The sequence below is a fragment of the Trachypithecus francoisi genome, unplaced genomic scaffold (assembly GCF_009764315.1).
Source record: "Trachypithecus francoisi isolate TF-2019V2 unplaced genomic scaffold, Tfra_2.0 Lachesis_group21, whole genome shotgun sequence".
NCBI classification, from domain to species: domain Eukaryota; kingdom Metazoa; phylum Chordata; class Mammalia; order Primates; family Cercopithecidae; genus Trachypithecus; species Trachypithecus francoisi.
Genome location: NW_022681467.1, coordinates 27204620 through 27347750, shown reverse-complemented (window position 1 = coordinate 27347750; position 143131 = coordinate 27204620). Strand labels below are relative to the sequence as shown.

General features: G+C 47.0%; 3 protein-coding genes across 8 annotated transcripts; 1 reads left to right on the top strand and 2 right to left on the bottom strand.

Annotated features, from left to right (window-relative positions):
* Positions 1–10809: 10809 nt before the first annotated feature.
* On the top strand, positions 10810–12133 carry FOXS1 (forkhead box S1). Its single transcript, XM_033186057.1, has one exon. It carries the CDS (start codon positions 10891–10893, stop codon positions 11881–11883), a length of 993 nt encoding a protein of 330 aa, XP_033041948.1. The 5' UTR covers positions 10810–10890; the 3' UTR covers positions 11884–12133.
* Positions 12134–21745: 9612 nt separating this feature from the next.
* MYLK2 (myosin light chain kinase 2) lies at positions 21746–37724 on the bottom strand. Its single transcript, XM_033186056.1, has 13 exons — positions 37594–37724; positions 37390–37489; positions 36476–36896; positions 35295–35590; positions 33442–33547; positions 32676–32769; positions 30317–30426; positions 30093–30234; positions 25504–25574; positions 25251–25379; positions 24539–24691; positions 24258–24390; positions 21746–22695 (listed from the first exon to the last, which is right to left on the bottom strand). The coding sequence occupies exons 2-13, from the start codon at positions 37439–37441 to the stop codon at positions 22615–22617; spliced, it is 1788 nt and encodes a 595-aa protein (XP_033041947.1). The 5' UTR covers positions 37442–37489; positions 37594–37724; the 3' UTR covers positions 21746–22614.
* Positions 37725–54900: 17176 nt separating this feature from the next.
* Positions 54901–126257, bottom strand: TPX2 (TPX2 microtubule nucleation factor). Of its 6 annotated transcripts, none has more exons than XM_033186054.1 (18): positions 125714–126199; positions 123289–123395; positions 105492–105667; positions 102545–102667; positions 95049–95175; positions 90414–90542; positions 89230–89349; positions 84301–84422; positions 82721–82872; positions 81089–81260; positions 76070–76208; positions 74520–74736; positions 66703–66798; positions 65528–65704; positions 64997–65143; positions 59475–59586; positions 58434–58600; positions 54901–55739 (listed from the first exon to the last, which is right to left on the bottom strand). In XM_033186054.1, exons 3-18 carry the CDS (start codon positions 105595–105597, stop codon positions 55629–55631), a joined length of 2217 nt encoding a protein of 738 aa, XP_033041945.1. In that variant the 5' UTR covers positions 105598–105667; positions 123289–123395; positions 125714–126199; the 3' UTR covers positions 54901–55628. The 6 variants fall into 6 exon arrangements, with proteins under 6 accessions (XP_033041945.1, XP_033041940.1, XP_033041942.1 ...); XM_033186049.1 differs by having other exon boundaries at positions 54903–55739; positions 58434–58621; XM_033186051.1 differs by having other exon boundaries at positions 54905–55739; positions 58434–58621; positions 125988–126136.
* Positions 126258–143131: the final 16874 nt, after the last annotated feature.

Genomic DNA, 143131 nt, shown 5'->3' with positions numbered 1-143131 from the left:
GCAGTGGCCGGGTCTCAGCTCACTGCAAGCTCCGCCTCCTGGGTTTACGCCATTCTCCTGCCTCAGCTCCCAAGCAGCTGGGACTACAGGCGCCCGCCATGTCGCCCGGCTAGTTTTTGTATTTTTTAGTAGAGACGGGGTTCACCATGGTAGCCAGGATGGTCTCGATCTCCTGACCTCGTGATCCGCCCGTCTCGGCCTCCCAAAGTGCTCTATCAGCTCTCACGGGACAGCTGCAGTGACCTCCCTGGGCTTCCTGCTTCCCCTATCCCTCAGCAATCCCTGCAGTCCTCAAGAGGGATCTTTCTAAGTGCAAATCTGGCCTCGACTCTCCCCTACTCAGAATCCTTCCATAGCTCCCCATTGCTCTTGTGAAGGAGTCCCAACTCCTCACTATGCCCTCAAAGCCGTGCATGAACTGCCCCTCCCTGGCCTCATCTGTCTCCACTCCCTCCCCTCCCTGACTGTAGCTCCTTTCATTTCTAAATGTTTCATGTCTTTATCACCGTTAAACCTTTGCACATGTGATTCCCTTTGCCTGCAATGCCTTCTCCTCTTCACTTTTACCTGGTCAGCTCCCACCATCCTCAGCTTAACCATCTCTTCCTCAAGAGAGCCTTCCCCGGGAGGTGAGGAATAAAAGACTACAGATTTGGTTGAGTGTACACTGTTTGGGTGATGGGTGCACCAAAATCTCACAAATCACCACTAAAGAACTTACTCATGTAACCAAGTACCACCCGTTCCCCAAAACCTATGGAAATAAAAAAAAACTTTTTTTTAAAAGAGAGAGCCTTCCCTGATGCATTTATTTATTTAATGCATTTATTAAGCTCCAACTCAGTGCCTCTTTCAAGTCATCACTGACTCCAAAGGTGCAGGCTCATTGAACAACTTTGCCTATGAATTTTAAGTGACTGCTGTGAATTTGTTTTCTCTAGCAGACCATGAGCCGCTTGAGGGCGGTGTCATCAAGCACTGTGCCTGGCACACAGTAGGTGCTCAATAAGTGTTGAATGGGTAGTTGCATGGCCTGTCCCTTAAGACTTATATGCTGTTGTTCAGAGGCAAGAGATTCTGGGGACTGGCCTCCCCGTCCTTCTGGCTGCTCCTTCTACTGGAACACCTTTCCCCAGCTTTTCGTCAGCCTCCATCCAGGTTTTAGCACAAATGTTACCTCCTGAAAGAGGCCTTTTCTGACCACACTCTTTAAAGAAGCCTCCCAGGTTAGGCGCGGTAATTCACACCTGTAATCCCAGTGCTTTGGGAGGCCGAGGTGGGAGGATCACTTGAGCCCAAGAGTTCAAGACCAACCTGTGCAACATAGTAACATCCCCATCTCTACAAAAAATATTATACTATTAGCCAGACATGGTGGTGTGTGCCTGTTATCCCAGCTACTTGGCTGAGGTGGGAGGATCACTCGATCCCAAAGCTCGAGGTTGCAGTGAGCCCTGATCACCAGGCTGGAGATCATGGCTTACTGCAGCCTCAACCTCCTGGGCTCATGTGATGCTCCTTCCTCACTCTCCCAAGTAGCTAGGACTATAGGCACATACTACCACACCTGGCTAGTTTTTAATTTTTTTTTTTTTTTTTTAGTAGAGACAGTTTCTCACTCCTTTTACATTTTAAGAAATGTTCTCTGACCCTAAAAGATTTTCTCCTGCATTATTCCCATTAATTTGTATCATTTTGTCTCTTACCCGTGGTTTTTTAAACCATCTGGAGTCCACTTTGTGTATGACAATAGGTAGGGATTTTCATTTTATGGCTCGGCAGATAGCAAACCACTGCCATGATTTTATATCCCATCACTCTATTTTTTCTTTTATTTATCACAATCCATAATTTAGAATATAGTTATTTCTGTTTAACTGATTACAGCTGTCTTCTCCCATTAGGCTTGAGTTCCTTGAGAGCAGGAACCATGTCTATCTTATTCCCCATTCAATCCCCAGCCCTAGCTGGGGTCCTAGTAGGAGCTCAAATAATATGTGTTGTGGGGAGGGAGGGAGGGAAAGGGAAGGGAAAAGGAGGGAGACAGAGGGCAGGGGGCAGGACAGAGTCTCATCCCTCTGCACGGCCCAAGTGCCCTAACTACTCCTCCCCAAGTGCCCCCCCAAGCCCCCCATCCCCCAATCCCCTTCCGCCTCCAGGCCTGGGTGGTCCAAGGGCAAGCATTTGGAGGGCACCAACAAAGAGGCCCCTCCACCTGGAAGAAACGACTCCACTCTGCCTTCAACAAGAGCGCCGCCTTCTGGGCTGTGAGAGTGAATGCAGCCAGCTGGACGCCTCCAACCTTTTTTTTTTTTCTTTTCTTTTGAGACAGAGTTTCGCTCTTGTCACCCAGGCTAGAGTGCAATGGCGAGATCGCGGCTCACTGCAACCTCTGCCACCCAGGTTCAAGCGATTCTCCTGCCTCAGCCTCCCAAGCAGCTGGGATTACAGGCACCTGCCACAAGCCCAGCTAATTATTTTACATTTTTAGTAGAGACGGAGTTTCACCATGTTGGCCAGGGGTCTTTGACCTCCTGACCCCAGGTGATCCACCCACCTTGGCCTCCCAAAGTGCTGGGATTATGGGCATGAGCCACTGCACCTGGCCAACAGCTCCAACTTCTACAAGACCACATTGTGTCTGCCGGCTGTCCCCCAGGTACCATCCTGCCCCTGGAGGTAGTGGCCAACGATGGCTGTCTAGCAACAAGGATCTCTTTGCTCTTCTATAAAGTGGGTGGTGGACTCATTGAGTTCAAACTCATGTGCTGCTCAATTTAGGACGCCTAGACCACACAGTTTATCTCCCCACTAGAAAAGGAGGAAACTGGCTGGGTGCGGTGGCTCACAACTGTAATCCCAGCAATTTGGGAGGTGGAGACAGGTGAATCACCTGCGATCAAGAGTTTGAGACCAGCCTGGCCAACCTGGTGAAACCCCATCTCTACTAAAAATACAAAAAATTAGCCAGAAGTGGTGGCAGGTGCCTGTAATCCCAGCTACTCAAGAGGCTGAGGCGGGAGAATCACTTGAACCCAGGAGGTTTAGGTTGCAGTGAGCCGAGATCGCACCACTGCACTCCAGCCTGGGCAACAAGAGCAAAACTCCATCTCAAAAAAAAAAGAAAGAAAGAAAAGGAAGAAACTGAAGCCGAGAAACAGGTGGACCTTGCCTGAGGCCATACAGTGAATTGGGGTACTCGTCTGGGGTCATCTAAATTGAGGGGGTTCCTCCTGGGACCCAGGGGATAGCAGGCTGTCTCCTGCCCGATGCAGTTACCAGGGCCTGTGTGCCCCCTGAAGAGGTAGGCATGCCCTGGAGTCCACAGGAAGCTCCTATGGAAATGGCTGAGCCCGCCTGCAGTCAGACCTGCTGAGTGTGTTCTTCCAGCCCCTGCAGCCTTGCCAGCCCAGTCACCTCTCAGCAAGCCACCCGCTGGCCCCACCCTCTCTGGCTATGACCTCCAGCACCATCATTTACCTCATCCCTCCAGAGCACCAGCTCCATACCTGTCCCCATGCTCCCACCTGCTCCACCTTTTCCTACCTCTCCTGCAGCCCTCCCTCCATCTGCTGCGTCACCAGGCCATTCCCTTCACCTCCACCATCTTCAGTTTCATTCCCCTGTCTGCAGCCACCCCATCTTCTCCACACTCATTCCTCTGTCCTCCTTGTGTCCATCACTCTACCCCCATGCACCCCATCAGGTCCAGCTCCGTCACCTCTGGCTCCCTCACTGTTCCCATCAGCTCTGTCTCCCTCGTTCTGTCTGTATCACCCCTATTATCTCCACCCCATCACCTTTCCCCCATGGTTGATAGCTCATTGCTCTGTTCCCATCACCCCCACCCCCCGCATCAGCATCCGGCGCTGTCCCACATACCTTTCATCTCCAGGTCCCTCGCCTCTCACCCCCAGCACTTTTCTCCCTATCACAGTGACCCATCTCTGACCCTAATACCTACAACATCTTCATCAACTTTCTCTTTACCTCCATGAGGGCCAGGGAGTTTGAGCTCTGAAACTTCAGAGTTCTTTTCTCAAAAGCCTAGTGCAATAATATTGACTTGGACAGCAAGCCTTTTACTCAGTAACACTGTCAACCCCAGCTGGCCTTCAGTCCGCCCAGACCTCTCTCCGCCCCTGGTGGGGACAGTCTGGGAACTCCTGAGGAATCACAGGCCTCCTCTCCCACCCTCACGGCCCCTTCTCCCAATGCTCAGGATGGCTCTGGATTTGCCACAGAGGAGGAGGACAAGGAGTGGCCCCGCAGGCTGGCCCAGCAGGGTTCCTTACTATCATCCATCCTCTTCCCGGGCCCTTTGGTTGACCACAGTAAGGACTGGGTCTCCTCACCCAGTCCTGCCTCCTCCCTGGCCTCCTCCTTATCTATGGGTCCGGGGTCAGGGTGCGGTGGTGCCTGACTGCTTCCTCTCCTTCGCCACGGTACTAGGCATAGGACCTCAAAAAACCCTGGTGCCCAATGTCCTCCGATGCCTTCAGCAATCTGGTAAGGAATCAAACCCCCCTCCCCTCCGACCAGTGTGCTGAACTGGGGAGGGCTCCGGGGTGGGGCCAGCCCACCTCTGTCTCTCACTCAAAGCACCCAGCCCAGGCTCCCAATAATAGCCACAACAGTCAACATTTGCTGAGGGCTTAGTTTATGCCAGGCACCCTTCCAAGCTCCCCACAGCCCCCAGATGCTGCTATTATTCCCATTTTGCATATGCCCAAACCAGGACACAGAGGTCAAGAACCTTGCCTGAGGTCACGCAGCTAGTAACCCTGGGAAAGTTACTAACAGGTCACAGCTCCTAAGTGGCAGTGATAGACTAGAATCCAAGGGCCTGGCTGCAAAGCCCACAACCCTAACCACTGAGCAGGACTGCTGGTTTCTCATGAGATGCGCTAGGTTGTTGTTATTGTCGCTGTTAGGGTTATTTCTACCTGCATCAAAATCTTTGCTGGGAGGAAGCTCCTAGAATCCCAGAGGATTTGCTGGGAGGGTCATGCCCTCACTATAGACGGCCCCAGCTTTTAACTACAGAGTTCGACTATCAGTTCGTTTATACTGCAAGCTATTATTTACTACTATTATTACTAGAATTCTTATCAGCACTGATAGGGAGAGAGCACCCAGAATATCCGAGGTGGAGGCTGGGACGACCTCTGGGTCCAACAGAGTTTTCAGGGGAGGGTAAGAAGGTGGGGGGAGCTGGCGCCGCCCACGCCCAGCCCGTGCACCCTCTCTCTCGCCCCACAGCCTGCTGGCTACACGTGTGGCTCTTCTCTGGCGCAGCGCTGGTGCGCTAAGCCACCGGGCGCACAGCCCAGCGCTGTCGTCTGAGTCCGCGGGCCGCCGCCGCCACCGAGCGCCTGCTGGGGCCGCCACCTCACGTTGCAGCAAGTTCGCTTCCCCGACCCACAGCCCAGCTCCCACATGTTGCAGCGCCTGCTGCCTCACATGGAGCGCGGTGTGCAGCTCTGGGTGGCTCCAGACGGCGTGTTCGCCAAGAGCCTGTGCCAGGGCCTGTACTGGTGCGGCCCGGTCACTCTGCACCCAGCGCAGCCCGACAAGGTGGAGCGCGGGCGCACCTGCCAGCTGCTGAACACACGCGGCTTCCTCGAGGCGGTAGGACCGATGGGGGAGTGGAGCAGAGTGGCGTGGGCACGGGGGCATAAGGACGCGGTGGGCAAAGGATCACGACAGAGGACAGTGGGCACATGAAATGCAGGCCCAGGGGCATGGGCCTAAGGATGCTGGGCATGAGGTGGACATTGACACGAAGCACGAGGGATGGGAAAGAATACGGGCACCAAGAGGGCTGGGCACAGATACGGAGACAGGCGTATAGGGGGTGCTGGCAGGGGACAGGTTTGAGGCTTTGGGTGTGAAGCATAAGAATAGGGCTTGGGTACCTGTATTGGCTTAGGGCATAAGGTGGATGTCAGGTGCACCGAGCGTGCAATAGATATAGGTGAGTGGCAGTGGGCATGGGTTGGGCGTAAAGGCATGGGGGTGGGCATGGGGCCAAGGAAGGGATGTGAGCCGTGGAAGTGGGGCTACGGCACAGGCACACAATGGGATGTGGGCTTACAGGACTTGGGCATGAGAAATGAGCACAAGGTAGGCACCAGTGGGTTGCCTAGTTCTTGCCCAGTCCCCACAGTCTCAGTGCTGTATAATTGTGTGCCCACCTGCAGGACGGTCACCCAGACCCAGAGTGCCAGATCTGTCTGTGCTTTGGCGAGGAGGACCCAGGCCCCTCAGAGCACCCCGAGGAGTGGCTCATCATGGCGTACGTGATTCACTCCTTCCACTCCAGCCCAGAAGCACGCCCTCCAGTCCCCTCCAGACAGTCCTTCCCATGTTCCCTCCAGTCCCAGCCCTGCTTCTGACTCTTCTAGCACCCTCAGGTCTGTAGGACCCTACCTGGAAAATGGGGGTAGGGATTCGGCTGTAACTAGGGCTGTGACTTCCCGTGGGAATATCTGAGGCGGGAAACCGAGAGGGTCTGCGCATCCCACCCTGCGCAGGTGCAGGTGCAGGTGCAGCTTCGGCCTGGAAACTCGTCCTGCACTCTAAGTGCCTCAACCCAGCGCCCAGATGGGTCCTCAGCCTGGCAACCCCGCTAGCATCACTCACCTTCAATGCAGCTGCCTACATCCTAAGCGGGCCACTTCCTCCTCATGTACCCGCGGAAGGCAGCCCCCAACAGGGGGGCTCCCTACTCCCACCTAACCCTGCCCACACTAAGCCCATGGGCTTGGGTACTCCCCTGGCGCATCACCCACGTCTGCTGGATGGCAGAGGTGGATCGCAGCCTTCCACTCCTCTGCCACGGGCCCCGGAACTCCAGAGTAGGCCACACCACCCCGCTGCTGGGCATGGGGCTTGGGCAGGAAACTGATCTCAATCTTGAGGCCCCGGAAAAGCAGCAACTGGGGCAGAAGCAAGACTTCATCTCTTGCTGACAGCCCAACTTTTCAATAGCGCTTTCCTCAGAGCCAGCCTTAACCTGCCGTTGAGTCCATTAAAATGTTTGCTTAAAGCTTTTACCAATAATTAGATCATCAGGGTTGTTTAGTGTGGGATCAACCCATAACAAAACTGCCTAGCCTCTCAGGGGCCTTGAATTTCCAGACCCTTCCTCCTCCCTGCAGCTAGTCTCTCTTCTTTATTCTGGGGGCTGGGAAGGATCCCAAAACAGAGAACTTGGCCGAACCCTGGGCTTTGGATGCTAACCACTGAAGTATCAGCATCTGTAGGATGCTGTCTTTGAAGAAACTGCGGCAGACCTCCAAACGCAGCCCTAAGGCAGAGGCCAACGTGGAAGACCAGCCCTTCTCCAAGCCCCACGGGTACTTTGCAAGCTGTATGCTGTAGGGAATGTGAGAACTGGAAGGGGGACTACAACCAGAAAGTTGGTTCCCCTGCCATGGGAATAAAGTGGCTGTTTTCCATCCCACATATCTGGCCTTTTATTCTTTTCTGAGTTCTGATTTTATTTATAGGAATCCCCTTACAGATGCCAACATTGTTAAGTCTCTTTTAATGATACATTAATAAGTCACCTTCATGGGGTGGGGGGGGACTGTGATTTGATAAAGGACAGAAATCAATCAATGGCTGTTTGTTTAGTCATTTAGCAAACATTTCTTGAACACCTCCTCTGTTCCAGGCCTCTGTTCCAGTGTCCAGTGTGTGACACTGGGGGTACAGCAAAACAGCATGGTCTTTACTCTCTTGGAGTTCACATTCTGTTTTCTAGTGGGGATCCAGAGACTCTCCCCTACCCCTGCCCCTCACTGAAAAGGCAGTATTTAGGAATTACAGAATCCTAGGCTCATATCCAGCTTTGTCACTCGCTAGATGTGGGACATCAGGGAAGTTACTTACCTTCTCTGAGCCTCAGAGCCCTCATCTCTTCAAAAGAAGCAATGAAGCCCTCCAGAGCAGGGTTGGTTGGAGAAGTAAGTGTAGGGCTGGGGAGGTGAGCTGGCCTGACACTGAATGGGTGAGCAGTGACTTGGGAGTGGGAGAGCAGAGAGGACGCTGCCCCCTCCTCCAGAAGGCCTGACTGTGCTGGGCCTGACCTGTCTGGACCTCCCTGCCCCAGGCTGCAGCTGGGGTAGCCTCAGTCCAGAGTGACAATCTACAGCCATGTTCATATCCCCATTCCATACTAGGTGCTGGATTCTGTGTAAGGGGAATGGCCTGGACAGCTGAGGAATCATCAGCTCTGTGTTAGAGATGGGGAAACTGAGGCTCAGCCAGGGTTTTGAGGTGCCTCTTGGGAGGGAGAATGTCTCTCCCCAGATAGCTGTCCTTCCCACACCAGTCACTAGGGGACGACAGGGGCTCAGTAGAACTGAATTTCATGGGCTCTCCTTACCATCCTAGGTGCCTCTCCCTCCAGAGCTAGGAGGACAGGGTAGGAGTGGTGTGGTCCCAAGGGCTCTGCACCGCAGGAGAAGGCAGTAGGCACAGGCCGGGGAGGAGAAGAGGGAAAAGCGGGAGTAGAGGTAGGGATTAGAGAGGCCCCTGGAGCGTCTCTCACTCTAGGGGAACTGGGCTCAGGCCCTGCCTTTCTCTCCTCTCTCTCTCTATTCACTCCTTTCACACCTTGTGTTTGCACCTGTGTCTCTCTGTATCTCCTTTCTCTCTGGCTTTGTGGATTTCCTTGTTTCTGCCTACTCAGTGATGCTCACTTTCTCCGTATACTACATGTGTGTCTGTGTGTGTGTGTGTCTGTGTGTCTGTGTCTCTGTGTCTGCGTATTGCTTGTGTGTATGTCTCTGTGTATGGGCTTGTGTGTGTGTCTGTGTGTACATCTATGTGTCTGTGTGTGTCTCTGTGTTTATGTGTGTGCGCTTATGTCTGTGTGTGTGTCTGTGTCTGTGTGTGTCTGTGTTTATGTGTGTGTGCTTATGTCTGTGTGTGTCTGTGTTTATGTGTGTGTGCTTATGTCTGTGTGTGTCTGTGTTTATGTGTGTGCTTATGTCTGTGTGTGTCTGTGTCTGTGTGTGTGTCTGTGTTTATGTGTGTGTGCTTATGTCTGTGTGTGTGTCTGTGTGTGTGTCTGTGTTTATGTGTGTGTCTGTGTTTATGTGTGTGTGCTTATGTCTGTGTGTGTGTCTGTGTGTGTGTCTGTGTTTATGTGTGTGTCTGTGTCTGTGTGTGTGTCTGTGTTTATGTGTGTGTGTCTGTGTCTGTGTGTGTCTGTGTTTATGTGTGTGTGCTTATGTCTGTGTGTCTCTGTGTTTATGTGTGTGCTTATGTCTGTGTGTGTCTGTGTCTGTGTGTGTGCTTATGTCTGTGTGTGTCTGTGTTTATGTGTGTGCTTATGTCTGTGTGTGTCTGTGTCTGTGTGTGTGTCTGTGTTTATGTGTGTGTGCTTATGTCTGTGTGTGTGTCTGTGTGTGTGTCTGTGTTTATGTGTGTGTCTGTGTCTGTGTGTGTGTCTGTGTTTATGTGTGTGTGCTTATGTCTGTGTGTGTGTCTGTGTTTATGTGTGTGTGCTTATGTCTGTGTGTGTCTGTGTTTATGTGTGTGTGCTTATGTCTGTGTGTGTCTGTGTTTATGTGTGTGTGCTTATGTCTGTGTGTGTCTGTGTCTGTGTGTGTGTCTGTGTTTATGTGTGTGTGCTTATGTCTGTGTGTGTGTCTGTGTGTGTGTCTGTGTTTATGTGTGTCTGTGTCTGTGTGTGTGTCTGTGTTTATGTGTGTGTGCTTATGTCTGTGTGTGTGTCTGTGTGTGTGTCTGTGTTTATGTGTGTGTCTGTGTCTGTGTGTGTGTCTGTGTTTATGTTGTGTGTCTGTGTCGTGTGTGTCTGTGTTTATGTGTGTTGTGCTTATGTCTGGTGTGTGTCTGTGTTATGTGTGTGTGCTTATGTCTGTGTGTGTCTGTGTCTGTGTGTGTGTCTGTGTTTATGTGTGTGTGCTTATGTCTGTGTGTGTGTCTGTGTGTGTGTCTGTGTTTATGTGTGTGTCTGTGTCTGTGTGTGTGTCTGTGTTTATGTGTGTGTGCTTATGTCTGTGTGTGTGTCTGTGTGTGTGTCTGTGTTTATGTGTGTGTCTGTGTCTGTGTGTGTGTCTGTGTTTATGTGTGTGTGTCTGTGTCTGTGTGTGTCTCTGTTTATGTGTGTGTGCTTATGTCTGTGTGTGTCTGTGTTTATGTGTGTGTGCTTATGTCTGTGTGTGTGTCTGTGTCTGTGTGTGTCTGTGTTTATGTGTGTGTGCTTATGTCTGTGTGTGTCTCTGTGTTTATGTGTGTGTGCTTATGTCTGTGTGTGTGTCTGTGTCTGTGTGTGTCTTTCTCTGTGTGTCTGTGTCTGTCTCTGTGTGTCACTACGTGTATGTCTGTGTCTGTGTGTGTGTCTCTCTGTGAGTGTCTGAGAGGCTCTGTGTGTCTCTGTCCATTATGTCTGCCTCTGTCTTATCTTTACCTCTCCATCTTTCTCCCTCTTGTGATATCTCTACCTCTCTCTCTGTCTCTGTCTCTCTTTTTCCCTGTTTCATATGTTTCTGTCTCTGTCTCATTTTGTTTTTGTCTCTGTCCCGCTCAGTTTCACATCCTGTCCCTCCCTAGCCACCACCACCCAGCACACGTGGGCTGAGGGTCGCAGTCCCTTCCTTCCCACCTCCTCATCCCTGGCAGCTGCTCGGCTTCCCACTACTGGCCTCTCCTGCCCGCCTCTCTTGGGCCTTGCGGGAGTAGGGCGAGGGAGGAGGGGAGGACAACTCAGCAGACCCACCCCTTTTTGCCTTTCCAGGCTGGGAGGCTGGGCCAGTGGACCTTTTAACCAGCCTGGGCAGGCTGTTCCGGACGCCAGCCCTGGACGCCGAGCCTGACCCAGCAGGTCCCAGCAGCCCGGCCAGCCCGGCCAGCATGCAGCAGCAGCCTCTGCCCGGGCCCGGGGCCCCTGCAGCTGAGCCAACCAAGCCTCCCTACAGCTACATCGCCCTTATTGCCATGGCCATCCAGAGCTCGCCGGGGCAGCGGGCCACGCTCAGTGGCATCTACCGCTACATCATGGGCCGCTTTGCCTTCTACCGCCACAACCGGCCCGGCTGGCAGAACAGCATCCGCCACAACCTGTCACTCAACGAGTGCTTTGTCAAGGTGCCCCGTGATGACCGCAAGCCAGGCAAGGGCAGCTACTGGACGCTGGACCCTGACTGCCACGACATGTTTGAGCACGGCAGCTTCCTACGCCGCCGCCGCCGCTTCACCCGGCGGACAGGTGCTGAGGGCACCAGGGGCCCGGCCAAGGCACGCCGTGGACCCCTCAGGGCGACCAGCCAGGACCCAGGAGTCCCCGACACCATGACCGGCAGGCAGTGCTCATTCCCACCAGAGCTGCCAGACCCCAAGGGCCTAAGCTTTGGGGGTCTGGTAGGGGCCATGCCAGCCAGTATGTGCCCAGCAACCACTGATGGCAGGCCTCGGCCACCCACAGAGCCCAAAGAGATTTCTACACCCAAGCCTGCATGCCCAGGGGAGCTCCCCATGGCCACCTCATCTTCCTCATGCCCAGCGTTTGGCTTTCCTGCCGGCTTCTCGGAGGCTGGGGGTTTTAATAAGGCCCCTACACCCATCTCGTCTCCGGAAGCAAGCATCGGGAGCAGCTACCAGTGTCGGCTGCAGGCACTGAATTTTTGCATGGGGGCTGACCCAGGCCTGGAGCACCTCTTGGTCTCAGCAGCCCCCTCCCCGGCACCACCCACCCCTCCAACCTCACTCCGGGCCCCGCTGCCCCTGCCAGCTGACCACAAGGAACCCTGGGTTGCGGGTGGCTTCCCTGTCCAGGGAGGCTCCAGCTACCCATTGGGGCTGACCCCCTGCCTATACCGGACACCAGGAATGTTCTTCTTTGAGTAAAGGCAGCCTCGTCTCGCACAGTCCCTGCAGGTCCCTCACCCTCCAGGCTGAGCCTGGCTCTAGGACCTGGAGAACTCTCGAAGGACCCAGCCCTGGTGAGCCAAGGACAACCACACAGAAAGCCAGGATGGAAACGGTGCTCGGCTTGGCCCCTGGGGCCTCTGGATTAACTTGGGGGTGAGGGGAAGCGGGGCCTCTTGGGATTTACTCTGTGGCTCTCAGGGCCAATAAAGCCATGTGATGATGAGGGTCAGCTTGCCTGATGGCTGGGGGCTGAGGGCCAGGGCGCCCGCTTGTATGTGGGATGGCTATAGCTGTGGGGTTGTGCAGTGGGGGCAGAGACCCTGGGTGAGAATGTCTCACATGAGGTTTTCTCCTGCTGGGGACTTTCTCAGGGAGTTTCCCAGAAAGGGAGAGGAAGGGGAGGTAGGGAATGGGGGGCAGGGAAAGGAGGATACAGGCAAGAGAGAGACTGGGCAGGGGCAAGCCTGGGCTGGCTTGAGGGACAGATTCTCCAGTCTCAGACACTGGGACTCAATAGCCCCCATAGGCGTAGTCGTCATACTACGTCATACTACGCCTGACAATTTGTGACCCTGATCCTATCCTGAGCTTGTATATATCATCTCACCTGTGTGATATGGAAGGTTGGCCCCGTTTACAGTGGTGGAAACAGGCTCACCAGCTCCAACTCTAGATGGTAAATGGATGGCAGAGGGCAAATCAAAACCATATCTGTGTGGCTTTACCCTCCATCCTCTGACCTGCAGCTTGAGTGAGGACACAGGGGTGGAGAAGAGGGTCAGGGCAGAGCTGGTGGTGACCCCCAGAGGTGGGAGGGCTTTGCTGAAATCCTGGAAGGCCAGGGCTAGAAAAGCACCCTTTACCCATTGTGCAGACAGGGCACCCAGAGTTCAAAAGGCAGCACCTACCCCCTGTTTGGACTTCCCACATTAATGGGGGAGCTCCCCTGAACCCCTAGCTCCCTGAGGTCCTCTGGTGACTCTTTAAGACGGCATTTCTTGGGGCCAGTGGTATGGTCTGTGACTATCCTACTAAGCCCTGACTTTTGACCTTCTCTAACTACCCCTTCACAAGGAAGCAGGAGAAATGGGGATATTCTTGGTCCTCGTTAGAGGAACAGAGATAGGAACCTGAAACCGCTGTCCTCACAGACCCCAGCACTGGAGGAGCAGAGGCGAATGGCTTCCTCCCCAGAGCCTCAGTCCTCCTATCTGGATCATGGGCATAGGGAGAAGAGAGAGGGATGCTGGGGCACCCCCATTCTGGTTTTTGGTATGTGGTCTAGAGGGTCTTATGTCCCACGAGATTTCGCCCAGGGGGCTGGAGTCCCCTTCTTGGGCAGCCCTGTCTGCTTCAGAGGCCCTCCCTTGCCCAGGCAGCCCCAAGGACTCCAGCCTCTGCTGCTCCCTCCTCCCCCAACAGGTCCCCTGGGGCCTGGGAGGAAGCGAGCCCGGCTGGACAGCCCGAACTGTCTGGTTCCCACAGTCTCAGAGCTGGGGTGGAGGGGGACCTGCAGGGTGAGAGGGGCTGGGAAAACGCCTGGCCAGCTGTGGGGCCCCTCCCCACTATGCCTGCCGAACCCCAGCCCGGAACCCATCTAACAATGGGGAGAAGGAGCAAGGGTCTGTGCAGCCTCCTATGGGCAGCCTTATGGGGCAGAGGGGAGAGGAAAGGCCCTCTGTGTGCAGGGCATGGTGAGGAGGGGGAAGGAGGCTCTTGTGTGAGTCTGCACCATGGTGTGTGCCTATGTGGATCAGTATGTCTCTGGCTGCGTGTGTGTATATGACAGAGAAAGAGAGAGATGCAGAGAGACAGACCCTGCAGAGGCAGAGACAGACAAGATTCAAAGGGATGAGAGTTGTTTCTCAGTTGGGTCAGGGAAAGAGGCCTCTGCCGGGCACTGTTCCCGTTGTGCATTCCTGTGGAGCCCTGGTGACCCCAGTCCCTTCCCAGCCTGGGTTCTGAGCTACTAGGAGGATGGGAGGCCGGCTGGGCTGGGGGAGCCCAGGCCTCTGCCGCCGCACTCTCCGGCATCCCCCTGAACCAAGGAGGTTTAGCTCTGCACTAGGGTGGGGACTTGTGGAGAAGGAGGCTGAGTCTCCTGCTCATCCCTTGCCCTGGGGGAACGTGCGAAAGGGTTGCCCACATGCAGGCTCAGAGCCCCCTCTGCACATCTCTCTCTGACCTCCGATATAGTCGTGAAGTGAAGACAGGCCCCCTCAGCCCCAACTCCCCAAGCAGGACCTTGGACTCAGCTCATGCCTTGGACTCACTATATGAACCTGGACCAGTGCCCAACTCTCTGCGTTTCACTCCCTTCGCCCAGTGGTTGCGGGGAAGGGCAGCCTGACTCAGGGTCTGAGTCCCAGGAATGGATCTGACCTGGGGGATGGCCTGGAGGAGGTCCCTTCTCTGGAGGTGCTGGGCAAGGAGACACCATGATCTCATGCACCCTTGGCTAGCTGCCCAACCCGGGACCCCACCCATGGGGCCTCCTGCCTTCACATTCTTTCCATGACCAACATTCACCTCTGGCTCCCAGCTGACCACCCTCATCTGGACAGGGGTTGCGGGGGACAGTGAATGCCTCTGTCGACCCAGAGAGAGCCCGTTGGCACAGATGGAGAGACCAAGGCCAGAGAAGATACGTGACATGCCCAGGGTCACACAGCAAGGCAGGAGCAGAGCCGCTGCTCAACCCATCCCTGGCACCCCCTCTGATGCCTTAATGTAGCTCTGGAGGGGAGGGATGGGGCCATCTCGCTGGACTCTGCATCTAGGACCCTCCTCATAGGAAGCGTGCCTGTCTCTAGGAGGGAATCCAGTCCCCATGCCTCCTCTTTAGCAGGTGAGAGCAAAGAAGGATACTGAGACCCTTACAGAGTTAGACAAATCAAATCCTAAAATGGGAGAATCAGAGTCTGAAATGAGTATTTCAGAATCTTCCAGAGTTTTTAATCATAGCAACTCAGATTCCTGGAATATCAGAGCCTGAAGGGCGCCTCCTGCCCGATTTCTGAATCCTGTCTACGTTAAAGTAGTCGACATCACATGGGGTTCCAAGAACGGGGAGCCCACTGCCTTTCCAGGTGGCTGACCCCTTCGCACAGAAGTGTGGCAGCTCTGAAAGACCGCTAGGAGCTTCACCTGCTGGCCTCGGCCTTTGTTCTCCCAAGGGAGGAGAGAACTCTTGGCCCCGGGGGAGGCCACCCTCACCCACCCACAGGGCTGGCCTTCTCAGCCGGCCCCTCCTTCCCGATGCCTTATCTCCAGCCTGCTCTCCGCCCGCCCCCTTCCTTCCCTGGTTTATGGCATTCCATGACCCAGAGTTAGACACTCCTGCCCACACTCCAGACAGCACCTTGGCTAAGGGGAAGGAGACCCTTTCCCTTGGAGGGCAGGGCCCTGCAAGGCTGCCACAGTGATGAGAAAAAGCCGGGAGGTTGTGTCGGCCAGCCTGGCATGCCGCCTGCTGGGAGAGTATGCAATCCAGGAATCCAGGCCTCAGCCAAAACATCCCTTCCACACCCAGACTCCCATCCACCCATGGACCAGGCACCACGTTCTAACTGTGTGACCTTGGGCAAGTTGCTTCCCCTTTCTGGGTTTCCCCCATCTGTAAAATGTGGACCCTAACAGTATCTACCCCCATGATGTTATTGTGAGGATTACATGAGTTAATATTGGCAAAGTGCTTAGAACGGGGTCTGGCACATGGCAGCTACAATATCAGTATTTGTTGGCCTGGCGTGGTGGCTCACGCCTGTAATCCCAACACTTTGAGAGGCCAAGGCGGGAGGATCACTTGAGGTCAGGAGTTTAAGACCAGCCTAGCCAACAAGGTGAAACCCTGTCTCCACAAAAAATACAAAAATTAGCCAGGTGTGGTGGCACATGCCTGTAGTCTCAGCTACTCAAGAGGCTGAGGCAGGAGGACCGCTTGAACCCAGGAGGCGGAGCTTGCAGTGAGTTGAGATTGCGCCACTGCTCTCCAGCCTGGGCGACAGAGCGAGACTCCATCTCAAAAAAATAAAATAAAATAAAATAAGTGTTTGTTAAGTACAATAAATAGGTATTTGGGTCCTGGACATGTCTCCCTTGACCTGATTTACGCCCCAGAGGAGTGTCTAGCTGCTGTGGAGGTAGGAGGACAGGATTTAGGGGGAGGAAGGACTGTTACATAGACAAAGCTTTTGACTCAGTTCCTGGCATCTTCACTTCCTTGCTGTGTGACCTTGAGCAAGTGGATTCACCTCTCTGAGTCTCAGTTTCCTCACCTGTAAAATGGGGACAATGATTCCAGTCCCCAGGACTGGTATGCGGGAAGCCTTGTCCTGCACACTACCTGCAGAATTCAGTCAACAGGAATGAAATTAGAATTTATTAATAAAACAACCCCATCAGAGGACCTCATGACCTCAGTGTAGTCCTCTCCATCCCTCCCTTCACACAGGGCAAAACTCACATCCCCACAGGTCCGGAGGTGCCTAATCTCTTGTCCCCACCCTTCTGGTACTAGGTGGTGACTCAGGGAGGCAGCTGGTGGGGCAGAAAGAAGCGGTTCCATGGCTAAAAACAGGTCACTGTCAGCCAGAACCCAGCCTGGTGTCCCTGGAAAAACCGGGGCTGCCTCCTCTTGACCACAGCCCTCAGGGCCAGTTTTGAGGTCTCCCTGAGCATACAAATGAGAGGGCCCACCCTCCCACTCCCTTAGGACACTCGCCTCCCGTGAGTTTCTTTTCCATCTCTAGGCCTTTGCAGTGGCTGTTCCCTTTGCCCCCACTGGCTGCCTCTCCCGACCCACATCACATCACCTTCTCTGAGAAGCCTTCCTGCACTTCCTTATCTAATTGGATGCCCCCAGATCATTCTCCCTCTGCATCCCATTTGTGTTGCTGAAATAGCATCTGCTGCAATGTAGAATTACTCATGTGCGCATGTACTCACGTTATACTGTGTCTGTGCCTTAGAATGTAAACTTCAGGGGCCAAGGGTTGGGTCTGCCTTACGCGTTTTGTCATCTTCCCTAACTCGATGACTAGTACATAGTAGTCCCTCCATAAAGGTTTAGGAGTGGATGGATGGAGTCATGGTCACCATTCATTCATTTGCCATGAATTAAATCTCAAGGCTGGGCACGGTGGCTCACGCCTATAATCCCAGCACTTTGGGGGGCCAAGGCTGGTGGATTACCTGAGGTCAGGAGTTCGAGACCAGCCTGGCCAACATAGTGAAACTCCATCTCTACTAGAAACACAAAACATTAGCTGGACGTGGCGGTGGGCACCTGTAATCCCAGCTACTCGGGAGGCTGAGGCAGGAGAATCGCTTGAACCCAGGAGGTGGAGTTGCAGTAAGCTGAGATCATGCCACTGCCCTCCAGCCTGGGCGATGGAGCAAGACTCTGTCTCAAAAAAAAAAAGAAAAGAAAAAAATTTCTCGAAGACCTCCCCACCAACAAGGCTCCTTGTTTTGCTAATAGGCGAGGGTCACTGTGGTCTGGCCCCAGCTCCTCCTTCCTTCCCCCTCACTCACTCCAAGCAGCCTGTATACTGGCTCTGTCTTATCTTCCATGAATGTCCAGGTTTCACTCCCTTGTATCCTCCAGTTTCTTTTCAAACGTCCTCAAAGAAGCCCTGCCTGGCCGCCACATTCCCCATTTCTCCAACCACTAACACATTCTAAATTCATTATTGCCATTCAGTGTGTCTCCCCCCCGGCATGAAGCTTCACCAGGTCACGGATTTTTGTCTATTCGTTGCTTGTCTCCAGCACCTAGGGCAGTGTCTGGAACATAGCCGGGGTCGGAGAAATAGTTTTGAAACATACATAAGCTCAGTAGCCTGTACCAGGCTCCACCTACAGATCTCATGTAACTTTCTCATTATCCTGGGAAGCAGGTACGATTCTTACCCCATTTTACAGACAGGAAACTGAGGCTCAGGGAGGGCAAATAAGTAGATACGAACCCTGTTCTGTCTAACCTGGAACCCAAACTCTCTGTCATCAGCCTATCTCTCTAGAGGCGTCTCCCTCTTCTCCCCACAGTTCTTAGCAGCCTCTCAAGCAGACATGGCTCAGCCTCCACCGGGTGTCCCTGCCTCCAGCCTCTCTCCCCCATTCACTGACCTCCCTGGCTGCGGGGATCCTTTGTAAGCATGAATCTCTGTCCTCCCTTCCACGGCTTCCCATTGTCCCAGGTCAGCCTGCCATTCCGGCTCCTGCTAACTTCTCCAGACCTATTTCCTGCTTCATCTGATGCAAAAGCCCTACTGGTCTTCTTCAAGATGAGCTTATACTCAGCTCCAAGTCTCTGAACAGCAGTCCCCTGTGCCTGGAACACCCTCCTCACTCTGTCTGGAAAAGCCCTGCTCCTTGTGTGCCCTCAGCTTGGGTGTGACTCCCACTGAAGAGAAGGGAATAGGGGTTAGTGTCTCCTTCCTGTTCTCATGGTTTCATGAGTTTCCTTCCAGCTTCACCCTGATCCCCATCCTCCCACTGGGGTTCCAGAGGCTGTGAGCTCCCCAAGGGCAAGGACCATGACTCATTCATCCCCAGGCTCTCGCTGGGGGCCAGGCCCAGAACCGGACTCAACAAATGGTTGTGAAGTGGTCACTGTGTGGGAAGTCAAATGGCCTGCCTCACATCTTGATTCCCCTATTCATCAGCTGGGAGCCCGTGGACTTGTCCATACACTCCTTGTGCCTCAGTTTCCTCATCTGTGAAATGTTGATAATGAAAATACCTACTCATAGGGTGGGGACAAAATGAGTTAATTGATGGAATCACTTGGTATAGTTCCTAGTGGCCGATAAATATTACCCATTAACGCGAAGGAAGGAACAGGTGCATAGGCAGCTGCATAGGTAGGAGATTGGTCCAGGTGGGCACATCCTTCAGGACAGCCCCAGCTGCTCCACGCCCTCGGGGCAGCCCTATCACTGGCTGAATCGCTACCCATCACTGTCTGGTTGGGTCCAAGGTGGCCAGTGGAATTCAAGGCCACCGGACCCAGACAGGAAAAGGCAGCGTCACCAGCCCTGATGTAATCCAAACCAGATGTGGCCTTAGTGGCTTCCAGACCCATGGGGGTGGTCACTGTGGGCCTGGCTAAGGCCCTGAGGCAGGAAATGGTCTTGGAGGAAAACTCTCTGGGCTGGGACCAGCTGGGAGGAGCGCTCCCACTGAGAGTGTTAACCCTTCTTAGCTCACAGAGGGCCCAAGACCCCATTCAGGGGAAGCCCAGGCACAGAAGTGCCTTGCAAGGGAAGAACACAGCATCGGCGTTGAGACGGACACTGAGCAGGAGGGGCCCATGGCCCTGGTGCCTGTGGTGGGCAGAGCAAGCCATGCAAGGGGCAGGGAAGCTCAGCCTGACACCCAGAGAACTGACGCCCTGGGAACCCTTGCTCAGTCCTGGTCCAGCTTGACAGTCCCAAACCAGCTATGGGCTCTCTCCCTCCATCAAGGCAGCTCCTAGTGTGAAAAATCTTTCTTCCTTGTAGCTGCCAGGGATGGGAGCGTTCCTGAAAGCAATGGGGCTGGGGCCTAAGCCTGCACAGGGGCAGACCCAGTTCTCCACAGGGGCTGTGGCTGTAGCTTTGCCCTCAGTGTGCTCCGTGGCCCTCAGTGGGAAAAGGTCTCTCCGAACCCACATTTCCCCATCCATATTATCAAATCTATACTGTCTGCTGCTGGGGACCAGGAGAGGCCCAAAGGAAGCACCTGATGAATCCTAAAGAGCTTTCATAAAGAGCTCCTGGGAAGGGGTGGAGCTGGGTTCTGAATAGGCTTCTTGCATGGGACATGTTAATTTGCTGTGTGGCCTTGGTCAAATCACCTTCCCTCTCTGAACCTGTTTTTTTCACCTGTAAAATATGGTGCATGAGCACCCCATCCCATCTCTCAACTGTCACAATGGCCCTAGGAGTGGCAGAAGAGAAAAGAGCTGAGGTTATCATCTTCATATTATAGAGGGGAAACTGAGGCTTGCACTGGGAGTCAGGAGTCCTGGGTTCTAGTTCCAGCTGTTACTGTCTCTGATGAAGGACCTTCCCCATCTTGGCCTCGGTTTCCCCAGCTGGATCCAGGCCCTGGATCTCCGCTGTGGCTGGACTTCATTTCCTTCCCTCCCCCCACAGTGGTGACTCATCCCTCATCAACACACTGTGTGGCCGAGGCTCAGCATGGGTGGGGGCCAGTGAGGCCGAGAAAACCACTCAGAGGAAACCACAGGCCTGGCCCAGCTGGCAGGTGGCGGACGGGCAGGCAGGCAGGAATCCACAGCCCTAGGGGCCCTGCCCATAAGTGCACCTCCTACCAAGAGCCCAAGCCAGGTTCCCCAGGCCCCCCACGCCCCAGACTGCAAGTCAGGCTCAGGCCTCAGAGCCACCCATTCACCACCCCAAGTGATATGGTGCAACTGGACTCTGAACTCCCCGGCTCAAACAGAGAGGGGATCGCAGTGAGGACCAGTGTTCACGGAGGCAGGAGAGGGATGGGATGAACTGTCAAGGTTTCTGTCCGAGGGCAAGCCGAAGGTTTCTCAGGCGGCAGGCAGTGGTGAAGAGAAGGGACTCTGGGCCCAGACCATCTGGGCACAAATCCTGGCTCTGCCACTGACTAGCTATGTGGCCCTGAGCAAGTAGCTGAACCTCTCTGAGGCTTGGCTCCCCACTCTGAGAAATGGACACAACACAACACCTTGCAGAGTCACCGTGTGCAGCCGGTGTGATCGTCAACACATGTGGCGCCCAGGGCCAGCAGCCGGCGGGTGCTGGATGCATGTTAACTGCTGTCTCTGCTCTTCCTGCTGGAACCTCTCTGTTCCCACAGGCCAGCCCCACTTCTCAGTCGTCCTCACAGCCAGAAAGGCTGCACCCTATCAGGGTTCAGTTCCCTTGCCCTCTGGGCTTCCCCCAGATGGAGCCTCCCCTGCCCCGCACTGCTGGGGTGAGGTGGCTGTGACCACTGGGAAAAGCAGAAAACAGTCCTCTCCCCTGAAGCCCTCATTGCAGACCCATCACAGGCCTGCTAGACCTGGCCTCCACCTGGAGACCAGGCTCTCTGCTTACACCCTGTCCTGGTGAGAGGCAGAGGGAACGCATGGGCAGAGCCCTGCTCTGGGAGACGGAAAAGTTCCTTTCAAGCCCCAGTCCCTGACTTGTTGAGTGGCATTCAAGTTCCTTCTCTTCTCTGAGCCTCAGTTTCTTCATTTGTGGAGTAAGGATAAGAACATTATCGTTCCCTGAGCCAAGCACAGCCCTGAGTGCCTTAGCTCAGTCTGACTGATGCTGCAGCCATGGCCCCACCCTATGAGGTAGACCCTAGCACACTCTCTCTGGCTCAGTTTCTCCCTCTGTAAAACAGGAATAATACCCGCCTCGTGAGAATCACCTGAAGCCGGGAGGCGGAGGTTGCATGCAGTGAACCAAGATCACACCACTGCACTTCAGCCTGGGCGACAGAGTGAGACTTCATCTAAATAAACAAACAAACAAACAAACAAACAAATAAAACCTGCCCTTAACCTTGCTGTGAGGAGTAAATGAGTTAACACACGCACAGGTGCTTTAAGTAAAGCTGGGCACACAGTAATCACACACCCAGTGTCGGCTGTTGCTCTGACTGCTCTCTCACAGGTGAGGATACTGAGGCACAACATGCAGAAGCCACCTGCCCACATCATATGCTGCGAAGTCTGGCACCTGAGCCTGCATGAACCACTGCGCTATGAGCTGACGGATGTTGCTAAAGTGTCCGGCATACAGTAGGTGCTCAGTGAACTGTGGTCATCGGCGACCTCACACCACTGCAGGCATACACAGAGGGAAGGAGGCCACATCCAACCTGTACATTTATTTACAAGGCACAAGCTGAGAGCAGGTTGGGGGCTGCCCCATGGCCTTCCTACTTCTCCTGGGCCTGCTGACCCCATCATCTAAGGCCATGGGTGATCCCCGAGATGGGGACCCCCAGTGGTTGGGTTGGGCTGGCTTGGCCCTGAGGCAAGCTCGGGGGTGGTCTCCTGTGTCCCCTGGCTTCTCCCCTCCCCATCCACCAGGCCTGGGCTGGGCGCCCTCTTTCTCACACAGAGTTCCTGTGTGTTGGTGGTCGCAAGGAAGGTGGGTGGGGGCCAGCCTGGGCCAGATGGTGTGGGCTCGGCCTTATCTGCTGGGAGTGGGGAGGTGGCGGGGGCATAGAGGTCCTCTCTCACAAAGCCTGCTCTGTCTCCCCTGGCAGCTGGGCCTTAGGAATCGGCGTTGCGGCCTTCCTGCCCCGCCAGGAGCCTCCCATCCACAACCATAGAAGCCCTACATGCTGAGAGCCCCCAGCCATGGCACCCCAGCTAGGAGCAGGCCCAGGCTGAGGATGCTCCCAGTGGGGAAAAGCAGGGGTCACCACGGCGGCAGTTCAAAGATGGGGAGCTGGGGAGGGAACCGGGAGCGGCTTCAATAGGGGCCTGGAGTCTGGGGTGTGGCCGAATGGCTGGAGCCCTGTCTGGGGAGGCCACACTCTGAGGCGGCTCACATCGGGGAAGCGGTCACTGCATGGGGGCGTGGGGAGCCCCGAGCCTCCCAGCCTGGCACAGCCTTGTCCTGGCAAGCCTGCCCTGGGGATCTGGCTGCCTTCTCTGGCCTTCTGGGCTGTGTGGCCTCAGCCCCGGCCACAGTGTGGCTGCGTCCAGGCCTCAGCTGCGCCCAGGGCTCAGACCCCCAGAGCCATCAGTGCCCCCGAGCTGCTGATCTTCTTGAAGCGGTTGGCAGCGCTGACAGCAATGAAGTTTTTCTAGAGAATAGAAGACAGGGAGTCCCAGTTAACACCAGGACAGGGGGGCAGCTGCAGGGTGTCTGAGCATCCTCTAAGTCCCCTGCAGTCCAGGAGGGTCACAGGCTAGGGAAGGCGCAGTGCCCAAAACGGCCACAGGAGGCGCCATGACACGACATTGTCCAGGAGTCCTTCCCTCACTCAATGGATAGGTCAGCCAGACCTGAACCGAGGATGGCTCTGCTCCAAACACTCCCATGGCTCCAGTTTTGCTCCATGTAAAACATAAACCCCTTGCCATAGCTGATGAGTCCCTCCACCTCCTGTCCCCCTCTTCCTCTCTGACTTCATTCCTTACCTCCTTGCTCACTCCACTCCATCCATACTGGCCTCCTACCTGTTCCTCAAACTCACCAACTGCACCTCTGCCTCAGAGTCTTTGTACTGGCTCGTCCCTCTGCCTGGAATACTCTTCTCTCAGTATTGGCATGGCTCACCCCTCCCCACCTTCAGGTCTTTGTTCACATGCTTCTCAGTGAACCCTTCCTGACCCCCCTATTTAGAAGTGCAGGCTGGGCACTTTGAGAGGCCGAGGCAGGAGGATTGCTTGCCTGAGCAACATGGTGAGACCTCATCTCCACAAAAATATTTTTAAAATATTAACTGGACATGGTGGCATGTGTCTGTGGTCCCAGCTACTCAGGAGGCCAAAGGAGAGGATCACTTGAGCCCAGAAGGTCAAGACTGCAGTGAGCCATGATGGCACCACTGTGCTCCAGCCAGTGAGGCAGAGTGAGACCCTGTCTCTAAAAAAAATAATAATAATAAAAGTGCAACCTCTCTCCTGGCAGATGGCCCTTATTTTTTCTAAAACCCTTCTTTAACCCTATTTCCCCAGGGCTCTAGAAAATGCCCCAACTCAGCCGAGCGCAGTGGCTCACACCTGTAATCCCAGCACTTTGGGAGGCCGAGGAGGGCGGATCACAAGGTTAGGAGTTCAAGACCAGCCTGGTCAACATGGTGAAACCCTGTCTCCACTAAAAATACAAAAATTAGCCAGGTGTGGTGGTAGGCACCTGTAATCCCAGCTACTTGGGAGGCTGAGGCAGGAGAATTGCTTGAACCCGGGAGGTGGAGGTTGCAGTGAGCCAAGATCACGCCACGCCACTGTACTCCAGCCTGGGTGACAGAGTAATACTCTGTATTGAAAGAAAAAAAAAAAGACAGAAAATGCCCCACCTCCCACCAAAAGTAAGTCCACAAAGACAGATCTTTGTCTCTTTTGTCCACTCCTATATCCCAATGCCTAGAAGTAGCAGATGCTCAAGAAATATTTGAAAAATGAAGGAAGGAAGCCAGAGCCCCAGTTGGGTGGGGCTGAGTGGAAGGCTGGGTGGAGGTCTCCACTCCAGGACAGGAGCCAGTCCAGGGCAAAAACAGAAAAGTAAACCCTGTCTTCCATACAGAGCCCGGCCTGGTCAACAGAACCTGCCAAGGCAGGGATGGTGGAGGCTGGGATCTGGCGCCAGGAGCCCTTCCTACTCCAGAGTCCTCCCTCCTCCCCACCCCGAATCCAGCAGTACCTTCCAGCGCCTCTTCATGAGGTATTTCTTAAGCAAGATCTGAGACTTAAGGCGTCGGTTACAGCGCTTGGCTTTCTCTGCCAGGTTGTTGAGCCAGGGGTGGGCGAGACACTGGGCTGCGCTCATCCGGCCCCTGGGGGAGAGGCAGCATGGTGAGGGTGGGCTGCATGCTCATGAGGCCCCATGGGCTGAGCTGGCCTCTCTACCCGGCTCCTGCCCTGCCAGCACTCAGACACACTAAGGTTGCACACATACAGTTCAGGTTCTGGGGTGAGCCTCACCTCTGGTCCTTGACGATGAGGTTGGAGACAAAGTCTTTGGCCTCGTCTGATACAGCCTCAAAGGTCTCTTCATCAAAGTACCAGTTGCCAGATAGAACGTTGTTTAGGGTCTCTGTGTCATCATCTCCCAGGAAGGGGGAGAGGCCGCTCAGCCTAGAGGGAGGGGATAGCAGGGGGCAGGGAGGTGAGATTGCAGGTGCTGAGTCACCTTCAGGAGGGTAGGGAACAGGGGCAGATCCTAGGAGGCAGCGCCATGTGCTGAAAAGACCCCCAGCCTCTCATGGGACAGACCTGGGTTTGAATCTGGCTGGGTGACTTTGGGTAAGTCACCTCCCCTCTCTGAGCCTCACTCTTCTCATCTGTAAAATGGGCATAATCATCCCAGCTTCCCAGGTGACAGTGAAGATGAGGAATGACGAGTGCAAGGTATGTGGTGAAAACATAGGAAATGTCCACTGGCCCTCTGCCCACCCCAGGTCATCCGAAACCTGCTGTCCAGATGCCTTTATAGGGACCTTGGTTTTTCCATCTATAAAATGGGTACCACGTTCCCCTTTCCTGTTCTCCCTAGCACCCCCAACCCCAGCAGACCTCTGACTGAGGGATAGGGGAGGTGGAACCACCTTACCAGGACCCCCGGGCCAATCTTGGCCTCAGCCGCTTGCCCCCATGCCCCACCAACCCCATAAACACGACCCGCCTCGGAGCTCACAGCATGTAGGTGATCACCCCCATACTCCACATGTCTGTCTTATCGGAGATTTGGTCATAATTCACCACCTCAGGTGACAGGAACTCTGGGGTCCCAAAGTTCACCTTCAGCTTCTCGTTGGGGTTATACCTGGAGGAGAGACCAAGGGCTCAGAGCACAGCTCCCGGCCTGTACCCATGCCCCCTCCACCCCACCCCCATCCCCTGCCAACCTCAGAGTCTTGTTTTACCCTCCCCACCCACCCGGGTGGTACCTCCGTGCCAGGCCGAAGTCAATGATCTTCACCAAATGCCCCGTGGTGTTGACACACAGGATGTTCTCTGGCTGAGGAGAAAGGGGGTGGCCTGGGTTGGCCTCTGACCAGCTTACCCTCCCTCTCCCACCAGGCCCATGCAAGCCCCAGGCTCCCTGAGGCAGAGGTCTAAGCTGCCAGAGTGGGCAGCTGCCAGAGACCCTCCAGCCCTGCCTGCTCTGGGCACAGAGAGATCTTTTTTTTTTTTTTTTTGAGACGGAGTCTCGCTCTGCCCCCTGGCTGGAGTGCAGTGGTGCCATCTCGGTTTGCTGCAAGCTCCGCCTCCTGGGTTCATGCCATTCTCCTGCCTCAGCCTCCCGAGTAGCTGGGACTACAGGCACCCGCCACTACGCCTGGCTAATTGTTTTGTACTTTTAGTAGAGATAGGGTTTCACTGTGTTAGCCAGGATGGTCTCGATCTCCTGACCTCATGATCCGCCCACCTCGGCCTCCCAAAGTGCTGGGATTACAGGGGTGAGCCACCGCGCCCGACTACAGAGAGATCTTGAGGCAAGTCCCCCAAGAGGGGCTTCTGCGAGGCCTTGAAGCACAGGACCTGCCGTGATGGGGTCAGGTGGGATCCCCTCCGTCTAAGGCCATGAAAGAACTACCACATTCTAGCAGTTCTGAGGATGGGGAAACAGAAGCCTGTGGAGAGGAGGCATGATAGCCTGCTACTCCCTGCCCCGGGCTGGGGGGCCAGTGCAGGGCCACCACCAGATACATGAAGCTCCAGAGAGGCGAGAAAGAAGGATGCCAGCTCAGTTCCGGAGAGTCTTCCTCTCGGGAACATGGGGCTTCAAACCACTCCAGGGTTGCCGGAAGATGACCTACTCTTGTCACCCCAGTTAGTGATGATGACGAGCTACAAAACGTAAGGCCCAGTCCACTCACTTTCTCACTTTAGCTCCCCAGTCCTTCCCAAAGATCTAGGAGGCACACACTGTTACCTTGAGATGAAACTGTGACACTGAGATACTATTACCATCCATTCCCATTTGACAGCTGAGAAAGCTGAGGCTCAGGCACAGAAGTGACTAGGTCATAGTTGCCCAGCAAGTAAGCGACAGAGCCAGGAAATGAACGCGGGACTGACTCCAGCACTGGCCTTGTGATGTTCTGATACCACTACAGGGCTGGCTCTTCCAGGCCAGGGACCATCTTCTCCTGGCCTCCTGGGTCCCACCCTCAGGGTCTAACAAAGGCACCCAGTAGGGGCTCAGCCAAGGCTCAGGGGAAACCTGTGTCCCATGCACAAGTGAACACATGGATGACGTTACTATAAGCCCAGTTCCTCTCTACTCTGGGCCTCCGTTTCCTCTTCCTATCACACAAGGACACAGGACTAATCTGAGGTTGCAGGGTATAAACATTTTTAAGTTAACAATGGTTCAAAGGCAGGAGATTTTGCACAAAAACCCTGAATTCCAGCACCTCCTGAAATACCGGAAGCCCTGGCCACATGGGCCACATGCCTTGGAGCAAGTTGCCACTGACAGCCTGAGATGGGACAAACGTCCTCCAGCTCTCCCGTGGCCGCCACCACCCCCCGATCCTCCCATTCAACATGCTGTTGTTATTTGTCTGGGCTCTGTGGGCATTTGACTCAAGTCCCCTAATGAGACACTTTCTGAAGGCACTTTTACAACTGATAGATTAACTCAGAGTAGAATGATTTTAATAGCTTGGCCTGGTGTCCCACAAAACAGGAAAGAAAAGAAGGGTCCCAGGGTACAAGCACTTGGAGAAATGAAGCAGACTTAAATCTCCTTTCAGAGATTCTCCGTGTACACATGGAAGGCCCTCAGATCCGTCTACACATGGAAGGCCCTCAGATCCGTCTACACATGGAAGGCCCTCAGAGACCCAGGACATGGCCTGTGGGCTGGAGGGCACTCAACCTACTTGGCTGTGAAACACTTTTTTGATGAAAAATGTATAGTTATCCTGAAAAAAAAAACACGTTTTAGATATAGAGGCTCACGACTGAGCTTCTTCCCAGAGCACTGCATTTTAATTGGGGGACCCTATTCTACCCCAAAGCAATTAGCCTTCACAAGCGAAAGGCAGGCTTCCAAAGTCATCATGCAGGCACCAACTGCCCCTGGCTCAGTGAAGGGGCCACCATCTGTCCAGTAACTCAGGACTCACACTTGATCCTTTCTTTTCCTAACCCTCACACATGCAAACCCTCAGCACATCAGATTGGCTCTATGTCCAAAATGTATCCTCCATCTGGTCCCTTTCCCTCCCCTCCCCAACTGACACTCTGGCTCAAGACCCCAGCATCTCTCTCCTGGCTTACGTACTCTATCAGCATCTAAATTCCCTGCATCCACTCTGGCCCCACTGAAACCCACCTCCTCACTGTTTGTGTCCTCCTCTGTCAGTGGCAGTGATACTAACACGCCTAACCCAGGGAACTGTTGGGAAGATGGCACCCTCACTCAGACAGCATCAGTCACAGAGCAAAACTGGGACAGGTGTTAGAGGCAGCAACAGCATCTCCCCGTCTGCTTCAGAGCTGTGCCAACTTCAACTTCACCCAGTGCGATTCCTCATTACTCTTGCGTATTTTCTCGTACACTTTTCATTGCTTAAAGTGACCTATTTAGTTAGTCACTGTTTTATGAATGTCTGTTTCCCCTGGAGGCTCCATGAGACAGGGACCATTTCCTTCATAGTCCCTATGCCTAGCACCAGGCCTTCCAGGAGCAGGTACCCAGCACGTGCTTAACGAATGAATTAAAGAAAATAGCCAGCATGTGCTTATGGAATGAGTGAATGAAACTACCATCCACTTTGCTGATGGGTGCTCACACGCCTACACATTAAGATTCCATGTCCTGCCACTTAACCCACAGCATTAATACCTGCCATCAGGACTGCCAACCCCCTGCACTCCTGCTGCCCTTGCCTGCTCCACACCCAGAGCTCCACACTGAGCTCTGGACAGCTACTGACAACTGACTGGAGTTGCTGCAATGTATAAAACCTATCTGCGGCCAGGCACGGTGGCTCACACCTGTAATCCCAGCACTTTGGGAGGCCAAGGCAGGCAGATCACCTGAGGTCAGGAGTTCGAGACCAGCCTGGCAAACCTGGTGAAATCCTGTCTCTACTAAAAATACAAAAATTAGCCAGGTGTGGTGGCACATGCCTGTAATCCCAGCTACGTGGGAGGCTGAGGCAAAATAATTGCTTGAGCCCAGAAGACAGAGGTTGCAGTGAGCCAAGATCGCACCACTGCACTCCAGCCTGGCCCACAGATCAAGACTCTGTCTCAAAAACAGAAACAAACAAACAAAAAAAACATCGGCCAGGCACGGTGGCTCAAGCCTATAATCCCAGCACTTTGGGAAGCCGAGACGGGCAGATCACGAGGTCAGGAGATTGAGACCATCCTGGCTAACATGGTGAAACTCCGTCTCTACTAAAAAATACAAAAAAACTAGCTGCGCGAGGTGGCGGGCGCCTATAGTCCCAGCTACTCAGGAGGCTGAGGCAGGAGAATGGCGTGAACCCGGGAGGCGGAGCTTGCAGTGAGCTGAGATCCGGCCACTGCACTCCAGCCTGGGCGACAGAGTAAGACTCCGTCTCAAAAAAAAAAAAAAGCCTATCTGCTCTTCCTGACCTACTATGTGCACGGTAGTGAGCAAGGTCAGAACAGGGATATCAGGCCGGGAACAGTGGCGCATGGCCGTAATCCTAGCACTTACGGAGGCTGAGGTGGGTAGATCACTTGAGGTCTGGAGTTCGAGATCAGTCCGGCCAACATGGTGAAACCCTGTCTCTACTAAAAATACAAAAATTAGCCTGGTGTGGTGGCAGGTGCCTGTAATCCTAGCTACTTGGGAGGCTGAGGCAGGAGAATCGCTTGAACCCAGGAGGTGGAGGTTGCAGTGAGCCAAGATCACGCCACTGCACTCCAGCTTGGGCAAGAGAGTGAGACTCCATCTCAAAAAAAAAGAAAAGGGATATCAATATTCTTTCATGAAACATTTTTGTTAGCCCCTACCTCATGCACATTGCTGCACTGATGTTATACTTATTTGAGAGCTCCAAGAATGAAGGGATTTTTATGTTTGGTTCACCACAGGATCTCCACCACCTAGAGCATTGCCTGGCATAAAGTAAGACTTCAAGAAATATTTGTTGATTTTGAATAAATGATCAGACACTCATAGTACCTGTCATGGGCCAACACTGAGGCAGGTGCTATTGCAACACTTACTAGTCACTGGTCTGTGTAACACACTGAGCTTGGGGCTCACAGGACTGCAAAAGGCCCTTTCAACAAATACTTAGTACTAGACTAGAAGTTCCATGAAAGCTGGTACCATGTCTTCCCCCCAACCCCTTCCCTTGGCTGTGTCCCTGGCTCCTGGCATTGGTAAGTATTCCATAAACCCTTTCTGAATCTATGAAGGGAAGGATGGATGAAGGAAGAAAGGGAGAGATGGGAGGGCAGAGGGATGGCTGGTGACAGCACTGATCTCAGGGGGTTGGACGCTGCCCCTGACCCTTCCCAGGAGGCCCCAGTCCAGTACCTTGAGGTCCAGATGCAAAACCCTCATCTTGTGCATGAAGAGGATCCCATCACAGATCTGCCTGACAAACACCATGGTGTCCACCTCGGTCAGATGGTAGTCCTCATCCACAATCCTCTCGAAGAGCTCTCCACCCTCGATGCTGTGTGCAGAGACCCCTCCACGGCTTGCTCCGTGCCCGCTGGTACCCTCACCCAGCCCCTACCCCAACTTCAGGCACTCACTACTCCATGAACAGGACGATCTCATGCGGAGTCTCGATGGCTGCATACAGCTGGATCAGATTGCGGTGGTTCAGCTGGTTCATGACCTCGATCTCCAGCAACACCATTTCCTGGGGACCAGGGAAGTCAAGGGTACCAGTTGGACACCATCACTCCCTGCCACCCACCCTCCATACCCACACCCTTGACCAGGCCTGCTAGCCTTGCCCGGATCACTGCTCAGCCTCCTCCTCACCTCTCCTCTCTCCCCCAGCCCCACATCTGTGGTCCTCACCACTCCAAGTCATGCCTGCTGAGACATCTTCCTTCCGCTGGCTCTTCTCCTGAGTACTAGCATGCCGAGGGCTCCATCCTCCCCCCTCACCACTTCCCTCTTTCTGCTCTCTCCCTGGGCATCTGCATCAAGTCTCATGACTTTACATTTTATCCAAAGTCATCAATTTCCAAATACATATCTCAACCTCTGAGCACTCCATTGAATTCTAGACTCCAATATCTGTCTACTTACCTTCATTATCTAATAGACATCTCAAATCTATCGTGTCCAAAATTAGACCCTAGACATCGTCCCTTCCCCATAATTGAGTTGTTCTCAGCTTGCCTGGCAGCAAAAGTACTCCCACGCTTCGCCCAAGGGTGCAGGACAAAAAGTTACGAGCCATCCTAAGTTCTTCCCTTACTCTCACACCCTCACACCCCACCTCCAACCCAACTCTTCAACATCGTCTACCTTCAAGCTAGATTATACATCCAATCATTCTCACCTCCTCCACCACCGCCTTCCTAGTTTAAGACACCATTATTTGTCACTTTCAGAAAGTTGTAAGCCAGCTGTCACATCAGTAGGCTGATATATCAGCTATAATAGGAATACTTACACCATGGGAAATGGCAAATGCTGTAAATCGGGCCTCTCTCCACACCTGCCCTACCCAGATCCAATGGTTAAACACTAACCCTTGTTTCACTGCCAGAATGGCTCCCCTTCTGCCTTTACCCACTCCTTCATTCAGGTCTCACCTCACATACCTCTTTCTCAGAGAGGACTGATCTCACCTCCCTATGTAAAAGGGCACTCATCAGCCCTGTACCCCTCTACCCTACCTGGCTTTCTTTTCCCTCCTAGCGCTTCTCAGCACCTGATGCCACGCCTTTTTTTTCTCTTCTCTCTCTCTCTTTTTTTTCTTTTGCTTTCTGTTTTAATTGTCTTTCCGTCCACTCTAACATGTCAGCCCATGAGGGCGGGGGTGTTTTTATTTCACTAGCATTTCCCCAGCCCCTGACCCAGTAGATGGTAAGGAAAAGTGCTCAATAGTTATCAACTGATAACTGACTCCAGTTAATTGAGCCACAGGTAGGTGCTGAGCATCTACGCTGAGCCAGAGCCTGTGATAGAGGCCTGGGACCCAGGAGTCAATAATACAGATCCAGGCCCTGTGAGTGGAACAGACAAAGAAGGACATTATCACATAGAAAATGCACTCCTTCCAGTGTGCTTAGAGCCATAATGGGACCCAGGGCTAGAGCGACTAGAGCTGCTTCTCATGCTCTCACTGGGAGCAGGCCTGTGCCCACACTGCAGTTTCTGTCTGGGATGCCCAGACCCTCACTCCCCGGCACCTCCTGCTATCTCTGGCCCTCAAGCCTTTCCTCCCGTAGTCCCCTCTGCCTGAAACTCTGCCCCTGCCTTCTCTACTGGAACGTCTCCTCATTCCTCAAAGCCCTCACTCAAAAGGCAGCTGGTCCAGGAAGCTTCCCTGACCCCTCAGCCTGAACCAGAAGCTCTCTTGAACTCCCACATGCTACCCCCAGTTTCCCTGAGTGACAGCTCTGGTCATACGAGGTTGCTATTACCTCCTCACATAGCAGACTCCCTCACTCTACCTGCCTGCATTCTTTCATTCCTTGAACAAATGCTGCTCGTGGCCTCCTCTGAACCTAGCCCAGGCTGTGGGTGCTAGAGGCAAAGCTCTAGGCCAGACTTGTTTACCTTGGCATCAGTTCCCTGAGGGTAGGGACCACACCCACTTCACTCCGGGACCCCCAGTGCCCAGCACATGGCCTGGTCCAGAGCCCACACTCATCAGTGTTTGTTGAATTGAACCAGAGGGCATGAATATCCCATGCCTAAAAGGGGAAGTCCCCAGATAAGTTCAGTAACTGAAGTATCTGGTTATGGATAGGGTCCTCAGGCCCCTCCTGCAGGGCTGTCCATCCATCTATCTGTGTAGTATTTTCACTGCAACAAACTCCCATAACAGGCCGTGGGTTCAGCAGCACCGGTGGAGGGAGGCGAGAGGTGCCCACTCCAAGGATCCCCTCCCCATCCTGGGCAGATACCATCCCCCCACCTCACTACCTTGTCTTTGGGAGTCTGTTTCTTGATGACCTTGGCTGCCAGCTTGAGGCCTGTGGCTTTCTCCTTGCAGGTACAGACTGCCCCAAACTTGCCACTGGAAAGAGAAGAGGCTGTAAGGGGACCGCAGAGCCCACCAGGGTCAGTGGCATCCTTTGCTCTGTTCCTAACTTGGTCCCAGACCCAGTGGTGCCTCTGGATCCCCTTTGGTGAGACGGGAACACTCACCCCAGCCAGCCCTGACTCCCTCCTGAAGCTGTGAGCTGTTCTGCCAGGACAATGGCTGAAGCAGGTTCTTTGAACCACACAAACCACGTGCACAGGAAGGGCAGGCATGTAGGGAGGATGGCCCTGGGATGCGACCCTTAGAGGTTTAGGGCAGGCAGGCCCTGGGCCCTGGGGGAGGGCACCTTCAGGCAGAGGGAGGATCTGCAGAGGTACAAGACTGAGTCAGGGCTTTTTACAAAGCAGGAATCACCATGAGGGGGTCAGTGTGGTGCCTGGAGCTGAGACAGACAGGAAAATGTTGTGTATTTCCTACGGAAGCACTGAATGGCTGACAGTGTGTCTGAGTAAGTGACAGCAACACTGAGTGCACATCAGCATGTGACAGCTGCACACAGTGTGTGTCCCACATAGAGGTGAATGTGTCCACGTGGCCATGTCTAAGCAGGGTGCGTGTCTGGGCCTTGCACAGGGGAAATGTGAAGCCACAGGAGCCTGGCGCGCTCTCTGTCCATGAGTGCCCAGCTGGGGTCCCAGATCTCACCCTCCGAGCGCCTCCTTGGAGTTCATACTGAATTCACTGTTGACATTTCCAGTCCTCAGCTCCACCATGCGGTGAGGGAAGGGGGCCGGGGGTGGCGGGCAATCATCTAGGGGACAGATCACAGCCCTCATGGTCAGCGCCAGGGGCTGCTGAGGATTCCCCTTGGCACCACCCCCTCCTGCTGGCCTGGGCCCCACCGGGGAAGTTAAGTTCACCAAGTGATACCTGGGAGACACCTAGCACCAGGATAGGGGCTATGGGGCCCAGTTTCCAACGTCAGTTCTGCCACCAACACAACACCCCCTATCAGAGAGGACCCAGATTCTCCTGGCAGAACAAACGGGATGGGAGCTTGGCTTTTTTGAACCCTCTGCATTATAAGGCATGAGGACTCCATCCCGAGCTATCTCTGCATTTCCACCAAAAACAATCAAACACAGCAGCTATACAGCGGAATGCCGGGCAGTGGGGTTGCTATATCTGAATGACGGGGTAGGTGGTGGGACCTGCCCACCCGCCATTCCAGTAACACCATAAGCTGGCCAGACCGCCTATGGCGGGGCGGGACCAGGGACTGGGCTGTTTGGTGGGGAGAGGTCGCCACCTAGCGACAAGTGTGGGGAACCGCTCGCCCTGAAGGCTGGCAGGTCGGCAGGCTGTCCTCGGGAAATGAAACCTCTTTATAAATAGCAAGAGGCAGCAGGGAAGCCGGGCTGGTGATAAATCAGACGGCCTTTGGAGCTGGTTCAGATCCCGTCACCCTAGGATGCAATTTCGGGGCGGGGCGGAGGTCTCTGCGGCTGCTAGGGGCGGAGGCAGGGCTCCTGGCTGCCGCCCAGCCGCCAGGTCCTCCCACCCTGTCTGGGTGGCACGGTGCCGCTCACCAGTCAGGCTGGCGGGTCTCCCAGGGCACTTCAGTCTGGAGGCAGGGGGGTATCAGGACACTCTGGGCTCTCCTGACCCCATCTCACCCCACCCCCAGCCCTGCCGCACCCCTGCCCAGGCCCTTTCCCTATTCACCTGCTAGCCAAGCTCACTCAGGCTCAGAGCTCTCTGCGGCCCACGAATAAGCCACGGGCTGCTTGTTTAATCATCAATGAAGGCCACTCCACAGTACTGCCCCATTGCACATTCCAGCTTCCTTGGTCACTGCTCCCACACACAGGCACTACTCCTCAGCTCATGAGCCCTCTATAGCTCCCATGACCCCACCCCACTGTGCAGTTTAGCTAGTAAGCCTGGCATTTGAGCCCTTCTACAGATTGACTCCAAATTCCATAGACCAGAGAGTTTATGTTGCTCCAATAATCTGCCTGATTTTTCTTTTTTTTTAACCCCATTTTAGTCAAAGTGGAAAAAAGTCAAAAGTGGGTTCTGGAGTCTGGGTGGCCTGACAGGTTCAAATCTTGTCGTCACTGGATATTTTTGGGCACTTTATTTTCCCATTTCTGAGCCTTCCTTTCCCCACCTATCAAAAGGGAATACCAAATTTAAAAGTAAAAATAAATTTTAAAAAATAAGATTGAAAAAAGCCAGGCATGGTTGTACATGCCTATAGTCCCAGCTACTCAGTAGGCCAAGGCAGGAGGATCACTTGAGGCTGGGAGTTTGAAGCCAGCCTGGGCAACATAGCAAGATCCTATCTTTTAAAACAAACAAATGAATAAGTATTCATTAAAAAGGAAATACTTTCTGGAGTTGTGTGACCCTTAGATGAATGGGCCTGGGTAAGGTATGGCTCAGGGAAGTTCAGACCGCCGAACAGGAGACTTGGGACTGACAGCCCCCTTCCCTCCCCATGGCCCCAGGACAGCCCCAGCCCCCACCTGCCCCCAAATCTGGAAGCAGCCTACCCAAAATCTGGAAGCAGTCCTCCTCCCTGGCTGTGAGGCAGAGGGCCTGCCCCACCTCGGATTTCTCTGAGGGAACAGCCTGGAACTCGATCCCCCTTGAGGTGTCCCCTTGCACCTCAGCCTGGCCAGCCTGGCCTGGAGTTTTCTCTCCCACTTCCTTCTGGCTCTCTGCCAGGATGCTCTTTCCTTCTGCCTTGGCTGGCCTGGGATCCGTGGGGCCGTGGGTCATGGGCACCCCTTCAAAGGTGAGCTCTGATGCCTCACTTGGGGGCTTCTTGGCCAGCAGCTTCTCAGAACTAGAAGGTGAGAACACAGAGGTGAAGCCCTCAGTGGCCACAGCCTGTGGCCTCAGGCAAGTCTCAATGCAATCTGCAGAGCTAATCCAACCCCATCCCAAATGCATGTTGTAATACAGCTAAATTCACTTGGTACAAAATCAAGGGATGTTCATGACTGTGGTCATTATCTTGACTACCAACACACTAATAAATCATTAATAACTATTAATAGGATTGTTGATATGGTTAATCATCATGTGGATACAACTAGGGAGTTATGTAGCTCTTGATTCATAAAATCTGTTGTGACATAATTAATACATAATTACCAAATTGATATGGTGTTATTATTGTGGCTTACAATATATCATTAATGACCTCGTTAGCATTCAGGTAAGTATAACTGACTGCATCACAGATGTGCTATATTATGGTTATGAAAATATTGTCAGTGATCCTCCTATCTGGTTATTAGTCATCTTTTCATATCTTACCAATAATTATATTAAGAACAGGAAAACGCTGGATGTCCTAGGAAATACACAGCCTTTTGCCTGACACCTTTAGCCTTTCTGCCTGACATCTCAATCCTGCCCTTGGCTAGACCTAAGCCCATGGAGTAAGGGGAACTCTGGATCCCAGAAGCCTAGAGAAGATATGTTCAACCTAGACGGTCTTTGAGGGTCTCTCTTATTCCAGCCTTCTACGAATTATGGCAAGGTTCTGGTTTCTGCAAGGGACAAGGTGGTAGATGCAGTGCTCAGGACAGAGGAAACTGAATGTCAGAACTACCATTCCCAGCACCGAATATGATGACGACCATGCCTAAGACAAGGGAATTAAGCAGGAACCCTCGGGTAGGAGCCACAGGACCCCTCCCCACTCCCAGGAGGGGATATTCACCTGGAGATGATGGCGGGACAGCTGGGGCTATGCAGAAAGGCAGGTGAGCCCCTCCTGGCTGCTGCTTGACCCTCTGCTGCCTTCTTGCCCACCCTGGGCTCTCCAGGATCCTGGCTGCCTGAGGCTCCCTCTTCAGCCTTGGGCTTCTTGACAGTGGTCTCCGGCGTTGCAGTCTGCTGGGGCAGGGCTGCCGGGGGCCCAGCACTGCCCTCCGCAGGCCCCCCGCCCCTGTCACCCTCTCCCTCGGGGCCTTGGCTGCTAGTTGAGGGTTGGGCCAGGGTACCATCCCCTTTCTCTGGGGCAGGGGCTTTGGCATCTTTCTTCAGGGTGGGTGGATCGGGAGCTTTCTTTGGGTCTGAGGGGCCAGGGTCTTTCCCTGTACCCAGGGGTCCTTCACCTGCAGGACCTTTAGGTGCCTTGTCTGCAAAGGAGGTGAGATACCCATCAGGATCCACCCTCCTTTCCCTCCCTCCCCACCCAGGCTGGGCAGAGACCAGCTCTGGGCCCAGGTTCCCACCCAGGCAACAACTTGCAAATGCTTGTCCCACTGAGTCTCTGGGGCCACTTGATGGCCCCTAGAGATGAGCTGCTGCAACCTTGGAGGGCCTCTGTGGGAGGCTTCCGGCCCTTTGGGTGGGCCTTGGTGGCCCCCATCATCCATGCCCTGACTGTTTAGGTGCATCCCCAGTAGCCATCCCTGGTGGCTTCACATTTTCCTGGTCTCTCCAGTAAGGGCTTCATACAGGCCCTGGACCCAGCCCAACCCTAGCCAGAGATTCCTCTGTTTCTGGGTCCCCCATGCACCATGCAAAGAAGGCTGGGGCACAGAACTCCCACTGAGGAACCTGCCCAGCCCTGGATTCAAAACCCCCCTTCCCAAGCTCCTCCCTCCATCTCCTGCCCCAGCTTGGCACCTGTTGACGGGTTCTGAATTCCCAGCTCAACTGCTCCATTTTCTGTCGCCATGAGATAGGGAGGCGTGTGCTGCTGCTTGTCTAACTCAAGTCTTTCTAGCTGCAGAAACAAGAGCGGGGTGTGTCAGGCTGTCCAATTTCCCCTCTCGTCTGGCTGCAGTGAGACAGGAAACTGAGGCCTGCTAACTGAGGGGAGAGCGGTACCTGGAGTAGAGAGGGGCAACCTGGTGGCCGTCTGTCTCCCAGCGGCTGCTCAGGAGCAGTCCTGGGCAGTTGTAAGGGATTGGACCTGGTGGGCAGAGGCGGAGGCAGGGGTGTGGGCAGTGGAGGCGGGGACGGAGGAGAGGATCTCTTACACCAGGGGCCATGCAGCTAGGGCTGCCACCACCTGTCACTCTTGGCCCCTGTTCAGAGGACACGGCATTCTTCCCATGGCCCGACTGGGGGGAGAATGATGTTGGAACAAGCGAGAAGAGAAAAGGGAGGGGTATCTGGGGCGCTGGGGGAGCAGCCCTTTCCCCAGGCCTTGCTCAGTATCCCTGACTTGGACAGGATCAGAGGGGGCTTGGAAGAAGGGGAGTACTCAGGTAGGCCTGAAGGGCAAGAGTGTCCCCAGGCTGAGCCCTGGCCTGCCCACCTGTGTGCTACATTTCCTGGGGCTCCCCAGAACCTGGCTAAAGCCACGAAGTCCCAGGGATGATCTCCCTGACCCTAGTGCCCAGCTCTGTGCCCCAACATCTGGACCTGCTTGGATCATCTTTGGGTAAGAAATTGTCTCAGGGGCACTTGCTCAACACGTCCTTAGGCCTGGAAGCTGTTTCTTTTGAAACTGTCCTTTTCTTGGGCTCCTAGGGACACGGAGGCTGCCCTGAATAGCCATGGGAGATGGAGAGTGCTCTGTGCCCCTCCCCCGAGCTCATCCAGTTCTCACCCATGACCCACATGGAAGAACGGGGCTGGCAGAGAGTCTTTTCAAGGATCCTCCACTAAAGTGTTCAAGATGGGATGGGGACAGCTCTGATCCAAGGAGCCTTCCATCACCCAGAGCCTTTCTCAGAGGGGGCCCTTGAGAACTGGCCAGACCTGGGTGCATTAGAAGTAGCTCTAGAGGCCGGATGCAGTGGTTCACACCTGTAATCCCAACACTTTGGGAAGCTGAGGCAGGAAGATCACTCAAGGCCAGGAGTTGGAGACTGGCCTGGGCAATATAACAAGACCTGGTCTTTATACTTTAAAAAGTAAAATAAAATGAAGTAGCTGTAGAGTGGTTATCCAGGTGCAGGTCCCGACTACAGCAAACCAGTCACTTCACTCCATGGCCTCGGCTCCTCTATCATATGGGAAGCCAATGGAAAAACGCTTGATGAGAGAAGGGAGGGAGAATGCAGCCCCCCTAAGCAGTGGGGAAATAGGGACCTATAAAAAAAGACTGAGGAAGCTGTTAATGAACTGACAAAAAGCGACCACCAAAGTGGGGGGAATAAAAAAAGCAAGGTGCAAAGTAGCATGTAGAGTGTGCTATTGTTTGTGCAAAAAACAAAAAGCGGGGGATGAATAATATATAATATTTCACTTTATACACGTAAGAATTTATTTAGTAGGATAAGCAAGGAACTGGGGCGCAAGGGTGGGAAGGAGACATCACTGTATATACTTTTACTTTTCTGTTTGAACCATGAACTGTGTGAACAGGTTACTATTCAAAATGAGTGGGTTGTTTTGTTTTGTGAGCAAATGTCAAGGGTTTTTGGTATAAGCTGGTAAAAACCATAGTTGGAGCTCCTTCCTCAGTCTTGACTACTTCTGCTCTGCCTGGCCCTCCTCTCCAGGCCCAGTCCTCCTCTCCTCCATTTCTCTTCTTTAAGGTCAACAGTCTGCCTCTTCCAGGAAGCAAAAGTAACAGCTGATGCCTATACAGCACTGACCACGTGCCTGGCCTCGCTCTGCATGCTCTCATGTTGATTCACCCAAGTAGTCCTCAGAAGAACCCAGTGTGGTAGGTACTAGAGAGATGGGGAAACTAAGGCATGGAGAGGTTATGTAATTTACTCAAAGTCACACAGCTTGGAAGGGGCTGAACTGAGCTCTGAACCCAGGTCCCCTGCAGAAAGGGAGCTCTCACGTGCTGAGCACCTGTCATTCGTTTTAGCCATCTTGCCTTTAAGCATCATCTTGATGATAACTCTGTGGGGAGCGCTCATCCCATTTTCTGGATGAGGACGAGGAGAGTTAAAGGAATCAGCAAGGACAGGAGTTGAGCTTGGAATGTCTTCTTCAAAAACTCCAAAGTCCTCTTTCTTTCCTAAAACATCCCAGCCTGTGCCTCGACCCCTTCTCCCTGCTGAGTAACCCCTTTGTGGATCTTGCAGCATTCAAAAGGTGGAAATGTTTCCTGTCCATGCCAATCATCAGGAACTCCAGGCCCTCTATCTGGCCCAGAGCATGTTCTAGTTTAATTTGGAATGTTGGGTCCCCTGCTTCTCGCCTCCCCGCAGTGCCCCAGCTGATCCCACCATTGGTTGACACTGTCTGGGAGCCCCCTCAAGGCCAGGGGCTAAACACATCCCCAGCACAGAGTCTTGCCCATAAGTGTCTGATGAGTAAATAACTGATTGACCAGAAAGCTCTAGACTGGTGTTTGTGGGGTTACTTCCCTATGCTGGACCTTGCTGGCATCTCCTTGTTATTATTGTGGTTATCAATTCCAGTCATTTATTGAGTGCCCACCAAGGGCCAGGCCTGACTATGCCAAAGATCCAGCTCCCTGGATCCTCAGAAGGGACTGTAGGGGCCAAGTGTTAGACCATTTAAAGGTGTGAAAACTGATGCTCAGAGAGGGAAGTGGCTTGTCCCCACAGTCACTCAGCTAGTGAGTGGCTTCAAATTCAAATCCAGAGCCACCTCCCAATGACACCAAAATCCAGGCTGGGACAACTTCAGGGGCATTAGTGCTACTTTTGTTACAATTATTATTCTCGAATAATAACTCTTATTGAATTCTTCCTAAAATGGACCAGGCCCTGGGGTAAGCAGCTTCATGAGTATCCTTCCTTCAATTTTTACAACTCCCTACCATGCAGTGATTAGGAGATCTGTCAATGAAGCGCTGCGACCAGTAACTGTGAGCTTGGAACAATGCCTTCACTTGTTTCCTCATCCTTAAGGAGAGCACCTGTCTCCCAGGAGGTAGACAAAGCATTAGAACAGAGTGTGTGAGCATAGTGAGTGCTGTATAAATGTCAGCTCTTTCATTCCCATTTCACAGAAGTAACAGGAAAACTGAGTCACAGGACAAAGTCACAGAGTTAGGATTGGACCCATCTAACCCAAGGCTCTGCTCATAACTGCTCTGCCCCATTGCCTCCCTCTCACAGTATGGCTGGGAGCATTTAGCCAGCACATATGTAAAAAGTGCCCAATGGCACAGGACCTACAGCACTGTGGGGGCCCGATAATGTTGTGGACACCCCAGGTAGAGGGTTCAGCTGTTCCCGCCAGCTCCCCTGCAGTGCCTCTCACTGGGATGAGAGCCTGGCCTGGTTCCGAATCTACAGAATTGCCTGCTCCAGCCAGCTGCTCCCTGGGAGTCCCCAAGTTTCTCAGCACTCCCTTGGAGGCACAGGGGTGGGGCATGGGGAAACTTCCTCCACCCACCTAGGGGCTGCCAGAACCCCTGCCCACCCTTAAGAAGGGGCTTCCCCACCCTGCACCAGCTGTGCAGACACCCTCTCTGCCTCTACACAGGCAGGACAGGAAGTGGGGCAATGCCAAGACCAATTAAACCCGCCAGTGGAATTAAGGTCAGCAGGATGCAATTATGCCTGTTGGATTTAACAAGGCCAGAGGGAAGGTTTCTCCAGCCAGAGTTCACGGCTCCTTAGGCCTCTTGCCCTGCGTAGCTCTGCCTTCCAGGAGCCTAGGCTTCTAGGCTCACCTAGCTCTGGAAGAATGTGTTGGGGGTGAAGGGGTTAACTCCACCCTGGCACTGCTTCCTTGGCTCTGGAGAGGAAATCAGTCCAGCCAAGAGGCTTTAAAAGGACCTGTTCAGAGAAGACATGCCCAGTCTGACCCTCTCCCTGCTCAGCTGTGATGGAAAATCCAAAGAGTTGAGCAATAACCTTTCTGACTCCAAAGAGAGCAGCCAATTCCCCTCACAGTCTTCCCTCTGCTCCTGTTTGAGAGCCACTCAAGACTGCATTAGCACGTTGTTTTCTCTTGCCCTCTCCCACCTTGGACCCCTGAGCCCAGGGCCTTGGCAGGACCTCTCAGGTCTCTGGAAAAGCCCTGGGTAAGATCGCTGTCCTTATAGCAAACCTTGTCCTTCCAGCCAAGTTAGTAAGCAGAGATCTGTGGGCATTCTGTGTGCGAACTGGATATAGATTTCTCTGAAAACGCAATTGACACACTGTTCCATCCCACAATTGTAGAATCTTATTGCTAAGATTATTTACTGGAGGCTCTACTGTGACAAGGACTAAACTGGTCACTCTGGGGACACAGAGATGAAATTGGGGGAGAGCTATAGAATCATGGCATGTTACATTTGAGGTGAAAAAAGACTATAAAAATCAACCATGCCTGTAACCTAGCATGTTAAGAGGCCGAGGCCGGAGGATCACTTGAGCCCAGGAATTCAAGACCAGCCTGGGCCAACATAGTGAGACCCCATCTCTGCAAAAAAATTTAAAAATTCTCCAGGCATGGCAGTGCACACCTGTGGTCCCAGCTACTCAGGAGGCTGACGTAGAAGGATTGCTTGACCCCAGGAGCTTGAAGCTGCAGTGAGCCATGATTGTGTCACTGCACTATGGCCTGGGTGACAGGGTGGGACCCTATCTCAATAAATAAATTAATTAAATAAAAATCAGCCATGGAGTGGGATCCTTTTTGTTCAAAATATTTACAAAGAAGATGTCTGGAGGGATATAAAGGGACATATTAACAGGCGTACGAAGAGAGATTATTTTTATTCTTTATTCATCTAGATTTTCCAATTTTTTTGGAAATGACTCTTGTAACTCTTAATCAGATCAATAAATAATTCCAAATATATCGTGGACACAGATATCTTCACAGAGAAAATGGTAAGAGCTATAAAACACCATGGAAGGACTTCTTGGCTCAGGGCCTCAGAGAACTCGCAATTCAGCTACTGCAGGGTTTTCTCAGTGCCTAAGCCCCAGAGTTGGCTTAAAATGAAGCCTCCTGGATGGGCGAAGTGGCTCACGCCTGTAATCTCAGCACTTTGGGAGGACAAGGCAGGCGGATCACTTGAGGTTAGGAGTTCCAATACCAGCCTGGCCAACATGATGAAATGCCATCTCTACTAAAAATATAAAAATTAGCCGGGCGTGGTGGTGAGCACCTATAATCCCAGCTACTTGGGAGGCTGAGGCATGAGAATCGCTTGAACCCAGGAGGCAGAGGTTGCAGTGAGCTGAGATTGCACCACTGCACTCCAGCCTGGGCAATAGAGCAAGACTCAGTCTCAAAAATAAAAATAAGATAAAAAATAAAATGAAGCCTCCTTGGAATAAGGCCCCAGAAATGTCTATAAACCAGCATTTCAGGTGATTTTTCATGCACATCCAAGTTCAAGAACTGCCAGGTCAGAGAGCCAGCTCTCTAGAAAGCATCCTGAGAGCCTTGGAAGAAGAAACAGCTTTGAGGCACTGTCCTGACAGTCACCCTGGTGCAGTCAATGCACAGCTTCCAGGATTCATGTCCCTATAACCTGGGGCCACACTTCTCAACCCTGATGCACAATGAAAACACCTGGAGAGTTTCTATAACTCTCGAGTCTGAGCCCCTTCCGAGCTCAGACCAATTAAATCAGAACATTTGGAGTGGGGCCCAGAATGCTGGTATTTTTTAAAATCTCCCCAAAAGATTCTGATGTGTGGCAGGGTGAAGAGCCACTGCTCTGAGGCTTTCCTAGGACAGGAACTTCATTTTCTTTTTTGTTTCTGTTTTTTTGAGCCGAAGTCTCGCTCTTTCACCAAGGCTGGAGTAGTGGCGCAATATCTGCTCACTGCAACCTCTGCCTCCTGGGTTCAAGTGATTCTTCTGCCTCAACCTCCTGAGTAGCTGAGATTACAGGTGTACACTACCATGTTCAGCTAATTTTTTGCATTTTTAGTAGAAACAGGATTTCCTCATTTTGGTCAGGCTACTCTCGAACTCCTGACCTCAAGCAATCCACCCTCCTTGGCCTCCCTATAATCCCAAAGTGCTGGGATTATAGGCGTGAGCCACCACGCCCAGCCAGAAACTTCAGTTTCTATTTCCCTTGAATGCCCTCCATCACAAGGTAGGAAATAGTAGTACACACAGCAGGTATTCTTTCTGACTGGTGTTGACTAGGTACCCCATCCCAATATCTGAGACCCTTGGAGTCCAGATGCCAGTGCAAAACAGACGCAGACTACATCACATTCAATTTTGTATCCCAAGTACCTAGTACAATACATGGTGCTGTTGTGGTTAGTAGTAATAGCCACTAGCATTCATTGTGTATTTACAATGTGTCAGACAGAAATACTAACTCTTTTAATCTTCAGAGCAACCTTATGAGGCAGATACTATAATCACTCCCATTTCCAAAAGGAAACTGAGGCACAGAGGAGTTTCAGAGGTAGTAAATGGCCGGCTGGAATTTAAACCCAAACTGTCTCGCTCCAGAGCCCTCACATTTAATTACTACTCCGTACCACAAAGCAATGCCCATTGAAAAATAAATTTACAAGTGAGTGAAGAATCAGTTTGGTTGCCCTAGGGCCTGACATTCAGTAGGTGCTCTGTAAATGTTGAAGAATAAATGCACCTACTTGTTAGGACCCTGGAACAATGGGAGGCCAAGAGCAGCCCCTCCTTCATTCCTCCTCTCCCATCCCAGCCCAACTTCTGCAGCATAAACAGCAAAGCCAAAAATAGTGATCTAATGACGTCAGGGGAACAAGGTCATCTGAAAATTGCCCACAGCCACTGGACACCTCCCTATCGGATCAGGTAGCAGGAGGGTACCCCAGGCTGGTGCAGCTGTTCCAAGAACAGGAAACGTCCCAGGAGCAGACTTGGAAGCACCACCACATAAAGGCAGAGGCAGTGGGGGGAAAACCACAGACATACCAAAGAGTAGAAGCAAGACCAAGTGCGAAGCATAGACCCAGAAGATGAGTAGTTCGACTTTATCTGCACTAGAAGTTGCTCCCATCACCCGATCCCAGGAAATGGCTCCAGAAGCAGAGCATGCATGTTCTGTCCTCTTGCACAGGACAGCTTCCCAGCCTGCCATTGCGCTATTTATAAAACTTCAGGTCCGTTTGCTAAACTGGGCTACCATAAGAATCAGGGGGTGCATGGCAAGCTCTGAGCAGCTGCTGGGGGAAGAAGACCCTGCCTGAGATAGTGAGGGGCCTCCAAATAAAGGATGAGGGGTGGGCTGGGCAAGGCACCTCCTGGCTGCAGTCCACTTGGCATAGTGACCACCTTGGCTATCATTCAGGCCTGCTGAGGCTTGTGACTTAACTGACTGGCAGCTGCCACATCTCTGACAGGATCCAGCACGGTCCGAGATGCCTGCTCTGCTGACAGGGTGAAAGTGAGGAGAGGACCTGCCTCCCAGTGTCTGAGAAGCTTAGCTGGAGGTTCCCACAGCAAGGTCAAGAGTTCAGTGAGGGCTCCAGCTCAAATCCAGAAAGAGCCAGACCCTATCCTCCTAGAGCTGGCTCTGGTCAAGGGATGCAAGATGCTGTGGTAGAAAGGACACCTGAGGGCAGATGGACCTGGGTCCAAATTCTGACCCTGCCATTTATTAGCAGTGTGACTTTGGATGAGTAACTTAAACTCTGAGCCTTGGTTTCCTCATCTGTCATATGACTTGTTGGAAGAACATATGGAAAAGCATTCTTCCCTCCGTCTTCATTCTGGGAATGGAGTCTTGGCTAAGGAGATAAACATCCACTCAATAAGCTCAGCAGCTCTCCCGTGTCTAACTCAGTCAGACTGTACAAAGGTGACGCCTGCAAGGGGCTGTGGAAGGGAGGAAGGTATTCTCAGCCTGAGATAGGCTCTTGACTGGCTGGGCACTAAGGTCACAGGAGAGAATGGCTGCCGGCTCCTTGGCCCATGGGTACCTGCATTAGGAGACCTGTTGTCTGCCAGGATTTGCAGGTCCCTCTCCTGGCACAGTGGTCCTCACACTTAGACATGCATCACTGTCCCCTGGAGCGCTTGTTAAAATATACATTGCTGGGCCCCACCCTCAGCGTGCCTGACTCAGTAGGTCCAGTGTGGGAATAGAGAATTTGCATTTCTAGTCCCTGATGATGCTGCTGCTGCTGGGCCACACATCACACTCTGAGGACCACTGTCTTAGAGAGTAAAAGTCCCACAGGCCAAGATGCTTAGGCCTCTGAGTAGCTCACAAGAGTAGTGTTGTGGTATGTGGGGAAACACAGAACACTGAGACCCAGTCATCAGTACAGCAAATGTTCCAAGGAGAGACAGATGCAAAGTGAAGCTCTGGCCTGGCTCATGCCTGTAATCCCAGAACTTTGGGAGTTCGAAACCAGCCTGGCCGACATGGTGAAACCCCGTCTCTACTAAAAATACAAAAAAAAAAAAATGAGCCGGGTGTGGTGATGGGCACCTGTAATCCCAGCCATTCAGGAAGCTGAGGCAGGAGAATTGCTTGAACCGGAGTGGTGGAGGTTGCAGTGAGCCGAGATGATGCCACTGCACTCCAGCCTGGGCAACAGAGCGAGGCTCTATCTCAAAATAAAAAAAGTGAAGCGATTTCGTGAAGGGGAGGCACACTGGCAACCCCTCCCAGCTCCCGAGTGAATGCGTGCTATGTTGTTTCCTATTGCTGCAGTAACAAACTACCACGAGAGAGAAAAAGGCTCTCTTGCTTGCACAAACTCCCATGAACCTCCTCCCCTGCAGAGACGTCTCCCTACTTCTTTTGGCCAGCTGTTAACTAGAAGCTGCTGACCCTATCCTGTCAGGTTGTTAGCTGTGGGTAAACAGCAAAGGCTTCTGGTAATCCCTGGTGACACAGCCACTGAAAACACTGAATATGTGACTCAAGCATGGCCACACTGAGTCACACTGGCTAGCTGGGTGGGTAACAGCACCATTGCTGCCCAGAGTGCCTTTGGGGCATGTTAAAGCAGGAGAGAAATCTCCCTCCACTGAGCTGGAGGAAGGGTCCTTTCTAGCAATATCATTCTAACTTTTATAAGGAGACTGAGACCCAGAGAATATAAACAACATGTCAGAAAGCAAGAACAGCTCTCCCAGTTCCCAATCTAGGGTTTATTCCATGAAATAATTCTGTATTTCTCTTGAACCCTGTGCCAGTTATCCAAAAATAACCCAGGTCTCCTTGACCATGAACACGTAAAACCTGAATCGCAATGGAGAGAAACAGAAAAGGAACAAGGTGAAGTCTGTTTTATGGTGACATCCTTAAACTGCCTCCAACAATAGAAGGATTGCTTCCAAAATAATCTCAGTCTTGGGGGGGAAATCATATATTGGATGGGAAGGACTTCTTTGTGGCAGTCTGCAAGAATTCATTGAACATTCTGTGCAGTCTTTAACCAGTTCCAAGGTCAAGAAAAACATCAGAAAATATGTGTGCGTGTCAAGGGACAACATTATTCAGGGATTAGTCCCCTGGAGTGATCTGGGCTAGATTTCCATTTCCAGAACAACCCTTGGAAAGTCCTCAACAAGATAGAACACTGGTCTCCAACATACTTTGTTCACATGGAAACCCAGGGACAGGAGAGCTTGCTCTCTTGCAGGGATTGAACAACTGGCTATAGAAGACATATAAATACAAAAGTAGGGCTGGTTTGGCTTAAAAACCTGCCTAGAAAAAAATCTAAAAATATTTAAGCTGAAAGGAGCCTTATTAATTGTTCCAACTCAATCTTATTTGACAGATGTGGGAATTGAAGCCCCCAAAAGAGGAATAACTTGTTAAAGGTCACCCATCATTTCACTAACCGGAGTGAGATTATAATTCTACCCTTCTTCCCAAAAGACACATCACAGCTCCAGGTAGAGTCTTTGTTTTGTTTTGTTTTGCTTTGCTTTGTTTTTCTAGACAGAGTCTTGCTCTGTCGCCCAGGCTGGAGTGCAGTGGCATGATCTCGGCTCACTGCAACCTCCGCTTCCCAGGTTCAAGCGATTCTCCTGCCGTAGCCTCCTGAGTAGCTGGGATTACAGGTGCCTGTCACCACGCCTGGCTAATTTTTGTATTTTTAGTACAGAAGGGGTTTCACCATGTTGGTCAGGCTGATCTCAAACTCCTGACTTTGTGATCCACCTGCCTCGGTCTCCCAAAGTGCTGGGATTACAGGCGTGAGCCACCACACAGAAACCTCCCGGTAGAGTTAAGAAAGACCAAGAGCTTTCTCCTTTCAAATCTGATCTAAAGTAGAGACAACAAATCTACTTGAAAATGTGGCATCCCAAGACTTTAAAGAACATAACTAGAATTATCTCCAGAAAGACTTCACTAAATGCCAATGAACGTCATCTCTGGACATGGGTGTCAGTAACGTTGACATCACATCAGCCTAAAAGAGCTTTCCATTCAGCAAACGTGCAAGCCAGGGTAATGTCATTAACTATGCTTTTGGGAAGGGCTTCTATTCACTTTCAAGCTTGTATTTTAATTATAAACATAGACTGGTAAGTGGTTTGAGAGCAATCATTTAAAGTTTAGAGACAGCAGACACCAGGACTCCACAATGGCATCAGTCATACCAGTGAAGAAGAAACTCATGGATGTCGCCGGGCGCGGTGGCTCAAGCCTGTAATCCCAGCACTTTGGGAGGCCGAGACGGGCGGATCACGAGGTCAGGAGTTTGAGACCATCCTGGCTAACACAGTGAAACCCCGTCTCTACTAAAAAAATACAAAAAGCTAGCCGGGCGAGGTGGCTGGCGCCTGTAGTCCCAGCTACTCGGGAGGCTGAGGCAGGAGAATGGCGTAAACCGGGGAGGCAGAGCTTGCAGTGAGCTGAGATCCGGCCACTGCACTCCAGCCCGGGCGACAGAGCAAGACTCCGTCTCAAAAAAAAGAAACTCATGGATGTCAAATTAGGGGAGCTGCCAAGCTGGATACTGATTTTACCACCAAAGGCATTGTTGAAGCATTTCAAAGAGGTTACCACAGACACTATTAAATACAAGCATGACAACATGAAAAAGGGGAGTGTCGCCAGGGTTTCCATGGTGCTGGCAGCTTATATGCCTTTTGACCACTGCCTTTCTTATAAGGAGCTCAAACATAAGTACCACTGAGGAGGGGCCAGTGTGGAGAGCACACTCCTCACTCCTGACCATGACCTCCTTGGCCCAGAACCCCTCCATGAGGAATGTGATCATTGCTGAATCTTTTATATCCAAATGAAAATAAACCTCCAAGGCCGGGCGCGGTGGCTCAAGCCTGTAATCCCAGCACTTTGGGAGGCCGGGACGGGCGGATCACGAGGTCAGGAGATTGAGACCATCCTGGCTAACAGTGAAACCCCGTCTCTACTAAAAAAATACAAAAAAGCTAGCCGGGCGAGGTGGCGGGCGCCTGTAGTCCCAGCTACTCAGGAGGCTGAGGCAGGAGAATGGCGTGAACCCGGGAGGCGGAGCTTGCAGTGAGCTGAGATCCGGCCACTGCACTCCAGCCTGGGCGACAAAGCGAGACTCCATCTCAACAACAACAAAAAGAAAATAAATCTCAAAATAAAAGATGACTAGTAAACAATAATAATAATAAAGTTTAGAGACAAACATGATGTGTTAGGGGGAAGCAAATACAGACAATTCTGTCCTGTAAATGGAGCTAAGAAAAATCCTTTGCAAAACAAGCACTTTCAATGTGGAGAAGCAAATTCAGAACAATGGAATAGCATCCTGCTGTTAAAATTGGTATTTACAAAGTATGCAATAATATAGGAAAAATGAGTTACTATTATGCTAAATGAAAAATAATACCAGTGGGGCATGGTGGCTCACGCCTGTAATCCAGCACTTCGGGAGGCCGAGGTGGATGGATCACAATGTCAGGAGTTCAAGACCAGCCTGACCAACATGGTGAAATCTCGTCTCTACTCAAAATACAAAGATTAGCCAGAAGTGGTGGCGTGTGCCTGTAATCTCAGCTTCTCAGGAGGCTGAGGCAGGAGAATCGCTTGAACCCGGAAGGCGGAGTTTGCAGTGAGCTGAGATCATGCCACTGCACTCCAGCCTGGACGATAGAGGGAAACTCTGTCTCAAAAAAAAAAAAAGAAAAAGAAAATACCAAATATATATATATAGATAGATAGAGAGAGAGAGAGAGAGAGAGAGAGAGAGAAAGCGCTCTACTATGTATAAAACCAAAGTTTTACACAAGGAAAAAAAACCCACTTATCTGTGTGACAGAGTGTCCCTGAGTACGGTGATAGAGGTGTGTCAGTGCAAGGCTAAAGCCTTCTCCTCTCTCTTTACCACTAAGCAAGCTTAAATAAGGCTGCCCCAAACTGCTTTTCACATTACAAGTTACTACCACTGACTAGTATCTTGACCCACTGGAAATTTCTCCCACCCTTGCTCCTGAAAGAACACCTGAGACCATCAGTGCCCAAACAAGCTGGGCAATAGCACTTGGATGCAACTCTTCACACATTCACACACCTGCAATGTTCTGGGACACCAGGCCCATGCTACACGGGTCTCTTCAGATCTGACAGCCCAGGTTTCTATTTCCTCTTTGACCAATAAAGCTTTTTTTTTTTTTTTTTGAGGAGTTTCGCTCTTGTTGCCCAGGCTGGAGTGCGGAATGGCACAGTCTCAGTTTACAGTAACCTCCATCTCCCATGTTCAAGCGATTATCCTGCTTCAGCCTCCTGAGTAGCTGGGATTACAGGTGCATGCCACCACACCCAGCTAATTTTTGTATTTTTAGTAGAGACAGGGTTTTACCATGTTGGTCAGGCTGGTCTCGAACTCCTGACCTCAGCCTAGCCCTCCCAAAGTGCTGGGATTACAAGTGTGAGCCACAGTGCCCCGCCCAAAAAAAAGGTGGGGGAAGGGCATTTGATGCCATCAGACCAGGTTCAGTCTGTTGAAATCATTCTTTCATGACAAAACCTAGTATTTGCTTAAGCCTTTCCCTTGACCCTCCTGGTCTGAGTGAAATGTCAGCATTTGTGAAGCTGTTTCAGGAAGCTGATACTTTCAACACATAAGAGCCATGGTTTGGCCTGAGCTCAGACTCTTCTTCATTTACAAGGAGAAGAGCAAAAATCATCAGACATTTCCAATGTCAGCAACCTTTACTACAGCATTAGAAAACAGAGTAGGTGTGCAAGAAGATAGGGAAACAAGTAAAAAGCATGTTTTTGTCCCCAGGCTTTTTTGTAGCAACCACACTGGCTTCAGCTGGATAACAAATTGTCCTGGAATTCTTGGCTTTGGAGCAAACATGTCAGCTCCCTGGTTACGCCTTCGTCATTGCCCAAAGTACCACACACTTTAACCTTCCTGCTCTTTCCATAGGCCTGGGTTTGTCCCGTATCCAGGAAACTTTATATGTTGTCTAAACTGAGCATCCCAGCAGGCTACAAGGCAGATGGCAGCTCAGGATTCAGAATGTTGACCAATTCCTACCTGGATCCACACCATCAAGCTGTAACTCAGCCTGCCTGTGCAGAAATAGGAGCCCAGCCACGTGGCTAACAGCTTTTTTAACTGCTACTCTCAGCAATGAGGAACTTCCCCAGCAGACAAGATTCAGTAAGACGGCCTTCATCGAGAGAACTGAAAAGGAAGCAATATCAAGATTGATTCAACAGGATACCCAGGTTCAACCAAACACTCAAGACAATACGCAAGCCCCCAAAGCTCAATTAAGCCAGGAGGAGATGAGGACCAGATGCTGCTGTCTTGCCTCTAGTCCTTGGGACCTCAGGTCACAAACCCAGGACATCATGCAGAGGTCTGCATTGTCGTAAGAGGCTTCATACTTCAGTCAGGAAGGAAGCCAGGACATGCCTGAGGTAGCACCTGAACTACATCTTTTAAATGCACAACACGTATGAAAAAACCGAAGTACAGAGTGTAAAGTATGAAGCTATTTGTGTTAAAAAAATAAGAGGAGAAGGGTAGGTAGGAGGATGTATAGGAGGAAACCATCTCTGCAAGGGAACTTAAGAAGCTGGCAGCACTATCTCTGGGGAGGGGAGCTGAGCAGCTGGGAGGAAAAGGTAGGAGGAATACTTCATGTTTGTATCTTTTCAATTCAGAACTATGTGAATGTATAACATTTTAAAGAACAAATTAAAATTTTAAAAAATGCAGAATGCTACTATCTTATTTATTTAAAAAATGCTCTATAAATGTGTGTGCTCATAGAAAACGTTCTGGAAGAATCCTGTTGTGAACCATGGGTTACATTGGGACATGGGAGTAGGGGAAGGAAGGAGACTTTCATGTTTTATTTCACAGTTAGTAGCATTTTACTTGTTTCCAAAAGGCAGTACTACTTTTGCAAATTTTACTTTAAAAAAAAAAAAAAAAAAAACCTTTACAAACTGCAACCTCACTTTCAAAAACAATCCCTAAACTCCCACAGCACTCTGTCTCACACTACTGAATCACATCCCATCTTGTGTTACGACTATTCATGTCCAGGTCTCATCTCTGTTAAATGCTGGAGCAACTGCAACCACAGTCTGTCTACCATGCTGGTTCCACTTCCCAGGGACAAGACTCTACACAAAAGACCTGGTAAGGAATAAAACAATCAAAATGGTAACCAAGCAATTACACAGGACAAAACAATCAAGCAAAGTTAAGAGTGAGCAGTAATCTTATACATCCATTAATAAGAATTATCGCCGGGTGCGACGGCTCATGCCTGTAAGCACTGCACTTTGGGAGGCTGAGGCACGCAGATCACCTGATGTCAGGAGTTCAAGACCAGCCTGACCAACATGAAGAAACCCCGTCTCTACTAAAAACAAAAAATTAGCCAGGTGTATGCCTATAATCCCAGCTACTTGAGAGGCTGAGGCAGGAGAATCATTTGAACTTGGGAGGTGGAGGTTATGGTGAGCCGAGATCACGCCACTGCACTCCAGCCTGGGTGACAGAGCGAAATCTCCCAAAAAAAAAAAAAAAAAAAAAAGTAGCAGCCAAATTCTTAAAATTCAGTAAATTCGTATCAGGACATGTTCTTTATTTAGGAAAATTCCTGAGTGACCTATGAGTGTAGAAAGATGATGCTCCTATTAGTACATGGCCTGAAGGGATTAAAAAAGTAATTTTTCTGTAAAATGCAAGCAGAAAGTTTGAGTTTCCGGGAAAAATGGGAGTGTGCTAGAAAAATGAAGGTGATGTGAGGTGGTCCAGAATAAGAGGGCTCAGTACTAGGTAAGAGACCATGTGGTAGAGAAACAGATTGTCCCTGGGAAACAGAAATTCTGGGAAGCAAGAGGCACTGAATGTTGATGTCTCAATGTTAAGATACTTTCTCTAAAGTAATGTAACTCCTCTTTGTGGCCTCTAACAGACTGTCACTTATTACCACTGACATGAGTTTGCACAGAGGATTATCCAGAATGGAGCAAATGGGGCAGAAGGATCCCTCACATCGTTAATTCTCAGTAACACTCTCAAAACCCTCAATCTGAGGGCCGGATTTATTCCCCTGCCTGAAACAACAAGGAACAAAACCAGACAAGATATATGAAAAAAAATGATTCCAGATGGAAATACATGAATGACAGTGATAGAGGAGAAATGCTGATACCAGTAGACAGAAAATCTACATAGAACAGACACAGAGATCAAGAGATGAGAAAAAACAAAACAAGAGGTAACCAGAAAAAAAATGAATGCTGCTGTGAACCCACAAGAAATAAAAGGACTAGGGTAGAACTGGATTTCTCACAGTACGAGGAATGGACCCTGTCTCTGTTTGGGGCTGACACCTGGGTGCCCACCTTTCTTTCACTCTCCAAATCCAATCTGTTAGGAAGTCTTGTTAGTTACAACTTTAAAACACATTCAGGACCCAACCACTTCTCTTCTCTGCCACTGCTACCACCCTAACCCAAGTCACTGTCAGCTCTCACCTGGACAATAGCAGAGATCCTCCTCACCTTCCCAATTACAATTTCACATGCCCCTGACTCTCAACCCATCTATTCACATAGCATTCAGCACATCTGTCACCTGACACAAGAGCTTAAATTATTTGCTTATTGTCTATCTCTCCTACTAAAATGTGAGCTCCATGAAGGCAAGGTCTTCTTATTTTGTTCATTGCCTTACTCCCAGAGACCTGAACAGTGCCAAGGTATACACAATCATCCCTCAGTATCTGTGGAGAATTGGTTCCAGAACACCCCTTCATTCTCCACTCTTCACACATCAGTTTATAGGCGTTCAGGAGGACCAGGATCTGCAAATCATACTGTGAGAAACATCATCTTGCTTTGTCAACTAATGCTGGGACTAGAGTGACTTGTATATAAGAGATTCATAAATGCTCACTGAATAAAAAAGTGAATATAAAATAAGTTTCAGGTCATATTTGGTACCTAGGACTAGCCTGGGCAGAACCCAGATGCTTTTGTATCTCCTAGCACACATGATGAATGATAGAACTGATACTCAAAAATGATGTGAATTCTAAAAGAAAATATATTGTTTAACAAGGACCTAAGCCAATTCTGTGCCAGCCACAAGAAACACAGAGATGGCTATGGCAATTCTTCAAAAACTTACATATCTGTATCTCTATTAATTTGTGAACAAGTTCAAGTAACACAGACATAGTATAACTTGCTCTACTCAAGATGTATGCAAGAAACATTTGGGAGTCACAAAGAAGGAAGTGAACATCTTTACCTGAAGAGGTCAGAGGGTCAAGGAAAGATTTCTAAAAAAGATTTAACTTAGGCTGGGCACGGTGGCTCACACCGTAATCCCAGCACTTTGAGAGGCCAAGGTGGGTGGATCACTTGAGGTCAGGAGTTGGAGACCAGCCTAGTCAACACGGTGAAGCCCCGTCTCTACTGAAAATGGAAAAATTAGCCAGACATGGTGGCACACGCCTGGAGGCTGAGGCAGGAGAATCGTTTGAACCTGGGAGCCAGCAGGCTGCAGTGAGCAGAGATCGCACCACTGCACTCCAGCGTGGGAGACAGAGCGAGACTCCATCTCAAAAAAAAAAAAAAAAAAATTTAACTTGAGCTGAGTATTTAGGGAAGAAGGTACAGTCTGTGCGAAGGCATAACATACATGATTAAGTGGTAACTGAGACAGAGTTAACAGAATATGGAGATATTCTGACATAAGATAGAAAAAAACTACAAAGTACTTTCCTTTAAGGACATAGCCTGTGCTTTTTAAAAAAGTTCCTGGACCCACTTCTCAAACTACCCACTTCCCAAAAAAGATGTGACCTCCAAAGGGGCTCAACAGATTTAAAAAGATCAAATAACACAATCAGGGAGGGAAAGACAAAACATTTATTCCAGGCCAGGTCTTAAAATGCACACTATACTGTTCCCTGTTCTTATCAGCACCAATAAGGAGAGAACGTGCCTTAACAGCAGCCCCACCCAGAGCCTGCTGCATGGCTGCTGTGAGGCTCCCCATGAGTCCATGCAGTCTTCTTCCTCACTGGTGCAGTTGGTGAGGTTTTCTACCCTCACAGCAAAGGGATCCTTAACTATAAATTCACTGTATGCAGGGAAGAGGACAGAATCTGATGTATTGATTGTTCCTCATCTAAACCATGACTTAATCCCTATCTTAGGATTTAACTATCTTTATTTTCTGGTTAAAATTAAACAAAAAAAAAAAAAAAGTGGGGGGAGGGGGAGAGTGGTAAGGGACAACAGCAATAGAGATTACACTGTGCTGACACAGAGACTAAATTCTAATCAGAGTGAAGACCCATATAAAGGGCCAGCTGATGGTTTAAAGAAAGTAACTACATGGAGTCTAATTGAGACATACATGAGTTATGTCTCATTAGCCTTAGTAATATAAGAAAACAATTCTCAACAAAACTGGAGTCCACAGTTATCAAGTATGCTTTCTCAGGCATGGGTAGCTAAAAGTCTGGAGAAATGGGTTCTCTCCATGCCCAGTAACAAAGCAAGACGGTCTCAGGTTTGACATTAAGAGCAGGTCCCATTGTCAGGCAGTGTCCGCAGCTCACAGCTGAGTTCAGCAGTGGAATCGAGTGGAGAATTTGGGAGATACAGGCACAGTCAGAGGCTGGTCACTTGACTTTATCTCCAGACCCTGGTACTTGCGTATTGGATTTGCCTTATGCACCTGCAAAGTAAGGAAAATAAAGTTAATAAAGTTACCAGTGAGAGGGATGTCAGAGAACTATTCTTTTTTTTTTTTTTTTTTTTTTTTTGAGAAGGAGTCTTGCTCTGTCGCCCAGGCTGGAGTGCAGTGGCCGGATCTCAGCTCACTGCAAGCTCCGCCTCCCGGGTTTACGCCATTCTCCTGCCTCAGCCTCCCGAGTAGCTGGGACCACAGGTGCCCGCCACCTCGCCCGGCTAGTTTTTTGTATTTTTTAGTAGAGACGGGGTTTCACCGTGTTCGCCAGGATGGTCTCGATCTCCTGACCTCGTGATCCGCTCGTCTCAGCCTCCCAAAGTGCTGGGATTACAGGCTTGAGCCACCGCGCCCGGCCAGAGAACTATTCTTATAATTGCTTTTATTTTTTTCTTTTTGAGAAAATATTGCAGAGTTGTATAGATCCCAGTCACTAGTTTAAGGTGTGGGGAGTGGGGCCTGGGGGGCACCACAGTATGAAGGAAAAGTGCATGTGCTCTGGAGCCCAGTTTCTATTCAGGTCTCCATAGGGTTCCCCAGCTTTCCTTTAGGCCATGCAGTCTCCTCAAGTCCCTCAGCTTTTACTAAATAATGTCAAACCTATGTCCTGTGTGATCTACTAGGGTATAATAGGGCTGTACTCAAGTATAGCAGAGAAGTTACAAGCTAAGAATTTCCCAGAGTACAGTCTTAAGTTTACAGACTATAAATATTCACCAAAAGCCTGAATCATGGGGAAAAAAACAAAATAAAACACAACATCCATACCAGGAAGGGTGGCTACAGAAGGCATGGTCCCATCCATCCTTTAGGGTAGTCTAAAATTAATCCTAAATCAAGCCAGATTAGTATAGAGTTAACCAGTGTTGACTGAATCGTGCTTTAGAATGTTGCCATCCACTATGCTGAGAATTGCTGCAAGAAACAGTTCTATAATGGGGACAAACACAAGAGGCAGGTAGCAAGTGCTAAAGAAAAATCAAAGTTGAGGCCAGAAAAAAAAAAGCTGATTGTATGAGTGTATATAGAGTGGGGATTATACTATTTTCTCATTCACTCAGCAAATGGTAGTCTAGATTTTGCCAAGAGGCTAGTCTCCTGAATAGTGTGTCCATGGAACCTTCCTTTGGGCATAATCACCTATGCCAATAGCTGTTTCAACTGCTAGCCTAGCATTTTATTTATTTATTTAAAATAGAGATGGGACCTTGCTATGTTGCCCAAGCTTTTCTTGAACTCCTGGGCTCATGCAATCCTCCCACCTTGGCCCCCCAGAGTGTAAGAATTACAGGTGTAAGCTGCCACACCCAGCCGTAGTGTAACACTTTTAGACTAAACCTCAACAACTTACACATTTCTTTTTTTCTTTTCTTTTTTTTTTGAGACAGTCTCACTCTGTTGCCCCCAGGCTGGACTGCAGTGGCACGACTGGCTTACTGCAACCTCCACCTCCAAGGTTCAAGCAATTCTCCTGCCTCAGCCTCCCAAGGAGCTGGGATTACAGGTGCGTGCCACCACGCCAGGCTAATTTTTGTATTTTTAGTAGAGTCCGAGTTTCGCCATGTTGGCCAGGCTGGTCTCCAACTCCTGACCTCAAGTGATCCACCCGCCTGGGCCTCCCAAAGTGCTGGGATTACAGGTGTGAGCCACCATTCCTGGCCTTCTTTCTTTTTAATTGACAGATAACACTGTATATTTTTATTGTGTACTGCTGATGTTTTTAAGTAGACATACATTATGGAATGGTTACTATGTGAGATAATGCATTTGTTAATTAGCAAGATGCTAATTAACATTGTAGTGTGAGCACACAACATCCACTTTCTTTACATTTTTCAAGAATACAATATATCATTAATTACAGTCACCTTGTTATATGATAGCTCTCTTGAAATTTATTCCTCCCATCTAACTGTAACTAAGTAACCTTTTACCAACATCTCCCCATGACCCTTTCTTTTTTTATTTATCATATGAAGTTCCATCTAAAACTCTCTGCTTCCTCATTAACACAGTTAACACAACTTGCTGCCCTCCTAACAGAGTCGTCCTTAATGTGGAGTTCAGGCTTCTTTTTGGACAACCAATATCTAAATAATTATGTTAGTGGAGGACTACCTGGAGCGATGAACACTATAACTCCGAGGAGTTTGGGCCAAGTATTAAAACAAAAATACAGTTGCCATTTAATTCCCATGTCCTTCCCTACGTATTCTTGTCTAATTACAAAACTCAGTGCTGCTTCTTAACCCCAGAGGAAATTATAAGTTACATAAATAAAATAAACAAATAAATAAAAAGCAGTCCTAGGAAAGGCATTACTGTACATGTTATACCACATGTTGTCCTCCTTATGAAAACTTCTGGAAGAAATTCTGTCTAAAAATTCACTATCAAAGGGATAAATGTATTTTTTGAACAATTGTCTTACATCTCATGAACACTGTGAGTTTTGTAACTGACAGGTTAGTTCCTAAAAAGGGCCAAAATTACAGCTCCTATGTTAGCTTCATTCACAACTCAACTTCATCATTACCCTCAGTTTGTGCAATTCCCCCTTTCACTCATTGTCTTTGGTACAGCCTTGTGGGCTACCTTAGATTCTGTCTGGAACAAGGTAAGGTACAGGTAAAATAAAACAGAGGCATGTCTGTATTTGTCAGTGCTCACGCTCCCAGTTACCAGTTCTCTCCGTAGCCTGGCCAGCTCCTCCTTTTTCTGCTCTTCCTCCTGTTGTCTGGCCTCCTCCAACTGCTGGGCTTTCTGGGCTTCTACCTCAGCCATTCTCTTCTCCAGCTCCTGCCGCTCCTTGGCTCTCTTCTCAGTAGCCAGCTGAAAAGGTTCCTGAACTAGAGAACCAGAAAGGCCCTCTAAGTACAGAAACAGAAAAAATATTGGTGCACAAGCAGGACTTGCATAAACCTACGCCCCCTGGAATGAGCAAGTGGCATAGACATGCACACTAACAAGAAGACTGTGCTGCTCTAAACAAGCCCCATTGGGAGAAAGGTAGAGCAAACCACATACAAAAAGTTTTAGAATTTTAAGACTTCAAAGGGCCCCCTGGAAATCATCTAGTGTAATTGGGAAAAAAGCAAAGAGATAAAGTAACTTGCACAAAACTACATAGTGATTGATTTTGAGGCAGACATAGGAGAAAGATCCCAATATTCTTTTTTTCCCTTTTTGCAAAGATTTTTTTGAAAAAGAGATGGGGTCCTGCTATGTTGCCCATGCTGGTCTCAAATCCCTGGGCTCAAGTGATCCTCCCGCCTGGGCCTCCCAAAGTGCTGGGACTACAGGCATGAGCCACCACACCCGGTGGAATCCCAATATTCTAGCACACTGCCCAGTGTTTAAGGAATCAAATGTTTTATATCTAAAATTGGCTTCAGGGTGAATTCCAGAAAGCCATACTGGCTCTCCCTCCCTCATTTACTTGTTTCTCTATGGGTGGGGAAAACCTATCATTGTTGTTGAAATGCCAGCTGCTTCTGCCAAGGTTCATGTTAAATGAATCTGGCCCTAACACATCCTGCAACTCAACATAGCTGCTGGGTTCAATAAAGGCAAAAAACTGGGTCTAGGGGAAGAAAAGCTACCATCTGCTAAAGTCAAATGCTTCTAGTTGACACAGCATTGTACTGACACACTGAATCCCAGCATCCCACTGGGAAGTCAGACAATTCTGCCCCAATCCCATCAGAGTACATATAATACTACCAGCAACTGATTTCTTCTCTTTTTTGGGAACAAAGGGCTCCTGAGAGATGACGGTGTTTGGACGAGCCTTGAAGCAAGCTGCTTCTTTCTGCTGTCTCAGTTCTTCTTCCAGCTATTAGAGAGAAAGTCGGTCAGATGAGCAATGCCTCAACTTTCTATGACCACTACCTCAATAACTTAAGTTCTAATGTCTGAACTGTTTCATCAATAAAAACAGATTTAATATAAACCCTAGTAAAAATCTCTCACACAAATTTTATAATGAACAGATCAGTCTGACAACATTTCAACTCACTGAGAACTAGAAAGTTTTTTTTTTTTTTTGGAGACGGAGTCTCGCTCTGTCGCCCGGGCTGGAGTGCAGTGGCCCAATCTCAGCTCACTGCAAGCTCCGCCTCCCAGGTTTACGCCATTCTCCTGCCTCAGCCTCCCGAGTAGCTGGGACTACAGGCGTCCGCCACCTCGCCCGGCTAGCTTTTTGTATTTTTTGGTAGAGACGGGGTTCACCGTGTTAGCCAGGATGGTCTCGATCTCCTGACCTCGTGATCCGCCCATCTCGGCCTCCCAAAGTGCTGGGATTACAGGCTTGAGCCACCGTGCCCGGCCTCTTAAAAGTATCTTAAAAATACTTTCTAGTTCGGCCGGGCGCGGTGGCTCAAGCCTGTTAATCCCAGCACTTTGGGAGGCCGAGACGGGCGGATCACGAGGTCAGGAGATCGAGACCATCCTGGCTAACACAGTGAAACCCCGTCTCTACTAAAAAAAATACAAAAAACTAGCCGGCGAGGTGGCGGGCGCCTGTAGTCCCAGCTACTCGGGAGGCTGAGGCAGGAGAATGGCGGAAACCCGGGAGGCGGAGCTTGCAGTGAGCTGAAATCCGGCCACTGCACTCCAGTCCGGGCGACAGAGCGAGACTCCGCCTCAAAAAAAAAAAAAAAAAAAAAAAGATACTTTTAAGATTCCCAAGTTTGCATTTTCGACATTAAAGTTTACTTTTAAATTAAAAAAAAAAAGATTCCCAACACAAAGAAATGATAAATGTTTGAGATTCTTGATATGCTAATAACCCTGATCAGATCACTACACATTATATGTATTGAAACATCCCTATGTACCCCAAGAATATGTACAACTATTATTTGTCAATTAAAACAACAAAAAGTTTTAAAGTTACTGTTAAGACCTATCTTAACATCATGAAAATAAACAACTAGGCCGGGCGCGGTGGCTCAAGCCTGTAATCCCAGCACTTTGGGAGGCCAAGACGGGCGGATCACGAGGTCAGGAGATCAAGACCATCCTGGCTAACCCGGTGAAACCCCATCTCTACTAAAAAATACAAAAAACTAGCCGGGCGAGGTGGCGGGCGCCTGTAGTCCCAGCTACTCGGGAGGCTGAGGCAGGAGAATGGCGGAAACCCGGGAGGCGGAGCTTGCAGTGAGCTGAAATCCGGCCACTGCACTCCAGTCCGGGCGACAGAGCGAGACTCCGCCTCAAAAAAAAAAAAAAAAAAAAAAAAGATACTTTTAAGATTCCCAAGTTTGCATTTTCGACATTAAAGTTTACTTTTAAATTAAAAAAAAAAAGATTCCCAACACAAAGAAATGATAAATGTTTGAGATTCTTGATATGCTAATAACCCTGATCAGATCACTACACATTATATGTATTGAAACATCCCTATGTACCCCAAGAATATGTACAACTATTATTTGTCAATTAAAACAACAAAAAGTTTTAAAGTTACTGTTAAGACCTATCTTAACATCATGAAAATAAACAACTAGGCCGGGCGCGGTGGCTCAAGCCTGTAATCCCAGCACTTTGGAGGCCAAGATGGGTGGATCACGAGGTCAGGAGATCAAGACCATCCTGGCTAACCCGGTGAAACCCCATCTCTACTAAAAAATACAAAAAACTAGCCGGGTGAGGTGGCAGGCGCCTGTAGTCCCAGCTACTCGGGAGGCTGAGGCAGGAGAATGGCGTAAACCCGGGAGGCAGAGCTTGCAGTGAGCTGAGATCCGGCCACTGCACTCCAGGCTGGGCGACAGAGCGAAACTCCGTCTCAAAAAAAGAAAAAAAAAAAAAGAAAAGAAAATAAACAACTAGACATTTTCTGCCTTCACACATGATTCACTAGGAACTATACAGTATCACCTATAACGTATTCTTCCCACCTCAAAAAAAAAATCTAACCAGAATTGAATCAAGCCTCTAGATCTTACTACTCATTTATAAGAAATACAAGCAACAGAGGAACATGTTAAACAACTGTGTGGGAATGAAATCAGCAAAATCCAGATTGTGGAAAATCTACAGTAGAAACAATCCAGTTTATTCAACAAATAAAATGCAAAGAGATAGCCGGGCGCAGTGGCTCACGCCTGTAATCCCAGCACTTTGGGAGGCCAAGATGGGTGGATCACGAGGTCAGGAGATCGAGACCTTCCTGGCTAACATGGTGAAACCCCATCTCTAGTAAAAATACAAAAAAAATTAGCCGGGCGTGGTGGCGGGTGCCTGTAGTCCCAGCTACTCGGGAGGCTGAGGCAGGAGAATGGTGTGAACCCAGGAGGCGGAGCTTGCAGTGAGCCGAGATCACGCCACTGCATCTAGCCTGGGCGACAGAGTGAGACTCCATCTCAAAAAAAAAAAAAAAAAAAAATGCAAAGAGAGGAGCCTATAGATTGAAAGAAGATTCAGAGATTTAGCAAACAAAGGCACTATGTAGACCTATATATGGATATTGATTTTAACAATTCAACTGTTTAAAAAATAATGAGAAATGTGCAGATATTTGATTACTTTTAATCTTTTTAAATGTGAGAATATTATTGTGGTTATAAGTCCTTATATTTTAAATATACACACTGAAGTGTTTTTGGATGAAAAGGGATGTTCCATAGAATTTGTTTCAAAGTGGCCGGGCGCGGTGGCTCAAGCCTGTAATCCCAGCACTTTGGGAGGCCGAGACGGGCGGATCACGAGGTCAGGAGATCGAGACCATCCTGGCGAACACTGTGAAACCCCGTCTCTACTAAAAAATACAAAAAAAACTAGCCGGGCGAGGTGGCGGGCGTCTGTAGTCCCAGCTACTCGGGAGGCTGAGGCAGGAGAATGGCGTGAACCCGGGAGTCGGAGCTTGCAGTGAGCTGAGATCCGGCCACTGCACTCCAGCCCCGGCGACAGAGCAAGACTCCGTCTCAAAAAAAAAAAAAAAGAATTTGTTTCAAAGTAATCTTATATAGGTAGAAGTATCCAGCATAGGGATAAGTGGGTAGAAGTAGGGATGAAATAAGACTTCTCATGTTTTGATCATTATAGAACCAGGTGATGGGTTCATGAATATTCATTATACTATTCACTCTACTTTTATATTTCTGAAAGGCTTTTTAAAACAATAGTTTGTGTTGTTATTTGCAGAAAATGCCCTACACAAACATTCTATGTCTTGGTCACTGAGAAGGGGAAATTCACTATTTCCACGGCAACAGTCCTAAGGTTTCCTAGAGAACCACACCAACAGGGGACCAACATTCAGTCATGTAAGCCATTACATCTCTCGGGCTTCAGGGGAGTAATTCCTACAAACCAACCATAGCCTAGAGCTCCTTTTGGAAAGAGTCCAGGATTAATGATGACATAAAAATCCCAATAAACTTAGAAATTAAGGGAAATTTTTTCCAGCCGGGTAGAATTAGATCCCAATTAAATCAGCAAATAACCAATTAATTGTTTTAAATCACCTGTCATTTATAAAGAGCAAACAGCATATCATGCTGAGAAAACAGCATTGTACATTGACAACTATTCTCCCTTACTGTTTCTTTTTTTTTTTTTTTTTTTTTTTTGAGACGGAGTCTTGCTCTGCCACCCAGGCTGGAGTGCAGTGGCCGGATCTCAGCTCACTGCAAGCTCCGCCTCCCGGGTTTATGCCATTCTCCTGCCTCAGCCTCCCGAGTAGCTGGGACTACAAGCGCCCGCCTCGTCGCCCGGCTAGTTTTTTGTATTTTTAAGTAGAGACAGGGTTTCACCGTATTAGCCAGGATGGTCTCGATCTCCTGACCTCGTGATCCGCCCGTCTCGGCCTCCCAAAGTGCTGGGATTACAGGCTTGAGCCACCGCGCCCGGCCTCCCTTACTGTTTCTTACCAGTGCATCAACAGAAAGGAATAAACACAATGAATGAGTCTAATAGATGAAATAGACAAGATCTTAAAGAGACTCCCAACTCCAGAAAAGCCTGTCGGTTCCCCCATTCCCCGGGTGATCACTTGGAGCAGGGGTCAGCAAACTCTGGCCTGTAGCTCGCAACCTGTTTTAGGACAGCCCTTGAGCTAAGAATGTTTTTTTACATTTTTAAAGAGTTGGCTGGGCACAGTGGCTCACGCTTGTACTCTCAGCACTTTGAGAGGCCAAGGCGGGGAGATCACTTGAGATCCGGAGTTGGAGACCAGCCTGGTCAACATGGCAAAACCCTGTCTCTACTAAAAATACAAAAATTAACCAGGTGTGGTGGCGCACACCTGTAATCCCAGCTACTTGGGAGGCTGAGGTGGCAGAATCACTTGAACCTGGGAGACGGAGGTTGCAGTGAGCTGAGATCGCACCACTGCACTCCAGCCTGGGTGACAGAACGAGACTGTCTCAAAACAAATAAAAAAAAGAGTTGAAAACACGTGGCTGGCGTGGTGGCTCACAACTGGAATCCCAGCACTTTGGGAGGCCAAGGCAGGTAGATCACGAGGTCAGGAAATTGAGACCATCCTGGCTAACACGGTGAAACCCCATCTCTACTAAAAATACAAAAAAATGGCCAGGCGCGGTGGCTCAAGCCTGTAATCCCAGCACTTTGGGAGGCCGAGACGGGCGGATCACGAGGTCAGGAGATGGAGACTATCCTGGCTAACATGGTGAAACCCCGTCTCTACTAAAAAATAAAAAAAAAACTAGCCGGGTGAGGTGGCGGGCGCCTATAGTCCCAGCTACTCAGGAGGCTGAGGCAGGAGAATGGCGTGAACCCGGGAGGCGGAGCTTGCAGTGAGCTGAGATCTGGCCACTGCACTCCAGCCTGGATGACAGAGCGAGACTCCATCTCAAAAAAAAAAAAATACAAAATACAAAAAAATTAGCCAGGCGTGGTGGTGGGTGCCTGTAGTCCCAGCTACTCAGGAGGCTGAGGCAGGAGACTGGCGTGAACCCAGGAGGTGGAGCTTGCAGTGAGCCTAGATCATGCCACTGTACTCCAGCCTGGGCAACAGAGCAAGACTCTGTCTCAAAAAACAACAACAAAAATGTGTGCATACACACACACATATTACATGAGAGCCCATATGTAACCTACAAAACCTAAAATATTTCCTATCTGGCCCTTTACAGAAATAATGTACTGACCCTTGATTTACAGTGAGAGCCCCTGAAACAATCTAGTATGTCAACCCAGGTGATTTCAGTGTGGTAGGCCTGCCTGTCCAATCAACCAACCAAGCAATTAACATTTTGGCTGCTCTCTCCAACCCCTACCTGGTGCTTCCAAGTTTGTGCCTTCAGAGCACCTCTTCTGTCAGTCTCCAAGCAGAACGGTTCAATCTGGGTCACATTCTTTACCTTCTTCTCTGGCAGATTAATGGTGTCAAAATGAGGCAAGGGAAGTGCCTTGAACTTGGGCACCTAACAGAAAAGAAAACATGAGATTTAAGATAAAGACTAGCTGGAAAGCAATAGCTGCTCCAGAATACCTGGATGAATCTGAAAAATAGGGAAGGACAATCAGTTTTCAAAGCAGCATGGTCTAGGAAAAAAGAATAATGGGTTCAAAAGGAAATCTAGGCTTTCCTCCTAATATTGCCTATAACCAGCAGTGTGATCACAGGCAAGTCACTTAACCTCCTTGTGCCAGAAGGATTATTTAAATTACTTGTCCCATTTATATTTTATAGGGTTCTTAGAAAGATCAAAAGTCAGTGATTTTATAGTTAAAAGTAGTATAGAAAAAACTATCTTTGAGGGATCAAAGAACAGTATTATATTACTTGCAGAAATGGAAACACCTACCTCCCCTTTCTGCAGTTCTTTTATTTTCTTCTCCTTCTGTAACTGACGCTCTTTGTCTCGAGAATCAAAGGAGAAAGGGCATATTTCCACAGTTCTTGCCTCTGGGATTTGGGGCTTAAAAGGCACCCCATAATGTGGCACAGGTTGAGCTTTTATCAAGACTGGTTCATCCTCTTCCTAAGGAAAAAATTGCAGTTTAGAAATAAGACTCCTCACTCTCTCTAACTTCCCTGGAATGTGGAGTCAGAAGACATTATATTAACATGTGGCATTAATTAAAACAAATCACTCAGCCTCTTAGGTGTCTTAGCTTCCTTTTCTATCCAAGAAGGATGATGACTTAGGCAAGTCATCTACCACCAAGTACTAACACAATTACTCTTAAAAGATGTAGTTTTCCACAGGAATGTGGTAAAAACTAAATAAGATCTAACATTATGGATAAAATGAACGTCAGAAGATCGGCATATACCTTAGTCTCTTTGACCCAGCCTCTAGACTTCATTAAAACATGTGACTGGGACTTAATGGTTGCCAAACCCAGAATAGGACCACGTTGTTTGGGTTCAAGCTGGTAACACAAGATTACTGCGTATTTTAGTTTCAAATGAACCTATAAAAAGGCTTATGCTTGCAATCTGCTATAAAATTACCCTAACTCTGGATATTTATAGATAAAATGGAGCTGTAACAAGAAACTGGCCCGATCAATGACAGTTTATATATTACAATTCCATAAACCATCACCATGGTCACATTTGCAACTCCTGGGTTAGTGGAGATAGGACAAGGTGGATGTAATTGCTTAGTATGAATTTTCAAAGTCCCTCACTGAATAGTGACAATCTAAGGCAAAATAAAGTGCAACTTTTGATCCACGTTACAAAGAGCAGCTGATTTTCAGTGCTACAGCAGACAAGCCTCCAATGCTTAACTGCTCCTTACTGTTTCCATAAATTATAACTAGTTATCACTAAGAGCAGAAAATTCATACCCTTACCAATTACTTTGTTCTTGGAGGAACAAAAAAAATGAACAAATGTTCATATCCATTCTTAAAGACAAGTCCAGAAAAAACGGATGCCTTTGAACTCCATTAAGATTAATAAATGATAAGGCTTAGACTGACTGACTATATAGAAGGAAAAAGAACCCCCCTGCTCCCAGGGAATCACCTCATCTTCTTTGGGGGGCATTCGAATTCTGTTCTTCAATGCAAAGGCTGGTGACTTGGGGACGGTGATTGGAAGTACCCTCTTTTCAGGAACACCCTGAAAGCAGTAAGCAACTCAATTAGATATCACAAAACGATCTCCACTAAGCTGTAAGAGAAGATTAAATCCTTTTTTCCCCCTTTGGGTAGAGACAGGGTCTCACGATGTTGCCCAGGCAGGTCTCAAACTCCTGGGCTCAGGCAGTCTTCCTGCCTTGGCCTTGCAAAGCACTGGGATTATAGGTGTGAGCCACTGCACCTGGCCTAGAATGATATTTTTGAGTTTTTAAAATGTAATTAATCTAAGCACAGAAAATAAAAGAACACGAAACTGGAAAGAACACCAAATTGTCAACTCTCATATCTCTTTGAGGGTGAATTAAGAGAGAAATTTAATTTTCTACATCTCATAATCCTTTTGTTTGTTTGTTTGTTTTGAGACAGAGTCTCACCCTGTTGCCCAGGCTGGAGTGCAATGGGGCAATCTCGGTTCACTGTAACTTCTGCCTCCTGGGCTCAAGCGATCCTCCCATCTCAGCCTCTGAGTAGCTGGGACTACAGGTGCTCACCACTATGCCCAGCTAATTATATTTTGTAGAGATGGGTCTCAAATTCCTGGCCTCAAGCAATCTCCCGCCTTGGCCTCCCAAAGTGTGAGGATTACAGATGTGAACCACTGTACTCAGCCTTATATCTCGTAATTCCAACACATTCAACTACTCTGAAGATTTTTCCTTAATGATTTTAAAACACTGCTAACACTTCAAATCGTTGTGGAATAAATGACATGTATCCTATTGCGTGCATAATTTAAAACTAATACATTTTAGAGAGTTGTTCCATAGCATTTTTTAATTTGCTCAGAATTGATATTCTATCACAAATCTGGCAATTAATCCTAACTGCAAAATGGTATCTCTTGGCTGCTGTTTTGAATGAAGTGTATGGCCAGATCGATTAAGAACAAAACAAAACCTCAGTAATTTCTTACACTCATGTTCACATCCTGCCCTCATCAGCTCTCTATTCTGCTCTTCCCTAAAGTTTCACTGCCAGACCCACATCAACTATTGCCTGTGCCATTCTGCTAGTCTCCTAATAGTCTTTCAGTTCCGCAACTCATTCCTCCAATTCATTGTCTACATATAGTCCAAATTATTACTCTAAAACATATTTGATCACATCACTTCCTGACTTAAAATTCTTTGGGCCAGGCGTGGTGGCTCACGTCTGTAATCCCAGCACTTTGGGAGGCCGAGGCGGGTGGATCACGAGGTCAGGAGATCAAGGCCATCCTGGCTAACACAGTGAAACCCCGTCTCTACTAAAAATACAAAAAAATTAGCCAGGTGTGGTGGCGGGTGCCTGTAGTCCCAGCTACTCAGGAGGCTGAGGCAGGAGAATGGCATTGACCCAGGAGACAGAGCTTGCAGTGAGCCAAGATCGTGCCACTGCACTCCAGCCTGGGGGACACAGCGAGACTCTGTCTCAAAACAAACAAACAAACATTAATTCTTTAATGGCTCCTATTGCCTACCTACAACAGCATAACAAATTCCTTGCCATGAAACACAAGGTACTTGCTTGAATCTCACTCATAAATATCTCCTTCATGGCCTCCTTAGTAGTAGCATTAATCTGGTACCCTCCTGACTCTCCTGCCTTACCTCTCACCCCTCCTTACACAACACGTTCCAACCACAAAGAACTACTGGTCTCTCCCCAAACGGTTCCTATCTCATTACCTTTGCTTGTGCTTTCTCTGTCTGAAATGCACCAGCTGCTTGAAAGCACCCAACTCATCTTTTCAAGCCTCCACTTTTATAAAGCCTTTCCTCTTTTATAAAGCCTTTCAATAGATCTCTCCACTCCCAGGACCTACAGAACTGACCCCTTTATCCCACTGTATATGGTTTCATCACAGTCCATACAAAACTTAATTGCACTTATTTATTTAGATGTTCATTTCCCCCTGCTAGCCTGAGTGCTTCGAGGATGGAGACTATTTTACTCCATCAGTCCCAAGTACCTAACATAGACCTTGGCAAGTATAAAGCATTCAGTAAATGTTTGTTGAATGAATGCATAAGAATGAATGAACACATGAGTAATGGAATTTATACCTTGGACTCTAGGAGGATACCTTGGGAGCCTTCTCCTTAATCCCAACAATGCTGCAACCGTTCGAAACATGTTTGGAATGTCTTTCTTGGAGTGGCTTTCAAAGGCACTTTCTGGACCATGCAAGACAGTTGCTCAATCTTTACTATTCATTTAACAAATAGTTTCCACCTCTATTATCTTGGACTACTCAGAAGTTTTAGTTCCAAATAACCTTAGACTAGATTCTAAAAGCAAAATAAAGTTTCAAATACAAGTGAAGATTTGTCACCCTGGGAGGGATCCAAAAGGCTCATCTCAGGATTCAAGATGCATGGCTTTTCCAAAATGCTTTGTGCAGTATCACAATCATCAGAAGGGGGCCGGGCGCGGTGGCTCAAGCCTGTAATCCCAGCACTTTGGGAGGCCGAGACGGGTGGATCACGAGGTCAGGAGATCGAGACCATCCTGGCTAACACGGTGAAACCCCGTCTCTACTAAAAATACAAAAAACTAGCCGGGCGAGGTGGCAGGCGCCTGTAGTCCCAGCTACTCGGGAGGCTGAGGCAGGAGAATGGTGTGAACCCGGGAGGCGGAGCTTGCAGTGAGCTGAGATCCGGCCACTGCACTCCAGCCTGGGAGACAGAGCCAGACTCTGTCTCAAAAAAAAAGAAGGGATTTACAGTCTTTCAAGGTGACCACTAGGAATGCTCATTCTGCTGTGAAATTTCTTGTTTTCTAAAGAATCATTAGCATAGTGATTCTTTAGAAAATCACTAGAATCATTAGCATAGTGAAATCCAGTAGAGTAGCTCTTGTATTCAGAGTGACAAAACTCCAAGAAATGGGTTGTCAAATGATGTTTACCATAAAACAGCAACAACAAAAAAATCTGCTCTTCTATAGACATGTGGACACTAGCATCTTGCTTGAATGCACCAGGGGCAAGTGGAAGAGAGACAAACAGTGAGCAAGGAGCCACAGGTCTGTCTATTCCAGCCCAGCTCTGCTTCCAATCTGTATAACCTTGAACACATCAGATACACTTCTAGGCCTCAGGGTTTTTTACTAAAATAAAGTAATTGAAATAAGTAATTGAGGATTCATTTAGTTCTAAAATAATTCCCTCTCTCTGCATTCACCCAACAGAAATGTCTGCATTTTAAAGAGAAGCAATGGAAACCTCTAAAAAGTAGGCCATGAAGGAGATATTTAAGAGTGACCTCAATCTCTTAATTAGGTGGGGGAAGGGAAAAGATGAGTTATGAAAATTGTCTTTGCAGCAACTATCCACTCACACCCCATCCCCCCTCACATCAAAGTTAACTAGGGGTTCAATTAGAAATAATGAAAAGAAAACTGGGTTTCCAGAAACAGGTTTCTTTCCTTTTTTTTTTATTGCTATTTTAAGTTTTTTAAACTATAAGCTCCTTGAGGACTGAAATATTGTCATTTGCATTCTTTTGTCTTCCCATATCACCTACTAGAAGACCCAGTAGTATCTGTTCAATGAACATATGTTGGTTAATATTACCATATTTACTCATTTACACATCTATCTGCTCTACCAGACTATGAAAGCTTTGAGGACAAGGGCAGTGTTTTGTATCATCTTTGAATTACTAGTGTCTAACACAAATTAGAAACACAGGCTGGTGCATGTCAGCTTGTACTATTACTCACTCAGTTATCTGATATCAGAGTGCTTGTGCTGTGGTGGTCACTATGCTAGGGACTGGGGATACAGAGTGAATAATACAGATATACACGGTCCCTGTTCTCAGGGAGCTCACATTCTAATGGAGGAAAGAGACAATGAAGAAGTAACAAATCAGATACTTTCAAATTTTCATAAGTGCTCTAAAGAAACCCAGCAGAATATGGAGCTAATGGTTATTAGAGGGATGCTCCCTCAATGAAGGAGAAGGTCTCTCTAAAGAGGTGATATGTGGTTAGAATGGGGCAATGTTGGTGGACAGATGATGCATTCAGGAAAAGCAGCCAGGACTGGGGATGGGTATATTGAGGTGAATACTTCTCCCTAAGACAGGATATGCCCCCCAGGCACCCTGGGACAGGATCTCAGGCCTGTCTCAGGGCAGTTAGGAAACTACTCTGAAGCAATGTTATTTTGGGAAGTATATATGTTTAAAAAAAGACTGCTGGCCTCCCCAAGTCATCCCTGAAGTATCTCTGCTAAAATTACTCACTGGCCTCACTGACACCACATCCACCTCCGTGGTGCCCCGGCTGCCCAATAGTCAGTACTAAGTTCACATTTCACACCCTCGTGCTCAAGGCTTTGTCACTCCACCTCTGCCCCAGGAGCCGTTTTCTCATTTCTGCCTCACTTGGGCCCACTGCTGCCCAAGCCCATCTTTCATCAACCCTATTTATTGTCCCCTTGCCACTTATCAACCACAAGTGGAAGTGCACAGGAAACACTGTAAGGACACACGAAACAGCTTCAGCACTGGGGGGACATGGATGGGGAACAACAGCATCAGACAGATAAGCTGCATCAGGCTCTGGAAAGTGGGCTCTTAAATTCTGCTGTAAAAGTTCAAGACTAGAAGTTCAAAAACTCTCTTTTTTTTTTTTTCTGAGACAGAGTCTCACTCTGTTGCCCAGGCTGAAGCGCAGCGGTGCAATCTCAGCTCACTGCAACCTCCACCTGCTGGGTTCATGCAATTCTCCTGCCTCAGCCTCCCGAGTAGCTAGGAGTACAGGCGCCCACCACCACGCCCTGGTTAATTTTTTTGTATTTTTAATAGAGACAGGGTTTCACCATGTTAGACAGGGTAGTCTCCAACTCCTGACCTCAGGTGATCAGCCCACCTTGGCCTCCCAAAGCATGGGACTACAGGTGTGAGCCACCACGTCTGGTCGACTTACTCTCTTTTAAATGTTTTTTTTAAATGTTTCCATGGGCAAGCTACATTCCCCTGTGAAAGGAAAATAAATCTTGGGACCCCAAATCAAAAGTGGTGGTGTGCCTGTAGTTCCAGTTACTCGGGCGGCTGAGGCATGAGAATTGCTTGAACCTGGGAAGCAGAGGTTGCAGTGAGCCGAGATTACATCACTACACTTCTGTACTCTAGCCTGGGCAACACAGTGACACTGTCTCAAAAAAAAAACAAAAAACAGTAGTTCAGGTGTGACTGATGCTATGAGAAAGGATCTTAGGTGAGGTGTAGACTTTATTTTTAAATAAGCACATGTTTCCTAAGAACCTTCTATTTTAAAAGGTAACCTCTATTTTTATATAACAGCATGGGCTCTGGAATCATATCACCTAAGATTCATATGCTAGCTCTGCTGCTCACTAGTTTGTGATCTTGAGCAAGTTATTTAACCTCTACGTTTCCTAACTGTAAAATGGATTGATAAAGTACCTACAGTGCTTACCTCATAGGGTTGTTGTGAGAATTAAGTGCATTATTATATAAATGTAAAGAGCTTAGAATAAAGACCTGGCATATAATAAGCGTTATATAAGTATTAGCTATTATTGCTGTGTTATTTGTGGCATACTGGTTTTCCATTTACATATTTATTTAAAAGTTCCCTTTAAATTTACGTTAGGTCACAAAGTGAGTTGATTTTTAAAATAATAATATTGGTATGTACGTACAAGGATATAGGACAAATTGAGAGTGGTACATAAATAAAAACAAAAACTTAGGTAGGGGGAAAAGCTAGGAGCTTGGAGGAAAATATGTTATTAAAAGCAAGGTGCTGGCCAGGAACAGTGGCTCACGCCTGTAATCTCAGCACTGTGGGAAGCCAAGGCAGGTGGATCACCTGAGGTCAGGAGTTAGAGATCCGCCTGGCTAACATGGTGAAACCCCATCTCTACTATAAATACAAAAATTAGCCAGGCGTGGTGGCGTGCGCCTGTAATCCCAACTACTTGGGAGGCTAAGGCAGGAGAATCGCTTAAACCCAGGAGGCAGAGGTTACCGTGAGCCAAGATCACACCATTGCACTCCAGCCTCGACAACAAGAGCTAAACTCCACCTCAAAAAAACAAAACAAAAAACCAAAAGCAAGATGCCAAAAAAGTGTTATAAAAACCCTGAAGAAATAATTTCTCTTATCTGGGCCTCCATTTTCTTGTATGTAAAATTAAACGTTGAGACCTTCTGGCTCTAGAACTCTGAGGTTTGCATATAACCTACTTTTCCCTTGTTGTATTCACAACACTGTTTCCTCAATGGGTAAAGACAAAGAAGGCACAGCCCTTGGAGATTAATTACTTGGGTGGGGGAAGATTTCTTAAAAGTTTATTGTAATTTGGAGATTAATTACTTGGGTGGGGGAAGATTTCTTAAAAGTTTATTGTAACAGAGTTTGGCATATAGTACATGTACTTCATGGCAGGGAAAAAAAAGCATTGTGAACAGAAGAGAGATCTCATGCAAAAAGCTCTCAATCAAAAGTAGGTATCAGGGAGGAGAACCATTTCTAAGCCTAATCATGACTTTTGTAAAGCCTGGAAAATATAACTTCAAGTTGCTTCTGATTTAGTGCTAAGAAAATACAATAAACAAAACTAGGTACTCAGTCAAAGGTAATACACTGGTGCAGTTTCCCCTAAAAGCATGGTGACTCTAAAACAAGCAAAAAGAAAGAAGATAGGAAAACAGAGTGCTTCCAGAGTTATCCCGGACCTGCATCAATCCAAGCAACCCAAACCAGTGGCGGTGGGTGAGGTCCCCATCTGCACTGAAATGTAACTAAAAGCCGCTTTTGCATTTATGCAGGTGCCTAACTCCATTGCTTATTCTGTGACTGTAGCCTTGCTTCCTGATTGCACATTTTCTCTAAAATTGTGGTTGTGAGTGTATTATCAAACTACAACCCACTTCTCTGAAACAGTTTCCAGTGGCTCTTGATAAACTTTTCTCCAGCTTAACTGACCCACTAACAGCTCCCAGTAGAAGCTTCATGTTTCCCACCATCAGGCTTTTTATCATGTAATTCCTACTGCCTGGAATGTTCTGCCAATCCAGTCCATTTGCATTTCTGCAAGTTGAAATTCTATCTATAATGGAGAGGCAATATAAGGAAGTATTAGGATCACAGACTCTGTAGCTAGAGTGTCTGAACTCTTACTTGCTCCACCATGTACCAGCTGAGCGCTCTAGGAATATTACATAACCTCTGTGTGCCTCGGTTACCTCCTCTGAAACAGGTGATAAAGTAACCCACTGAAAGGGGTTGTTGTCAAAACTAACGGGCTAATATATGAAAAGGGCTTACAGCAGTCCTGGCACATAGTAAAACTGTCAGCTATTATGATAACAATAGCAACCCAATGACAATAACTACTACTACATATTGTCAAGGCTCAGGTCAAATGGTGCCTCTCTACAAAGCACACCCTGAACTTTCTATCTGGAAGAAACCATTTTCTCCTCTGAATTCCTATTTTAACTGTCATCTCTCTCAGAACACTTCTGTCCATTTTCTATTATTCACACATATATTATCTCCCATACCAGACTTTGAGTTAACTAAGAGCAAAATCCACCTCTGATAAGTCTCATCACCTGCAGTTCCTAATATGATGCCCTGCTTATAATATCAACCCAAACTTTTGTGTGAATGGGTGAATGGGTGGATATTTGGTCATGAGCAGGACACTTCTGCCAACATGCATAGCCTCAACCTTACCACAACATCTTCCAAAATCTTAGTAGGGCAAGGTCTGGAATGAAATTCAAAGTGTTCATCCTCTGATTTCTTCTTTGATTCTCGCTCCTGGATTCTTTTCTCAATTTCCAAATCAAAGCCAATAGGCTCAGTGGGTGGTTTCACAGGTGGTTTCTTGGGCAAGATGGGCCCACCTTCAAGTATTCTGGGATCAAGTTCACGTGCTTTGAATTTGTATCTGTAAGGTAAAAATTTAAATAACCACAAAAAAAATTTAATAAAATAAAAACTTCACAAACAAAGTGAGCCAACCACAAAGAAAAGTAATCATTAAAATTATGCTCCCATTGACTGGACAACAGAATAAAATAAATAGAAATGAAAAACAATTGGCCAGGCACAGTGGCTCATGCCTGTAATCCCAGCACTTTGGGAAGCCAAGGCGGACGGATAACTTGAGATCAGGAGTTCAAGACCAGCCTGGCCAACATAGTGAAACCCCATCTCTACCAAAAATACAAAAATTAGCCGGGCATGGTGACGCACACCTGTAATCCCAGGTACTAGGGAGGCTGAGGCAGGAGAATCTCTTGAACTCAGGAGGCAGAGGTTACAGTGAGCTAAGAAGCACCACTGAACTCCAGCCTGGGCAACAAGAGCAAAACTTCATCTCAAAATAAATAAACAAATAAATAATAATAAAAGAATAAAAGAAAAAATGATTACCCATCACACACAGTAAAATTTCAACTCTCCACAACACTATCTTTACCTCTAGAAGAAAGAATAAATGAGACAGTCCTAACATCCCTACTACTTAAGAATTGAGGCTTCACTTCACAAAAGCTCCCCTCCTCAAAAGAAGCACAAAAAGGAAAGGAAGAAGGATATAGGAAATAAACTCCAATGCTATGAACCACACTAAGTTTCCATTTCCCTCCACTAGTAACAGCTGTAACAATACCTTGGGGAGTCACAAAACGGTGGGATCTACCTAACCTAACCTTAGAGGGTACTCCTTAATTGAAATCCTAAGTAAATTCTTCTACTCCAACCTCTGGATTCTATTTTGTGGGGGTGGGTGTGTGTGTCAGTCTCGCTTTGTCATCCAGGCTAGAGTGTAGTGGGGTGATCTTGGCTCACTGAAGCACTGACCTCCTGGGTTCAGGCTGCCCTGTAGTACGTGGGACTACAGACGTGTGCCACCATGCCCAGCTAATTTTTTTTGTATTTTTTGTAGAGACGTGGTTTCACCATGTTGCCCCAGGCTGGTCTCAAACTCCTGGATTCAAGTGATCCTCCTGCCTTGGCCTCCCAAAGTACTGGGATTACAGGTGTGAGCCACCATACCCAGCCTGGATTCAATTTTTACCACTTTATACTCCAGGATATCTCCATATTCCCACTACAGTCCTTAAATCATAAAGGCAGGGATGTAGCCTGCAGAGCGTACTGCTCAAATGCCATAAATTTTCACGGAAAGAAAAATAGCAACTGTCATCCTTACAGAATTGAAAATAAAGTAGGCAGATTCTTGGAACTCTTCCTCATATACTGCCAGTGGGACTTACTGTTGCAGTTTCTCGAACTCCTCAGCCTCCAACTCTGCTGCACTTTTGCAGGTCACAGGCCGTGCACGGTGTTTGGTTTGCAGTACAGGAGTCTGTGGGTCTCTGCAAATCTTGGTCACAGATTTGGAGGGTAACAGGTCTGTAAACAGAGACGATAGACACTCATCTAGCTTCGCAAGACCCAGTTTACTTTTAAGTGCTGATTCACCTATGTAGCCCAGAGAGGGATAAACCAACCACAAAGTGGCGGGCCCACAACCCTCAGCTCAGCTTACATTGGTAAAACCAACCAACATTCAGTTACTTCTCCCCTATTCCTCTTTTATTGAGGGGTATGATTAAGGTAGCCTTTGGGTAAACTCTACTGTCACCTTCTCAACTGAAAATCCATCCATGTCTGGTCTGATAGGGTTCCTTATCACTGCAAGGGCCTAGACTGACTTTCATTTTTTTTGAGACAGGGTCTCACTCTGTTGCCCAGGCTAGAGTGCAGGGCCATAATGGCTCACTACAAATTCAACCTCTCTGGACTCAGGTGATCCTCCCACCTCAGCCTCCTAAGCAGCTGGGACTACAGACATGCACCACCATGCCCAGATAATTTTTATATTCTTTGTAGAGACAGGGTTTCACTATGTTGCCTAGGCTGGTCTTTTTTTTTTTTTTTTTTTTTGAGACGGAGTCTCGCTCTGTCGCCCAGGCTGGAGTGCAGTGGCCGGATCTCAGCTCACTGCACGCTCCGCCTCCCGGGTTCCCGCCATTCTCCTGCCTCAGCCTCCCAAGTAGCTGGGACTACAGGCGCCCACCAACGCGCCCGGCTAGTTTTTTGTATTTTTTTAGTAGAGACGGGGTTTCACCGTATTAGCCAGGATGGTCTCGACCTCCTGACCTCGTGATCCGCCCGTCTCGGCCTCCCAAAGTGCTGGGATTACAGGCTTGAGCCACCGCGCCCGGCCCCTAGGCTGGTCTTGAACTACTGGGCTCAAGCAATACACCCATCTCAGCCTCCCAGATTGCTGGGATTATAGGTGTTAAGCCACTGTGCCTGGCCAGGCCTATACTTTCTATTGACAATGCCAATTATTTTGCTTGTTATTAACACAAAAAATTTTTGCTTATTCCAGCTTTAAGATATAAGACCTTCCTGGTCGGGCGCGGTGGCTCACGCCTGTAATCCCAGCACTTTGGGAAGCTGAGGCGGGTGGATCACGAGGTCAGGAGATCGAGACCATCCTGGCTAACACGGTGAAACCCCGTCTCTGCTAAAAATACAAAAAATTAACCAGGCATGGTGGTGGGCACCTGTAGTCCCAGCTACTCAGAAGGCTGAGGCAGGAGAACAGTGTGAACCCGGGAGGTGGAGCTTGCAGTAAGCCGAGACTGTGCCACTACACTCCAGCCTGGGCGACAGAGCAAGACTCAGTCTCAAAAAAAAAAAAAAAAAAAAGATATAAGGCCTTCCTAAAGACCAAGTAAAGCCTGAATAGAATGGCTCAAACCTGTAATTCTAGCAATTTAGAAGGCCAAAGCAGAAGGACTGCTTGAGGCCAGGTGCTGAAGACCAGCCTGGGCAACATAATGAGACCCTGGTCTCTTAAGAAAATATAAAAATTAGGTGAGCATGGTGGCATGTACCTATAGTCCCAATTACTCGGAAGGCTAAGGCAGGAGGATCACTTGAGCCCAGGAGTTGGACACTGAAGTGAGCCATGATCATGCCACTGCACTCCAGCCTGGGTGACAGAGCAAGACCCTGTCTCTAAAAAGCAAAACAAGAAGGAAAATAATAAATAAATAAATAAAAATCAAAACAAAAAAAGACCAAGTGAAAACTCCCAATTTTATGAAATCAATATAAAAGCATCAAGACCACCTCTTAGGCCGGGCGCGGTGGCTCAAGCCTGTAATCCCAGCACTTTGGGAGGCCGAGACGGCGGATCACGAGGTCAGGAGATCGAGACCATCCTGGCTAACAGGTGAAACCCCGTCTCTACTAAAAAATACAAAAACCTAGCCGGGGCCGGGCGCGGTGGCTCAAGCCTGTAATCCCAGCACTTTGGGAGGCCGAGACGGCGGATCACGAGGTCAGGAGATCGAGACCATCCTGGCTAACACGGTGAAACCCCGTCTCTACTAAAAAATACAAAAAACTAGCCAGGCGAGGTGGCGGGCGCCTGTAGTCCCAGCTACTCGGGAGGCTGAGGCAGGAGAATGGCGTAAACCCACGAGGCGGAGCTTGCAGTGAGCTGAGATCCGGCCACTGCACTCCAGCCTGGGCGGCAGAGCGAGACTCCCTCTCAAAAAAAAAAAAAAAAAAAAAAAAAACTAGCCGGGCGAGGTAGCAGGCGCCGGTAGTCCCAGCTACTCGGGAGGCTGAGGCAGGAGAATGGCGTGAACCCGGGAGGCGGAGCTTGCGGTGAGCTGAGATCCGGCCACTGCACTCCAGCCTGAGCGACAGAGTGAGACTTCGTCTCAAAAAAAAAAAAAAAAAAAAAAGACCGCCTCTTAGAGAAAATCAAATGGAGAAAGTTAAAAACTAAGTTAAAGCATCAATATTAAGACATCACCACCACTCACTGAAAATACTAATTTACCTGGCCAGCGAAACCTTGTCAATTTTCATAACTAATATAGAATGAATCTTTCAATTTAGGTCTTGTCACGTAACAGTGGTAGATCAAAACCAAATCTATTTTAGAAATAAGCCATGTTTCAAAGATACATGTAACCATTATTTAGCTGTAACTGTACAAAGTTTTAAATAAAAATTGCATAGTATAATTTCTCTTTCCATTTGCCAAGACTAGTATTCTAAAAGCATGACATATCAGACTCTGAGTCATATATTATTTGAAAAGTTATGCTTAATATTTAAATTTCCATTAGAATAAAGAAGAATATTTCATTATTTTCTTTTTTTATTTTTTATTTTTTTTTGAGACGAAGTCTCGCTCTGCCGCCCAGGCTGGAGTGCAGTGGCCGGATCTCAGCTTACTGCAAGCTCCGCCTCCTGGGTTTACGCCATTCTCCTGCCTCAGCCTCCCACGTAGCTGGGACTACAGGCACCCGCCACATCGCCTGGCTAGTTTTTTGTATTTTTTAGTAGAGACGGGGTTTCCTCGTGTTAGCCAGGATGGACTCGATCTCCTGACCTCGTGATCCGCCCGTCTCGGCCTCCCAAAGTGCTGGGATTACAGGCTTGAGCCACCGCGCCCGGCCTCATTATTTTCATACTATAAAATCTAACAAAATCATTTTGGCTACTAGAACATAATAACAATATTAAAAAATGCTGCACTTGACCAGGCACAGTGACTCACACCTGTAATCACAGCACTTTGGGAGGTCGAGGCAGGTGGATCACTTGAGGCCAGGAGTTCAAGACCAGCCTGGCCAATGCAGCAAAACTTGGTCTCTACTTAAAATACAAAAAGTAGCTGGGCATGGTGACACACACCTGTAATCCCAGCTACTCAGGAAGCTGAGGCACGAGAATCGCTTGAACCCAAGAGATGGACATTGCAGTGAGCTGAGATTGTATCACTGCACTCCAGCCTGGGTGATGACAGCCAGAACGAGACTCTGTCTCAAAAAAAATGCTTATGCAAGGGTATAAAAAATTTAGAGATCCTCAAAGGTAAAACAACCACATTCTGCTTTACCCAGAATACTATCCCTATACTCCCAACAACTATTTTATACCACCTCCACCCTTCAGATTTCATCTTCCTTCTTGTAGAAATTATTTCCATAAAGACAGAAACTATTAAATTAGAATCCACTCATCTGCTCACCACCAAATCTATAAACTCCCCCAGTATTTGCACCCATTCCTCCCACTCTTCTATCCTCCTTTTAAAGAACACTCACTCCACCTGTGCTAAGTATCCCTCCAATACCTGCCTGTTCAGGGACTTAATCCATTAGTTATCTCCTCTCTCTCTTACCTTCAGCCTCTTTATCTCAGACGAGACTTCTCAACATTCAGACATGCTCTCTCTATCTCCCACCTCCTTTGACTTTTGCATCTCCCTCCTCCTCAAAAGCTCTTACCTCCTCAAAAGCTCTTACCACAAATAGCTCACCATTAGTGACCTATTTATCTCTAATGACAGTTTAAGAATGCAAAGAGGCCGGGCGCAGTGGCTCAAGCCTGTAATCCCAGCACTTTGGGAGGCCGAGATGGGCGGATCACGAGGTCAGGAGATCGAGTCCATCCTGGCTAACACGGTGAAACCCCGTCTCTACTAAAAAATACAAAAAACTAGTCGGGCAATGTGGCGGGCGCCTGTAGTCCCAGCTACGTGGGAGGCTGAGGCAGGAGAATGGCGTGAACCCAGGAGGCGGAGCTTGCAGTGAGCTGAGATCCGGCCACTGCACTCCAGCCTGGGCGGCAGAGCGAGACTCCGTCTCAAAAAAAAAAAAAAGAATGCAAAGAACTAGTTAATTTATCTCTAATGACAGAGATAAATAGGTCGCTACAAATTATGGTAAGGGCTTTTGAAACTTGATGTCAGAAACTTGATGTCGAGTTTTGAAACTTGAATTAGAAACTTTATGTTGAGTAGCACCAAGTCCATTTTATTTACCTCTATACACCTAACACAATGTGCCTGGTTAGTAGTAGTAAAAATTTTGGTGGACCACTGAATAAAAAGCACATAGCCTTGAATGAATGAATGAAATGCCTTCATTTTCTATAGGTAACTAAATGCAATGTGACACTTTGACACATGGCAAAAATGTCCATTAAGGATGTGTAATGACATCTCAGGTTGCCTTAATTCATTCCCCTTGGCCAATTATTGATGAGGAGGATCAAGATGGTTGATGGGTATAAGACAGATAGCTGGGTGGCTTGAAAAATTCTGAAGGATACATTTGTTGTCTGCATAGTCACATGTCATACTTTAATTGAAAAACTAGGATTTCAGCTACAGACAAATCTGTGCTTAAGATGTAAGCAGAGGGAATATAGGAGAGGTTCCATCCAACTGTGATTATTGGTAGGAAACTTACTAATATCATCCTTCTTGCTCCTCAAATGATATCTGTTAGGGGTTCGTTTATGGAAGTCTTCAACCTGCTGTGCAAGGGGCACATATGTAGAAACTGTTTCATCATATGTTCTTTTCTTTCCTTGGGACAGGTTGAAAGGCTTAACAATGGTACATCCTTTAGTCACTCGGGCCTGTAAAAAGAAAAGTTGTTCCTCAAATGAAGTGTCATGGAAGAGCTCACATCTACCATAAGCCACATAGTCGGCACAGAGGATCAATAAAAAAGGCCTGTGTAAAACCAAGATTATTATTCTGAAGTTTGTCTGTCCTTGAGCAAGGGTTATAACTAGTCTATTCTCATTAAAAAGAAAAAAAAGAAAAAAAAAGGAAGGAAGGATCTAGCACGTAACAAATCTTATGTTCTGGAATATTACATAGGTAATTTTTCCTCAACCATGTCAATGTTTTGAAGGAATCCAGAGTAAGCTATCTTAGAATTGAAGACAAAATGTGCTGTACAAAGGAATCTCACCCTCAACTCCATTTAAAAAAAAAAAAAAAAATTGATTGGGCCTCTGGGTCTGCATCAGGTCAGGCAGCTTCCTGAATCAGTGGAATCTCTCCATACATCCCCTAAGTGACTGATGAAGAAGCCAATTCCTATTCCTTGGACCAGTAATTTTGATAAAACTGGTCTCTAATTGGAAGCAAAACCCTTCAAGGACCTGTATCTCAAAGAAAGAAGCATAACCTCAGGGTTTAAGAATGCAAATAACTAATTTCAAAAAATGATGATACTGACTACAAACGCAAGTGGAGATTACTAGTACTAGAATTTTTACTTACGATTGTTACTGACTTTGAGATTTGACTGGTCTGCCCCAACCCTATTTCTCCTATAAGATCTGTTAATATAACAGGCATGACGGCTCACGCTTGTAATCCCAGCACTTCGGAAGGCTGAGGCAGGTGGATTGCCTGAGGTCAGGAGTTTGAGATCAGCCTGGCTAACATGGGGATACCTTGTCTCTACTAAAAATACAAAAATTAGCTGGGCGTGGTGGTAGGCGCCTGTAATCCCAGCTACTTGGGAGGCTGAGGCGGGAGAATCACTTGAACCCGGGAGGCAGAAGTTGCAGTGAGCCGAAATCGCGCCATTGTACTCCAGCCTGAGCAACAAAAGTGAAACTCCATTTCAAAAAAAGACAGATCTGTTATATTTTACACAACTTTATAGACACAAGGTTTTTTTCTCAATTATACTATCATAAACAGTGATGCTACACGTAAAATCCTAAACGAACATTAGTAACAGAAATGCTCACTTGGCCAGGCATGGTGGCTCACGCCTGTAATCCCAGCACTTTGGGAGGCCAAGGTGGGCAGTTCACCTGAGGTCGGGAGTCCAAGACCAGCCTGTCCAACATGGAGAAACCCTGTCTTCACTAAAAATACAAAATTGGCCGGGCATGGTGGCACATGCCTATAATCCCAGCTACTAGGGAGGCTGAGGCAGGAGAATTGCCTGAACCTGGGAGGCGGAGGTTGCAGTGAGCCAAGATTGTGCCACTGCACTCCAGCCTGGGCAACAACAGTGAAACTCCGTCTCAAAAAAAAAAGAAAGAAATGCTCATTTAGTCTATCAACTTACAGGAGATGAAGGATGCTTTCGTAGTTCAGATGTAAAGTTCACTTCCTTATACTCCTCCTGGTTCTTAGGATGTTGTTTGATTCGCTCATCTGTGCGGAAGTGGAAGTCAACTGATTTGGTGACCTGGCTCACTGATTTCTTCACAGGTTGCCCTAAGTGAGGAACACAGTAAAACACACAGATAACATTAAGATAAGAAACACTAGTAAATCCCCTTTACTCCAGTCCTTTTGCTATTTCTGTTACCACGGATCTAACTTTGTTCACTATCTACATGTAACCCAAAACTTGAAGTAGTCCTCAGGGACACTAATATATGTGTCATATTCATTGAGTACTATTGGGTTTGAGGCCTTTCAGTCAGATGCAAACTAAAAAAAAAAGTAGTAGGCCGGGCACGGTGGCTCAAGTCTGTAATCCCAGCACTTTGGGAGGCCGAGGCAGGCGGATCACAAGGTCAGGAGATCAAGACCATCCTGGCTAACACGGTGAAACCCCGTCTCTACTAAAAAATACAAAAAATTAGTCAGGCGTGGTGGCGGGCGCCTGTAGTCCCAGCTACTCAGGAGGCTGAGGCAGGAGAATGGTGTGAACCCGGGAGGCGGAGCTTGCAGTGAGCTGAGATCCAGCCACTGCACTCCAGCCTGGGCGACAGAGCGAGACTCCGTCTCCCAAAAAAAAAAAAAAAGGAGCACAGGGAAGAAGAATCCCATCTCCCGGGTGTGGTCATGGCTATGGAGAAAAAGAATAACTGGAATACTTTTGATAGGAAAAGCTATGGATTGACTTTGAAAGCACAGTTACCTCAGCATCTCTAAGAGGAAAATCCTATAAACTCCAGGGATGCTTTTTCAATCCAGTAAGGAGAACTTTATAGTTATGACTCGACCAATAACAACTCTATGCCCGAGCAAAGCAGAACTGTGACCCCTTCAGCTTTCTCAGTCATATTTTTCCTCTATAGGTGAATTGCATTTGACTCAATTTTCTTTTCCTCTGCCTTTGGAAAAAAATAGGAAAACAACAACAAACTGGCCTGCCCAATTACTTTATCTTCTGTCTCAATCCAAGTTCCTTTTTTCCCTAAGACCAAGAACAGACTTTAAGAAAGTACCAGTGGGCCAGGCATGGTCGCTCATGCCTGTAATCCCAGCACTTTGGGAGGTTGAGGCAGGCGGATCACATGAGGGCAGGAGTTCGAGAACAGCCTGGTCAACATGATGAAATCCCATCTCTACTAAAAATACAAAGAATTAGCGGGACGTGGTGGTGGACCCCTGTACTCCTGGCTACTCGGGAGGCTGAAGCAGGAGAATTGCTTGAACCCAGGAGGTGGAGGTTGCGTTGAGCCGAGATCACGCCACTGCACTCCAGCCTGGGCAAGAAGAGCAAAACTCTGTCTCAAAAAAAAAAGAAGTACCAATATATGTAAAAAGTGCTAAGGAATAAACACATCTTTTTTATGCTGACTACTAAATGAGAAAGAGAAAGCCTTTTTATTTGCTTTAAAGACTTCAAAAACACCTACCAAGAGTGTAAGAACCACCCCTCATGAATCAGTCAACCATAGCCAAGCTCACCTATTCCAGCCAGAGCAAGTTTCTTGAATTCTTCATTCTTTTTCCGCATTTCCACCACCTCTTGCTGCATTTTCATACTCTTCTCCAGCTCTTGCTCCTCAGTACTTTTTAGAACCTTCTGCCTAAAGAGAAAATCAGTAAATGAGAAGAGAGTAGAGGAGAAAGGTGCTCAGTGACTCAAAAGAATCTACAGGCATTATATAATATTTTTAACCTGTGATAAAATAATCATCAAAACCAAAAAATATCATCTAATAAATAGATGTTAACTTAACTAGATAACACCATGAAAATAAATAAAAACTCACACTTTGGCCGGGCGTGGTGGCTCATGTCTGTAATCCCAGCATTTTGGGAGGCCGAGGGGGGGAGATCACCTGAGGTCAGGAGTTTGAGACCATCCTGGCCAACACGGTGAAACCCCGCCTCTACTACAAATACAAAAATTAGCCAGGTGTGGTGGCACACGCCTGTAATTCTAGCTACTCGGGGGGCTGAGGCAGGAGAATCGCTTGAACCTGGGAGGTGGAGGTTGCAGGGAGCCGAGATCGCGCCATGCACTCCAGCCTGGCCACAGAGCAAGACTCTGTCTCAAAAAATAAAGAAAGAAAGAAAGAAAAGAAAGGGCACACTTTGCCGGGCGCGGTGGCTCAAGCCTGTAATCCCAGCACTTTGGGAGGCCGAGACGGGCGGATCACGAGGTCAGGAGATCGAGACCATCCTGGCTAACACGGTGAAACCCCATCTCTACTAAAAAATACAAAAAGCTAGCCGGGCGAGGTGGCGGGTGCCTGTAGTCCCAGCTACTCGGGAGGCTGAGGCAGGAGAATGGCGGGAACCTGGGAGGCGGAGCTTGCAGTGAGCTGAGATCCGGCCACTGCACTCCAGCCCGGGGGACAGAGCGAGACTCCGTCTCAAAAAAAAAAAAAAAAGAAAAGAAAAGGCACACTTTATACCAAAATATTGAAAAAAATTCAGAAGAAAATCACTAAAATAGATTAGAATATATTACAAAATATCCACAAATATTATCATAAATGATTAGATTGGGCTGGGTGCTGTGGCTCATGCCTGTAATCCCAGCACTTTGGGAGGCTGAGGCAAGTGGATCACCTGAGGTCAGGAGTTCGAGATCATCCCGGCCAACATGGTGAAACCCCATCTTACTAAAAACACAAAAATTAGCTACATGTAGTGGTGGGCACCTGTAATCCCAGCTACTCAGGAGGCTGAGGCAGGAGAATTGCTAGAACCCGGGAGGTAGAGGTTGCAGTAAGCTAAGATCGCGGCACTGTACTCCAGCCTGGGCAACAGAGTGAGACTTCATCTCCAAAAACAACAACAGCAACAATGACAAAAAAGGTTAGGTTGTACGCCACAAGAAAAACTAAAAGACCAGTAGAAGCCTGGTGCAGTGGCATGCACTTGTAATCCCAGCCTTGGAAGGCTGAGGCGAAAAGATTGCTTGAGCCCAAGAGTTCAAGACCAGCTAAGGCAACACAGCAAGGCCCTGTCTCAAAAACAAAAACAAAAAAGACCAGTAGAATGAGGAAAGTATCTACAACGAAGGGTTAATATACATAAAATACATGTAACAGAAGAAAGAAACTCAGAAGTAAAGCAGACTAAATCCCAACCCTGTCATTTCATTTGCTGCCTATAATGATCTTGAGAGAACTATTTAACTTTCCTGAACCTCAGTTTTCTCCACTGTGAAATGAGAGTGTAAATACTCTTGCTTACATCCTATTTGTGACTGTTCAATCAGATGATATCTCTGAAGTGCTTGACACATGGTAATGTTCAATACAGAGTAGCCATTCTTAGTAAGGAAAATATCACCAGGACATTTACAGACAAACAAGGTTACCAATAAGAAAAAAATAAAAAGGAAACAGATAATTCACCCAAGAGAAAATATGGAAAAAATGTTTACAACAGTAGCAGTAATACAATCTTGTCAGCAAATACACAAAAACTAAAATAATTTGATGCTGGGGGTTGGGGGAAATGGGAAGATGATGGTTAAAGAGTACAACAAATCTCAGACAAGAGGAAAAAGATTTTTCTTTTGACCTACTGCACAGGGTGAAGGATATCATTAATAATAGTAATACACTAAAAGAATAAATACCAGCCAGACACAGTGGCTCATGCCTGTAATCCCAGCACTTTGGGAGGCTGAGGCAGGTGGATCACATGTCAGGAGTATGAGACCAGCCTGGCCAACATGGTAAAACCCCATCTCTACTAAAAATACAAAAATTAGCTGGGTATGGTGGCAAGTGCCGGTAATCCCAGCTACTCAGGAAGCTGAAGCAGGAGAATCACTTGAACACAGGAGGTGGAAGTTACAGTAAGCTGAGATCTCGCCACTGCACTCCAGCCCCAGCAACAAGAGAGAAACTCCATCTCAAAAAAAAAAAAAAAGGCCGGGCACGGTGGCTCAAGCCTGTAATCCCAGCACTTTGGGAGGCCGAGACGGGTGGATCACGAGGTCAGGAGATCGAGACCATCCTGGCTAACACGGTGAAACCCCGTCTCTACTAAAAATACAAAAAACTAGCCGGGCGAGGTGGCGGGCGCCTGTAGTCCCAGCTACTCGGGAGGCTGAGGCAGGAGAATGGCGTGAACCCGGGAGGCGGAGCTTGCAGTGAGCTGAGATCCGGCCACTGCACTCCAGCCCGGGGACAGAGCAAGACTCCGTCTCAAAAAAAAAAAAAAAAAAAACCCCAAATGTTCTCATTATAAAAAGTGGTATTTGAGGTGACAGATATGTTAATTAATTAGATTTAATTATTCCAAATTGTAGTCATGAATCATAACATCACTTTGTACTGCATACATATATACAACTATAAATTATCAATTTACAACTAAATTTTTTAAATAATAATTTGATGCCATATTATATGAATTTAAAAAACCGAAACAATTTTAAAAGTTAATAAACAATGCAGAAGAGATAGTAAGAAAATACAAATATTAAAAAAAATAAAATAAAAAAAAAAAAAAGAAAATACAAATATTAATTCAAAGCCAATGGCACTTCAGGCCAGGCATGGTGGCTCACACCTGTACCCAGCAGTTTGGGAGGCTGAGGCGGGCAGATCACTTGAGATCAGGAGTTTGAGACCAGCGTGGCTAACATTGTGAAACCCCATCTCTACTAAAAATACAAAAATTAGCTGGGGCCGGGCATGGTGGCTCACGCCTATAATCCCAGCACTTTGGGAGGCTGAGGGGGACGGATCCCTTGAGGTCAGGAGTTCAAGACCAGCCTGGCCAACATGGTGAAACTCCGTCTCTACTAAAACTAAAAAATGAGCCAGGTGTGGTGGCAGGTGCCTGTAATCCCAGCCACATGGGAGACTGAGGCAGGAGAATTGCTTGAACGTGGGAGGAGAAGGTTGCAGTGAGCCGAAATCGCGCCACTGCATTCTGGTCTGGGCGACAGAGCGAGACTCCATCTCACACACACACAAAAAAATTAGCTGGGTGTAACGATGCATGCCTACAATCCCAGCTACTCAGGAGGCTGAGGTAGGAGAATCACTTGAACCCAGGAGGCGGAGGTTGCAGCGAGCAAAGATTATGCCACTGCATTCCAACCTGGGTGACAGAGTGAGACTCCATCTCAAAAAAAAAAAAGAAAAGTCGATGGTACTATAAATTGGTACTTCCACTTCAGAAGTAAAATTGGCAATAAATATCAACACTGACAAAACTGGTCATTCACTGTGGGGAATTTCTCCTTCCTTATTCTGAGGAGATCACTCAAAGAAATGGCTCTGCCTATAAAGTTGTTGACTGATTACTTATAATCATGAAAAGCTGGAAACTACATTTTCAACAGAAAATAATTAAATATAATTTGATAGAATATTAATCTATCAAAAAAGGATAAATGTGAAGATTTTGTAGCAGCACAGAAACAAAATCTGAAATAGTCTCATGGCAAGTCCATAAAGCAGAACCCAAGGTTTTATATTAACTGATTGTGAAAATATGTATGCTGGCTTGGGTAAAACCCAGCAGGGAGGTTGGAAAAATAAGAAATGTTCAATTTACATGGTAAGAACCATTGCTAACTTTTTCCTTTTATATTTCTTTTAAATTTGCTTCAACAGTATATTTTTCTGACTGTTCAAGATCTGAGCACCAGCTAGGCACTGTGGCTCACACCTGTAATCCCAGCACATTGAGAGAGCAAGGCAGGAGGATTGCTTGAGGCCAGGAGTTTGAGAGCCTAGGCAAACAGTGAAACCCCATCTCTACAAAAACATGTAAAAGGTAGGCTGGGCATGGTGGCTCACACCTCTAATCCCAGCACTGTGGGAGGCCAAGGTGGGCAGATCACTTGAGGTCAGGAATTTGAGGCTAGCCTGGCCAACATGGTGAAACCCCATCTCTACTAAAAATACAAAAATTAGCCAGGTGTGGTGGTGCACACCTGTAATCCCAGCTCCTCAGGAGTCTGAGGCAGGAGAATTGTTTGAACCTGGGAGGCAGAGGTTGCAGTAAGCCAAGATCGTGCCACTGCACTCCAGCCTGGGAAACAGAGTGAGCCTATGTCGCCAAAAAAAAAAAAGGTTAGCCAGGCATGATAGTACATGCCTATGGTCCCAGTTACTTGGAAGGCTGAGGTGGGAGGATCAGGTAAGCCCAGGAGGTCAAGGATGCAGTGACCCATGATTGCACCACTGCACACCAACCTAGGCAACAGAATGAGGCCCTGTCTTTAAAATTAATTAATTAAATAAAAATTTAAAAATCTGAGCACTCTTCAGGACACATGTAACAACTCACTGCACCATGGTCAAAGCTTCAGGAGTTTCCCAACCTCCAGGTACACCAAACAGACTGGAGATGTAAGTCTGTAATTTTACACCATTCATTCTAAAGTTTAAATTCAGGAAAGAAACTTACTTTATGGGTGGCATACAAGGCACAGTATGTCTACCCTTGGCTTTCTCTGGGGAAGATTCATTCTTTTCAGAAGTATCTTGAGCACTGCCTTCTTCCTCTGGCTTCTTTTTGTTGTTAGAACTTGAGTTCAAAAGAACAAAAAATATGTTTTCAATTCCCTGAAGCATAGCCTGTACCCTCCTCCCCAAATCTACTGCATATGGATTAACTTTTCTCATTCTATAGGATAACAAGCATGCTTTGACCACGATTCTTCCAATAGTATCATTACATCATATATACTTATGGCTTCAATGAGTAAACTTTGAGAAAGCCAACCTCTATCAAGATAAGAGTTACCTAGTGGTGGTTCAGAAGAGTAAGGAGGGACTCTAACTGCTCACCATCAAACGATCAAATGGCAGAGTTAATTACCATCCCGATATCTATTCTCTTATTAATAAAACCCCAATTTCAGGAGGAGCATCAACGCACTAAACTACAAGTAAGTATTGTACTTGCTTCAGCAGCCTCTACTGCAACTAGGGAATCCAAGTGACACAAGTCTAGGCAAATGAAAGGAAATTTAAGGTTTGCTGGGAAAGACTTAAGTTTCCTGGTATAGATGCTGCCCTTTTTCCTTTACTGTTCTCTTCTTCTCTTAAACATAAATATAACACCTAGAGATATACCAGCCATCTTGTGCCAATGAGACAACAAGCAAAAGAAAAAAGCTAAGAAATACAGAGCAGCATCTTGAAGAGCAAGTATGAAAAAAAAAGCTAAAAATCAGCCACTGAACCAAAGCCAGCAGCTAACCACTTTAGACCTCTGTGAACAAATAATTCATTATTCTTTAAACCACTCCAGTTGAATAGACTATTACTTGCAGCAAAATATATTCTTAACTAATAAAAATATGAACAAACATCATGTATGCTGCTTATTAACCATAAAAACAAAAAGAGGTAAAACCTATGCCAGCTAAGATGTGAGTGCCCTCCAGGACACATGTAACAATTCACCTCACCATGGTCACAGTTTTAGGCATTTCTCAAGCTTGAGGTGCACCAAACATATTGCAGATGTACCATTTTTAATTTTATCCTATTCAATCTAAAGTGTAAACTCAGAAAAGAAACTTACAAGTGGTATACAAGGTACAATATGTCTACGCTTGGCAGTAAGAAGTTGTGGCTACTCACACTTTCATTTTCTTAGAGGGTAGAATTTCATCGATGATCACGGGAGTGGCACATCTCTTGGCTTTCATTTTTACATGATGCTTTTCTTTCTGTTCCAAATCCTTCTGAGCAGAAAGCCTAAGAGATCTTCTATGGTAGAGAAATTGACAAAATATATAATAAACATATACACTACAGATATCTAAATGTTCCTCAGAAATGTGAAAGGATGTCAAACTACAAAGGGCAATAAAATGGAGTGCTATTCTCTCCACTCTAAAAATCTGATCTCTCTTGTTGATAGTTTTTTAAATTCAACCATAACATTTTAGTTCTCAAATACATTGGTGTCTATAAATGTGACCTCAGTAAAGTGATTAAAAAGAAAAACTTGGCTGGGCATGGTGGCTCATGCCTGTCATCCCAGCACTCTGGAAAGCTGAGGCAGGAGAATTGCTTGAGGCTAGGAGTTCAAACAAGCATGGGCAACATATCAAGACCCTGTCTCTACAAAAAATTTTTAAAAAATTAGTCCCAAGTGGTGGTGCGCATCTGTGGTGCTAAATCCTTAGGAAGCTGGGGCAGAAGAATCACTTGAGTCCAGGAGGTCAAGGCTGCAATAAGCCATGATCGTGCCACTGCATGCCAGCCTGGGCAACACAGTAAGACTCTGTCTAAAAACAAATAAATCAATAAGATGAATACAAAACAAAGAGCATAATGACAGATCTAATACATACCAAAAAGTGCCCAAAATAAAAATAGTTAAATGACTACCAAGTGGAAGACCTTATGAAATCACCAACTAGGCCAAGATACAGAACGCTGACAACCACTGCTATCTTCACATCAAGTGTGATCATTAGATAATTTCCTTATTGCTTTACCAAATAAGCATGTATTACATAAACATGGTATGCTAGTTTTGAAGAAAAACAAAAAATTTTGTATAATGTAACTAGACTACTACAAGTATTCTTTTTCTGGCTTATCTCACTCAACTTTATGTTTGTGAGATTCAACCACATCAATTAACACAGCTCTAATTCATTGACTTTCATTGCTGTATAATATTCATCTTAGGGATATGCCACTATTTATTCAGTCTATTGTTGATGAGTTATCTCCTCATTTTAGCTATTATTAAAAAAAATAAGATTGGTGGGTCTTATGAAATTAATGTGTTTTTCTCTGATGATCAGTGAAACTGAGTACATTTTCACATGTTTATCGGCCATTTGTTTGTCCTTTTCATAAGTGCTAGTTCAAGTCGTTTGCCTGTTTTCTACTGGCTTGTCAATTCTTTACTAATTGATTTGTAATTCTTTGTATACTCTGGATATAAACCCTTTGTAGGATTCATGTGTTACAAATAGCTTCTCCCACTCTAGGGGTTGGATTTTCATCTCTTTACCTTTTAATTAGGTAAATGTGCTTGAATTTATCAACCTCTGCCCCCCCATTATGGTCAGTGCTTTTCTGTGTGTGTCCTGTTTAAGAAAGCTTTCCCGGCCGGGCGCGGTGGCTCAAGCCTGTAATCCCAGCACTTTGGGAGGCCGAGACGGGCGGATCAAGAGGTCAGGAGATCGAGACCATCCTGGCTAACATGGTGAAAACCCATCTCTACTAAAAATACAAAAAAAAATTAGCCCAGCGAGGTGGCGGGCGCCTGTAGTCCCAGCTACTCTGGAGGCTGAGGCAGGAGAATGGCGTGAACCCGGGAGGCGGAGCTTGCAGTGAGCTGAGATCCGGCCACTGTACTCCCGCCTGGGCCACAGAGCGAGACTCCGCCTCAAAAAACAAAAAAAAAAAAAAAGAAAGCTTTCCCTACTGTGCCAGCTGCGGTGGCTCACGCCTATAATCCCAGCACTTTGGGAGGCCAAGGCGGGAAGATCACAAGGTCAGGAGATAGAGACTATCCTGGCTAACACGATGAAACCCCATCTCTACTAAAAATGCAAAAAAAAAAAATCAGTCGGGCGTAGTGATGGGCGCCTGTAGTCCCAGCTACTTGGGAGGCTGAGGCAAGAGAATCACTGGAACCCAGGAGGCGGAGGTGGCAGTGAGCCGAGATTGCGCCACTGCATTCTTCCAGCCTGGGTGACACAGCAAGACTCCGTCTGGGGAAAAAAAAAAAAAAAGATGGCACGTGCCAGGCATGGTGGGTCACGCCTGTAATCTTGGCACTCTGGGAGGCATAGGTGGGCAGATCACTTGAATTCAGGAGATCAAGACCAGCCTGGACAACATAGCAAGACTATCTCTACAAAAAATACGAAAATTAGCTGAGCGTGGTGCCCTGCACCTGTAGCCTCCGCTACTTGGGAGGCTAAGGCAGGAGGATTGCTTACGCCTGAGGGATCAAGGCTGCAGTGAGCCAAGATCATGCCATTGCACACCAGCATGGGCAAGAGAGCAAGACCCTGTCTCAAAAAAAAAAAAAAATCAAATTTTTGAGGCAAAATTTCAGAAGCAAGAGAACCACAGAGAGGGTAAACACTAAACCCTGATTATAAACTCATACTCTGAGGCGGGCACGGTGGCTCAAGTCTGTAATCCTAGCACTTTGGGAGGCCGAGACAGGCGGATCACGAGGTCAGGAGATCGAAACTATCTTGGCTAACATGGTGAAACCCCGTCTCTACTAAAAAAATACAAAAAACTAGCCAGGCGTGGTGGCGGGCGCCTGTAGTTCCAGCTACTCGGGAGGCTGAGGCAGGAGAATGGCATAAACCCGGAAGGCGGAGCTTGCAGTGAGCTGAGATCCGGCCACTGCACCCTAGCCTGGGTGACAGAGTGAGACTCCGTCTCAAAAAAATAAAAACTAGCCGGGCGCGGTGGCTCAAGCCTGTAATCCCAGCACTTTGGGAGGCTGAGACAGGTGGATCATGAGGTCAGGAGATCGAGACCATCCTGGCTAACACGGTGAAACCCCGTCTCTACTAAAAATACAAAAAAACTAGCCGGGCGAGGTGGCGGGCGCCTGTAGTCCCAGCTACTCGGGAGGCTGAGGCAGGAGAATGGGGTAAACCCAGGAGGCGGAGCTTGCAGTGAGCTGAGATCCGGCCACTGCACTCCAGCCTGGGGGACAGAGCGAGACTCTGCCTCAAAAAAAATAATAAATAAATAAATAATAAATAAATAAAAACTAAAAAATAAATTCATACTCTGGCCTGGGTGCAGTGGCTCACGCCTGTAATCCTAACACTTTGGGAGGCAGAGGTGGGTGGGTTCACTGAGCTCAGGAGTTCGTGACCAGCCTAGACAACATGGTAAAACTTTTTCTGAACAAGAAATACAAAAATATTAGCTGAGCACAGTGGCTTGTGCCTGTAGTCCCAGCTACTCAGGAGACTGAGGTGGGAAGACTGCTTGAGCTCAGGAGGTTGTGGCTACAGTGAGACATGATCATGCCACTGCACTCCAGCCTGGGCAACTGAGTAAGACTCTGTCTCAAAAATAAATAAAATAAAAATTTGTGTTTTGGCTGGATGCAGTGGTTCATGCCTATACGGTCTCAGCACTTTGTGAGGCTGAGGCAGGAGGATCACTTGAGCCCAGGAGTTCGAGTCTGCAGTGAACTATGTGCCACCACTGCACTCCAGATCCAGCCTGGGTGACAGAACAAGACCCTGTCTCAAAAAAAAAAAAAAGCTAAAGTAATACAGAAGAACAAAGATATCTGACATCAGGAAGATATAACAACTATATCCATACAAGGCCTTTGGAAACAGATTGATAAGGGTTTGAATCTTGGCTCTGAAATAAACTTGCCTTAAGCAAGCAACTTAGTATCTCTGAGCCCTTATCTATAAATTAATTAAGCATATTACCTACAACTCATAAATGTTATACGGATTTTTTTAATTTATACCAATCACACAAACCCATTTTATTTTTTTATTTTTTATTTTTTGAGACGGAGTCTGGCTCTGTGGCTCAGGCTGGAGTGCGGTGGCACCATCTCCGCTCACTGCAAGCTCCGCCTCCCAGGTTCATGCCATTCTCCTGCCTCAGCCTCCCGAGTAGCTGGGACTACAGGCGCCCGCCACCGCGCCCAGCTAGTTTTTTTGTATTTTTTTTTTTTTAGTAGAGATGGGGTTTCACCGTGTTAGCCAGGATGGTCTCGATCTCCTGACCTCGTGATCCACCCGTCTCGGCCTCCCAAAGTGCTGGGATTACAGGCTTGAGCCACCGCGCCCGGCCCACACAAACCCATATTATGAGGATTTTAAAAGCTAACATAGCCAGGCGCAGTTGCTCACGCCTATAATCCTAGCACTTTGGGAGGCTGAGGCGGGTGGATCACCTGAGGTCAGGAGTTTGAGACCAGCCTGGCCACATGGCAAAGCCCCGTCTCTACTAAAAATACAAAAATTAGCCGGGTGTGGTGGCAGGTGCCTATAATCCCAGCTACTCAGGAGGCTGAGGCAGGAGAATTGCTTGAACATGGTGGGGCGGAGGTTGCAGTGAGCTGAGATCACACCACTTCGCTACAGCCTGGGCAAAAGAGCGAAACTCCGTCTCAAAAAAAAAAAAAAGTAACACAAATGTGTCCATAAACACAGTATGGACACATAACAGATGCTCTGTCCAGTAACTATCCTTTGAACATTATTATCATAACTACCATTTTGAGATTCTAAACAGTCTTACCTCTGAGGCTGGGCAGGAGTTTTTCTTGATATGGCTGCCTCAACTTCCAGGGAAGAACAAGCGTTTGACAGAATGGATTGTTCCACAAGATTTTCTTTTTCTGCCTCTTTGTAGTAAGTGTTGTCAACTGTGGGAGACCAAAAGCTAGTCAGCACTCAAATCCCAAGGAAAATAATTGGAGATGAGCCACACACACACACCCCGTCTAAGCCACAGAATCCTTAGTTCCAGTTAAATCTTATAAGAAGAACCAGTTTATAAAAGCTACTTTGGTTGAAACAGAAATGATGTATCCGGGGCTTACCTATTCGCCAGCCTAAGGTACTACCTTTAAAAAAAGCATCCCACACACAATCTCATGACATTTCAGGACACTGATAAAGTTCTGAAAGCTTCCATAAAGAAGAAAAAAAATCACTTACGAAGTAAGGAAAATTAGATAAGCACCGAATTTTTCATCAGCAATACAAAAAAATAGGAGTTAAAGGAACAATGTCTTTAGAGTAGTGATAAAAAATAATTTGCGGCCGGGCGCGGTGGCTCAAGCCTGTAATCCCAGCACTTTGGGAGGCCGAGACAGGCGGATCACGAGGTCAGGAGATCAAGACCATCCTGGCTAACACGGTGAAACCCCGTCTCTACTAAAAAAATACCAAAAATTAGCCGGGCGAGGTGGTGGGTGCCTGTAGTCCCAGCTACTCGGGGAGGCTGAGGCGAGAGAATGGCGTAAACCCGGAAGGCGGAGCTTGCAGCGAGCTGAGATCCGGCCACTGCACTCCAGCCTGGGCGACAGAGCGAGACTCCGTCTCAAAAAAAAAAAAAAAAAAAAAATTTGCAATCTATAATACTGTATTAAGATAAACTTTCAATTGTATATGAAAGTGGAACAATGCCATTTTCAAATATATAAGAACTCAAAGTTTTCCTCTCCTGTACTAATTTAAGAAAGTTTCCTCAGGATGCACTCCTGCATAATGAAGGAGTATATCCAGAAGAAAGATATAAGGTTCAGGAAACAAGGCAGAAAAGACAGTAAAAATAATAATGCTCTCCCAAAAAAGCAGTAATAACTTCCAAGGGTCATTGTCCAATATGAAGCAAGATAAAATGTGGCAGAAATTTAAGAAATTGATAAAGTTTAAAGAAAAGTAAATCCACTGATCTCTTGATGTCAGAATCATCTTTATGTGGCTCAGCAGTTATGACAATACAACCAAACACAGCCAAAGAGAGCCAAGAAGGGATGCAACTGCATCACAGTTACTGACTTGGCATTGAACAATATTTACATAATCATAACATTGTAAATACTGCTGATATAATCATACTATCAGGCATTATGAATGTAACCGCACAAGTTAAAATAGTGGGTTAAAACAGCTACTGGGAAGACAGAGTCAGGAAGATCACTTGAGCCCAGGAGTTTGAGACCAGCTTGGGCAACACAGTGAGATCCCACTTGTAAAACAAAATATAAAAACAACAGGCTGGGCACGGTGGCTCACGCCTGTAATCCCAGCATTTTGGGAGGCTGAGGCAGGTGGATCACGAGGTCAGGAGATCGAGACCACAGTGAAACCCCATCTCTACTAAAAATACAAAAAATTAGCCGGGTGTGGTGGCGGGCGCCCGTAGCCCCAGCTACTCAGGAGGCTGAGGCAGGAGAATGGCGTGAACCCGGGAAGCAGAGCTTGCAGTGAGCCGAGGTCGCGCCACTGCACTCCAGCCTGGGGGACAGAGTGAGACTCAAAGTCTCAAAAAATAAATAAATAAATAACAACAATAAAACCAATAAGAGTTTGAGAAAAAGGACAGGGGATAGGGATGAGAAGAGGAAGGGGTTATTTTAACATAAACTCTAAGTATTGTGATGTTACTGTGGCCATGTTTTACTTTGATAAACTTTTTTTTTTTTTTTTTTTTTTGCTTTTCAATATTATATAGAGATGGGGGTCTCACTATATTGCCCAGGTCGGTCTCAAACTGCTGGGCTAAAGCAATCCTCTCATCTTGGTCTCCCAAAGTACTGGGATTACAGGCATGAACTACCAGCCCAGCCTTGATAAACATTTTTAAGGAAATAGAAAAAAGTGTTATGGGAACACTGAGAAAGTTAGCCAGGCATGGTGGAATGTGCCTGTAGTACCAGTTACTCAGGAGGCTGAGGCAAGAGGATCACCTGAGCCCAGGAGATCAAGGCTGCAGGGAGCTGTGATCATGCCACTGCTCTATAGATGGGGTGACACAGTGAGACCCTGTCTGCACAAAAAAAACAAAAACAAAAAAACCAAAACAGAGTAAGAAAGAAACAATCAAGTAAAGGCTTCATGGAAGAAACAGCACTTAATCACATAGCATATAAACTGACCCCTGATAAAGGAATTAAACTGCAACAAGATGACAGGGAAGAAAAGATAGGCCATGAAAACATAGTTCAAGCATTATTCATTTCAGAGAACAATCATTTGGCTCATCTCCTAAAAAAATATTTTTGGGGTGGAGAGACTCACACACACACACAAAATAATAGCATAGCATGTCAAAGCTAAAATAGATGCACTTATTCCAATTAAAATGCAGTGACAATAATATTAAATAATAAAGCAAGATCCAATTATATGCTGCCTATAAAAAATGCACTTTAAATATAGACACACCATGCTAATACCAATCAAAAGAAAACTGGAGTGACTATATTAATATCAGGCAAAGTAGGTTTCAGAGCAAAGAACTTCAGTGGGGATAAAGAAGATCATTTCAAACTGTTAAAGTGGGGCCAGGCACGGTGGCTCAACCTGTAATCCCAGAACTTTGGAAGGCTGAGGTGGATGGAGCACTTGAGCCCAGGCGTTCAAAACCAGCCTAGGCAACATGGCAAAATCCTGTCTCTACAAAAAATACAAAAACTAGCTGGGCATGGTAGTGGCATCTGTGGTCCTAGCTACTCAAGAGGCTGAGGTAAGAGGATCACCTGTGCCCAGGAGGTAGAGGCTGCGGTGAGGTGTGATTGCTCTACTGCAGTCCAGCCTGGGTAACAGAGTGAGACCCTGTCTCAAAAAATACACACATATATATGTATATATACATATATATACACATATATATATGCTTGTGTATATATGTGTGTGTGTATATATGTATATTTTGTTTGTTTGTTTTTGAGATGGAGTCTTGCTCTATAGCCCAGGCTAGAGTGCAGTGGCATGATCTTGGCTCACTGCAACCTCCGCCTCCCAGGTTTCAGCGATTCTCCCACCTCAGCCACCCGAGTAGCTGGGACTACAGGTGTGCACCACCACACCCGGCTAATTTTTTGAATTTTTTAGTAGAGATGAGTTTTCACCATATTGGCCAGTCTGGTCTCGAACTCCTGACCTTGTGATCCGCCCGTCTCAGCCTCCCAAAGTGCTGGGATTACAGGTGTGAGGCATCACGTCCAACCAAAAAAAAAAAAATTATATATATATAAAAGTGGCCAGTTCATCAAGATGACATAACAATCCTAAACATTTACGCATCTAATAGTAGCTTCAAACTACATGAAGCAAAAATTATAAAAAGACAAATCCATACAGTCTGAGATTTCACTACCTCTCTCTCTAATTGATGAAACAAATGGAAAGAAAAATTAGTAAGAATACAACAGCCATAAATAATGTATAAACAGGCTAGGCACGGTGGCTCATGCATGCAATCCCATCACTTTCAGAGGCTGAGGCCGGTAGATTACCTGAGGTCAGGAGTTCAAGACCAGCCTGGCCAAAATGGTGAAACCTCATCTCTACTAAAAATACAAAAAGTAGCTGGGGGTCGTGGCAGATGCCTGTAATCCCAGCTACTCCAGAGGTTGAGGCAGGACAATCGCTTGAACCCGGGTGGCAGAGGTTGTAGTGAGCCAAGATCGCGCCACTGCACTCCAGCCTGGGCAACAAGACCAAGACTCTGTCTCAAGAAAAAAAAAAAGAAGAAAGGAAGAAAGAAAGAAAATCCTAAAATTCACATGGAACCACAAAAGACCCCATGTAGCCAACTAATCCTATGCGAAGAGAACAAAGCTGGAGGCATCAAACTACCAGCCTTCAAAATACATTACAAAGCTAAAGTAACCATAATAGCATGGTACTATCATAAAAACAGACACACAGATAAATGGAATAGATAGAGAACCCAGGAATGAATCCACATATTTATAGCCAACTGATTTTTGACAACAGCATCAAGAACATTCCTTGGGGAAGGAACAGTCTTTTCAATAAATGGTGCTAGCTTTGGGAGGCTGAGGTGGTAGGACTGTTTAAGCCCAGGAATTCTGAGACAAGTCTGGGCAATAGAGTGAGACCTCATCTCTAAAATAAAATTTAAATTTGAAAAATCAATAAATGGTGCTGATCAAACTAGATATTTAAATGTAGAAAAATGAAACCAGACACCTATTTCTTACCATATACAAAAATCAACTCAAGGCCAGGCGTGGTGGCTCACACCTGTAATCCCAGCACTTTGGGAGGCAGAGACAGGCGGATCACAAGATCAGGAGATCGAGACCATAGTGAAATCCCACCTCTACTAAAATACAAAAAATTAGCTGGGCGCGGTGGCGGGCACCTGTAGTCCCAGCTACTCAGGAGGCTACGGCAGGAGAATGGCTTGAACCCGGGAGGTGGAGCTTGCAGTGAGCCAAGATCGTGCAACTGCACTCCAGCCTGGGGGACAAAGCGAGACTCCATCTCAAAAAAAAAAAAAAAAAAAAAAAAACGGCCGGGCGCGGTGGCTCAAGCCTGTAATCCCAGCACTTTGGAAGGCCGAGACGGGCGGATCACGAGGTCAGGAGATCGAGACCATCCTGGCTAACACGGTGAAACCCCATCTCTACTAAAAAAAAAAAATACAAAAAACTAGCCGGGCGAGGTGGTGGGCGCCTGTAGTCCCAGCTACTCGGGAGGCTGAGGCAGGAGAATGGCGTGAACCCGGGAGGCGGAGCTTGCAGTGAGCTGAGATCTGGCCACTGCACTCCAGCCCCGGCAACAGAGCAAGACTCCGTCTCAAAAAAAAAAAAAAAAAAATCAACTCAAAATGGATTAAAGACTGATATGTAAGACCTTAAACTATGCAACAACTAAAAACATCGGGGAGGCCGAGCGCGGTGGTTCACGACTCTGATCCTAGCACTTTGGGAGGCTGAGGTGGGTGGATCACTTGAGGTCAAGAGTTCGAGACCAGCCTGGCCAACATGGCGAAAACCCATCTCTACTAAAAATACTAAAATTAGCTGGGTGTGGTGGTGCGCACCTGTAGTCCCAGCTACTCGGGAGGCTGGGGCATCTGGGAGGTGGAGGTTGCAGTGAGCTGAGATAGTACTACTGTACTCCAGTCTGGGTGACAGAGTGAGACTGTCTCAAAAATAAAATAAATAAAGTAATAAAATAAAAACAGGTGAAATACTTTAGGACATGGTTCTGGGAAAAGATTCTATGAACATGACCTCAAAAGCATAGGCAACAAAAGCAAAAGTAGACAAATGGGATTATATTAAATTTAAAACTTTCTGCACAGCAGGGTAAACAATCAACAGAGTGAAGAGACAACTAAAGAATGGGAGAAAATATTTGTTAACTATTCATTAAAGAAGGGAGTAATATCCAGAATACACAAGGAACTCTAACTCAACAGCTGGACAAATGAGCTGAATAGACATCTCTCAAAAGAACACATACAAATGGCAAACAGGTATATGAAAAAATGCTCAACAACACTAATCATCAGGGAAATGCAAATTAAAAATCACAATGAGATAGCCTTTCATCCCAGTTAGAATGGATACTATGAAAAATGTTAAAATTTCTCTGCATCTCTGAGGATGCAGAGAAAGGGGAACTCTTATATATTGTTAGTAGTAAAGTCAATTCGTACAGGTATTACGGAAAACAGTATGGAGGCTCCTCAAAAAATTAAAAATATAATTACCATATGATCCAGCAATCCCATTACTGGTTATATATCTAAGAAGAAGGAAATCAGTACATCGAAGAGATATCTATCTGCAGTCCTATGTTTATTACAGCACTATTCACAATAGTCAAGATATGGAATCAACTGAAGTATCCATCAGATGAACAGATAAAATGTAGCATATACATACAATGAATACTATTTAGCCATAAAAAAGAATGAAATTCTGTCATTCACAGCAACATGGATGAACCTGAAGGACATTACATTAAGTGAAATAAGTAGGCATAGAAAGATAAATATCGACCGGGCGCCGTGGCTCACGCCTGTAATCCCAGCACTTTGGGAGGCCGAGGCAGGCAGATCATGAGGTCAGGAGATCCAGACCATCCTGGCTAACACAGTGAAACCCCGTCTCTACTAAAAATACAAAAAATTAGCCAGGCGTGGTGGCCGGCACCTGTAGTCTCAGCTACTCGCGAGGCTGAGGCAGAAGAATGGTGTGAACCCAGGAGAAGGAGCTTGCAATGAGCCAAGATCGTGCCACTGCACTCCAGCCTGGGCAGCAAAGCAAGACTCCATCTCAAAAAAAAAAAAAAAAAAAAATCAGATACATAACTCAGATAATTCTTGTACAATGGCAAGCAGTACAGTCTTCTTTTTCGCTATTTTATTTCCCACCCAGACCCAGGTTAGGTTACATTAAATCTTGTCATAAAAAGAAAACGGTTATGTATCGGGCAATAAAATTCTGTTAGCCTCCGGGCACAGTAGCTCACACCTGTAATCCTAGCACTTTGGGAAGCTGAGGAAGGAAGATCACTTGAAGCCCAGAGGTCAAGATCAGCTTGGCTAGCAAAGACTCCTTCTCTACTAAAGTTTTTTTTTTTTTTTTTTTTTTTTTTTTTTTTGAGGCAGAGTCTCGCTCTGTCTCCCGGACTGGAGTGCAGTGGCCGGATCTCAGCTCACTGCAAGCTCCGCCTCCCGGGTTTACGCCATTCTCCTGCCTCAGCCTCCCGAGTAGCTGGGACTACAGGCGCCCGCCACCTCGCCCAGCTAGTTTTTGTATTTTTAGTAGAGACGGGGTTTCACCGTGTTAGCCAGGATGGTCTCGATCTCCTGACCTCGTGATCCACCCGTCTCGGCCTCCCAAAGTGCTGGGATTACAGGCTTGAGCCACCGCGCCCGGCCTCTACTAAAATTTTTTAAAAATCAGCCAGGCATGGTGGTGAGCACCTGTAGTCCCAGCTACTAAGAGCTCAGGAGTTTGAGGCTACAGTGAGCTATGACTGTGGCACTGTACTCCAGCCTGGGTGACAGAATCAGACCCCACCTTTAAAAAAAAAAAAAAAAATTCTGTTAGCTTAAGCTCCAAGAGAATTTTTTTTAAGTGTAGCACATTGTTAGTTTTACATTCATCATGAAATGAATTAGCCCATTTCACCAATAATAAAGAGAACATTTAGGTAGTTTTCCCAGATCCTCAGGCTTCTAAGACACTGTCCCACCATTCTGTCAAAGAGCTTTTTTCTAAGATGTTTTCTTACCTGGTTTCAAAGGTGTGACAATAGCTTGCTGAAGATTAGCCTTTCTCAAAGGAGTTTTGCCCTGAAAAAGCCCTCCAGTTCCATTCTTCCCCAGTAACTTATTCTCCAAATTGGCCTTCTCCTCTGTGAAAAGGGAAGATCATCACTGTGCAAACAATCAGCAAGGAAGCAAAACAAATCACTATCACGCACTTAAAATGCAAACTACAGCTCCGTACCAGTACACTTCCAACTCATGTGGCAAGTACAAGCAAAGTTCTAGCAATCAAAAGAAAAAGTATACATTACACATCAGACATAGACTATAAAAACAATCACTAAAAAACTGGCAACATTAAACGATGTATGATAAAAAAGAAAAAGTACAGATTCTGCATTGTGAGTAACTCCTTATCTTTGTTTGGTACCCATTTAGGGTCATACAAACATGAATTAGCTTTATCTACCCCCTAAATACATCATGTTCCTCTTAAACAAAACCGTAACCAGCTGGGCGTGGTGGCTCTCGCCTGTAATCCCAGCACTTTGGGAGGCCAAGGTGGGCGGGTCACAGGGTCAGGAGATCGAGACCATCTTGGTCAACATGGTGAAACTCCGTCTCTACTAAAACACAAAAAATTAGCTGGGCATGGTGGCACGTGCCCGTAATCCCAGCTACTTGGGAAGCTGAGACAAGGGAATCGCTTGAAACTGGGAGGCGGAGGTTGTGGTGAGCTGAGATCGAGCCACTGCATTACAGCCTGGCGACAGAGCAAGACTCCATCTCAAAAAAAAGAAAAAGAAAATAGTAATCATCAAAAACTCTAGGGCTTACAAGAGACATTGTATAGTCTTACAGTTTCCTCCTCACTGGGGTGGTGGGAGGAATAAGGGGTGTGTGAAGATAGAGCTGAGCTATGTTTTCTCAAGAAATTTTATCTTAGATTCGACTGTGCCCAGAAGTCAGTACAAAGCAGTGAAGGGTCTGTTCTACCAACAGCCCACTGATAAGTTTCAGGAATGCAGTGAGACACAGCAATAACTACCCTGTGCATGTACACTCTGACTGCAACTGTGTAAAAAGACGTGACTATTTATTTGAGAAAAAAATTGGAAAGTAATATATTAAAATAGAGGTAGTTTTGTTAGCCAAAAGAACTCTGGCAAAAACAAAAAAATAAATAATTTTTTAAACTAAGGTAGTTTTGGAAAAATAGTGGGGTCATTTTTTTTCTTTCAAATTGTATTTAACAGCATTCTTATGCTAATCTTTTCTTTTTTATTTTAAAGAAAAGCTTAGAAAAAGAAATCCTCAGACAGCCCAGCCATTTCCTTAAGGTTCCAGTGAAGCAAGGGCATGGGGAAGATCCCCGCAGGACAGCTTGCCCTTGTAGTTACCCTTCCTCCCCCACCACTTGCAACGGACTACTCCTCTCAGGATCCCCACTAGATGCCATTAAAGTCCTTTTCCAAAGGAATGGCACCTGCCATCACATTTGGACAGTGCATTATACGGATAAGTACAGCTGCAATGGACTCACTTCTGTTCCCCACCACGTATTGATAGTGATTTCTCCTGATAAGGAGGATGGAGACATGAGAGAAAGAATCAAAGGGGCCTCAACAACTAGTCTCAGATATTATTTCAAAGTAATATAAAAATGTAACTACATTCTTATTTACTGTTGGCCAAGCAAAACTGTTTCTGGGATTGGGTTCTTAGTAGCATAATCCTTCCATTTAAAAACGAATTGAGGGCCAGGGAAGTGGCTCACGCCTGTAATCCCAGCACTTTGGGAGACCGAGGTGGGTGGATCACCTGAGGTCAGGGGTTCAAGGAGAGCCTGGCCAACATGGCAAAACACCGTGTCTCTACTAAAAATACAAAAATTAGCCGGGTGAGCTGGTGGGCGCTTGTAATCCCAGCTACTTGGGCGGCTGAGGCAGAATCACTTGAACACAGGTGGTGGAGGTTGCAGTGAGCCGAGACTGTACCACTGCACTCCAGCCTGGGCAACAGAGTGAGACTCCAGTCTCGAAAAAAAAAAATGAATTGAGGGAGGGGTGGCAGGAGGGAGGTGAGGGTAGTTATAAAAGAGCAATACAAGAGTTACTTGTGATACCAGAACTGTTCAATATCTTGACTGTGGTGGTAGACACATTAACCAACACAGGTGATAAAACTACAGAGAACTTAATACACATACAAGTGAAACTGGAGAAATCTGAGTAAAACTGGTAGATTGCATGAATGTCAACATTCTAGCTGTGATATAATCTGTGCCTAATGATAGCAGAGAAAGTTTTTATGTGGCTGCCATCACTACAGACATATTTGAGCATAGAGTTTTGCTGAACACTGGTTCATCTGAACTTTCCCGTATGTCCCTAAAGCTTAAATCTGCCATTCTGAACTACAAAACAACATATAATTTGTGTTTACAATCCATTCCCCAAATACTGGGCATTTCAACTATTCCCACAATATCATGGATGACAGAAGGTCTTGGTGCAGAAAGGAGCTGATATTTTAGTTATTTTCTTGGTGCAGAAAGGAGTTGATATTTTAGTTCTTTTCTTGCAACCCCTTCTATTATTGAAGGTCTTCAGCACAAAGCAAGCCATTAATCCTTAAAACAGCCAGAGAAGGCCGGGCGTGGTGGCTCAAGCCTGTAATCCCAGCACTTTGGGAGGCCAAGATGGGCAAATCACGAGGTCTGGAGATCGAGACCATCCTGGCTAACATGGTGAAACCCTGTCTCTACTAAAAAATACAAAAAACTAGCCGGGCGAGGTGGCGGGCGCCTGTAGTCCCAGCTACTCCGGAGGCTGAGGCAGGAGAATGGCGTAAACCCGGGAGGCAGAGCTTGCAGTGAGCTGAGATCCGGCCACTGCACTCCAGCCTGGGCGACAGAGCAAGACTCCGTCTCAAAAAAAAAAAAAAAAGCCAGAGAAAGCAGGCACTTACCAAACCATGAATCTACGTTTTGATTATCTCCTTCATCATCCAAGGATGAAAAATTGATGAAGTCCGAGGGGGCATCATAGGAATAAGAGCTTTTAACTTGTGACATTGTCTCCCACTTAGCGCAGAAGAGCAGGTTTTTCCCAGTATTTGTACCACTTTTCTCAGCAGGTCACCTTCTGAGGAAAGAAATGATTGCACATAAATCTAAGTAAATTCCCATCATTACTGAGGAAAGAAATGTTTGCACATAAATCTAAGTAAATTCCCATCATTACTTTGGTTTTACTATCACGGTGGTAATTTTACAAACCACCTAGAATTTACTGAAAATAGCCTTACTTTGTCCAATCAACCTAAAATTTAGTTTTTCAGGTAACTTAAAGATACTCCTTGAGGTAAATATGTTTGGAATTAGAAAGAAGTGGGCCAGACACAGTGGCTCATGTCTGTAATCCCAGCACTTTGGGAGGCAGGAGGACCACATGAGACCAGGAGTCCAAGTCCAGCCTACAAAACATAGAGAGAACCTGTCTCTAAATAAATAAAAATTATCTGTAAATATAACAGTTGACCCTGTCTCTAAAAAGATAAAAATTGTCTCTAAGTAGTTGACACTATCTCTAAAAAAATAAAAATTATCTGTAAGTAATCAGCAAATATAAAGAAAAACCAAAAAGAAAAAATTAAAATTAAAAATTAAATTTAGGCTGGGCACGGTGGCTCACGCCTGTAATCCCAGCACTTCAGGAGGCCGAGGCGGGTGGATCACCTGAGGTCAGGGGTTCAAGACCAGCCTGGCCAACATGGCAAAACCTCATCTTTACTTAAAAAATACAAAACATTAGCTGGGCGTGGTGGCAGGAGCCTATAATTCCAGCTACTCGGGAGGGTAAGGCAGGAGAATTGCTTGAACCTGGGAGACGAAGGTTGCAGTGAGCTGAGATCACGCCATTGCACTCTAGCCCGGGCAACAAGGGCAAAACTCCGTCACAAAAAATAATAATAATAAATAAAAATAAAATAAATCTTAAAAACGATTTTTTTTTTTGAGATGGAGTCTCGCTCCACCTCCCGGGTTCACGCCATTCTCCTGCCTCAACCTCCCGAGTAGCTGGGACTACAGGCGCCCGCCACCACGCCCAGCTAATTTTTTGTATTTTTTTTAGTAGAGACGGGGTTTCACAGTGTTGGCCAGGATGGTCTTGATCTCCTGACCTGGGATCCACCCGCCTCGGCCTCCCAAAGTGCTAGGATTACAGGCGTGAGCCACCGCGCCCAGCCTTAAAAATGTTTTTTAAAAGGAAGAGGCAAAGTCTGATAAGTACTTACACTGTGCTAGGTGTTTTCCATTCACCATGTCATTATTTTCCCTCAATTTACCATTTTCTCATTTCTAGCCTTCTCTAGCCCAATTTATTCTCTCTCTGCCCTGAATAACCCAATTTCTAAAATACACCACTAATTTTTATGCCTACCAACCAACAGCTTATCCATCATTCAAAGTCCAGTTCAAATCTCTGTGAACTCTTTCCCAAATTCCACCTATCATACAAAATTGTTGCCTCTCCAAAGCCAATCGTGCTTTGTTTACATCTCCGCTGTAACACTTATCATGCAATTTTATGTCAAATGTGTAAATGTCTCTCCCAGTATACTCGAAGTTCCTAAAAACAAAGATAGATTTTATTTACTTGTGTATATCTCATCCATCCATCCATCCATCAAGGTACTTAACACAGTGCATTATACATAGTAAGAGCTCAATACAGTTTTGCCAAATATAAGTGGTCTTTTCTTAGAAATATTTTCAAAAAATACTATTTCTGAGTATAAAGAAGACGACTTTGAAACACACATAAGAGTCACAACATGCAGCATAGGAACAGAAGCAAGGATAAAGAAACAAGTTAAATAGGCCCCTCCCTACTCCTGCGTACGAAGTTTTGCACTCTATCCTGGGGAAACCTGTGTAGGGTTACAAGCCGATCCTAGTCAAGCCCAATCTAGTTAATTAATAAAATAGCTGAAAGTAATCTGATAAATAGCCTAAAGGCCACACTCACTGGCCAATAATTTGCCGATGAAACCCAATGAGCCATTTGTCTTCTTTTTTTTTTGAGACGGAGTCTCACTCTGTCGCCCAGGCTGGAGTGCAGTGGCATGATCCTGGCTCACCACAACTTTCGCCTTCTGGGTTCAAGCAATTCTCCTGCCTCAGTCTCCTGAGTAGCTGGAATTACAGGCACCCATAGCCACACCTGGCTAATTTTTTGTTTTTAGTAGAGACAGGATTTCACCATGTTGGCCAGGCTGGTCTCAAACTCCTGACCTCAAATGATCCACCCGCCTCAGCCTCCCAAGTGTGGGCCACTGCGCCTGGACAGCCATTTGTTTTTATCTAGGAAACAACATGTACTCAAAAGTATCTGTACCTTAGAAGGGAGGTAGATGCCAGTAATCACCTGAATAAATGTTTATTTAAATTAATACCTTTCTAGTGGGGTGCAGTGGCTCACGCCTGTAATCCCAGCAGTTTGAGAGGCCAGGGCAGATGGATCACCTGAGGTCAGGAGTTTGAGACCAGCCTGGCCAACATGGTGAAACCCATCTCTACTAAAAACACAAAAAAATTAGCCGGGCATGGTGGCACGTGCCTGTAATCCCAGCTACTTGGGAGGTTGAAACAGGAGAATCTCTTGAACCCGGGAGGGCAGAGGCTGCAGTGAGCCGAGATCGTGCCACTACACTCCAGCCTGGGTGACAGGGCGACACTCTGTCTCAAAAAAAAAAAAAAAGTTAATTAACACCTTTCTTTAAACCCTTATTATACAAATGCATGCTCATTAAAAAAAAAAAAGGACAAAAAGCTGTTATTTTAAAAAAAAATAGGCTGGGGGAAAAAAAAATAGGCCAGACACGATGGCTCACGCCTATAATCCCAACACTTTGGGAGGCCTATGCAGGTGGATCTCCTGAGGTCAGGAGTTCAGAGACCAGACTGGCCAACAAGGTGAAACCCTGTCTCTACTAAAGATACAAAAATTAGCTTGGCATGGTAGCAGGTACCTGTAACCCCAGCCACTTGGGAGGCTGAGGCATAGGAATCCCTTGAACGCAGGCGGCGGAGGTTGCAGTAAGCACTGCACTCCAGCCTGGGCGACAAGAGCGAAACTCTGGCTCAAAAATAAATAAATAATAAATAAATAAACCTATAATGCTACACTATTCCAGATGTCTTCTCCCTCTTATATATAAACTATTATTTTTTAAATGAATGATTAACAGTTTGAATCTGCTTCAAATATTATGAATATTCTTGCATGTCAATAAATATAGACATATCAATTAATGGCTGTAGCTGTTCCATAATTACTTATCCTTGATTTTCACCCTTTTTCCAATATTTTCACTTTAGATATTGCTAAAGCATCATCCTCGTAGCTAAATTTCTGTACACATCCATAATTCTTCCCTTAAGATAAATCTTAAGAGGTGGAACTGCTGGGTCAAAGCTCTTGACACATACTGTGAAAATGTCCCTCAGAAGAAAACCACCCACTTACATTACCAGGAGTGTGCCAGTTCCCCAAACCCTCCCCAACTCTGGGCACTGCAGTGCTCATTTTCTCTAAACTATACCACATAAGCTATCCACTGAGATAAATCATTAGATTAGTTACCCCCAACCTACATAGCCACTCAGTGGTTTGGCCAGCATTTCACAGCTTCTCTCAGTGGACTAGGGCAATTCAGAAAGTACTTCTGGGCGCCAGGCATGGTGGCTCATGCCTGTAATCCCAGCACTTTGGGAGGACAAGGCGGGTGGATTACCTGAGGTCAGGAATCTGAGAACAGCCCAGCCAACAAGGTGAAACCCCGTCTCTACTAAAAATACAAAAATTAACCAGGGGTGGTGGCTGCACCTGTAGTTCCAGCTACTTGGTGAGAATCACTTCAACCTGGGAGGCCGCAGTGAGCCCAGATCGCACCACTGCACTCCACCCTGGGGGCCAGAGCCAGACTCTGTCTCAAAAAAATAAAATAAAATAAAATAAAATAAATCAATAAAAATAATGTAATTCTGGTCCTTATAGTGTCTCAGAAATATCTGTTGTTGTTGGTTTTTTTTGTTGTGTTTTGTTTCTCTTTTTTGTGACGGAGTCTCCTCTATTACCCAGGCTGGAGTACAATTGCGCCATCTAGGCTCACTGCAAGCTCCGCCTCCTGGGTTCATGACATTCTCCTGCCTCAGCCTCCCGACTGACTACAGGTGCCTGCCACCACGCCCGGCTAATTTTTTGTATTTTTAGTAGAGACAGGATTTCTCAGTGTCAGCTCGTGATCTGCCTGCCTCGGCCTCCCAAAGTGCTGGGACTACAGGCGTGAGCCACCGCGCCCGGCCTTTGTTTTTTGTTTTTGTTTTGTTTTGTTTGGAGACGGTGTCTTGCTCTGTCGCCCAGGCTAGAGTGTGGTGGCACGATCTTGGCTCACTGCAACCTCCACCTCCTGGGTTCAAGCAATTTTCTTCCCTCAGCCTCCCGAGTAGCTGGGGTTACAGGCGTGTGCCACCACGCCCAGCTAATTTTTGTATTTTTAGTAGAGATGGGGTTTCACCATGTTGGCCAGGCTGGTCTCGAATTCCTGACCTCAGGTGATCTGCCCGCCTCGGCCTCCCAAAGTGCTGGGATTACAGGTATAAGCAACTGCACCCAGCCAGAAACATTTGTTATAACAAATATTTCGTTTATTCAGTGATATCAATCTAGACCCCAGAGAATGTCATCTTCCCATGGTCTCTCCTATGTTCACCGAAGCCAGAATTCCACAAGTATCTTTGTAACAATGCTCTAATTGAGGTACTTAGCATAGAAACATGATATTTTAGAATTGGGAAGAAACTTTGATTGACACCTAATCTTTGCAGGCTATAAGATATTAATTTAAAGCAAAAAGGGATTCTCCATGATCACACAACAAAAATCCTAAGGATCATGGTAAAAACAGTTACCAGAGGTGTTCATTACATGCCAGGTGCCATGATGTACTAAATATGTATTCTTTCTGATAATCAGAACAATCCTGTAAAGCAGCAATTATTCCCATCCTAAAAGATCAGAAAGATTAAATGACTTGCCCAGTATCACACAGTTACAAAAAAACAGAGCCAGATCTAGACCTCAGGCTCCTGACTTCAACACAATGTTCTTTCTACACCCTTCTGCCCTCTTACCTTGTGAATTAAAGAAGTGTGTTCGTGAAGTTAAGCTCTCTATTTGCATAGAAAAGAATATGTATTTATTTCCAAGTAAATCCATTCTCCACAGTCTTCTGTCTGGAATAGGGGTTCTTTAGTATCCCCATTCTGAATTTTCCTCTCACTTCCATTTCTACTTTCATTATTCAGCTTAACTCAATAAGCTTTTTGCCAGTGATTCACAACAGTGTGTATTTGCTAGGGGCCATAAGCTGTAGGCTTAAAGATACCTGGGTTCCTTTCTCAGTAACATTCAAGTATGACACTCTATATCCTCACACAAAAAGTAAATGTAAGCAGCCAGGTGCGGTGGTTCACACCTGTAACCCCGGCACTTTGGGAGGCTGAGACAGGTGGATCACGAGGTCAGGAGATTGAGACCATCCTGGCTAACACGGTGAAACCCCGTCTCTACTAAAAAATACAAAAAACTAGCCAGGCGAGGTAATACAAAAAACTAGCAGGCGCCTGTAGTCCCAGCTACTCAGGAGGCTGAGGCGGGAGAATAGTGTGAACCTGGGAGGCAGAGCTTGCAGCGAGCCAAGATCGCGCCACTGCACTCCAGCCTGGGAGGCAGTGAGAGACTCTGTCTCAAAAAAAAAAATAAGAAAATAAGTATATGTAGTCCTGGACACAAAGGAACTTAACATCTACATAGACACTAAAGTCCTATCATACACAATAAATAAGACAGTTTGTTTAAATTATACAGTATGAGGCCGGGCGCGGTGGCTCAAGCCTGTAATCCCAGCACTTTGGGAGGCCGAGACGGGCGGATCACGAGGTCAGGAGATCGAGACCATCCTGGCTAACACGGTGAAACCCCGTCTCTACTAAAAAATACAAAAACTAGCCGGGCGAGGTAGCGGGCGCCTGTAGTCCCAGCTACTCCGGAGGCTGAGGCAGGAGAATGGCGTGAACCCGGGAGGCGGAGCTTGCAGTGAGCTGAGATCCGGCCACTGCACTCCAGCCTGGGCGACACAGCGAGACTCCGTCTCAAAAATAAAATAAAATAAAATAAATTATACAGTATGAACTCTAAGTATAGAGAATTAAAAATTAACATGGCTGAAGTCAAGGTATGATTAAATATTTTTCATTGACCATGACCAAAACAGTAGTAAGTACATTAAAATGGAAGTTACCTCCTTGATAGCCACTTTCCAAGCTTGGGGTAGCCATGGGGCAGTTCTGGCCAATGAGAACTAAGTTAAGAATCTGAGGCCGGGCACGGTGGCTCACGCCTGTAATCCCAGCACTTTGGGAGGCTGAGGCGGGCGGATCACAAGGTCAGGAGATCAAGACCACGGTGAAACCCCGTCTCTACTAAAAACACAAAAAATTAGCCGGGCACGGTGGCGGGCGCCTGTAGTCCCAGCTACTCAGGAGGCTGAGGCAGGAGAATGGCGTGAACCCGGGAGGCGGAGCTTGCAGTGAGCCGAGATCGCGCCACTGCACTCCAGCCTGGGCGACAGAGCGAGACTCCGTCTCAAAAAAAAAAAAAAAAAAAAAAAAAAAAAAAAAAAAAATCTGCTGAGGGATTCCTAGGAAAATTTTTTCTTTCCTGAAAACAGCTATAGCCCTATTCCTTCCCTTTCCCTTCATCCTTCTTCTTGCCTTGAAGGCAAGCTGGAGCTATGGCAGTCATCTAGTATACATGAGTAGATGGCCAAGAGAATAATAAACATAAGCCTTAATATCAATGAGCTAATGACTATTAAAGATCAAATATCAGCTACTATATACCTCTAGGCTTCTGGTGTTTTTTTCAATTTTCCATGTCCTGCTAAACAGATTTCTTATAATAAAAAAAATAGGCCAGGCACAGTGGCTCATGCCTGTAATCCCAGCACTTTGGGAGGCCAAGGGCAGGCGGATCACCTGAGATCAGGAGTTCGAGACGAGCCTCGCCAACATAGTGAAACCCTGTCTCTAATAAAAATACAAAAATTAGCTGGGTATGGTGGCAGGTGCCTGTAATCCCAGATACTCAGGAGGCTGAGGCAGGAGAATCGTTTGAACCCAGGAGGCGAAGGTTGCAGTGAGCTGAGATCACGCCATTGCACTCCAGCCTGGGCGACAAGAGTAAGACTTCATCTCAGAAAATAATAATTTTTGAATAAACCATTATAGTCACATTTTCTGTCACCTGTAGTCAAAAGCAATCCCAACTAACAGAAGTCCAGAATGCCCTCTCTGGCATTTACCACATGTATGTTACAATAGGCAAGTCACTAACTCTCTGCCTACCTTCTTAGCATAACCAAATAAGAAGGTACTTCAAGTGCTATGAAATACACTATCGTAAGGTAGTATCACTGCTGATACCTTTCCTCTCCTTGACCACATTTCTATTCAAAGGATTTTTCAGTGAAAGATTCCACAGTGACTGACTGTTTTAAAAACGCCTTGCTGCAAGGAGGAAATTTTCCTTTTCTTGTGAACAAATATGCTAGAAGACATGGGAAAATCTTGGATTCCCATGATCTTAATGCCTAACTCAGGTCACTGGGAACACTTCCCAGGCATGAATGTAATGAAGACGACTAAAGCTGGGGGAAGGAAGAGGCAGGAATGTAATATGCAGCAACCCCACTTAGCCACAAAACCATGATTCCACCAAAGCATGATGCTGAAAACTACCTGTAAAGTGTTCAAATGTAACCCTTCACATCCTTTTTTCTTTCTTTTTCATCTCTGTTTTTTAAAGACATAGGGTCTTGCTATGTTGCTCAGACTAGACTCGAACTCCTGGGCCCAAAGGATCCTCCCTCCTCAACCTCCTAAGTAGCTGGGCATGGTGGTGTGTGTCTGTAGTCCCATCTAGTCAGGAGGCTGAGGTGGGAGGATCATTTGAGTCCAGGAGTTCGAGGCCACAGTGACCCATGATTGCACCACTGCACTCCAGCCTGAGCAACAGAGTGAGATTCTGTCTCTCAAAAGACAACAACAGGCCGGGCGCGGTGGCTCAAGCCTGTAATCCCAGCACTTTGGGAGGCCGAGACGGGCGGATCACAAGGTCAGGAGATCGAGACCATCCTGGCTAACACGGTGAAACCCCGTCTCTACTAAAAAAAATACAAAAAAACTAGCCGGGCGTGGTGGCGGGCGCCTGTAGTCCCAGCTACTCAGGAGGCTGAGGCAGGAGAATGGCATAAACCCAGGAGGCGGAGCTTGCAGTGAGCTGAGATCCGGCCACTGCACTCCAGCCTGGGCGACAGAGCAAGACTCCGTCTCAAAAAAAAAAAAAAAAAAGACAACAACAACAACAACAAAATAGTTAAGCAGTATTTATTTCCCTAGATCTATGTTTGCAGCCCAAAAGAAAGTGAGCTTTCTGGAATTTTTATTAAATATTCGTGACAAGCAATAATTGTCTAATCTCTTGATTTGAGGAAATAATCCTTCCCATTTATGTGGCCTATAAATTGACTATTAGCCAAAGTTACATATTCTCTTTCTAATATTTCTATATAGAATTATCAGCCTGGCCAACATGGTGAAACCCCATCTTTCTACTAAAAATACAAAAATTAGCTGAGTGTGGTGGCACATGCCTGTAATCCCAGCTACTTGGGAGGCTAAGCTAGGAGAATCGTTGAATGCAGGAGGCAGAGGTTGCAGTGAGCCAAGATCATGCCACTGCACTCCAGCCTGGGCGGTAGAGTGAGACTCCGTCTCAAAAATAAATAAATAAATAAATAAATAGCCGGGCACAGTGGCTCACGCCTGTAATCCCAGCACTTTGGGAGGCCAAGGCGGGCGGATCACAAGGTCAAGAAATCGAGACCATCCTGGCCAACGTGGTGAAACCCCATCTCTACTAAAAATACAAATATTAACTGGGCGTCATGGTGTGCACCTGTAGTCCCAGCTACTTGGGAGGCTGAGGCAGGAGAATTGCTTGAACTCGAGAGGCGGAGGTTCCAGTGAGGGAAGATTGTGCCATTGCACTCCAGCCTGGCGACGAAGTGAGACTCCGTCTCAAAAAAAAATTAATTAAAAAAATTAAAAATAAATAAACAAATAATATTTCTATATAGAACTAAAAATGATTCCTGGGGCATTGACTTAATAAAAGGGTATATCGGCTGGGCGCGGTGGCTCAAGCCTGTAATCCCAGCACTTTGGGAGGCCGAGACGGGCGGATCACGAGGTCAGGAGTTCCAGACCATCCTGGCTAACACGGTGAAACCCGTCTCTACTAAAAAATACAAAAAGCTAGCCGGGCGAGGTGGCGGGCGCCTGTAGTCCCAGCTACTTGGGAGGCTGACGCAGGAGAATGGTGTAAACCCGGGAGGCGGAGCTTGCAGTGAGCTGAGATCTGGCCACTGCACTCCAGCCCGGGCGACAGAGCGAGACTCCGTCTCAAAAAATAAAATAAAATAAAATAATAAAAATAAAAGGGTATATAAATTTGAAAAAGTTAAAAATAAAAACAGCTATTAACTTTTTTCTTTTTTTTTTTTTTTTGAGACAGAGTTTCATTCTTGTTGCCCAGGCTGGAGTGCAGTGGCACAATCTCGGCTCACTTCAACCTCTGCCTCCTGGGTTCATGCGATTCTCCTGCCTCAGCCTCCTGAGTAGCTGGGATCACAGGCACCCGCCACCACGCCCAACTAACTTTTTGTATTTTTAGTAGAGAGGGGGTTTCACCAACTTGGCCAGGCTGGTCTTGAACTCCTGACCTCAAGTGATCCACCCACCTCAGCCTCCCAAAGTGCTGGGATTACAGGCATAAGCCACCACGCCTGGCCAACAGCTATTACTTAATGAGCACTTACAACATGCCAGACACTGATGACAGTATCTTAAATGTACTAACTCACTAAATCCTCACAATAATCCTATAAAGTAGGTACTATTATTATTTTCATTCTATAATGAGGGACTTGAGGCACAGAGAGATTTACTACTTATTCGTAGTCATGCAGCTAAGAAGCAGTAAAGCCAGGATTCCAAACGGAATAGACCCTGAAGGTGGTGTTCTTATCCACTACCTGTCATATTTATTTAAAAATGGACATTTAAATAGATAAATAACAAATGTCATGGAGCAAGAGACAATAACTTCCAAATACTGTCTACTGTAGGCAAGGCACCTTACCAGACACTTCACATAAATCATCTCATTTAAACTGCATTAACAATATAGACGATAGATCGATGTCTTTATAAATAGATGCTACCATCACCATTTTATGAACAAGGAAACAAGCTCAGAGAAGTTACGCTATTCCAAGATCATCAAACTAATACATAGCAGTGTCGAGTTTTAAAAGACCAGGTCTGTAGGATTCCAAAATCTGAGGTCTCTCTAATGCACAAGTTTTCCTATAAACATTGCTTCAAAAAGGAGGAATGTAAACAAATCGTATGATCCTGTTCAACAAAGACAAACTGCTCTTTTCGAAACCTAAGCTTCCCTGAAATGCTCATAAAGAAAACTTGAGCAAATTACAAATCTTGTTCTAAATTTATTTGGAAAGCTCTGATCTGAATCTTCCCATAAAATTTTTTTTAAATCCCTTTATTCCTTTTTTTCTAAGTGTACTTTTGCAAATAAAGTTTTTCCTCTATATAAGATGGAGGTTAGATAAAACTTCAGTGATATTCTAGAGTAAAGAGACTATGAAGAGGGTTCAAGCAGCAGAAGAAAGGTGTCCTCTGAGGTCTAAGACTACATTTGATTAGTGGTGGACAAAAGGCGAGGGGTGCAAACCTAAGTACACTTAATGTTTAAGTGAAATTTTAAAAACAAAATATTATTTTCCTAACATGATCTATTTTTTTAAAAAGCTTCTTTTAAGCTATATTTTGGTCTAGAATGGCCAACTCAGGAGACCATCCCCTCTCCCTGGAAAAACAGAATAAATAAATACATATCCATTGAGAAGTCTGACTCTCTTCAATGAAGGCTGATAGCACAAGTACATCAAGAAAACCAAAAGTTATCTACTGGGTCATTTCGGTTTCACGACACTACCTCCCCCAGAAATAATAAACATTAGGATGTGAAACCTATCAAAATTAAAGTCCACAGGGCCTAGTGGGAAATGGAACAGGCCAGAGCCAAAGGCAGCTGTTTAAATGAGAGAGCCCCAGGCATGGTGGGAACTGGATGCCTTCCTGCGCCCCTTAATCAAGATTGAATTTCTGTCAACAGGTCTCACAAAAAAAAAAAAGCACATGCGTCAACCACATTCCACCAAGCAAATCAAGCTGCCAAGCAAGAGAATTAGCTTCACATTTCAAAATTATCTGAATCGATCACAGTTTCAAATTCTTGCAAAACTAGAAAGACTCTGTTGTATGACCAATATTAATGACCAATTAATGACCAATATTCCTACAAAGACCCAAGGAAAAAGCCTATCCTGTATGCTATGAACCAATTAGGTTCCTCTAAAAACTGCCTATTCAATGTCATCCATCATGTCTTATAGCCCATTTTTGTTTCCAAAAAGCGAAGACTAAAAGGATAGATAGATAGATAGATAGATAGATAGACAGACAGACAGACAGACAGACAGAGATATAGCTGTAAAATCTCTTGGCCAGGCACAGTGACTTAGGCCTGTAACCCCAGTACTTTGGGAGGCCAGGGCGGGTGGATCACAAGGTCAGGAATTCGAGATCAGTCAGGCCAACAAGGTAAAACCCGTCTCTACTTTAGTTGAGTAAATTAGCCGGGCGTGGTGGAGACGTGCCTTTAATCCCAGCTACTCGGGAGGCTGAGGTTGCAGTGAGCTGAGATTGCGCCACTGCACTCCAGCCGGGGACACAGCGAGACTCCCTCTCAAACAACAACAAAAAAAATCTCTTCCCTCCAAGAACACACAGTTGAATGGGGGAATGCAAACGATTACAATATAGGGCTATCCTTGCTGCAAGAGGGCATAAACAGAGAGCGCTCTGAAAGTGCAGAGAAGGACAACAGGGTAGAAGAGGATCAGAGAAGGTTTCCTGATATAAGTAATACTAAAAAGACACAGACAGACCTGCAGAGTTCTACAAGCTAAGAATGAACGTTGACTTTTTCTAGGGTAAGAGATAAATGGAAGGGGAAGACAAACACAAATTAGGAAGACTGTACACAAAGCAATGTAACCTGTTCCCACATTCATCTGAAATTAACCTCCCATTGCCTCCCATCTTTCTTCACTCTCAAACCAAAAATAACCAGTCTTGACAAGCTCTATAAATCAAAAGGTGCAGGTTCAGATCGGGTGGGGGAAAGCTGCAAGAGGGTGCATTCTAAGCAGGGTAAAATAGTGGACTACCAGCTCCTAAGCAAAACAAAGACTTTGGTGTGACAGATGCTCTCAAACACCTTGCTATCCAGCCAGTGAGATATGACTTGCCTATTTCTGTTAAAGAGAAAGTCATGAGTTAAACTGGTAATGTAATAGAATAAACAGAATAAGACAAGACTTCATTAGAAGTATAGTTAGTTAAGATGGTCCCATCCCAGGCAGTGCCATTTCTCCAGGGACATCCTCTCCTACTTTCACAAGGGATAAGAGATCCTATTACATTACCACAAGTAAAATAGAGTGGAGTTATTTTCATCTTACCCAGGGAGAAAACACATACATTTTTTTTCTTGTATATAAGGGATTAGCAGCAGTCAGTAAATGGCAATATAATCCAGCATGCAATTTTTAACTGTTAATCAAAGTCACAAACTAAGTCTGAAGGAAGTTTAATGGACTTTGTGTTTCCACATTTATGTTTGCTAACTTCTATGTTGAAATTGGATCTGTTTACAGAAACAGATCTATGAAGCTTCCAAAATTGGGTCAATTTAAAATCCAAAGACAAGCCGGGCGCGGTGGCTCAAGCCTGTAATCCCAGCACTTTGGGAGGCCGAGACGGGCGGATCACGAGGTCAGGAGATCGAGACCATCCTGGCTAATACGGTGAAACCCCGTCTCTACTAAAATATACAAAAAACTAGCCGGGCGAGGTGGCAGGCGCCTGTAGTCCCAGCTACTTGGGAGGCTGAGGCAGGAGAATGGCGTGAACCCGGGAGGCGGAGCGTGCAGTGAGCTGAGATCCGGCCACTGCACTCCAGCCTGGGCGACACAGCGAGACTCTGTCTCAAAAAAAAAAAAAAAATCCAAAGACAATCCCTCACTGTCCAACACTCAGAAGTCAGCACAGGACACATGGACACTTGTTCTAATTCATCACTGTCCAGAAGCTTCAAGCAAATATATTTCCTATCATTTCTCTCCCAAACTTGTTTCATACTGCCCTTTTATAAGGGTTACAAACTCAGTTTTGCTTTAATTTATCCATAGAACTCAACAAACCACCTATGACTAATAGGACCTAGTAGAAATCAGTGATGCTGTTTATTACTAGGACAAATAATGACACAGAGCTTTGTAAAATACTAAAAGGAAATCTTAGCAGAACCACAAAGTGATCTGATATTCCAAGAGTATGAAGCTGAAAAGTGTGTAATGGTTGACAGTGGGGCTGCAGATTACAATCCTAGTCAAATGGCAGTCATTTCATTTTATAGAGATTTATACCCTTCAAAAAGTATCTGGTTTGGGGAATACACACAAACACCCAAACCCAAGAACCTAATAAAAGTATTTATTAGATGGCTTATGCCTGTAATCCCAGCACTTTGGGAGGCTGAGGCAGATGGATCACCTGAGGTCAGGAGTTCAAGATCAGCCTGGCCAACATGGCAAAACCCCATCTCTACTAAAAATACAAAAATTAGCCAGGTGTGGTGACACACCGGTAATCCTAGCTACTTGGGAGGCTGAGGCAGGAGAATCACTTGAACCAGGGAGGCAGAGGTTGCAGTAAGCTGAGATTGTGCCACTGTATTCCAGCCTGGTCGACAGAGTGAGACTGTCTCCAAAAAAAAAAAAAAGTGTTTACCTATGGATGGTGAGAGTGAAGAAGAAAGTTACAAGGTTGGAGGAAGATTTTTTTTTTTTTTTTTTTTTTTGAGACGGAGTCTCGCTCTGTCGCCCAGGCTGGAGTGCAGTGGCCGGATCTCAGCTCACGGCAAACTCCGCCTCCCGGGTTCACGCCATTCTCCCGCCTCAGCCTCCCGAGTAGCTGGGACTACAGGCGCCCGCCACCTCGCCCAGCTAGTTTTTTGTATTTTTTAGTAGAGACGGGGTTTCACCATGTTAGCCAGGATGGTCTCGATCTCCTGACCTTGTGATCCGCCCGTCTCGGCCTCCCAAAGTGCTGGGATTACAGGCTTGAGCCACCGCGCCCGGCCGGAGGAAGATTTTAAACCATGAAGCTTTTTGTATTCTTTTGATTTTTGCACCATGCAAATATATTACCTATTTTAAATTATACATTTATGCCTACGTGAATATATACTGTTTTAGGTAAATCAGCATAATCTTCCTATAAGGCAATTTGGTGTTACATGTCAAAAGTTTTAAAAATGTTTTTTGTTTCTGTTTTTGTTTGTTTGTTTTTTGAGATAGAGTCTCGTCGCTCTGTTGCCTAGGCTGCAGTAGTGCAATGGCATGACCTCTGCTCACTGCAACCTCCACCTTCCAGGTTCAAGTGATTCTTCCGCCTCAGCCTCCCAAGTAAGTGGGATTACAGGTACTCACCATCAAGCCTGGCTAATTTGTGTATTTTTAGTAAAGACAGGGTTTCACCATGTTAGCCAAGCTGGTCTTGAATTCCTGACCTCAGGTGATCTGCCCGCCTCAGCCTCTGAAAGTGCTGCGATTACAGGCATGAGCCACCACGCCCGGGCAAAAATACGCATTCTTTTAGACCAGCAATTTCACTGGGTAAAATAATATAAAGAACCAAATAATGGAATACCATATAGCCATTAAAATTATGTTGCAGAGCCGGGCGCGGTGGCTCCCGCCTGTAATCCCAGCACTTTGGGAGGCCAAAGCGGGCAGATCACGAGGTGAGGAGATCGAGACCATTCTGGCTAAGATGGTGAAACCCCATCTCTACCAAAAATACAAAAAATTAGCTGGGTGTGGTGGCGGGCACCTGTAATCTCAGCTACTCAGGAGGCTGAGGCAGGAGAATTGCTTGAACACGGGAGGCAGAGGTTGTAGTGAGCCGGGATCGTGCCACTGCACTCCAGCCTGGGTGACAATGCGAGACTCCATCTCAAAAAAAAAAAAAAAATTATGTTGCAGAAAAATTTGGCCAGGTATAGTGGCATGCACCTGTAGTTTCAGCAACGCGAGAGGCTGAGGCAGGAAGATCACCTGAGCCCAGGAGATGGAGGCTGTAGTGAGCTGTGATCACGCCACTTAAGTGCACACTCTAGCCTGGGTGACAGAGCAAGACTCTGTCTCAAAAAAACAAAAAAGAAAAGAGAAGAAAATTTATTAATGACACGGGAAAATATTCATAGCCTGATTATTAAGTCAAAAAAATTAGAGGCCTGGCGCAGCGGCTCAAGCCTGTAATCCCAGCACTTTGGAAGGCCAAGGCAGGCGGATCACAAGGTCAGGAGTTTGAGACCAGCCTGGCCAATATGGTGAAACCCTGTCTCTATTAAAAACACAAAAATAGCCGGGCGCGGTGGCTCAAGCCTGTAATCCCAGCACTTTGGGAGGCCGAGACGGGCGGATCACGAGGTCAGGAGATCGAGACCATCCTGGCTAACACGGTGAAACCCCGTCTCTACAAAAAATACAAAAAAACTAGCTGGGCGAGGTGGCGGGCGCCTGTAGTCCCAGCTACTCTGGAGGCTGAGGCAGGAGAATGGCGTAAACCTGGGAGGCAGAGCTTGCAGTGAGCTAAGATCCGGCCACTGCACTCCAGCCCGGGCGACAGAGCAAGACTCCGTCTCAAAAAAAAAAATAAAATAAAATAAAAACACAAAAATAGCCGGGCAAGGTGGCGGGTGCCTGTAATCACAGTTACTCGGGAGGCTGAAGCAGAAGAATTGCTTGAACCCGGGAGGCAGAGGTTGCATTGAGCCAGACATCGCGCCACTGCACTCCAACCTGGGAGACAGAGTAAGACACCGACTCAAAAAAAAAAAAGTTGAAAAAATTAACAAAAGATTTTAGTGTATGATTTTTTAAAAAAATTAAAGACAGTGGGCTCTCTGTATCTATGGGTTCCATGTCTGTGGATTCAATCAACTGCAGATCAAAAATATTTGGGGAAATTAAAAAACTGCAAGGCCAGGCATGGTGGCTCATGCCTATAATCCCAGCACTTTGGGAGGCAGAGGTGGGCAGATAACCTGAAGTCGGGGGTTGGTGACCAGCCTAACAAACCTGGAGAAACCCTATCTCTATTAAAAATACAAAATTAGCCGGGTATGGTGGCACATGCCTGTAATCCCAGCTACTTGGGAGGCTGAGACTGGAGAATCGCTTGAACCCGGGAGGTGGAGGTTGTGGTGAGCTGAGATCACGCCATTGCACTCCAGCCTGGGCAACAAGAGCGAAACTCCGTCTCAGAAAAAAAAAAAAATAAAACTGCATCTGTACTGCATATGTAGACTTTTTTTGAGACAGGGTCTCGTTCTGCCACCCAGGCTGGAGTGTAGTGGCACCCTCAGCTCACTGTAACCTCAAACTTCTTGGCTTAAGTGACCCTCCACCTCGGCCCCCCGAGTAGCTGGGACTACAAGTAGGTGCCACCATGCCTAGCAAAATTTTTTTATGGTTTTTTTTTTTTGTAGCGACAGGATGCCACTATGTTGCCCAGACTGGTCTCAAACTCCTGGCCTCAAGCAATCCTCCTATTTAAGACTCCCAAAGTGGTGGGATTACAGGCCTGAGCCACTATGCCCAGCCTAGACATTTTTTCTTGTCATTATTCCCTAAACAATACAGTATAACAACTATTTACATAGTATTAACATTGTATTAGGTATTATAAGTAATCTAGAGATAATTTAAAGTATATGGGAGTATGTACATAAGCTATATGCAAATACTACACATCATTTTGTATCAGGGCTTGAGCATCTGAGAATTTTGTTTTGTTTGTTTTGAGACAAGAGTCTTGTTCAGTTGCCCGGGCTGGGGTGCAATGATGAGATCTTGGCTCACTGCAGCCTCTGTCTACCAGGTTCAAGGGATTCTCCTACCTCAGTCTCCCAAGTAGGTGAGATTACAGGCGCACACCACCACACCCAGCTAATTTTTGTATTTTTAGTAGAGATGGGATTTTGCCATGTTGGCCAACCGGTCTCAAACTCTTGACCTCAGGTGATCCGCCTGCCTCAGCCTCCCAAAGTGTTGGGATTACAGGCATGAGCCACCGTACCCAGCCGCATATGAGAATTTTGATATCCTGGGAAGGTCCTAGAACCAATTCCCGATGGATATCAAGGGATGACTATACAGACACGGAAAAAAATTATAAAGAAATCTATCAAAATGCTAACCACGGTTTATCTGAGAGGTGGGATAGTGGGTGATTTTATTTTCTTTTTCATAATAAATAAATTTCCTTCCAAAATATGTGTTACTTTATAAAATTAAAGTCATTTAAACACTTACGAAGTTGATATATTAATGTTCCTTCTTCCTATGGTCACTGCCTTACCTGTGGTTTAATCAGTCTATCAGGCCTAGAGGCCTGACTGAAAGTTGCAATCTTCTCTTTCACCCCTTTTCTTAAATCTTGAAGTCTGGCAAATATGTATCAAGAACCTGGAAGAAGTAGAAAAGTGATGAAACAGTTTCCAAGTTCTCTGTAATAAAATAAAAAGGGTTAACAGGCCAGGAGCAGTGGCTCACGCCTATAATCCCAGCACTTTGGGAGCCCAAGGCATGTGGATCACTTGAGGTCAGGAGTTCAAGACCAGCCTGGCCAACATGGTGAAACGCCATCTCTACTAAAAATACAAAAATTAGGCTGGGCGCGGTGGCTCACGCCTGTAATCCTAGCACTTTGGGAGGCCAAGACAGGCAGATCACGAGGTCAGGAGATCAAGACCATCCTGGCTAACACGGTGAAACTCCGTCGCTACTAAACATACAAAAAAATTAGCTGGGTGTGGTGGCACGCGCCTGTAGTCCCAGCTACTCGGGAGGCTGAGGCAGGAGAATTGCTTGAACCTGAGAGGCAGTGGTTGCAGTGAGCCAAGACCACACCATTGCACTCCAGCCTAGGCAACAGAGCGAGACACCATCTCAAAAAAAAAAAAAACAAAAACAAAAATTAGCCAGGTGTGGTGGCAGGTCCCTATAATCCCAACTACTCGAGAGGCTGAGGTAGGAGAATTGCTTGAACAGGGGAGGCAGAAGTTGCAGTGAGCTGAAATCTCAAAAAAAAAAACAACAACAAAAAAAACTCTATATATAGTCAATTTTGCTTCCTAACTTTACCCATAGCAAAGAAAATTAAGTATGTCAAAGGGCATTTAAATCTCCCTCCTCTTTCTCCCAGAAATTCAAAGAGAATTAGGGAAGAGACCCAGAAAAAGCTGAAGGAAAATTAACCAAGAGATGTAGACAAACTCTGAACATCTCCTGGTACCTAAACAAGAAATGAAGGGCTCTCTCACATAATCCTGGACAAACTTAACTGCAATAAATTAATTTTATCAAGGTTGAAATACACAGATTTAAGCATAAGGTTGGCCAAATAAACCCTATTCAGATAATTTGAAAGTCTAAACAAAATTACCAACCTAGTTGAGTACAATCCAGTTTTTCATACCTGCAATTTTGTAGTCAATTCAGATAATGCCTTCCTGCCTACTCAATTCAACAGGTATTTAGTGGGTGATTCCTACGTACCAGGATTGTTTCAGTCCCTGTCTAACCAAACTCTTGCTTATCAAGAATTAGGCAAGAGTGGTTTTTTGAAGCACAGAAACACAAACTGGCTCTTGATCTCCCTCACCTCTAAATTGTCCGGACACTTAGAATACAAAACAGTAGAGTACTCAGATGGTGTCCTGTCTTGTTCTGATTCTCACTTGCCCATTTCAAACCATGTTTTTGTCCCCAAACATACCAAAAAACCTTTGAGTACATCACACATCTGTATATCTCATGCCAATCTGAGCACGCAGTACCCTCAAAGGACAACTAAATGGTTGAGTTACCTGAGAGCCACATAATTTTGATCCAAGAATGCCATCTTAATACTGAACTGACTCATCCAAACCAACCAGGGGGACGGACTTAAGTCTGACGTGGGGGTGGTGTAATACACTAAGGCCACAACACAAGAACATCCTTACTACAGCAGCAAATAGTCCTATTTTTGACAACATTTGATGAGTGAGAGAAGTTCAAAGAGAGGCCATAGGATGTCAAGAAAAGGTAAGGGTGAACCAGGAAGTAAACCAAGAGCTGGTCTTAAAGCAAAATCTAGGAGTCAAAAATCCTTTTCTATCCTAAGCAGGCCTGATTTGGGGAAGTCCATGTTACTGAACTACCAGAAAATTATATGTGGAAAACAAGACGTTATATGTCAAGAAAATAGGGGGTAAACCAATTCTACAATATTATAACCTGGTTTGGTTTTCCTTCCCCCTTCCAATCTATAAATGTTGAGAAAGGAAATGAGAAAGGGAATAATATCTGGTGATTCCATACAAAAAGAGAGAGCTGGACAAATATGGATAACATATAATGAATTTTAAATCCCAAATAGAAGACAACACCAAATGGCCTTAAACTCTCCCTCAATTATGTTCTCACACCATCTAATCATCTTTCTGTTTTAGACAACAGTTTTGAAATGTCCTTATTTGTGACTGACTACCCGTTTTCCTCCATCAAACGCCACACTTCCTGAGGGCAGGGCTACTGTATCACCCATTTCTCGAAATTTATCTAGATTCTGGCCCTCAGTTTCCTCCTCCTTCCTCCTTCCTCCGTTTCCGTCAAGAGGGACCAAGAATAGCACCAACTACATTGGCTTGGCGAGGAAATTAAATGAGAACGGGCACGCAGGGTACTTAGTTCAGTCAATGTTTATAACCTGTTAGCATGGTAATAATAATTATCGTTACCTTTATTAGCCGATAGCCTCCCGCAACCCCTTTTTCCCCCCGTTTCCCGGACGGACTTCACAGCAAAATCCTGTCGCCAAGAGAAGGGTGGCCCGAAGCCCCTGCTCGCACCCTGCCCCGCCTAGGCGGCGACCGAGCACCGCAACCGCCTCAGAAGCCAGGCCTACCCGCGCGAACGGCGTTGGGAGCTGGAAGGTAAACTTCAGCCGTTCTAAACTCCGGGAGGAGGGAGACCCGCGCCCCAGCTGCTTCCTCTTTTCTTCCCACGGCTCACCTAGCCTCTCCTCAGTTCTGACAACGAAGCGCCAGCCAACCCGCCGCGGGACTCATTCAGTATCGTTGAAATTTTGAACCCAGGCAGCCTAGTCGAATGCACCAATCAGAACTCCGGGAAAGCAATTTCAGGCTCCCGATTGGCCCTACAGAGCGCAGCAATACCGGAAGTCAGAAGGCGGTACCAGCGAACAACGAGGCCGGGAGTTCCTGGGAAGTGTAGTCTCCTGCGCCTGCGTGAGTCCACTGGAACAGCCCTTAGGAGTAAATTACTACGAAGACCAGAGTGCTCTGCTCCAAACTCTTTGGGAAAGGTGGTACCAACTGAAGAGGTGGAAAGTCGACTTAGATCACAGAATGGCGCGCATCCTGGACATCCCCAAGCTTTCAGGGAAGAAAACTTTATTTTTAAAAATTATTCTCGTTATGGTTGTGCATTATCCCTTAAAGGTTCAGAGGAGTTCACTCGTCTTAACATGGAGTCTCCTTCATGCAACATAGACTCGCCCGCAGCGTCCTTCCCAATCGTGCATGTGTCTTTCAAACCTTTTACTCAGGCCCTGCCCTAATCTTGTTCGTTGGGTGCTTTATCCGGTTTTATTCCCAACTGCATCCCGGCTTTATGATCCCCATGTGGTAAAAAGAAAACAAAGGCTCGGAGAAGTTGAACAAACATGTCCAAAATCACATAATAGATGGAGAAGACGGGATTCGAATGAAGAAGGTCTGTTCTTTTTATACATCACCGATAATTAGAGGCCAGGCTTCGTGGCGCTCACCTGTAATCCCAGCTACTCAGGAGGCTAAAGCAGAAGGATCCCTTGAGACCAAGAGTTCCAGGACAGCGTAGATATCATAACGAGACCACCCCCACCATCTTAATTTTTTTTAATCAATTAGAAAATAGAAGCAACAAGCACAACAAAACAACGCCCTTCATAATACCAGCAAAAGCTAAAGATTCAAAACTTTAGCCCTAGGCTGGGTGCGGTGGCTCACGCATGTAATCCCAGCACTTTGGGAGGCCGAGATAGGCAGATCATTTGAGGCGACGAGTTCGAGACCAGCCTGGCCAAAATGTTGAAACCCCCATCTCTACTAAAAGTACAAAAATTAGCCGGGCGTGCTGGCGTGGGCCTGTAATCACAGCTACTTGGGAGACTGAGGCAGGAGAATCACTTGAACCCGGGAGGTGGAGGTTGCAATGAGCCAAGATTGCACCACTGCACTCCAGCCTGGGCGACAGAGCAAGACTCTTCTCAAAACAAAACAAAAAAAAAGGTCGAGGCAATTCCAATGAAAGTCCCAGTGGGTTCTGTTCTGTAATTTGCCAAGTTAATTCTAAAGTTCCTATGGAAGAGCAAAAGCACAAGTAGTGGCATCTTGAATTTTGAAAAAGATTGGGGAAATTGACATACCAGATTTTGTACATATTAACATGAAATTATAGTAATTTTTAAAGTATGGTTCAATTAATTCACACGCACAGGGGGCAATCAGCAAAATCCAGACAGGAAAACCACAGGACAAATGATTTAGTTTATTCAAAACATAAACTGCCAGAGTTTGGTTTTGTTTTCTTTTCGTTGTTGTTGTTTTGTCTTGTTTTGTTTTGTTTTTTGAGACGGAGTTTCATTATTGTAGCCTAGGCTGGAGTGCAACGGTGCGATCTCGGCTCACTGCAAGCTCAGGCTCCCGGTTTCTCCTGCCTCAGCCTCCCAAGTAGCTGGGATTATAGGCACACACTACCACACCTGGCTAATTTTTTATATTTTTTGGTAGAGACGGGGTTTCACCATGTTGGCCAGGCTGGTCTCGAACTCTTAACCTCGGGTGATCCCCCTGCCTCACCCTCCCAAGTGCTGGGACTACAGGCGTGAGCCACCACACCTTTTGTTTTCTTTTTTAAGAGTCCTTGTGTTGTAGAGATACATAGAGATATGGTAGGGATGAAATTACTCTGGCACCTGCTTCCAAATAATTGGGAGTAGGCAGTGAAAGTAAGTAGGTGGGGATTTAGTTGAAACAAGATTAGCTACAAACTGATAATTGTTGAACCTGCTGATGGGTTCATGATACATAAATACATACATATACTCTTGTATGAGTTTGAAATTTTCCACAGTTAAAATGAGGTGGTTGCCTGGTGCAGTGGCTCACACCTGTAATCCCAGCACTTTGGGAGGCCAAGGCGGGTGGATGATTTGAGGTCAGGAGTTTGAGACCAGCTTGGACAACATAGTGAAAACCTGTCTCTACTAAAAATACAAAAAATTAGCCAGGCATGGTGGCGGGTGCCTGTAATCCAGCTACTTGGAAAGCTGAGGCAGGAGAATCACTTGAATCCGGGAGGCAGAGGTTGCAGTGAGCCGAGATCACGCCATTGCAGTCCAGCCTGGGTGACAAAGCAAGACTCTATCTCAAAAAAAAAAGGGGGGGGGATGGGGAGTAGTGGTTGTTGTTGTGGTGGTTGTTTTGTTGTTTTGAGATAGGGTCTTGCTGTCACCCAGGCTGGAGTGCAGTGGCAGGATCACAGCTCACTCTAACCCCAATCTCCCAGATTCAAGTGATCTTCCCACCTCAGCCTCCCAAAGTTCTGGGATTACAGGCATAAGCCACCGCACCTTGTCTAAAAAGAGATATTTTTGCTGGGCACAGTGACTCACGCCTGTAATCCCAGCACTTTGGGAGGCCAAGGCGGCCAGATCACCTGAGGTTGGGAGTTCGAGACCAGCCTGACCAACATGGAGAAACTCCGTCTCTACTAAAAATAGAAAATTAGCCGGGCGTGGTGGCGGGCATCTGTATTTCCAGCTACTCCGGAGTCTGAGGCAGGAGAATCGCTTGAACCGGGGAGGTGGAGGTTGTGGTGAGCCAGGATCACGCCATTGCACTCTAGCCTGGGCAACAAGAGTGAAACTCCATCTCAAAAATAAATAAATAAATAAATAGAGGTATTTTTAAGTATGGTATTGTCATAGAAGTTAAAAGTGGGGGAAATCAGTGGAAGAGTTTAAGAGTCCAGAAACACACTCAGCCAGTTACAGTGGCTTATGCCTGTAATCTTAGCACTTTGGAAAGCAGAGGCAGGAAGACTGCTTGAGCCAGGAGTTTGAAATCAGCCCGGACAACATGGCAAGATACAAAAAAACCTTAATATTAGCCAGGTGTGGTGGCACGTACCTGTAGTCCCAGCTACTCAAGAGGCTGAGGTATGAGGATCACTTGAGCTTGGGAGGTCAAGGCTGCAGCAAGCCATGATTCTCCAGCCTGGGCAACAGAGCTGGATCCTATCTCTAAAAACAAAAACAAAATCCAGAACTCACGTATATCAGAATCTAGTAGGCCAGGCACAGTGGCACACCTGTAATCTCAGCACTTCAGGAGGCTGGGCAGGGGCAGATCACTTGAGGTCAGGAGTTCGAGACCAGCCTGGGCAACATGGCAAAACCCCTTCTCTACAAAAAATACAAAACTTAATAGGCCTGGCACGGTGGCTTACACCTGTAATCCCAGCACTTTGGGAGGCTGAGGCGGGCAGATCATGAGGTCAGGAGTTTGAGACCAGCCTGGCCAACATAGTGAAACCCCGTCTCTACAAAAAATACAAAAATTAGCCAGGTATGGTGGCACGCACCTGTAGTCCCAGCTACTTGGGAGGCAGAGGCAGGAGAATCACTTGAACCCGGGAGGCAGAGGTTGCAGTGAGCTGAGACCATGCCATTGCACTCCAGCCTGAGTGACAGAGTGAGACTCTGTCTCAAAAACAAACAAACACAAAAATTAGCTGAGCATGGTGGTACTCACCTGTTGTCCCAGCTACTCCAGAGGCTGAGGTGGGAAAATCATCTGAACCTGGGTGGCAGAGGTTGCAGTGAGCTGAGATCACAGCACTACACTCCAGCCTAGGAGACAGAGCAAGATCCTGTCCCCCAAACACCTACTAAAAAGAAGAAACAAAACTGGCCATCAAACACATGAAGGTGCTCAGCCTCACTATAAGGGAAATTTAAACAAGAAAGTTCCATTTTTCACTCATCAGATTAACCAAAATTAAAAGTTTGATAGTATCAGAAATTTGTAAGGTTTAACTCACCAGGTAGGAGTATAGATGGGTGCGGACAACCATTGATGGCTTTTTTTTTTTTGAGACAGAGTCTCACTCTGTCGCTCAGGCTGGAGCGTAGTGGGCACAATCTCAGCTCACTGCAACTTCTGCCTCCTGGGTTCAAGCAATTCTCGTGCCTCAGCCTCCCTGAGTAGCTGGGATTACAGGCATCTGATACCATGCCCGGCTAGTTTTTTAATTTTTTTTTTTTTTTTTGAGACGGAGTCTCACTCTGTCGCCCAGGCTGGAGTGCAGTGGCCGGATCTCAGCTCACTGCAAGCTCCGCCTCCCAGGTTCATGCCATTCTCCTGCCTCAGCCTCCCGAGTAGCTGGGACTACCGGCGCCCGCCACCTCACCCGGCTAGTTTTTTTGTATTTGTTAGTAGAGACAGGGTTTCACCGTGTTAGCCAGGATGGTCTTGATCTCCTGACTTTGTGATCCGCCCGTCTCGGCCTCCCAAAGTGCTGGGATTACAGGCTTGAACCACCACACCCGGCCATTTTTTTTTTTTTTTTTTTTTTTTTTGGAGACAAAATTTTGCTCTTTCACCCAGGCTGGAGTGCAATGGCATGATCTGGGCTCACTAAACCTCCCCCTCCTGGGATCAAGTGATTCTCCTGCCTCAGCCTCCCGAGTAGCTGGGATTACAGGCACCCACCACGAAGCCCAGCTCATTTTTTAATTTTTAGCAGCGACGGGGTTTCACCATGTTGGCCAGGCTGGTTTGGAACTCCTGACCACAGGTGATTCACCTGCCTCCCAAAATGCAGGGATTACAGGTGTGAGCCACTGCACTCGACCTATTAACAACTATTAAAATGTCAAACAAGTATGCCTTGTGATGTAGGACTTCCATTTCTAGGTTTCATTCCAAGAGATAAGACTCATCCAGTCACACAAAGGCCCAGTTGCTGCAGCATTTATTGAGCACCTGCTATGTGCCAAGTCACCATATACTAAGTGTGGGGATACAGCAGTAAAAAGACAGACGAAATTCCTGTCCTCGTGGAACTGTCGTTCTAGGGGAGAAGACAGATGCTAGACGATCGAAATAAGTAAATGATCTAGTGTATTAGCAGGTGATAAATGCAAAACCGTTTGCTCACGAGGCCCTGAAGTGTGGATGGCAATACAAGGAGAAAGGCAGGAGCTGGATAGACAGTGGGGCAAAGGGAGGGCACGGGTCTGCCTGGGCTGTGACTGTCCCACTTTCAGCACCCACATCACCCAACAACCAGGCATGTGCCTGCCAACCATGGAGTAGACAGGCTCGGGTCAAGATCGGGGTGAAGGTAGTTTGCCTTATATTAGGAAGGAAGAGGCATCAGAACTGTCGTTGTCTAGGGACTACTAGGCAGAAGGTAACTGACCAAATGAATAAACGAATGAATGAGGCAATGCAAGGAGGCCAGGATGTGTGCAAGAGCTTCTCAGTTCCTTCCAAATGAACAGGAGGTAAACCTGGTCCAACAGTTTCCTCTCCTGTCATTTTATCTGCTCATGTTAGGCTGAGCTTCAAGTTCTCGTTCTCTGTGAATGGCAGACTATGTGGTCTGAATCACTGAAGCAGAATTTCAGAGCTGGAAGGACAGACACATCTGGTCCACTCTGTCCACAATTTCAGTTATCACTGAGGGAAGGGGACAAGAGTGGAAACAGGGAAATCAATTAGTAGCTCATTTCAATGTAGTTGTGAGAAATTGGAAACCACCTAAAATTTCACAAATAGGGGAATATTTCAACCAACTGCCTACAGAATGGAACACTAAGCAGCAGTTTAAAAAAGTTCCATGGATCTGGACTGACAGGAGGGGATCTTTAAGATACATTTTTGAGTCAAAAAAAAAAAAAAATGAATAGCATGACTGGGCACGGTGACTCATGCCTGTAATCCCAGAACTTTGGGAGGCCGAGGCAGGTGGATCACCTGAGGTCAAGAGTTCGGGACCAACCTGGCCAACATGGTGAAACCCCATCTCTACTAAAAATACAAAATTAGCCAGGCGTGGTGGTGGGCGCCTGTAATCCTGCCACTCAGGAGGCTGAGGCAGGAGAATCACTTCGACCTGGGAGGTGGAGGTTGCAGTGAGCCAAGCTCGTGCCACTGCACTCCAGCCTGGGCAACATGACTGAAATTCCGTCTCAAAAAAATGAATTGCTGATTGACATAAATTCATTATGACATCATTATGTTTTTAAAATACTCAAAATAACGTTCCACTTTTCCCATGGGTATGTATAAGTAACCATTAGTACTTACCACATGCCAACCACTATTAGAAGTATTTTACATGTATTAACTCATATATCCTAACAATAACCCTATGAGATAGTTAATGTTACCACACCCATTTTATAGATTGTAGAAACTGAGGCTTAGAAAGATTAGACAATTTCTCTGAGATCATACAGCTTTTGTGCGACAAAATCAGGATTTGAGGCCAGGAAGGCCTACTCCAGAGACCAACCCCTAACCATTGCCCTGGACTGCCGCTCCCACGTGGATGTATATAGACAGAGAAAGTTATGGAAGAATTCGTAACAAACTAAAAAGAATGGGAAATTCAGAGGGGAGAAGTCAAACTGGACTTACACAGAGAAAGGATAGATAACTTGAGTCTTTAATTTAAAAAAAAAAAAAAAGGCTGGGCGCAGTGGCTCAAGCCTGTAATCCCAGCACCTTGAGAGGCCGAGACAGGCGGATCACGAGGTCAGGAGATCGAGATCATCTTGGCTAACACGGTGAAACCCCGTCTCTACTAAAAAATACAAAAAAACTAGTCGGGCGAGGTGGCGGGCGCCTGTAAGTCCCAGCTACTCGGGAGGCTGAGGCAGGAGAATGGCGTGAACCTGGGAGGCGGAGCTTGCAGTGAGCTGAGATCCAGCCACTGCACTCCAGCCTGGGTGATAGAGCAAGACTCCGTCTCAAAAAAAAAAAAAAAAAAAAAGGAAGAAATGTTAGCCAGGCACAGTGACTCACGCTTGTAATCCCAGCACTTTAGGAGGCCAAGGTAGGTGGATCACCTGAGGTCAGGAGTTTGAGACCAGCCTGGACAACATGACGAAACCCCGTCTCTACTAAAAATAAAAAAATTAGCTAGGTGGTGGCAGGAGCCTGTAATTCCAGCTACTTGGGAGGCTGAGGCAGAATTGCTTGAATCTGGGAGGCGGAGGTTGTGGTGAGCCGAGATTGCACAACTGCACTCCAGCCTGGGCAACAAGAGCGAAACTGCATCTCAAAATAATAATAATAAATAAATAAATAAACTCAAATCAACCAAATAATACACAGCAACATTCTTTTTATTTACTTAATTATTTTATTTATTTATTTATTTTTGAGACGGGGTCTCGCTGTGTCGCCCAGGCTGGAGTGCAATGGTGTGATCTCGGCTCACTGAACCTCACCCCCCTGGGTTCAAGCAATTCTCCTGCCTCAGCCTCCTGAGTATCTGGGATTACATGTGCCACCATGCTCGGCCACATTTTTGTATTTTTAGTAGAGACGGGTTTTCACCATGTTAGCCAGGAAGTCAGGATGGTCTCGATCTCCTGACCTCGTGATCCACCCACCTTGGCCTCCCAAAGTGTTGGATTATAGGTGTGAGCCACCATGCCCGGCCATTTTTTTTTTTTCCTTTTTTCTTTCTTTCTTTTTTTTTTTTGGAGATGGAGTTTCACTCTTGTTGCCCAGGCTGGAGTGCAATGGCGCCATCTCGGTTCACTGCAACCTTCGCCTCCCAGGTTCAAGTGATTCTCCTGCCTCAGCCTCCCGAGTAGCTGGGATTACAGGCATGCGCCACCATGCCTGGCTAATTTTCTATTTTTAGTAGAGACGGGGTTTCTCCATGTTGGTAAGGCTGGTCTTGAACTCCCAACCTCAGGTCATCCACCTGCCTTGGCCTCCCAAAATGCTGGGATTACAGGCGTGAGCCATTGCACCTGGCCTATTTTTTTTTTTGTAACAGTAAAACTGCAAAGGAGAGAGAAGGAGGAGCCAGTGAGGTAGAAAGTTATTTAAGCTCTTCAAACTCTGTTTTGAAAAAGTGAGAGATTAACTGGGTGTAGTGGCACATGCCTGCAGTCCTACCTACTCTGGATGCTGAGACGGGAGGATTGCTTGAACCCAGGAGGTTGAGGCTGCAGTGTGCTGTGATCATGCCACCTCACTCCAGCTTGGGTGAGAGAATGAGATCCTGTCTTGAAAAATAATAATAAGAGAGAAAGAACGAACCAGCCTCCACTGCTGCCCCTAACCAATCTGATCCTCCACTCTATGTCTCTTAGTCCCTCCACCATCTAACTAGTGGTCACTACGCCAGAAATCTGGATCTGCCTTCCAGCTCAATGGAGGCCTCCTACTTCATTGGCTCTGGGTGATGACTTAACTTCCAGACACCTCCAAGCGAGGTGACTTCAATCACCCAAAGACGCTCCTCTGGAGAAGGCTGCAGGTATAAATCATTGATGACAGCTGTCAGAAGGATCCCCAGGATCGCTTGGACTCAGGAGGTCAAGGCGGCAGTGAGCTGTGATTACACTGCTGCACTCCAGCCTGGGCAACAGTCATACCCTGTATCGGAAAATAAACAAACAAAAAAAGGTTCCCCAGAAAAGTCAGCACTGTGGCTCTGTTTTTTTTTGGGGTTTTTTTTTTTTTTTTCCATTTTTTCTTCCAATCTTCCGTCCAACCAAGTGTTGGAGCTCAGAAAATGATACTCTAAAACATGGTGCTGGCTGGGCACGGTGGCTCAAGCCTGTAATCCCAGCACTTTGGGAGGCTGAGACGGGCGGATCACGAGGTCAGGAGATCGAGACCATCCTGGCTAACACAGTGAAACCCCGTCTCTACTAAAAATACAAAAAACTAGCCAGGCGAGGTGGCGGGCGCCTGTAGTCCCAGCTACTCGGGAGGCTGAGGCAGGAGAATGGTGTAAACCCGGGAGGCGGAGCTTGCAGTGAGCTGAGATCCGGCCAGTGCACTCCAGCCTGGGAGACAGAGCCAGACTCCGTCTCAAAAAAAAAAAAAAAAAAAAAAAAGTGGTGCTTTGGCATGCTGGGTGCTTTGAACAAAGGAGATTGAAAGGCCTCAGAAATAAGCCTCAGAAACAAGGTCTCTCTCTGACCCTGTCCCCATCATTCCCTTCCAAAGAGCAGGAGGGAGCCATTGCTGAAGTTCTTTCCCTTATATGACTGAGGGAAGTTCTTCCAATTGTGCTAAACGCAATTGTCTTAAACTCTCTTCCTAGGAATCTCATCAAACAACCAGGGAAGATTAGTCACCAGAGAGGAGATTAAAAGTAACCACCACATCCAGACAGGCTATTGTCTGTTCTTCCAGAGACTGTTCCAAAACAACTTTTTTTTTTTTTTTTTTTTTTTGAGATGGAGTCTCGCTCTGTCTCCCAGGCTGGAGTGCAGTGGTGCGATCTCGGCACGTGTAAGATTGGTGGTAGTGGCCGGGCGCGGTGGCTCAAGCCTGTAATCCCAGCACTTTGGGAGGCCGAGACGGGCGGATCACGAGGTCAGGAGATCGAGACCATCCTGGCTAACCCGGTGAAACCCCGTCTCTACTAAAAAATACAAAAAACTAGCCAGGCGAGGTGGCAGGCACCTGTAGTCCCAGCTACTCGGGAGGCTGAGGCAGGAGACTGGCGTAAACCTGGGAGGTGGAGCTTGCAGTGAGCTGAGATCTGGCCACTGCACTCCAGCCTGGGCGACAGGGCGAGACTCCGTCTCAAAAAAAAAAGATTGGTGGTAGCAGTCTGAGACCAGCTTACGCAACATAGTGAGGCCCCATCTCTATAAAAAATAAAAATAAAAATAAAACATTAAAAAAAAAAAAAAAGCTAGGTGTAGTACACACCTGCAGTCCCAGCAATTCAGGAGGCTGAAGTGGGAGGATCGTTTGAGCCTGGGAGTTTGAGGCGGCAGTGAACTATGATTGTGCCACCATACTCCGGCCTGGGCAACAGAGGGAGATCCTATCTCAATTACAAAAAAAAAAAAAAGAGTGATTCAAAGACGTTTGAATGCAAATACAGATACCTCATATATCTATAGCTATACACACATACATTTATATATATATAATGTCTATGTGTGTTCATATGTTGTTCAAATTTTTCATTTAAAAAGTAATGCTGGCCGGGCGCGGTGGCTCAAGCCTGTAATCCCAGCACTTTGGGAGGCCGAGACGGGCGGATCACGAGGTCAGGAGTTCGAGACCATCCTGGCTAACACGGTGACACCCTGTCTCTACTAAAAAATACAAAAAAAGCTAGCCGGGCGAGGTGGCTGGCGCCTGTAGTCCCAGCTACTTGGGAGGCTGAGGCAGGAGAATGGCGTAAACCCGGGAGGCGGAGCTTGCAGTGAGCTGAGATCCGGCCACTGCACTCCAGCCTGGGCGACAGAGCGAGACTCCGTATCAAAAAAAAAAAAAAAAAAAAAAAAAGTAATGCTTTCTTTTTTTTTTTTTTTTGAGACAGAGTCTCATCTGTCACCCAGGCTAGAGTGCACAATCTCGGCTCACAGCAACCTCCACCTCCCAGGTTCAAGTGATTCTCTTGCCTCAGCCTCCTGAGTAGCTGTGATTACAAGCGACCGCTAGCACACCCAGCTAATTTTTTGTATTTTTAGTAGAGACTGGGTTTCACCGTATTGGCCAGACTGGTTTTGAACTCCTGACCTCAAGTGATCTGCCCACCTCGACCTTCCAAAGTGCTAGGATTATAGGCATGAGCCAACACACCAGGCCAAAAGTAATGCTTTCTTATTTTAATATTTGGAAAATACAAGGAGGGTAAGGGATTAAATATCACCTATTGATTACAATGTATACTTTTTAAGTGATGGGTACATTAAAAGTCCAGACTTCACTAACTGTATAATTCATCTACTATGTAACCCAAAACCACTTGTACCCCTAAAGCTATTGGAGTTTTTTAAAATTGTATATATGAAAAAATACTGAAAATAAAGAATAAAGAAAAATAACTATAATCTAGCCTTTAGTGGCACTACCTCTACTATTAGCATTTTAGTATATTTCCTCTTGTCTTTTAAACATTGATTTTGTTAATACAGTAGATACAAATACATATATGCAATGTATGAAAGGTATAAAGAATAATGAAGCAAAAAAAGTCTCTGTACCTATGTATATAATTCAACAAGAAAACCATTTTCGTTAACCTTTTTTTTTCTATTTTTTGTTTCTTTCTTTTTTTTTTTTTTGAGACAGAGTCTTGCACTGTTGCCCGGGCTGGAGTGCAGTGGCGCAATCTTGGCTCACTGCAACCTCCACCTCCTGGATTCAAGCGATTCTCCTGCCTCAGCTTCCTGAGTAGCTGAGATTACAGGCACCCGCCACCATGCCCAGCTAATTTTTTTGTATTTTTAGTAGAGAGGGGGGTTTCACTATGTTGGCCAGGCTGGTCTCGATTTCTTGACCTTGTGATCTGCCCGCCTTGGCCTCCCAAAGTGCTGGGATTACAGGCATGAGCCACCACACCCGGCCTTGTTCCTTTTTATTTAAATTGTTTACTACTATTCTGTTTCAGATATAGATCATTATTTTTGAAGCTTCCAATTTCATCTTGTTCCCTAGGTCAATTCAGTACCCTCTTCCTGTTAATGTCCAATAGCTATAATGACTTTTTTTTTTCTTTTTTTGAGAGAGAGGCTCTCTCTGTTGCCCAGGCTGGAGGGCAGTAGCAGGATCTCAGCTCCCTGCAACCTCTACCTCTTGGATTCAAGCAACTCTCATGCTTCTGCCTCCAGAGTATCCGTGACTTCAGGTGCATGCCACCACACCCAGCATATTTTTAGTAGAAATGGTATTTTGCCATGTTGGCCAGACTGGTCTCAAACTCCTGACGTCAAGTGATCTGCCCGCCTTGGCCTCCCAAAGTGCGGGGATTACAGCATGAGCCACTGCGCCCAGCCTATCATGACTTTTCTGTTTGTCATTCTCTTATCACATAGACATATAAGGTGTGTATATATACATATAACTTGTATATATACAAGTTATCTACTATTGGAGAACAAATTACCCCCAACCTTTTTCTTTTTTTTTTTTTTTGAGACAGAGTCTCGCTCTGTCGCCCAGGCTGGAGAGCAGTGGCCGGATCTCAGCTCACTGCAAGCTCCGCCTCCCGGGTTCACGCCATTCTCCTGCCTCAGCCTCCCGAGCAGCTGGGACTACAGGGGCCCGCCACCTCGCCCGGCTAGTTTTTTGTATTTTTTAGTAGAGACGGGGTTTCACCGTATTAGCCAGGATGGTCTCGATCTCCTGACCTCGTGATCCGCCCGTCTCAGCCTCCCAAAGTGCTGGGATTACAGGCTTGAGCCACCGCGCCCAGCCACCCCCAAACTTAGCAGCTTCAAATTACAATAATTTATTATTTCATACAATTTCTGAGTGTCTGAGGAATACAATTCTGAGGAATTCAGCTTAATGGAGTGGTTCTGGTTCAAGGTCTCTAATAAGATTATCATCACCTGAAGGCTTGACTGGGCCAGGAGGACCCTCACATGACTATCGACCTCTCCATAGGGCTGCTCCCAACATGGCAGCTGACTTCCCCTAGAGTGAGAGAGAGACCACAAACACAAAGACAGAAGCTACAATCTTTTTTTTTTTTTTTGAAATGGACTCTCCCTCTGTCGCCCAGGCTGGAGTGCAGTGGCGGGATCTCGGATCACTCACTGCAAGCTCTGCCTCCCAGGTTCACACCATTCTCCTGCCTCAGCCTCCCGAGTAGCTGGGACTACAGGCGCCCGCCACCACGCCCAGCTAATTTTTTTTTGTATTTTTAGTAGAGATGGGGTTACACTGTGTTAGCCAGGATGGTCTGGATCTCCTGACCTCATGATCCACCCGCCTCAGCCTCCCCAAGTGCTGGAATTACAGATGTGAGCCACCACGCCCGGCTGAAGCCACAATCTTTTGTCACCAAGTCTTGAAGTGACATATCCTCAGTTTGGGCAATATGGCAAAACACCGTCTCTACAAAAAATACAAAAATTAGCCAGGTGTGGTGGCACACACCTGTGGTCCCAGACACTAGGGAGGCTGAGTGGGGGAGGATTGCTTGGGCCGAGGAGGTCAAGGCTGCAGTGAGCCGTGACTGTGTCACTGCGCCACAGCCTTGGCAACAGCAAGTCCCTGTCAAGAAAAGAAAAAAAGAGAGAGAAAAAAGAAGGGAGGGAAAGAAACATTCCATCACTGCAATTTGTCATTAGTCACACAGAACAACTGTGGTTCAGTGTGGGAGGAAAACACACAAGAGCGTGAATACGAAGAGGCAGGGATATTCAGGTGCCATCTTGGAGGAAGCTAGATACTACAAACTCTAAATTGTATAGTTTTGCTTATTTCTAAACTGCGTGTAAGTAGATTCTTCCTACATTATTCTTTCTTTTGCAATTTTTTTCCATTCAATATGTTTCTGAAATTCTTTTTTTTTTTTTGAAAGGGTGTCTCACTCTGTCGCTGGAGTACAATGGTATGATCACATCTCACTGTAGCCTCGACCTCCCAGGCTTAAGCGATTCTCCCGCCTCAATCTGCTGAGTTGCTAGGGACTACAGGTGTTATGCCACCAGGCCTGGCGAATTGTTTTTGTTTGTTTTGTTTTGTAGAGAAGAGGTCTCACTATGTTGCTCAGGCTGGTATTGAACTCCTGGCTTGAGCTCAAGCATCTTTCCGCCTCGGACTCCCAAAGTGGTGGGATTACAAGTGTGAGCCACCATGGCTGGTCTGTTTCTGAGATTCTTCTTTTTTTGGGGGGAGGGGACAGATTCTCGCTGTGTCGCCCAGGCTGGAGTGTGGTGGCATGCTTTCGGCTCCCTGTAACCTCTGTCTCCTGGGTTCAAGTGATTCTCCTGCCTCAGCCTCCTGAGTAGCTAGGATTACAGGCACCTGCCACCATGCCTGGCTAATTTTTGCATTTTTAGTAGAGACGAAGTTTCACCATGTTGGCCAGGCTGGTCTTGAACCCCTGATCTCGTGATCCACCCACCTTGGCCTCCCAAAGGGGTGGTACATGAGCCACCATGCCCGGCCAAAGTTGGCATGCTTTTAAATAGTGTTATATAATTAAAAATAGGCCGGGCACGGTGGCTCACACCTGTAATGCCAGCACTTTGGGAGGCCGAGGCGGGCGGATCACGAGGTCAGGAGATTGAGACCATCCTGGTGAACACGGTGAAACCCCATCTCTACTAAAATACAAAAAAAAGGCCGGGCGCGGTGGCTCAAGCCTGTAATCCCAGCACTTTGGGAGGCCGAGACGGGCGGATCATGAGGTCAGGAGATCAGACCATCCTGGCTAACACGGTAAACCCGTCTCTACTAAAAAATACAAAAAACTAGCCGGGCGAGGTGGCGGGCGCCTGTAGTCCCAGCTACTCCGGAGGCTGAGGCAGGAGAATGGCGTAAACCCGGAGGCGGAGCTTGCAGTGAGCTGATCCGGCCACTGCACTCCAGCCCGGGCAGAGCGAGACTCCGTCTCAAAAAAAAAAAAAAAATAAAATAAATAAAAACAAACAAAAAAAAAAAATAGCCGGGCGTGGTGGCGGGCTGAGGCAGGAGAATGGCGTGAACCTGGGAGGCGGTGGAGCTTGCAGTGAGCTGAGATCATTGCGCCACTGCACTCCAGCTGGGGCGACAGAGTGAGACTCCATCTCAACAAATAAAATAAAATAAATAAAATAATAGCTGGGTGTGGTGGCTCATGCCTGTAATTCCAGCACTTTGAAAGGCCGAGGCAGGCGGAGCACAAAGTCAGGAGTTTGAGACCAGCCTGACCAACATGGTGAGGCAGGAGAATCACTTGAACCCGGGAGGCAGAGGTTGCAGTAAGCTGAGATTGTGCCACTGCACTCCAGCCTGGGCGATAGAACGAGACTCCATATCAAAAAAAAGAAAAGAAAAGAAAAAAAGAGGGAGGCTGAGGCCAGAGAATTGCTTGAATCCAGGAGGCAGGGGTTGCAGTGAGCCAAGATCATGCCACTGCACTCCAGCCTGGGCAACAGAGCAAGACTCTGTCTCAAAAAAAAAAAAAAGAGAGAAAAGAAAAAAATTACAAAGTTATGCGTAGACAATACAGAGAAGTATAAAAAAGAAAACTTTCTTTCTTTAGATTTAAATGTAACTTATTTTCTTTAAATTAGAATCCAGTCAAAGACCATTTGAGAGCCATTTTCAAGACTTGCAAAATTCCTTTTCCAAAATACTGTATCCATCTTTCCAAAATATAAATTTCTTCATGTTCTTTCTGGTTTAAAAAAGCTTTGCTGGCTCCTCTGGTGCTATTTGATGTGCTGCTCGCATGGATACACATTTATATTCCATCTCCTCTCTACCACTCTCCTCAGTCATCCCAATTTATTTCCAGGACACCATGGGCTCTCACGCTGGGTTGCCAAGCCTTCGCTCAAGCAATATCTTCTGCTTAAAATGCTCCTACATCCTTTCTCTCCCAAGCAAAATTTGATTCTTCTTTTCAGGGCCAGTTCAGTAAAGCCCCTATCTGTGGACAGAGTTTATCTGCCCTCTGCTAGGCTCCCAAAGCACACTGAGGCTTCCATAATGATACTTTTCATATTGAAATAATTGTGACACCATAGGTCCAAAAATGTAAATCAGACCAGGTGCGGTGGCTCACACCTGTAATCCCAGCACTTTGGGAGGCCGAGGTGGGTGGATCACGAGGTCAGGAGTTCAAGACCAGCCTGACCAACTGGTGAAACCCTGTCTCTACTAAAAATACAAAAATTAGCCAGGTGTGGTGGCGGGTGCCTGTAGTCCCAGCTACTCGGGAGGCTGAGGCAGGAGAATGGCGTAAACCCGGGAGGTGGAGCTTGCAGTGAGCTGAGATCCGGCCACTGCACTCCAGCTTGGGTGACAGAGCAAGACTCTGTCTCAAAAAAAAAAAAAAAAAGTAAATCAGGGCTAGGTGTGGCTAATGCCTGTAATCCCAGCACTTTGGGAGGCTGACACAGACAGATCACTTGAGCCCAGGGGTTTGAGACCAACCTGGGCAACATGGGGAAACTCCATTCTTTACAGAAAATACAAAAATTAGCTGGGCGTGGAAGTGCGAGCCTGTATTCACAGCTACTGGGGAGGCTGAGGTGGGAGGATTACCTGGGATGGGGAGGTCAAGGCTGCTGTGAGCTGAGATCACACCATTGCACTGCAGGCTGAGTGACAGACAGACCCTGTCTCAAAAAAAAAAAAAAAAAAAAAGGCCAGGCAGGGTGGCTTAGGCCTGTAATCCCAGCACTTTGGGAGGCTGAGGCAGGCAGATCGCCTGAGGTCAGCAGTTTGAGACCAGCCTGGCCAAAATGGTGAAACCCTGTCTCTACTAAAAATACAAAAATTAGCCGGGTCCACACCCGGGCTACATCTGGGACTACAGGTGGTGTGCACCTGTAGTCCCAGATACTAGGGAGGCTGAGGCAGGACAATCACTTGAACCTGGGGGGCAGAGTTTACAGTCAGCCAAGATAGCACCACTGCACTCCAGCCTGGGCAACAGAGCAAGACTCTGTCTCAAACAACAACAACAACAAAAAAAAAAAAATGAGGAAAAACTTCAACAGAAAGACCACCTGAAAAGGGGGTAAACAATATGAAGAGAATTCACCAATACAAGATCCATCCTCCAAAGAAAGACTAAAAAATATGACAAATTGCTCAACTTCATTCATAATAAAAAAAGAAATATGAAAGTGCCTTAGGTTTTTATCCATCTAATTGGCAAAGATAAAACATTTGATAACACACCGTGTGGTTCAGGAGGTAAGGAAATTGGCCGGGCGCGGTGGCTCACGCCTGTGATTCTCCTGTAAACGATTCTCCTGCCTCAGCCTCCCGAGTAGCTGGGATTACAAGCATGCGCCACCAGGCCCAGCTAATTTTTTGTATTTTTAGTAGAGACGGGGTTTCACCATGTTGGCCAGGCTGGTCTTGAATTCCTGACCTCAGGTGATCCGCCCGCCTCGGCCTCCCAAAGTGCTGGGA

Bases quoted from the DNA above. Each gene is read 5' to 3' on its own strand.
- MYLK2 (XM_033186056.1), bottom strand. From the start codon at position 37,441: ATGGCGACAGAAAATGGAGCAGTTGAGCTGGGAATTCAGAACCCGTCA. The intron at 32,770-33,441 runs GTGAGATCTGGG...TTCTCTTTCCAG, and splicing joins TCCAAGGAGGCGCTCGGAGG to TGGCAAGTTTGGGGCAGTCT. The intron at 30,427-32,675 runs GTAGTGAGGTGG...CCTGGTCCCCAG, and splicing joins AACAGACTCCCAAAGACAAG to GAAATGGTGTTGCTGGAGAT.
- TPX2 (XM_033186053.1), bottom strand. From the start codon at position 105,597: ATGTCACAAGTTAAAAGCTCTTATTCCTATGATGCCCCCTCGGACTTC. The intron at 89,350-90,413 runs GTGAGTAGCCAC...TTTGAACTCAAG, and splicing joins CCCTCTAAGAAAATGAAAGT to TTCTAACAACAAAAAGAAGC. The intron at 65,705-66,702 runs GTGATTCCCTGG...TTTTTTCCTTAG, and splicing joins TGCCCCCCAAAGAAGATGAG to GAAGAGGATGAACCAGTCTT.
- FOXS1 (XM_033186057.1), top strand. From the start codon at position 10,891: ATGCAGCAGCAGCCTCTGCCCGGGCCCGGGGCCCCTGCAGCTGAGCCA.